The sequence below is a fragment of the Rhinoderma darwinii genome, chromosome 1 (assembly GCF_050947455.1).
Source record: "Rhinoderma darwinii isolate aRhiDar2 chromosome 1, aRhiDar2.hap1, whole genome shotgun sequence".
Classification (NCBI taxonomy): domain Eukaryota; kingdom Metazoa; phylum Chordata; class Amphibia; order Anura; family Rhinodermatidae; genus Rhinoderma; species Rhinoderma darwinii.
Genome location: NC_134687.1, coordinates 503648376 through 503792554, shown reverse-complemented (window position 1 = coordinate 503792554; position 144179 = coordinate 503648376). Strand labels below are relative to the sequence as shown.

Genomic DNA, 144179 nt, shown 5'->3' with positions numbered 1-144179 from the left:
GAGTTATCACTGTGTAAGGCCTCGTGCACTCTTCCATCACCGTTTTCACGGACGTTTTTGACGGATCCGTGTGCTCGTTTTAGCGGCCGCGTGATTTCCATGTGCACTCCGTGTTTCCGTTTCCGAGCACCGAGCATGGTACTGTCCAGGGTGCTGAAAGATCAGGGTTGTTCAGTGCTAGTCACTGTACAGGGTGCTGAAAGAGTTAATGGGCTGCACTGATCGGCGGTAACTCTTTCAGCACCCTGGACAGTGACTAGCGCTGAAGAATGACCATGCTCAGCGCCCGCAAAATACAATTTTAATGAAATAAAAAAATAAAAAATCAGTTCATACTTACTTTCCTCCTGTCCGGCCTCCTGGGATGACGTTTCATCCCATGTCACCGCTGCAGCCAATCACAGGCTGTAGTGGCGGTCACGCAAGTCTTGATTACGTCAGAAGGCCGGCCTCCAGGGATGATGCTTCATCCCACGCCAATCACAGGCTGCAGCGGCCACATGGACTGCCGCGTCATACAGAAAGGTCGGACTGGAGGAAGAAGAGGGACTCATCACCAAGACAATGACCGGGGTAAGTATGAACTGCTTTTTATTTTATTTTTATCAGCAACCTCTTCTCTCTATCAGTGATGGATAGAGAGAAGTGGCTGCTGATTAGTGTAATATATCTGTAATGTACTTCTGCCCGCCCGGCTGTTGCTAGGCAACGGCTCCGTCACACACGGATGCCTTCAGTTTTTTTGATGACCCCATTGACTTGCATGGGCCTCACGGTCACGGAATCTCGGACCAAAGTAGGACATGCTTTACTTTTGATCGGAACGGAGCAACGGGAGCGTCAAAAAAACTGAAGTGTCCATGGCCCTATTGAAATGAATGGGTCAGGGTGCTAGCCGTCAGAAAAACGGCACCCTAAAGAAAAAGACTGAAGTGTGCACGAGGCCTTATCTGTGGTGCTACACGTAAATATATACGCATATGAAATTTATGTCATTATCACACGTCATCATATGTCAGGGGCTCCTTCCATGAGCGGAATCCCGGGCAGAGCATTGCATTTTTAATCCAGTTTATAAATTTTTCCCCGATACCAAAGCGACCCAAGATCCTAAAGAGAAAATGCCATTTCACTGTATCGAAAGCTTTTATAGCATCAATTGAGAGGATGGCACCTCACTTAGTATATACTCCCACATACTGTAAATTAGCAAAAACTCGACAAACATTCTTCACCATAACCCTACTGATAATAAACCCGGTCTGATCAGGATGAATAATATTATTCATTACCGTCATCACTCTGCTGGCCAAAACTTTGGCCAACAGCTTGACATTGGCATTTTACAGTGAAAAAAGCCAGTAAGACTCCAGCAAAATAGAATCCTTATCCTTCTTGGGGATCACAATAATCTCTGTAGCCTCCATAGATTCAGGGAGCCTACCTCTGCCATAGGCAAAATTTACTGTTTCAGCTAAAGCAGGGACTCATTTATCCTGGTATATTTTATATAATTCAAATGGAATGCCATCTACCCCAACCGCTTTGTTATTTGACGTTTCTAACAAGGAAACACCCAATTCTTCTGGAATTATCTAACATTATTCTTTGATCGTTGTCTATTTTGGGAAACTGGGCCAAAAATGTACTTGATTTGTTAGCTTCAAAATAATATTGTTTACAATTCAAAAAAATATCTGATTGTGCTTCCTCTCATAACAAGTTATGGGAGGAAGCAGAGTACTTCATTTAGGAGAGTTTTCAATGATATTCAGTAAACTCTGACGGATTTCCTACTGTAATGAAGGGGTAGGGAGACAGACAGGAGAGCCCTAATCTACCCGCCACTCAGTCCCTGCCTACTTACAATGGCCCGTCCTAGGCGACGGCGAACAACTGGGCGACGGTCCCTACGCTCAATAAGTGCACGACAGACAAACAGACAAGGGTAAACAGAAGTTAGGGAAATGGGGCAGTTGCCCACGGCAGCACCGTGAGCAACGAGAGTAGTGAACGTGCCGAGTCAAACCAGGAGTGTACGAGGTACCAAACGCAGAGCAGGAGAATTGTCAGTAAAGCCAGGGTCAAAATGAAGCAGAGGACAAAATGTTCAAGCAGCAGCAGAGAGAGGACACAGAATCACAGGCAAAGGAGGAGCAGGAAATGCAGGTATAAATAGACAGAGGGCGGGAGCTAGCTCCGTCTGGCCAGGCTGTGATAGGCTCTCCCGCTCCTCAGCCTCCCAGCCTGACTGGTAGAATATCGTGTCACTCTCTCAGACTTAGGAGCAGGTGGAGACTGATTACCCACGGGCGTCGACACAGAAGCTTTGTCTGGCAGATCCTTTACACCTACATATAGTTTTTCTGCCTTAACTAGCTGTTTTTTTAGTAGTATCTTTTAGGTTATACTGGATCTTTTTAATAATGTTTTAATATTTGAAAACAATTCCCCTAATGAATGCTTTTAGGGCATCTCATAGTATCGCTAAGTCTGGGTAACCAGAGTTACCCGCTAAAAAAACTGATAGTTCATTATCTATCTCATGGAATGGGATTTTCACCAAGACTGATGGAAAAATCTTATACTCCTTATTAACCTGTCTCGGGCTCAGATCAAGCTTGACCACAAGAGTAGCATGGTTTGAGATCCCTCTGGGTTCATAAAACACTTTATATACTTCAACATTAGTTTGTTAATAAAGGTTAAGTCAATTCTAGAACATCACGACAAAGGGGCTTGTAAAACATAAGAATTTCTAACATATTGGTTCCTCATCCGCCAGATATTGAGCCAGCCCAATTCAGATGTTAACCCATTTAATTTGGTTGCTGATCTTTGTTTAATATTGGGTTTTTCCTAAATCGGTCTAGCTCTTCGTCATTCACTTAATTGAAGTCCCCTATTATCAAAAAATGGCATTTTGGTATCATAAATCTGAACATCCACCTTCCTGTGTATAAATATGGAGACCCCCCCCCCCCTAGAAAAAGATGAATAAACCGAATGGTAAGACCGGACTATCCAACCTCTCTGAAAACTACCAATTTTATCATTGACCCAATGGCTCTCCTGAAGACATATAATTTTGCAGCAGCCCCCTCCCCCCTAATGTTCCATGACACTATTTTCAGCATGGTTTTTCTTTATAAATGACCAAAAAATGCAGCAAAAAAAAGCAAAATGTAATTAATTCCTCTCACTGTCACCCCCATCCACCGACACCTTCCCCCAAAACCCCACTCACAGTTCACTAATGCAACAACTACCAGTGCTTAGAAAACTCCTAAACTATCACTCCGCCCCCGAATGATAGAAAATTACAAATTTAAATTTACAACCCCTTAGAGTCCAACCATTGACTAGCCTCCGTTGCTGATGGAAAAAAACATAATAGATCCTTCGTAAAGGATTTTAAAGGGAAGGTGTCATTTTTTTTTTTATTATTATTATATTGCTTTTAATAAAATATAAACAAAAATTGTATTTATTAGTGTTGTCACGTTCTAATTTTTACTGTGTTTAAACTTTTACTTCTCTATGGGGGCTGCCATTTTTTTTTCATCTCTGTCGATTAACGACACATACAGAGATGGAATATGGCACATACAACCCCATAGAGAATGTGAACGGGAGCCATTCCATTCTTAGAAGCATACGCCATCTATGTGGGAACAGCGCATGCACCGCTCCCACACAGACCAAAACTAAGCTCGTTCGCAGAGCGAAATCCGGCGCCATTTTCATGTGGACCGGAAGCCGCTGCCGGACAGTAAGATGCCGACTTCAGGCCGCGGCTTCCGGCCATATGTTCAGGCGCAAGGAATAGGAGCGTAAACAAGGCGGCGGCAGCAGGTAATTTATGTTCGTGTATGTGATGTGTGTATTATTTTCATGTGATACTGTCTGCTGAGCCCTGTATCAAATCCTCCTACACTGTGCAGTCGCTCAGTCAATGGCGGCACACAGTGTAGGAGGTTTGAAGAGTCTAACCCTTCCTTCTCCTGGCACTAGCCAGAAGAAGGGATGGGGGATTGTGTGAGGACACTAGAGGAGAGTGTGTCCACCCCAAATTTGCAGCATAAATCAATGAGGTTGCTTTACCACATTGACCATGCTGCAATTTTGGGAACTGCTCCCTCTAGTGCCCAGCACATGGAAATGTTATAAATTAGAATCTAATTTATAATATTTCCTGACTAGTGAAATTTTTTTAACAATTAAAACAATGTGTAATCACTCAAATACTAATTGTTTAACTGAAAAAAAATAAAAAAAATTCTACCAACACATTCCCTCTAGGTTTGGCCGGGTATATAAGCAAGTTTGAATATTTTACTTGAGCAATCTCCGTTTGGCGTCGAGAAAGCTCAACCTGAGCTAATTTGTTGCCATAGAAAAATTTTGGTAAATAGAAATCTGGGACTCGTTAAAAAACATATTTCCCTTCTTCTTTTTTTGCCGGATAATCACATCCCTATTCAGATAGCATAGTAATTTTTAGCAGAATAGGCCTAGAAAAAGCTCCCGCTGATCTAGGTTTGACCGGGAGCCTATGAGCTCATTCTACACAAAATAAATTGGAGAGGGGCTCTGGACCTATATGTTCCAGGATCCACTTCTGCATAAAGTTTTCACAATCATTATTTTACACCCCTTCGGGAATCCTACAAATTTGAGATTGTATCTCCTAGCTCTATCCTCCATATCAGTGAGCTTATCTCGTTGGAATTTGACTTCTTGTTTAAGTTCCGTAACATCACTCGATAATCCAGAGACAGAATCCTCCAGAAGGGAGATTCTGCTCTCAGCCTCATCAATTCTATTACAAATTGCAGACATATCAGACCTTATTGATGTCATATCAAGTTTTATACTACCCATCTGCACATGCAAATCAATGACTTCATAGTCCGTTCCTTTAACTGTGCTTAAAGGGGTTGTCCAAAATAAAATGACTATGTGTTAATGCTTCTAATTTATTAATGTAAATACATTTGTAATATACTTACATTTTCCAAAGTGGCCCTGTTTCCAGATCCTGTCGTGGGGTACTTGACGGGTGACGTCACTCTCTGGCTGCTGTGTTGACCTTCAATAATTTTCCGGGTATACGACACATCAATTGTGATGTGCCGTTTATGGGCTGTTCTGCTGAACAGCACGTAACGCGCATGCGCGGTCCCTGCTGTTCTCATTGTCCCTGCTGTTCTCGAGATAACAGCAGGACCGTGCATGCGCGTTACAACAGAACAGCCCATACACGTCACGTCACAAGTGACGTGTCGTATACCCTGAAAGATTGTTATAAAACTATGGCGGAACATGTGTCCCAGAGCAGGACAGAATGCAGGCCATAATGCCCGTAGTACGACAGCACTTGCTCCAAGCACAGGAAGCTCAGTGCAGGGTACACAATCAACCTGCTAAAATCCGTGAGTTCAGCCCAGGTGACCGCGTGTTAGTGCTCATCCCAACGGTAGAGAGCAAGTTTTTAGCTAAGTGGCAGGGAACCTTTGAAATTATAGAGAAAATCAGACCAGTGAATTATAAAGTGTTTTAGCCATCTAAAAGAAAACAATATCAAATTTATCATGTCAACCTGATTAAAAGGAAGGTGTTACAAATTTTTATTTTTTTATCATATTGCTTTTAATATGATATTAACATAAATTTTATTTATTTGTGTTCTCATGTTCTACTTTTTACTTTGTTCTTACTTTTACTTCTGTATGGGGGCTGCGATTTTTTTTCATCTCTGTATGTGTAGATTAATGACACATACAGAGATGGAATACGGCACATATAACCCCATAGAGAATGCAAATGGGAGCCGTTCCATTCTCTGAAGTGTACGCCACTCCCACATAGACCGAAACTAAGCTCGTTCACAAAGCGAAATCCGGCGCCATTTTCATGTGTACCGGAAGCCGCGGCCGGACAGTAAGATGACGACTTCCGGACGCGGCTTCCGGCCATATGTTCAAGGAAGCGAAGGCGCAAGTAATAGGAGCGGAGGTGGCGGCGGCAGGAAAAGGTAATTTATGTTAGTGTATGCGATGTGTGTATTATGTTCGTGTATGTTCGTGTTATACTGTCTGATAAGCACTGTATCTAATCCTCCTACACTGTGCAGTCGCTCATAAAATGGCGGCACACAGTGTAGGAGGTTTGAGGATTCAAACCCCTCCTTCTCCTGGCACTAGCCAGAAGAAGGGAGGGGGGATTGTGTGAGGACACTAGAGAGAGTGTGTCTACCCCAAATTTGCAGCATAAAGCAATGAGGTTGCTTTACCACATTATGATGAATACCTATACGAGTATAGACCATTGGCATGCGCCAAACAATAATGCGTCCACACAAATCATAAAGCAAATATCAATACCTATACCAGACTGTGAAGACTACTAGTATATCCAGAAAATGAAACACACATAGCACAAGTCATGTACCATGACAATATAAAATAAACTTTATTGAAATATACATAACACATTGGCCATCAAAATATAAAAACAATATAGCACACAGTTAAAAAGGAGAGTATGGAGGAGCTGCGTGAATAATCCAATATATATGCTACCATACTAAAAACATCCTGTGATGTGGTAACAAATGCAGATATCTATAGAAAAGATAATCATATAGATCAAGTATTTGGACAACAGAAGCACATAAATATATTTAGCACCTGACAGAAGAGCACACAATTGTGCATGCATATAAAAGTATACAGCTAGAGCTCCAAGTTGCACCCAAAACAAAGACCATGCTTTATAAATAAAGGATATTGCACAAACCCATGTACTGCATGATAGGAAGCACGCAGGAACACTCCACACTGACACTCCACATTGACCATGCTGCAATTTTGGGAACTGCTCCCTCTAGTGCCCAGCACATGGAAATATTATAAATTAGAATCTACTTTATAATATTTCCTGACTTGTGAAAAATGTAAAAAAATTAAAACAATGTGTAATCACTTAAATAATAATTGTTTAACTAAAAAAAATAATAATAATTTTCTAGCGACACATTCCCTTTGAGCCCTGGAAGGAGAGGGAGTCATTGTCCACAGGGATAGTGCCCAAAAAGGTGGTGACAATGAGATAAACCAAGTGAAAGTGGCGGCTACCTTGTCCCAACCCCAAAAACAAGAGCTAAAGGAGTTTCTCCAAAGAAATAGGGATTCCTTTATTGAGGTACCAGGTAAAACTAATGTAATACAACATGAGATTCCTACAGATCCCCTTGTCAGAGTTAATGTATGTCCTTATCGAATCCCAAGAGCTCGACGACAGGCTGTCGCAGCAGAAGTAAGGACAATGCTGGAGCTTGGTGTCATTAAAGAATCCTCCAGCGGGTGGTCCAGTCCCATCGTCCTGGTTCCAAAACCCAACGGTACTTGGAGGTACTGCAGTGACTTCAGGAAACTAAATTAGGTCTCTAAATTTGATGCATACCCCATGCCCAGGGTTGATGAATTAATTGAAATAAACAGCACGGTATATTACAACCCAAGATTTCACCAAAGGTTATTGGCAAATTCCTTTGTCTAAGGAGTCCAAAGAGAAGACGGCCTTCTCTACCCCAGATGGCTCATTTCAGTATGTCAACATGCCATTTGGTCTATAGGGAGCCCCGGCCACATTTCAACGAGCTATGGACAGAGTCCTGAGGCCTCATAAAGAATACGCGGCTGCGTATTTAGATGACATTGTGGTTTGTAGTACAGACTGGGACAGCCACTTAAGCAAGGTTCAGAATGTGATCAACTCCCTCAGAAAGGCTGGATTCACAGCTAATCCTGAAAAATGTGCCATAGGCTTAGAGGAAGCCAAGTATCTTGGATATATTGTGGGTAGAGGAGTGATTAAACCCCAGTTAAACAAGGTTGAGGCAATTCAAAAGTGGCCACGCCCCAATTAAAAAAAACAGGTGTGAACATTTTTGGGCATTGTGCGCTACTATCGGCGGTTTGTACAAAATTTTGCCACCCTTGCAGCACCCATTACTGACCTAACAAAAGGGTCTAGGCCTACTGCAGTATACTGGACTCCTGACTTGGAGAAAACCTTTACAGTACTAAAATCGGCATTGTGTCAACAACCGGTTCTGATAGCTCCCGATTTTAAGAAAGAGTTTATTGTTCAGACCGATGCTTCAGATTTAGGACTGGGTGCAGTGTTGTCACAGGTGGTGAACGGAGAAGAACATCCGGTGATTTACTTGAGTAGAAAGCTGTCACCAGCAGAGAGAAATTACTCGATTGTGGAGGAGTGCCTAGCCGTGAAGTGGGCATTAGATGCCCTTAGGTACTATTTGGTAGGTAGGCCATTTAGGATGGTCTCAGACCAAGCCCCCTCACTGGATGGCACAAAATAAGGACCGCAATCCCCGAGTAACTAGGTGGTTCCTAGCTCTGAGTATAAATTTAAAGTAGAGCACAGGGCTGGGAGAGAACATCAGAATGCGATGCCCTCTCAAGGATACCCTGCCTGTTAGGAGTATGTGTCCAGCCCTGCGGCATGGAGCAAAGGAGGGGATGTGTAACAGGTTGAGGGGGTTAATCTGCCAAGGGAGGTATATCCCTAGACGCCTATTAAGTGGTTAACATAGGGTCTTCCCTCCACACAGGTGGAGGGTAATTAACTATGAGAAAAACACTGCTGGGAGTATGTGTCAGGTAGGGGAAGCAGGAAGGTGAAGACTGGTCTGCTACAGAACAGATCTGACATTTACAGAGGGGTGAGAGCTAACCCCTGCAAAGGGCTGGACTGTGTGAGTTATACCTGGACTTTTGTTACGTGAAACCTTTGTGTATGCTGATGAGACAAGCTACCATTGTGTTTATTGAAAGAGAAATGCTTGAAAGAGAAATAAAGCTTCTAAAGTCCTGTCTAAACAAGAATACTACGCTGAGAGTGTCTCTTTGCCTATCTACATTCCCCAAACTGCTACAATATATATATATATATATATATATATATATATATATATACATACAAACATACATACATTGATTAAACAAGAGTCTCACAGGACAAGTGCATATAGAGGTGGGAAAAACACTCAACCACCCATATGAAAAATTAGAGATAAGGACTCTAACAATATATGATAAACCGGAGAAACAGAGTCCATATATATCAATGTGTGAAACAACTAAATATCTTTATTAAGAAACAAGAATAAAATACATAAAATAACATAGACAGAGAATCCAAAAATAGTCCTTAAATGGATCACAAAAGTGTACATTGAGTCACTGTATATATTGGAAAACACAGATAGTATGCACAGTTACTATGACTCAATGTAACTCCAACATGGGGTGCATTGACATAGTATGATTTGTATGAAAAACAGGCAAAGTGCCTAACTCTGAAAGGGTCTATAGTGACTGGAAAGTAGGTACTTATTGCCTAAAAAATGGCAAAAAAGTAAATCCAGAGTGTGCACTTACCCATGTATGGGAGGTGGAGTGTGACCCAGCGGTATAGGATAGCGCCGCTGTCATACTATGTCAATGCACCCCATGTTGGAGTTACATTGAGTCATAGTAACTGTGCATACTATCTGTGTTTTCCAATATATACAGTGACTCAATGTACACTTTTGTGATCCATTTAAGGACTATTTTTGGATTCTCTGTCTATGTTATTTTATGTATTTTATTCTTGTTTCTTAATAAAGATATTTAGTTGTTTCACACATTGATATATATGGACTCTGTTTCTCCGGTTTATCAAACATACATACATACATACACACACACACACACACACACACATACACATTTTTTTTCGGGGGAGGCTATTACCCCTGACGTTTTAAGACCTTAGCAACGCCCCTGGCTGATAGTGCTGCAACGTTGGGTCACTTAGGAGACCCAATTATGCAGCTGAAAGCTGTGGGCCATCAGCCTTGAAGAGGATTTGGGGGGGCCAAGAAAAACTTTTGCATCGGGGCCCCTGCCATTATGATATTTCCTACATAATTGTTCTTTTAATGTGTTTACATTAATATTTGCAGCATGCAGTTATTCCAGATATTAAATTCTCCATCTTCTAAAGTATAAAATGATGTTATAGTTAACAGTGCAACCTTTTTATTTTTGCAAATAAGAAAAAAAATTATATTTTGTATAGTATGTGGTATGCTTAAAATGTATAACTATCCACTGTAAACACTATGGCCCAGATTTACTAAGACTGGCATTTTATACACCAGTCTTAGGCCTAGTTCACATCACGTTAAATAGCCTACATTTGACGTATATGCTCCCAACGTATACATTAAACATAGGCTTTGATGGATGCCCTAATAGTGGCATCTGTCACTATAGACTGTAATGGTATCCGTTAAACGGATATGTCATGAGAGTTCATAACGTATCCATAAAACTGATAATATTATGGTTTATCCACTATTAGGCATCTGTTTATCATATCTGTCACTTATAGACTGTAATTGTATTTGTTTAACGTATACGTCCTGATAAGCTATCAAAAAGCCCATGATGCATACGTTAATATATGCACGCGTCTTAATAAATTTGTTACATCTTGGGCTGTGTGCTACAAACTGAAATCTACGTCAGCTATGATATGGCGTAGATTTCCGCTGTAATTTACACCAATTTCTAGAGCAAATTATAATAAATCTGTCATTTTATGAGTGACCCCTCCGGCTCTTTGTTTTTTATATATGATTTAAAGGGGTTGTCCGAGATTTTTATTTTTTTTACATTTAAAACCACATTGCACATATTTACAATTGTATAATATACTTACCCGTGCAATCTTGCTTCTGTTCTCTGCTCTGGCTTCTTTTTTCCTTCTGATCACATGAGCTCTGACGTCATGTTTTCAGCCTCCTCCACTGTCGTATCCCGATCACATGGTCTCGAACCAGAGAGACCTCGGATGGTATACGACACGTCACTTGTCACGTGGTGTATATCGGCTTGTTCTGCTTCACAGCCCGTAACGCGCATGCGCTGTCACTGCTGTTCTCGCGGTCCCTGCTGTTCTCGAGATAACAGCAGGGGCCGCGCATGCGCGTTACAACAGAACAAGCCGATATACACCACGTCACAAGTGACGTGTCGTATACCCAGCAAAGAATTCAAGATCAACAAAGAGGCAGAGCCGGAGCAGAGAGAGACGTCAACAGTCAAGTTCCAGACGGCAGGATCTGGAAACGGGGCCACTCTGGAAAACGTAAGTATATTACAAATGTATTTGCATTTAAAACATACATGCATTAAAGGGGTTTTTGAAAATACGATGGTATCTCGGGCAACCCCTTTAACTGTGGATGCAGAATAAAACTATTTTTAGTGTCTGCCAATACATCTACTCAAGTGCTGCTTGTTGAAGACAGTTACAGAAACCCCCAAAGACAAGCACACGCTTATAATAGGGATGCAGTTTTTACAGTAAAATGCTAGGGGGGGGGGGACTAGGCTGAGTTATAGTCTCAGTCCAGGACTTTTGAAGGCATATTTGGTAGCCAGGACTCTGGGGCATACAATTATTAATGATTACTAATGTAGAAGCACATATTGCTGTTGTCGACGGATATCATTTAACAGCTTGATAATGGTGTCTTCTTAGCAATGGTGTTTTGATGTCTTAGCAAGGTTCCTGTTGAACCGAAACGTTGCTGTTTTTTGAGGTGAATAAATCCACCCTGTTTTTCATCTATCTTGGAGTCCTGGTGCCGTTACTACGTTCTACGCTGTCCTCTATCTAAAAAGAAGGGGAATTGATTCATCCCCTGGTGACGAGCACATGGCCTGATTTCTTGGATCTGTGGAGTGCTGTGTTTACTTGCTTTTGTTCCGGGTATGTATATATATATATATATATATATATATATATATATATAGCAAAATCCAATATACAGGTCAGCACTCCAAGTTCAGTGAAAAAAATGGATCTTTTTAATCAACACATGCAACATTTCAGCCCTGCTCAATGGGGCCTTTCTCAAGCAATACATTTCAGTGTGAGGTGCACATACAAATACATGGTTTACAACATCATATGTAATAATGTAATAAACTTTCAATCAAGTCTAAAATATTAGTTGTAGTGTAAAAACAGTGTGGTGCAAAAACCACCATGTGAAGTTATCATTTATTCAATGAAATACGTGCAATAGATAATAGGGCATATCGCCCGTACTGTATAAAACTTTTAAAATACAGTCTAATTGGCAAAGTGCCAATAGAGCCAGTGCAGGTGTATAATATCAAAATATATTAAAAGGCATACTTTAATTAAGAATAGATCCGGCTCACCCTTCTGTGAATCCCCTTTCATCCACCATGCTGGTTAATACGCCGGTATTTCCGGGTGTCAGTGCGCATGCGCCGCATCGCATGTTTCGCATAAGGTGGTTGCTACTTAGAAGCTGAGAGTGAGTCGTGGAACGCACTCGCTCTAATGGCACGCATCTCGCGCATGCTCAGTTCGTCACTATGTTAGAGATCTTCAAGAATGCAATACATTCACTTATCACTATTGATTTGTGCATTTTAGATAATCCAAGAGGGGATTCCCACCACTTTGGGTGTGTCTTCCCAGCTTTACAACATATTTTGGCATTCGGTCCATTCATTATAGATTATCGAACTGATTGTGACAAATGGAAGAAGTGAATGTAAAGCCATATTTATTTAGTAATAACATGTATATTAACATATAAGCATATTGCGTTTAGTTTGCGCCAAACTTCAAATTTCGAAAAAGTAGCAACTATTCCTTTTTTATTTTTTATATAATAGCATGGAAGCAGGATGAGGGGATCCATTATAGGTGAGTCTTCATATATTATCTGAAGTAGACAGAAAAAATCTGAAATAGACAGAATTTTTTTTTTTTTGTATTAGGCCTCATGCACACGACCGTAGCCCGACCGTAGCCGTGTGCACGCCCGTGATTTTCGTGTCGGCCGGCTGCGGACTGTCAGCGGACTGTCAGCCGCAAGCCGCCCGCACATGCACATGGCCGGGCCATTGTTTTCAATGAGCCCGGACCGCAACTCCGGACCATAATAGGACATGTCCGTACTTTCTGCGGTCCGGGTTCCCGGGCCGTGCACGGACCGCAAAAACTACGGTCGTGTGCACGGCCCCATAGAAAAGAATGGGTCCGCAATTCTCCCGTGGATTTGCGGGGGAATTGCGGACGCAAAAACACGGTCGTGTGCATGAGGCCTTAGTATAGTAATATGTACACACTGTCTAATCATAATCCCTAATATGTAGAGTAAAAAGCAAAGTCATAGGCAAACCACCTCCTAACCTATGCCACTCAATTTAAAGTCGATGTTTAGTCCATAGGGACGTAGTGTATTTAACCTGTAGATCCATTCTAGCTCCCGTTTTTTCAAAAAAGAAGTTCTGTCACCACCTCGTCTCGGTTTAGTGATGTGATCTATTATTCTAAATCGTAGATCTTTCTCTGTGTGATTGGCTTCCACAAAATGTTTTGATACTGGTAAATCCAGTCTTTTGGAACGTATACTGAATCTATGGTTGTTTATACGTGTCTTACAGTCTAATGTTGTCTCTCCTACATAGAGGAGATCACATGGACATTGCAACAAATAGATAACATAATCTGATGTACAGGTAAGGTAATGTTTAATTTTATATTTCATACTTGTTGTAGGGTGAACAAACAATTCACCTTTGATCATGTATCTGCAGTTAACGCAGTTCAGACAAGGGAAACAACCCAATTTTTTCTTATCTAGGAAAGTTTGTGTCGCTTTCCTAGTCGAACCTATATCTGCTTTTACCAGATTATCCCTTAGATTTCTCGGACGTTTGTAGGACATCAATGGGGGTGCTGAGAATTCAGGAACATGTTTTAGATTGCTGCTCAATATGGACCAATGTTTGTATAGAATCTTGGCAATATCGTGGCTGGTTTCATTGTATGTGGACACAAAAGGTATCCTATTAGCCGTATTACTTTTGTTATTTTTCACTGATTGTGTGGACGTTTCTGTGGATAATAGTGTCTCTCTGTCTATTGATAATACTCTATCTCGGTGTTGTTGAACCAATTTTTTGGGGTACCCACGCTAAATGAATTTTCCACCCATTTCTTTCAGCCTCGTCTTACTTGTCTCATCGGTGTCTACAATTCTTTTAACCCTCAGTAGTTGGCTATATGGGAGCGCTTTGATGAGACCCCTAGGATGGTTACTTTCAAACCGTAGAAGGTTGTTCCTATCAGTGACTTTGGTAAAAATGTCCGATGTCAGTTTTGAATCTGATTTGGTTATGGTGGTATCCAGAAATTCAATTGAATGACTGGACTTAACCAATGTAAATTTGATGTCTGGATCGATGTGATTAATGTACTCATGAAACAAATCCAATTCCACATCGGACCCCAACCAGATGAAGAAGATATCATCTATGTATCTCCACCACTTCAGTACATGCCTAAAGTGGTGGGATACATAAACAAACTCCCTCTCCAGTGTTGCCATGAAGATATTGGCATAGGTAGGTGCCACATTAGTGCCCATGGCTGTACCTCTTAGTTGGATAAAGAATTGATCTTGGAACAGAAAATAGTTATATCTCAATATAACCACACTGTTTTTACACTACAACTAAGATTTTAGACTTGATTGAAAGTTTATTGCATTATTACAATGATGTTGTAAACCATGTATTTATATGTGCACCTCACACTGAAATGTATTGCTTGAGAAAGGCCCCATTGAGCAGGGCTGAAACGTTGCATGTGTTGATTAAAAAGATCCATTTTTTTCACTGAACATGGAGTGCTGACCTGTATATTGGATTTTGCTGTGTATTTGGGACGCTGGTCGTGTCTGAACAGGTACCTGTGCACCCTATACTGGAGGAACGGTGCTGCTTTTACTTTGCTTTTTTTTATATATATATATATATATATATATATATATATATATATATATATAGATAGATAGATAGCAGAAAAAGAATGGCGACAGCACACTGCGACACTAATGCCACCTAAACCACTAAATATAAATAAATATGCATTTTTCTATATTACTGGAGTGCTGCCTCTTCTTTCGGATTGTGGTTAAATATAAATAAATATAAATAAATATATTACTGCTAAATCTACTTACAATAGGGAGGTTCTTAGCGCACGTTTTAATAAAATTGTGTGAGCCAACCTACCATGACAAGGCGACCTCAATGAGGTGGGAACCCACGCTGCACATACACACAGAACTGGGACTAAACCTACATATTCTTGGGGATGGTAGGAACCAGCATTAAATTAATTAAAATCAGCCAGGGCAGAATGGGAGGAGTGCAAGATCAAAAATGGAGGCAGTCACTAACTCCACATATATAAATCACATAAACAACACAAAAGTTTGAACAGCATGTTCCAAAAAAATTAAACAAAACGTGTATACAGGTGCAAGAACGGCTGCAACTGCAAATTTATACAGCACACAAGAAAATGGCGACAGCACACTGCGAACACTAATGTCACCTAAGCCGCTAAATATAAATAAATATGCATTACTGCTATTTACTTACAATAGGGAGGTTCTTAGCACACATTTTGATCAAATTGTGTGAGCCCACCTGCCACGACAAGGCGACCTCTATGAGGTGTGTGTATATATATACACGTTCGTACTGTCATCGTCTGTCTCCTCCCCTTATGCATCACGTGCACGCATGCGCATACGTGGGCCGGGGACGCTGATGTAATGAATTTCTCTTCATTGATTGTCATCTAACGGTGAGTATCATCTTTCCTGTACTGTACGTTTTATTGTAAATCTGCCACTTCACCAATGTTTACTAAACACTGTATACACTGTATCGCTATACACACTGTTATAACAGAGGGCTCTCTGCGCAGATGCCTCACGCTCACTTAGGCTGTTATGTAGTAACCACAGTAACCACTAATGTATCACCTGTTACGACTTTTAACTCACTTATTGAATCACTGATTGTATTACCACACTGGTAAGATTGTTGGTCATTGCTTGACAAAGATCCCATAGAGACGGATCAAAACGTTGCCTGCCTGGTTTGAATGAGTGCTGCCTCTTCATTTTTTTTGGACTTCATTTTTTTTAATTTTTTTTGGAATTCATTAATTTTTTTGGTATTATATATATATATATATATATATATATACACTACCGTTCAAAAGTTTGGGGTCACCCAGACAATTTTGTGTTTTCCATGAAAACTCACACTTATATTTATCAAATGAGTTGCAAAATGACTAGAAAATATAGTCAAGACATTAACAAGGTTAGAAATAATGATTTTTATTTGAAATAATAATTTTCTCCTTCAAACTTTGCTTTCGTCAAAGAATGCTCCATTTGCAGCAATTACAATATTGCAGACCTTTGGCATTGTAGCTGTTAATTTGCTGAGGTAATCGGGAGAAATTTCACCCCATGCTTCCAGAAGCTCCTCCCACAAGTTGGATTGGCTTGATGGGCAAGTCTTGCGTACCATACGGTCAAGCTGCTCCCACAACAGCTCTATGGGGTTGAGATCTGGTGACTGCGCTGGCCACTCCATTACATATAGAATACCAGCTGCCTGCTTCTTCCCTAAATAGTTCTTGCATAATTTGGAGGTGTGCTTTGGGTCATTGTCCTGTTGTAGGATGAAATTGGCTCCAATCAAGCGCTGTCCACAGGGTATGGCATGGCGTTGCAAAATGGAGTTATAGCCTTCCTTATTCAAAATCCCTTTTACCTTGTACAAATCTCCCACTTTACCAGCACCAAAGCAACCCCAGACCATCACATTACCTCCACTATGCTTGACAGATGGCGTCAGGCACTCTTCCAGCATCTTTTCAGTTGGTCTGCGTCTCACAAATGTTCTTCTGTGTGATCCAAACACCTCAAACACCTCAAACTTCGAGTCAGCTCTTCACTGTAGACGTTGACACTGGCCTTTTTACGAGTACTATTTAATGAAGCTGCCAGTTGAGGACCTGTGAGGCGTCTATTTCTAAAACTAGAGACTCTAACGTACTTGTCTTGTTGTTCAGTTGTGCAGTGGGGCCTCCCACTTCTCTTTCTACTCTGGTTAGAGCCTGTGTGTACTGTCCTCTGAAGGGAGTAGTACATACCATTGTAGGAAATCTTCAGTTTCTTGGCAATTTCTCGCATGGAATAGCCTTAATTTCTAAGAACAAGAATAGACTGTCGAGTTTCACATGAAAGCTCTCTTTTTCTAACCATTTTGAGAGTTAATTGAACCCACAAATGTAATGCTCCAGATTCTCAACTAGCTCAAAGGAAGGTCAGTTTTATAGCTCCTCTAAACAGCAAAACTGTGTACAGCGGTCCTAACATAATTGCACAAGGGTTTTCAAGTGTTTTCTAATCATCCATTAGCCTTCTAACACAGTTAGCAAACACAATGTACCATTAGAACACTGGAGTGATGGTTGCTGGAAATGGGCCTCTATACACCTATGTAGATATTGCATTAAAAACCAGACGTTTGCAGCTAGAATAGTCATTTAGCACATTAACAATGTATAGAGTGTATTTCTGATTAATTTAATGTTATCTTCATTGAAAAAAACTGTGCTTTTCTTTCAAAAAGAAAGAAATTTCTAAGTGACCCTAAACTATATAGATATATATATATATATATATATATATACACACACACACACACACGCACGCACGCACACACACACACACACACACACGCACACACACGCGCACACACATACACACACACACCGTTCATTCAGCCACAACATTAAAACCACCTACAGTACCTAATATTGTGCAGGTCCCATTATGCCATCATGACAGCTTTGACCCATGTGTCAAATCATTGACTCCTCAAGACCTTTGTTAGGGTATGTGCACACGATAACGTTAATTACGGCTGAAATTACGGAACTGTTTTCAGGAGAAAACAGCTCCTGCATTTCAGACGTAATTGCTCGTACTCGCGTTTTGCGAGGCGTCCATTACGTACGTAATTTGGAGCTGTTCTTCATTGAAGTCGATGAAAAACGGCTCAAATTACGTCCCAAGAAGTGTCCTGCACTTCTTTGACGAGGCTGTTATTTTACGCGCCGTCTTTTGACAGCGACGCGTAAAATTACAGGTTGTCGGCACAGTACATCGGCAAACCCATTGAAATGAATGGGCAGATGTTTGCCGACGTATTGGAGCCGTGTTTTCAGGCGTAATTCGAGGCGTAAAACGCCTCGTTTACGCCTGAAAATAAGTTGTGTGAACCCAGCCTAAAAGTGTCCTGCTGTTTCTGGCACAAATAGACTGCTATTAAAGAATACCGTTGCCATGTGGTTGTTACTTTGACAAATACCACCTACCTAAACATTGTTGCACACCAAGTACACCCATTCATTTTAATTATATTCCCTAATGGCAGTGGCCTCTTTCAGCAGGATAATGCACGCTGCCACACAACAAAAGTTGCTCAGGAATGGTTTGAGGTACATGAGTTAACATTTTATACAGTGAGCCGAATTGTTAAAATTTGGAGCTTCACTAGCTCTTTACTCACCTTTAAGAGCTCGTCCACACGTAGCGGAATTGCAGATGGAAAATACGCAGTAGAATACAGTAGGAGCAAAGTGGGTGAGATTTTGCAAATTTCCTTCCCGCGCTGCGTAAATATTCTGAGCAGAAATTTACCTGCGGTGCGTATTTTTCGGACCACAACATGTCAATTTCTGCTGCGGAAGGAGAGGAGATGTCACCATTGAGAAAAATGCAACAAAATACACAGTTATGCAGTTAAAAAATGCAGGAAATTGTGCGTTTTTGCTGCAGCTTAAAGTCTGCTACTTCCAACGGAATTGCTGCAGAAATTCCGTTATGTGTGGACAAGCCCTAACTGTCTTTTGTTCTGAGGCAACCTCTTTTTATGAATTTTGTAAAATTTTCTTTTGTAATACATTTATAATATTCTCTGCTCAGCTTTGGTAATGGCTTGATAGAAATACTCTGGTTGTCGCCCACAAACATCTCATTACTGCTTCTTTCTAAGTGTATATTCTAATGTCTACAAAAAGTATAAGGCCATGTTCAGACGTGGCAGAATTTTTCCGCTGCAAATGTTGGTGCAGATTTGGGGCAATTACGCAACGAATCTGCACCAACATTTGCATATTTGACAGGTAATTCAGACGTTGCAGATATCACAGCAGACTTGCCATAGTTTTCAGTTTTTGCAATGCAAATGCTGAAATCCGCAGTGAAATTCCGCTTCTTCTCCGCAACGTCATGAGCGTGCTGCGGAGGCAAATTTCTGCACCGCAGCCTGATTTCCGCACAGTTATTTTCTGCAATGTCTGAACTAACTTTCCTAAAAATGTATAGAAAGACATGTAAGGAACGGCTGCTGCAGAGTACCACTGCGGACTGTCCGCAGCGGAATTCAACAGCATTTCCGCCACGTGTGAATGTGCCCTAACACACCAGTGCTACTCCAAACAAATATATAGCTGCAATAAAATGTGCAAATCTTCCAAACATATAAAAAAGATATATAAACTAACTATATCTATTATTGCGCTTGGACCCCTAGCTATGAAATGTATCACTATGTCCTAGTATCCTCTATCATCCGGACAGAGTTGTTCCAAGTGAAAGTTTTGAGCATTACACAGCGAACATAAACATATGAAACAAAGCTCACAGTGGCTAGATGCACACAGATTAGTCTGCACAATATAAATAAGTGCAAAAAGCTCCATGTATATGTGGATGTATTCTGTGTAATGCTCAAATGTTTCATTGGAAACATCTCTAATCGGATCATAGTGATACATTTTATAGATAGGACCGCAAAAATCATCTAATTATATATTCTTATGTCTGTCTGCCTACCTATTTGTGTGCTCCTATTGGACAATGACGCACACCTATCTTCCTCCCTTATCTCTTTTATCGCCAAGATCTCTCCTTTTCTACACCTATATTCTGGAATGCTATACCTTGTACTATCAATTTAATCTTTAAACATGGCCACACAAAAGACTATATTTTTGACTGACAATGAATGGACAGGTAATGAGCGCTCCATACGCAGGCACCATCACTCAAAGGAGCTTTACAATATGTTGTAAATCTCCAAGTGATGTAAATTATATTTTGCATTCCTCACAGCATGACTGGCACAGCAGAAGTTTTGTTATGAGGAAGATGTCTCACTGGCAGTTGACTCCCTCAAGTGACAGTGAGATATTTGGCAGTGCATGGCAAGCATAAACAGCTTGTGATCTGAAATGTATGTCAATAACCTGCATTCTAACACACAGGGGCAGATTTATTGAGTCTAAAAGGGAATGTGTCATCAGAAAATGACCTATTGTTTAAATCAAGTTTTTATGTTCCACATATCTTTTAAGAATTTTGGGTTATTTTATTAATTTTCTTCATCATATTCATCTATATTAAAAATTATCCTAAAATATGGAAGTTTTTTTATTCTGGCCACTGAGCCTCACAATAGAATGACCCTTCCCGCTCTGTAGAGATCACGTCTCAGAAGTCATCTCACAGGCAGGCGGAAAATTAAAATAAGAAGAGCACGTTTCTAATTAATTTAGGGGCATTTCCGGCTGTCTTTGTGCCTGAGGGTATGTTCACACGAGGGCGTCCGTAACGGCTGAAATTACGGGGATGTTTCCGTCTGAAAACATCCCCGTAATTTCAGCCGTAACGGCATGTGAAGGCGCTTGAATGCCGCGTCCATTACGGACGTAATTGGCGCTGCTATTCATTGGAGTCAATGAATAACGGCTCCAATTACGTCCCAAGAAGTGACAGGTCACTTCTTTGACGCGGGCGTCTATTTACGCGCTGTCATTTGACAGCGGCGCGTAAATATACGCCTCGTGTGAACAGACAAACGTCTGCCCATTGCTTTCAATGGGCAGATGTTTGTCAACGCTATTGAGCCGATATTTTCGGACGTAATTCGGGGCAAAAACGCCCGAATTACGTCCGTAATTAGTGCGTGTGAACATACCTTGAGAGGGAAATCTACAACAGCTACGAGCTGGCGCAGATTTTCGTATAATACACGTATATTTCTGGCCGAAATTTTTATAGATTTAAATATTTTTCCCCGAAATTGCGACTTTTGATCCATTTGCGACTTTTTTATGCCAGCCATATAAAATTAATAAGTTACCACTCCCAGACTTTCAGAATGGATAATATTGTACTCTCCTTTCTATTATCTTTCACATATTCTAAGATCCTCTGTGCACTCTAAAATGATACAAATATGCTCTCTTGGGGCATGCTGCAGATTTAGCCGCAAATTTGTGTAGTTTAATCTGCTGCAAAATCCGCATATGTGAGGGTGCATCCGGATGTGGTGGATTTTGCAGTGGACTGCCGCAGGTTTCAGCCATTGCAAAGGCTGATATCCACAGTGAAAATCCACTGCTTCTCCGTACCACAATCAATTTTCCACAATTGTTTTCTGCTACACCTACACTAAGTAAACTAAAAAGCTATAGAAATCAAAGAAGAAGTCTGCTGTGGATTTTCGCTGCAGCTTGTCCGCAGCGTAATTCCACAGCATATCCGCCATGTCTAAACATGCCCTTGGTGTCTGGATAGTGCAACATTTATAATTCCCCTTAATATTTATTTAAAACTTTTTGTGTTTTTTTCGGGTTCATTGTCACCCTTGATTTTAATGCAATGTAGAATATGTTGATATATTTACGTTAAGGTTATTTTTTCTGCCTGCTTGGATACATGATCCAACTGCCTCCAAGAAAGCAAAATGTATGAAATTATATAAAAAAATTTATATGAATTACCTCTATTCAGTAACACAAAATAAAAGCAATAATCTCTTCTAAAATGAATATGTTTCAACAGACAGACTTCACCCAATAAGAAAGTCGACCTGCTTGTGTAATGGAAGCAGGAGTTTATTACCGTGATATGTTGCCATATTTTCCTATTTAAATTAGATGAGGAAACAGCCAGAATTTCTAATTGCTTATAAAGTTTACAGAATGACAGACAGAGAGGGAACATAGATTTGCCTGTGTTTATATAAGCATATTTTGCTGTCAACGGTTCCACTATTTTTTACAGAATCACAACGGAAACCTGATGGACCCAAAATAAGTCAGGATGATTCATCAGTATTCATTGGAATCTATTTGAAAACAGATCTGTCGTTGCTGTCATGGCTCCATTATGAGCAGAAGCCATGATGTTATCGTAAACAGAACTTATTGGAAAATAATGATGTAAAACAATTTAAGGTTATTGTACTGTAGTATTTACATGTATTTAATGCCTTAATCCCTTAGTGACCAACCTATTTTAGACCTTAATAACCAAGCTATTTTATTAACGTTTTTCCATTGTCTCATTCAAGGAGCTATAACTTTTTTATTTTTGCGTCGACATAGCTGCATAAGGTCTTGTTATTTTGCGGGACAAGTTGTATTTTTTTTTAATAGCACCATTTCGGGGGTACATAGAATTGATTGATTAACTTTAATTAACTTTTGTTTGGGGGGAATAGAAAAAACACAAATTTTGGCACACTTTTTTGCATTCTAAATTTACGCCGTTTACCGTGTTGTATAAATAACACAACAACTTTATTCAGCGGGTTGTTACGATTGCAACGATACCAAATTTATATAAATTTTGTATGTTTTACTACTTTTACACAGTAAAAACACTTTTTTTTCAAAATTGTTTTTGTGTCTCCATACTTCAAGAGCCATAACTTTTTAATTTTTCTGTCGATGCCGCTGTATGAGGGCTTTTGTTTTGCAGGACGACTTGTAGTTTTTATTGGTACCATTTTGGAGTAGATGCGACTTTTTGATCACTTTTTATCACATTTTATTAAGGCAGGATTCACAGAAAACAGTAATTTTTTCATTGCTTTTTATTTTATTTGTTACGGCGTTTACCGTGCGGGTTAAATAATGTAATAACTTTATAGTTGGGGTCGTTATGAACACAGCGATACCAAATATGTGTAACTTTTTAACTTTTTTTGTGTTTTTTTTTATAATAAAGCATTTTGTAAGGGGAAAAAGTGGGTTTTTAATTTTTTTTTTCACTATTATTTTTTTTATTAGTGGCAGACCTAGGTGCCTTTATTATGCCCCTCGCCTGCCATAGAAGATACCAGCACTCTGCAAACACATGCAGGGTGCCGGTGGGGTGAGAGAGGGAGCACCCTCCATCTCTCCAAAACCACTCAGATGCGGCGCTCTTTTTCGAGCGCGGCATCTGAGGGGTTAAACGGGTGAGATCGATACTGATATCAATCTCACCCATTAACGCAGGGACGCCCCCAGCCCTGAGCTACCTCTGGTAGCTGACATAAGGGACATTTAACGGCTCCCTGCTCTATTTATTTTTTCCGATGCAGTGCCGTACAAAGGCTATTGCAATCGGAATAAAGCCCATTAGTGGCTGCCGTAAAAACACTAATGTGCAGTCACTAACGGGTTAATGACCAGGCCTATTTTTGCCTTAAGGACCAAGCATTCTTTTTAGTTGTCCACTACTGAACAACTGATGACCTATGCACCAGATAGGTCATCAGTATATAATCGGAGCGGGTCCGACACCCGGACCCTGCACCGTTATGCCGCTCCGTTGTTTTGTGCTTTTGTTCATTTTTCTTGTTTTCTTATTTTATTTTCATCAATTCAATTCACTATTCTTGCAATCCTGCTTCATTATATTATTTTTATAGTGCAGTTTCAGTAGATATTTATGTACCAAGAAGCTCATGTAATTCTGTGATCTTCGTCATATTTTTGTATTAGGTGTAGTATGTGGCTTCCCTAAATGTATTTTTTGTAAATGTATTTCTGAGACGTAATTTGAAACACCTGGGCCCCAAAGGAAATTCTGTAACAGGGTCCTCCATGCACTATGTACCATTTATAATACTGGAGTCTTTTTATGTGTCACAGAGTCCTTTAGGCTCTCTCAGGCACTAGGGCCTGGGTGCAACTGCTACCTCTGCACCCCCTATAGTTATGCTTCTGATGTATCTTCTCTCTTCATGCTTGCTGAGTGTGTGTGTATATATGTGGTAATGCTCTTGATGGTGTGAAATGCTGAGCTAAAAGCTGCAGATGCATCTGTCTCCTCCACCTTAAGGCCTCTTTCCCACGGCCGTTTTTTGGTCAGTTTTTTGCATCAGCATATGTAATTCAAAATCAGGAGTGGGTCCAAATTACGGAAAGAGATGATAATCTTTCCATTAATCGTTTCTTTGTTTGTGTTCCATTTCAGGCTTTGACTTCCATATACTGAAGCAAAATACTGCCCAAAATACCTTTGTATAATAAGGGCATGTTCATACGTGGTGGAATTGCTGTGGAATTCCGCTGTGCACATTCCGCAGTGGAATTCTCCAGCGGCCGTTTTTTACAGTTGTTTCAATACATTTTGAGGCAAGTTAGTTCAGACATTGCAGAAAACTCTGCTGCGGACCATAGGCTGCGGTGCAGAATTTTCCCTCCGCAGCATGCACTGTTTGTTGCGGAGAAGAAGCGGAATTTCACTGCGGATTTCAGCCTTTGCAATGCAAAAACTGAAATCTGTGGCAAGTCCGCTGTCTTTTCTGCAACGTCTGAATTACCTGTCAAATATGCAAATGTTGGTGCAGATTCATTGTGTAATTGCCCCAAATCTGCACCAACATTTGCAGCGGAAAAACTCTGCAACGTGTGAACATGCCCTTAAGGCCTTATTCTTGTCTCCTATTAACTGCTTTACGCTAGAGAGATTTGTTTGTGACTGAGGAGGTTTTTAAATATTTATAGACCAAGGAACTACAGGCTGCTGAAAGGTGAGGAAGATACAACTTTTCACACAAAGTATTCATTTACACTATGAATTCATGCAAAAAAAAACAAACAGCATATATGCCTTTCTTATCATCTAACATCACCAAATATCAGATAAATATCAGCCAGATTCATTTTCACTCATTGCTCACTTATTCACTTAAAGGGCACGGCCAGACGTGTCGGAATTGCTCTGGAATTCAGCTGCGGCCAGTCCGCTGCGGAAATCCACAGCGGACGTTTTCTCCATTGGTTTCCACACCTTTTAAGTTAGCCTCGTGCACACGTGGCGGAAAACTCTGCTGCGGACCATAGGCTGCAGTGCGGAATTTGTTGTCCGCAGCATACACTGGCTGTTGCGGACATGTAGCGGACTTCTTGCGGATTTATTGCGGAATTTCTCCATTGACTTCAAAGGAGATTCAAAATTCCGCAATGAAATCTGCAGATGTTATGTGTGTTGCGTTGCATTGCGTATTGGTTTTACGAACAGGATATTTCTTCATACTGGCTGGATCTATGTGTTTCGAGGTCTATAGCCAGACTGAGATGAAATGTTTTAAAAGACAGCAGGAAGTACTCTTCACCTGAATACGCAACGACTAATCTGCAGCATTTTACTGCACATTTTTGGCAAAACTGCAACGGAATCTGCAACGTAGATAATGTGCGCCATTGATGCGGACAGTGTCTACAGAAAAACGCCACGTGTGGCCATGCCCTTAGGGTCAGTTCACACAGAGTTTTTTTACACGTTTTTTGGCGCGGAAACCGCGTCGGAAAACGTACCAAAAACGGCCGAAAATCCCTCCCATTGATTTCAATGGGAGGCAGAGTCTTTTTTTTCCCGCGAGCGGAAAAAAATGCTCATGGGAAAAAGAAGCGACATGCCCTATCTTCAGGCGTTTACGTCTCTGACCTCCCATTGACATCAATGGGAGGCAGAGAAAGTGTATTTCGCTGCGTTTTTGGCCATCGGCGCTCAATGGCCGAGGGTGAAAAAGCGCCGCAAAAAAAGTCGTGCAGGCAGAGGAAAATCTGCCTCAACATTCCAAATGGAACCCATGTGTGAACCCAGCCTTATGTATCATATGTGACAATAAGGGCATGGCCAGACGTGGCGGAATTGCTGCGGAATTCCGCAGCGGAAATAAGCAGCGGACAGTTTGTCCATTGGTTTCCACACCTTTTTAGTTATCTTTGTACAGACATTGCTGAAAACTCCACTGCGGACCATAGGCTGCGGTGCGCAATTTGGTGTCCGCAGCATACACTGGCTGTTGCGGACTTGATGCGTACTTGTAGTGGAATTTCTCCATTGACTTCAATGAAGTTGCAAAATTACACAATGAAATCCGCAGATGTTATATGTGTTGCATTGCGGATTGCTTTTGCGAACAGGATATTTCTTCATTTTGGCTGGACCTAAGGCCTCATTCACATGACAGGGTCCGAGTGTCGGCCGGGAAAATCGGCCGCTTTTGGCCGATTTTCCCAGCCGGTTTGCATCCGTTTTGCATCCGTTCCGATTCCGTTCCGGGCCGAGTTGCCGTTTTTACCGGCCGATTTGGACCCGATTTGAATCTGTTTTTTTCCCTGTCCGTTTTAAAATCGGATGAATTTCATTTCAAATTTGTTGCCACACACAGCCCTTTGTAGATAATGCCACAGCCCCCCTGGTAGGTAATGCCACCCAGCCCCCTGTAGGTGATGCCACCCAGCCACCTGTAGGTGATGCCACACAGCCCCCTGCAGGTGATGCCACACAGCCCCCTGCAGGCGATGCCACACAGCCCCCTGCAGGCGATGCCACACAGCCCCCTGCAGGCGATGCCACACAGCCCCCTGCAGGTGATGCCACACAGCCCCCTGCAGGCGATGCCACACAGCCCCCTGCAGGTCATGCCACCCAGCTCCCTGTAGGTAATGCCACCCAGCCCCCTGTAGGTAATGCCACCAAGTCCCCTGTAGGTAATGCCACCAAGCCCCCTGTAGGTAATGGCACCAAGCCCCCTGTAGGTGATGCCACACAGCCACCTGTAGGCGATGCCACACAGCCACCTGTAGGCGATGCCACACAGCCACCTGTAGGCGATACCACACAGCCCCCTGTAGGTGATGCCACACAGCCCCCTGTAGGCGATGCCACCCTACCCCCTGTAGGCGATGCCACCCTGCCCCTGTAGGTGATGCCACCCACCCTGCCCCCTGTAGGTGATGCCACCCTGCCCTTGTAGGTGATGCCACCCTGCCCCCTGTAGGTGATGCCACCCAGCCCTGTAGGTGATGCCACCCACCCTGCCCCCTGTAGGTGATGCCACCCACCCTGCCCCCTGTAGGTGATGCCACCCTGCCCCCTGTAGGCGATGCCACCCTACCCCCTGTAGGCGATGCCACACAGCCACTTGTAGGCGATGCCACACAGCCCCCTGTAGGCGATGCCACACAGCCCCCTGTAGGCGATGCCACCCTGCCCCCTGTAGACGATGCCACACAGCCCCCTGTAGGCGATGCCACACAGCCCCCTGTAGGCGATGCCACCCTGCCCCCTGTAGGTGATGCCACACAGTCCCCTGTAGGTTGCACCCATCCCCCCTCCCCTTTCCAGGAGAAGTCACTGACTTCAATGTCCATATATGGACAGTGTAGTCACTGACTTCTCCTGAAGAGGAATTCCCTGCCACAGGTCGGGAATTCCGCTTCAGAAGTGAGTGACGTCACTGTGTCCATATATGGACAGAGTAGTCACTCACTTCTCCTGTAGCGGCATCCCCGGCCATAGAGTCTGGGATTCCGCTGCAGAAGTGCGTGACTTCGCTGAGTCCATATATGGATAGTGTAGTCACTCACTTCTCCTGTAGCGGCATCCCCGGCCATAGAGTCGGGGATTCCGCTGCAGAAGTGCGTGACTTCGCTGTGTCCATATATGGACAGTGTAGTCACTCACTTCTCCTGTAACGGCATCCCCGGCCATAGAGTCGGGGATTCCGCTGCAGAAGTGCGTGACTTCGCTGAGTCCATATATGGACAGTATAGTCACTCACTTCTCCTGTAGCGGCATCCCCGGCCATAGTCGGGGATTCCGCTGCAGAAGTGCGTGACTTCGCTGAGTCCATATATGGACAGTGTAGTCACTCACTTCTCCTGTAGCGGCATCCCCGGCCATAGAGTCAGGAATTCCGCTGCAGAAGTGCGTGACTTCGCTGTGTCCATATATAATAATAATAATAATAATAATAATCTTTATTTATATAGCGCCAACATATTTCGCAGCACTTTACAATTTAGAGGGAACATGAAACAAACAATATCAGACATTACATAGTGACAAAGTTCATTTACAATTCAAACCTGGGGAGTGAGGACCCTGCTCGCAAGAGCTTACAATCTATGAGGACATAAGGGAGACACAAAGTGTAATAGTGTTTGTTCTGTACAATGGTCCGGCCATTTTTATACACATGCGGTGGTAACATAAAGCTGCATGAGCCGGTCACCAGCCAGTATCCGTGTATGACGGACATGAAGAGAAGGAGTGTGAGGGAATCTTATTCTGATGACTAATCTAAATGGAGGGCCATGGAAAGGAGTCAGATTAGGGAATGTTATAGGCCTGTCTAAATAGATGTGTTTTCAGGGCACGTTTAAAACTGTGGATATTGGGAATTAATCTGATTGTCCGGGGTAGCACATTCCAGAGGACTGGTGCAGCACGAGAGAAATCCTGGAGACGGTAGTGGGAGGTTCGGATTTTGGAGGATTTTAATCTAAGGTCGTTGGCAGAACGTAGAGCCCGAGTAGGGTGGTAGACAGAGATGAGGGAGGAGATGTAAGGAGGTGCAGCACTGTGGAGAGCTTTGTGGGTGAGAGTAATAAGTTTGAATTTTATTCGGAAGGGGATGGGCAACCAGTGCAGTGACTGGCACAGATTAGAGGCGTTGGTGTAGCGGTTGGTCATAAAGATGAGCCTGGCTGCTGCATTGAGGATAGATTGGAGAGGGGAGAGTTTAGTGAGGGGAAGACCGACTAGTAATGAGTTACAGTAGTCAAGACGAGAGTGAATCAGAGCAACAATGAGAGTTTTGGCAGTTTCCTCCGTAAGAAAAGAGCGGATTCTGGAGATGTTTTTGAGGTGAAAATGACAGGAGCGTGAAAGTGATTGTATGTGAGGAGTAAAGGAAAGATCTGAGTCAAAAATAACCCCGAGACAGCGGGCGTGCTGCTTAGGAGTTATGATAGTGCCACACACAGAGATGGAGACATCAGGTTTAGGGAGGTTAGTAGATGGTGGGAACACAAGGAGCTCAGTTTTAGAAAGATTCAGTTTCAGATAGAGAGAGGACATGATGTTAGAGACAGCGGACAGACAATCACTGGTGTTCTGTATTAGAGCAGGGGTGATATCACGGGAAGAGGTATATAATTGGGTGTCATCAGCGGAACCAGCAAATGACACACTGAATGAGCGGTCAGAGAGATAGGAGGAAAACCAAGAGAGAGCCGCGTCCTGGAGGCCAATAGAGTGGAGCATGTTAAGTAGGAGTTTGTGGTCTACAGTGTCAAAGGCTGCAGAGAGATCCAAAAGAATCAGGAGAGAGGATTTACCGTCCGATTTAGCCGCCAAGAGATCATTTGAGACTTTAGTAAGGGCAGTTTCTGTGGAGTGTAGAGTGCGGAAACCAGATTGTAAGGGGTCAAGAATGGAGTTAGCAGAGAGATAGCGGATAAGGCGAGAGTAGACCAAGCGTTCCAGGAGTTTGGAGATGAAGGGCAGATTAGAGACTGGTTGGTAGTTGGCAGCGCTGGATGGGTCAAGTGTTGGTTTTTTCAATAATGGGTTTATAATGGCATGTTTAAAAGCGGAGGGAAAGATACCAGAGGAAAGAGAGAGGTTAAATATTTTAGTCAGGTGACTAGTGACAGCTGGGGAGAGGGACTGGAGGAGGTGTGAGGGGACAGGATCACTAGGGCAGGTAGTAGGACGAGAAGAAGAGAGGAGCTTCGAGACTTCTTCTTCAGTTATTGGGTCAAATGCTGAGAGTGAAGAAGAGGGAGTGCGGGGGGGAAGGGGATCGATGTTACTAGGGGATTGGGAGTTAATATCATGCCGGATGTTGTCAATTTTAACTTTAAAATAATTGGCCAGGTCTTCAGCACTGAGATCTGTGATTGGCGTCTGCACTTTAGGACTAAGGAGGGAGTGAAAAGTATCAAATAGGCGTTTTGGATTATTAGATAGTGTGGAGATGAGAGAAGTGAAGTAGACTTGTTTGGCGCGGTGAAGGGCAGAGTTGTAAGTTTTGAGCATAAATTTGTAATGGAGGAAATCTGCATCCAAATCCGATTTTCTCCACAGTCGTTCGGCACATCTCAAGCACCGCTGAAGAAAGCGGGATTGAGGCGTGTGCCAGGGTTGTCGTCGTCTTTGTCGGGTGGTTCGGAGTGTAGTGGGGGCTGCTTCATCCAATGCATTTTTGAGAGTGTTATTATAAAGTTTGGCAGCCAGATTGGGACAGGAGAGGGAAGAGATAGGGGACAATGAGGACTGTAGACTGTCTATGAGTTTCACAGTGTTAATGGCATGTCGATTTCTGTATGTCTGATACGTAGGGATGACCTGAGGAGGCAGAGAATATTTGATAGTAAAGCAGAGAAGATTGTGGTCAGAAAGAGGGAGAGGAGAGTTAATAAAGTCAGAAACTGAGCAGAGCCGGAAGAAGACCAGGTCAAGTGAATGCCCGTCTTCATGTGTAGGAGAGTTAGTAAGTTGTGACAGACCGAGGGACGAGGTTAAAGATAGAAACTGGGAGGCAGATGAGGAGATTGGGTTATCAATGGGGATGTTGAAGTCACCCATGATGAGAGTGGGTGTTTCAGAGGATAGAAACTGTGGAAGCCAGGCAGCAAAATGATCCAGGAATTGGCGGGGTGAGCCCGGTGGGCGGTAGACAACTGCCACTCGGAGGGGAAAAGGGTGAAAGAGTCTGAGGGTGTGGACTTCAAAAGAGGGAAATGTGAGTGAGGGGACCGGGGGAATGACCTGGAAAGTGCAGTGTGGGGAAAGAAGTATACCTACTCCTCCACCCTGTCTGTTCTCAGTTCTGGGGGCATGAGAGAACTGGAGACCACCATAAGATAGAGCAGCAGGGGAAGCAGTGTCAGACAGGTGTAGCCATGTTTCTGTAAGAGCCAGAAGGTTGAGAGAGTTAGAAAGGAATAAGTCATGAATAAAGGTGAGTTTGTTGCACACGGACCGAGAGTTCCAGAGAGCACAGTTAAAAGTGACAGTGACATATATGGACAGTGTAGTCACTCACTTCTCCTGTAGCGGCATCCCCGGCCATAGAGTCGGGGATTCCACTGCAGAAGTGCGTGACTTCGCTGAGTCCATATATGGACAGTGTAGTCACTCACTTCTCCTGTAGCGGCATCCCCGGCCATAGAGTCGGGGATTCCACTGCAGAAGTGCGTGACTTCGCTGTGTCCATATATGGACAGTGTAGTCACTCACTTCTCCTGTAGCGGCATCCCCGGCCATAGAGTCGGGGATTCTGCTGCAGAAGTGCGTGACTTCGCTGTGTCCATATATGGACAGTGTAGTCACGCACTTCTCCTGTAGCGGCATCCCCGGCCATAGAGTCGGGGATTCCGCTGCAGAAGTGCGTGACTTCGCTGTGTCCATATATGGACAGTGTAGTCACGCACTTCTCCTGTAGCGGAATCCCCAATCCCCAGCCGGGGATTGGGGATTTCGACTCCTACAGCGAGCAATAAAAGATCCTCCTCCTCACATGCACTCTGCACTGTGAGGAGGAGGAGAGAGAGTGCGCGAGCGACGGTAGACCCGGCCATCACTCGGGACACATTCCGGTGATGGCCGTGTATTACCTGGCCCCATAGACTTCTATGGGAGCCGGGCGGCCGGGCACCCGGCTGAAAATAGAGCATGTCCTATTTTTTGACGGCCGGTTTTCCCGGCTGTCAGAAAATCGGTCGTGTGAATAGCCCCATTAGGGGTCTATTATTCCTAATGCAGCCGGGTGCCGGCCGATTTATGAACGGCCGGCACCCGGCCGGGAAACCCTGTCGTGTGAATCCCGCCTAAGTGTTTCGAGGTCTATAGCCAGACTGAGATGGAATGTTTTAAAAGACAGCAGGATGTACTCTTCATCTGAACACGCAACGGCTAATCCGCATCAATTTACTGCACATTTTAGGCAAAGGCGCAAAGGAATCTGCAATGCAGATTATGTGTAGCATTGATGCGGACAGTGTCTGCAGAAATACGCCACGTGTGACTATGCCCTTACAGTAATATTTACCATAAATTAACAACACATATAATACTACAATACAGAGTTTTAATGATGCTAAAGTAAAGTTGCAACGTTAGAAATGACTATCATTATTTCCAGAGATATGATGAAATCATTTTAAAAGCAAAGCATTTTAGAGCAATAAATAATGTGCACTTAGAGAAGACCGTAAAAGATTAATGGGTGTTTTTTCTGAAAGACTATTTTGATTCATATGGTCAGATCCAGACATAGCGAGCAAAACCTATAAAACAAATCATACATGATTGATTCATAGGCATAAGTGTCCCACATTCAAAAAGAGACACAACAAAAAGCCATAAAACCCCTTTTTTAATATAAAAACAGGAAGCTAGCATTTGCGTGGCAATCGGCTTTATCACTTATTAATATTTCCTTTCCTAGCCTTTAATGCCAATTTAACTATCTCAATCCAAAAAATTAACTCTGAGTTTGAACCTGAATATTTCAAATTTGTGTTAAAAAGACAGAAAATATATAGCAAGGCAAGGCAGCAGTGTTACATAAAGGGACACATCAGTACTTGATCAAATGTGAAAAAAGCTTGGAGCACTAAGACTAAAATTGGCAGCTGTCCAGTACTGCATATCATAGGGAACAAATAAAAAAAGAACAACTAAAACTGGCTACAGATACAGTAATAATTACATAATGTATTCAAACATTTAGAGCATATTTAGATCCCATATCTTGCACTGAAGAAAAATAAAAAGCCTGAAATGCTAAATGTAAGTTTGTGTAAATGATTCTGTACAAGGTTGTAATGTGAACCCATTTTATCTCCTGCAGGACAGTCACAACACTTGGACTGACGGCAGTTCTACTGAACTGTACTTAGATCACCATGGGGTCCTATAGTCCAGGAGTTGTGTTCGGAACACAGACACTAAGATGCCTTCATATTACAGGTGTTTGAAATGTGCAACGTAGCATTTTTTTTTTTTTTTATGAAACATAGTTGGCCATAGGGGCATAAAAGAACAATTTTTATGGTTCCATTCAAGATTTATAATGACTACTTTGTTTTCTGGATGTCATAAGTATTTTAAGGAGGCATCACTGTGTTTTGCAGCACTCAAGTTGGTGGCTATTTGGTTTTTACGTTCTACTTATGGGAAATCCATACTAGTGTAAATTTTAAAGCATACATTTTTAGCCAAAATAAGATGTGGATACAAAAAAGAATAAAGTATAAGGGCATGTTCAGATGTGGCGGAATTCCATTGTGGACAGGCCGCAGTGGAATCCGCAGCAGCCTTTGGTTTCTATGGCTTTTTAGTTAATTTAGTTTAGACGTTGCGGAAAATAACAGTGCGGAATTTAGGCTGTGGTGCAGAATTTACAATCCGCAGCATGTACAGTCTGTTGCGGAGAGGCAGTGAATTTTCACTGCGGATTTCAGTTTTCGCAATGCAAAGGCACGTCTGAATTAACTGTCAAATATGCAAATTTTGCTGCAGATTCGTTCCATAATTGGCGCGAATTTGCAGCAAAATCTGAAAAGGAAAATTTCTGCCACGTCTGAACATGCCCTAACGTTTTACTTTATCCTTTTTTTCTCCCTTTAGGACTCGCTTCTGGCTTTGGCAAAAAAAATAAAAAATAAAAAAAAACCTTACTGTCCTCTGGAAAGGTTTAAAGAGGACCTGTCAGAAATGTTAATCTGCTGCAATGCCTGCATTGCTCCCCCCAATGCCAGCGCAGGTTTATTTTGTGTCTGTAGGTGCCTTAATTCATCGGCAATCCGCCTCCGTTTCCCCTGTATTCATCACATTCATGCTGGCAGCTGATAGGCTAATTTATGAATAAATTGACAACTTGGAGGACTCTACTGCCATTGGACACTGGAATATATCCTATGGATATGCCATAAATATCTGAGATGGGAATACCCCTTTGACTCCCTTGTTTTTAAGAAGTAATCTATGTAAATATTGTTTAAGGACAACCTTGCTGAGTATATATAGTATAACTGAAAGAAGTGATGTTCAGACATATAGTAAATAATTGCTAACTTAATATGAAATAAATCTATGGAAATATATCACATATTACATGGTAGTTTAATGTGTATTGAAGAAAAGATTGCCACATGCTAAGGGGTAGTAGAGTGTAAACAGTCATTTGAGTCATTGGAGAAGAACCCTATTATGGGGAATAGCAATGATTTGTTTGCTACCATGGGAAAATTGTCCTGTATAACATCTTTTCAGAATATCCCTGCATGTACAAAGTGATAGCTAGAGAAATATTTATTTAGATGCATAATTTAAAAATGAGGAGAGGGGGAAAGAAAGTAATGGGAAGAGAGGAAAAGAAGAGGGAAAGGAAGAGAAGGATACTGAAAGGGTCAGAAAGGAGAAAGCTGAGGGAAGCTAAAGAGAATGTTATTTTTTTGTTTCTGTTGGTGAAAGTCCCAATTTAGAAATAAACAGATTTTGTGTGTCCAATCCCTAAATTGTAGCAGTTGAGAAAAGAATTATCTTATATATATAATTCAATATTTCAGCAATCACTATGAGCTGCAATATTCAACACTAAGACAAATTGTTCCAGTGGAGTCTGTCTACTAAAGTTGGCCAGGTTTTAGATGGCCACAAAACGGTTGTGACAGACGCTAGCCCAATCTGCCAAGTTGGATTGTTGTTTTGCTTTTTGTCTGGTGCAGTCACTGGCATACTTGAACTAAAAGTTGTTCATGACAAACGACAGATGTGCACCAAAGGGAATGCTCAAGTAGGAAGGGTCTAAAAGTAGCTTCCTTACCTCCACAAACAAAGCCCGCCAAGAGATCAATCTACCAATTTATCATTGTAACTTAGGGTGTTACCTAGAGTGACAACCTTCACAGACCAACCGTGAATGTCAAGTTGTTCAAGAAGTGGATATCTAAAATCTCTAGTATGGCCAGCTTAGTGGAAAATCCCAGAAACAGATGTAGTCAGCCCCACAAGCAGTTTTCCACCGTTTAAAGTAACACAACCACAATAGACAAGACCATACAAAAACAACTTCTTTTATTCTGATTGCCAAATTATTTAAGGCAGGTATAAAAAGAAAGCATTCAATATACATTTTACATAAAATAAACTAGATTACAGCATAAAACAAGTAACCAGGCAATGGCATTATATTCTCTCTTCTAAAACTGGATAATTGTAAACATTAAAAAAGACTGCAGGACTATTCAAGTAATAGAACAATCACAGATGTCTTGTGGTATGCAGGTTTTCAGGTTATTTGTCATTCAAGATTAAAAGAGACATTTTATTATACACAGATGTTCATTATTTACTTAGTTTAATTTATACATTATGTACAACCCTTTTATTTACTTTAACTGTGGTACTGGCAACCCCATGCCTTCCATATGTATATTTTCACAATTCACAATTACATTAAAACAATTATTACAGCAACATTTTACACTGATGCATCTTAAAGGGAGCCACCAAATAGACATCTACATTGTACCAAAGTATCGTCATTACAGCCTGCTTCTTACAGCTTACGGCCAATATGATTAGTTTTTGCAAATTTCAGGCACATGGATACATAACATTATTTACATTTTAGGGAAAAATAATCAACAGCCATTTGTAGTAAACACTATTCAACATGACAAATACATTTTACTGGTTGGTGTGCAGTTTAGCAGCAGACCCTACACATGTGCGAGCCTGGTTACGATACAAAAAAAAGTAAAGAATATATATTTATATATTTATATATATTTGTGTGCATGTTAATATACAAAACAAGGTTGTGTGCAGGTTACATATTATATATATATATATATATATATATATATATATATATATATGTGTATATATATATATATATATATAGGTATATATATATATATGTATATATATATATATATATATATATATATATATATATATATATATATATATATATAGTACCTGCCCACAGGCATCTAATTACAGAAACATGTTACTCTGTTATAAAAGGAAAATCTGACATTTACAAAAAGAAGAAATGAACATAGCATGAAATGATTTTTTTGCCTGCCACTTAGGCATTCTTATATAAACACCATGGAACTGATGTCTGTAATAAATTGTTCTTCCATGTGATCCAGTCACATGATTTAATGTACATTTTCAATGTATTCATTCCCTGAAAGAAAAAGAGAAAAAAAGACATTTATTATACATGCCTAGTAAAGAATACATAAAATAATCACTTGACTGTGCCGACATCTTAATATTCACATTCAGAGTAACTTATTTTTGCCTTACATCTAATTAAACATAAGATTTCTCTTGGTTTGAAAATACATTCCCTGCCGTCTCTTGGGTGCCCTTTACTCAGTGATAACTTCAGACATATAAGGTTTCATTGTTGAAATAGTTCCTATCTTAGATACAAATCTGTGTAATGTAACCTGCTGGCCATTGTAAAACCATGTGACAAAAATCTAAAACTGTACAAGATCAAACAGCAGAGAGAAGTTTCAGCTTGACATTTAACTAAAATGGTATAAAGTGGAAACGTTCCTCATTTAAGAAGGTAGAATACTGTAACTAATGGCTTTAATACTTCAATGGTATCTTTTACATTTACTGTATATGACATTCAAGAACATTAGTATGAATATATTAAATTAGATATGTTAGCAAGGATGTCCTTATATTTGGTAAAAACAAAAACAAAGAGTGTGAATAAAATGATAACCAAATTCCATGATCACTATGGGTTATATGTATAAGGGGGCTACTAATCTTTCTTGATGGATCTAATAATAATAGTAGAAGATAACTATAACATTTAGAACAGCATTTTGTTAACTCCAGTTCTCAAGTATCAACAAATGTGGCCATTTGTTATGTACTAACAATACTTGTACCGCCTGCACAATACTATGGAAGTACTGAAAACGTGATCTGTTTGGAGTAACAGAGCTGATGAGATCTGTTTTAGATGATTGCTCAGATATTTAGCATTTATGCCAGATGACCATGGCTACATTACCGTCTACACTAGAAACATACCTCTAGCATTGTTTAACTACAATGCTTTCAGTAGGCATAGATTCATAGATTAGTTAGATCAGACAACTTAAGGCTGGGTTCACACGACCTATTTTCAGACGTAAACGAGGCGTATTATGCCTCGTTTTACGTCTGAAAATAGGGCTACAATACGTCGGCAAACATCTGCCCATTCATTTGAATGGGTTTGCCGACGTACTGTGCAGACGACCTGTCATTTACGCGTCGTCGTTTGACAGCTGTCAAACGACGACGCGTAAAAATACAGCCTCGTCAAAAGAAGTGCAGGACACTTCTTTCAGACGTAATTTGAGCCGTACTTCATTGAACTCAATGAAGCACAGCTCAAAATTTACGGCTGTCAGACAAGCCTCGCAAAATGCGAGGAGGAGGAATTACGGCTGAAACGAGGCAGCTGTTTTCTCCTGAAAACAGTCTGTCATTTCAGCCGTAAAAGGAAGATAGCGTGTGCACATACCCTAAAGGGAACATGTTAATACGCTCTTGCAGCACTCTGAGAATCATGTGTTATCTGCCTTAGGGCTCATTCAGATGAGCGTAATACTCGTCCGTGTGTTGAAATAACTCAGCACCCGGACCCATTCATTTCAATGGGGCTATTCAGACATGCGTGAGTTTTTGCACAGCGAGAGTCCGTTGCGTGAAATTTACTGCATGTCCTATATTGGTGCATTTTTACTCACCTAGTCGCCCATTTAAGTCTATGGGAGCGTGAAAACCACGGACAGCACACAGACTACATCCGTGTGCTGTCTCCATGTTTCACACATCAGTTACAAAGAAAAGCAGAGAAATAAAAGGAAAAAAAAAAGTGCTTGCATGGACGTGAAAAACGCATGCCACACGCAAATCACACTGATGCCAATACGCAATGCACACAGACATGAAATTTAGTAAAAATGCTGCGTTTTTTTACGCTCGTAAACTGGACACGCTCGTCTGAATGTAGCCTTAGGTCAATAGCTCTGTTACTAGCGCCTAGTATAAAACACTGGACTTGGGGATGTATGTTCAATGGGCTCTCTTTCTCTTGCAATGCGCCCAGTGATTAACAAATCTCTTTCTATCTAACTTCATCTCCACAAACCATTGTTCTGGTATTGTTCTGTTCTAGGTTCTAACTTTTTGCCTCCTTTATCGCAGAATATGTGACAATTACATTTATGACTAGACAATGATCATACGTTACAGTTACAAGTAACCTACTTTACACTGTAATGAACAAACCAATAGCATCATGTACATATGTGTTACATAAAATGAGTACAAACTACATATAGGGAACTTTTAAGCATTTCTTTATACAGTGACTTAAATTACAGCTAAAGAAATTGTTTCAGTTTCCAAGGAAACTCAAATTATGCAGGGCTGTACTTTAGAAAGGCCTTAATATATTATAAGGCGAGCTGTGGACTAGGATAAAAAGATGTCCTTGAAAGGGATCACTGGCTATATTTTACTTTAGAAAGCTCACTGATACTGAACAAAGCTTACATTGGCATTTCTAAAAAATAAAAAATTATCTTTCATAAAAAGGAAATAAAACCAAAATGTGCTTATTAGCATCTTCTCAGTGTCTGAATGTCTTGAATTGGCTTTTTTTTTTTTTAAATAGTCAACAATCAGACACACTGGATTTGGAATGTATTAATTTACCTGCAAAAAATCCCAATACTGAAAAGTTCCACCACTCATAAGTCTTTTATTGCATAAGTATAAATAAGCAAGTGCATACATATATATATATATATATATATATATATATATATATATATATATATATATATACATATATATATATATTATACACACAAAGTAATTTACTAGGATACACTCTATTTACCTTCTTTGTGTAGGAAACATACCGGATGCAGATGCCTGAGCAGCCACCTGCTGAGTGGCAACAAGGGTAGCAGAGGTCAACCCTAGAGGAAAAGCCCCATGTGAGAACATTCACTTGAATGCAGTGCACATGCATCACAAACTCTGTTCCCTTTTTACATATAGAATAGTAACACCATTAACAGGAATAAAATAAAGTGTTATGTTTACTGGGGCTGTGTAAAGTAATCACACAACCACTGTTTAACCCCTTAAGGACACGGCCAATTTTAGCCTTGAGGACAGAGCAATTTTTTTTACATTTCCCTCTTTGCATCCCGACGCTCATAACGCTTTTATTTTTTGTACGACATAGTTGTATGAGACATTGTTTTTTGCGGCACGAGTTGTACTTTATGTACGTACCATTTTTTGGTACAAATACATTATCGTTTAATTTCTATAAATTTTTAATTAGATTAAAATGAAGAAAAAAAGCAGTTGCGCAGCAGTTTTAATATTTTTTTTTTTACACCATACACCGATCATCATAAATAATGGTATACATTTGTTGTACACGTTGTTACGGTCGTGGCGATACCAAATATGTCTATATTATTTCATGTTTTGGGACTTATATTTTAAAAAGTTTATTTATTATAAAAAATGTGTGTTTCTCTGTATTTTTTTGACTTTTTATTTATTTATTTACCATTATTTTTTTTTTACATTCATTTAACTTTTTTTGTTAATCCCATAAAGGGATTTATCATTTTGATTTTTATTTTGTAACTGTGATGTACTGGCATAGATCTATATGCCAGTACATTAGCCTGTTACTGATCGTACACAGGCAGTTGTTAGGACATACCTCAGTATGCCCTAACAACAGGAAATATGTTCAGACAGCCCTGGGGTCCTTCACTGGACCCTGGGCTGTCTGGCCATACGAGTTGTGGGCTTTGATCGCGTCACAGTTATATTCTGTGACGCGATCAATGTGCAGTCCCCTCTCTTTGAACGCCGCGATCAGCTGTCATCGCGGCGTTCAAAGGGTTAACAGCGGAGAGAAGATGTTTCTCTCCTCTCCGCTGTCAGAGCGGGGCCGTGGCTGTGTATTACAGCCGTTGCCCCGCTCTCGATCGCACACACAGAGACGGCAGGGACGGCTGTCACACAGGACGAGTATGCTCGTCCTAATGCGCGAAGTGCTCGCCGCTCAGGACGAGCATACTCGTCCTGTGTCGGCAACCAGTTAACTAGGTTTTGAGTTGTGATAACCAAATTTGATAAATGTGGGTTAATAAGATAATAATATAGATGTAATATGGTGTTTAATTGAAAAGCAAAAGTTTTATATTGCCACATGTTTAAGAAAGCTACTAGAGTAACTTCCCTTGAAGATCACATGATGAACTTTTTGAAGTCATGCATCTGGTAGTTTTAATTCTCACTTGCAGAGTACTTCTAGTATATAGTAACAGAGCTGTTTAGTTTCTTGAGAAGCATGTGCTATAATTTGTGGGATCCTTTTTGGAAAGAGAAAAATTAACTATATTATGTCTTAAAACTATCCCAAAAATACAACGACAATGTCATACAGATGCTTCTCGAGGTCACTCATATGGCAATTTACTCTGCATTGTGCACCATTGGTGATATGTATACGAATTAGACTTTGTATACAATGAAGTTCTTCGTGATCAAGAATTTGAATAAGGTCGGACGTATTTGGGCACTGGTTATACACAACCAGAGATAATTGGAAGCCAAAACCATAACAAATATGAGTTAACCAACCATTAACTAAGTGAATTGATCTGTGAAGGAACACAAATTTAGAAACTGAAAGGACACTAACCTTGAAATGGGTCGTACTGCCCAGGTATCAGGGGGTATCCCATCCCAACATGTGTGTGATGATGTGTATGGAGATGACGTTGGCTAAAAGGAGAATGTCGGTCCCTTTCTCTCTCACTCTCTCGCTCCCGTTCAGTTGAAGCTTTTTCTGCCAGCTGTATAACCAAAAGAGCATGCCGTTTAGAAGACATTTTACTATTACAGATCAATTATACAGAAATACACTATTTAGAAAGGCAAGTTTGATGTTGGTAAAAATGTAAAATTATCTAGCCATATAAATGAAGATCAGGCCACTCACAAATTCTTTATCTAGCAGTAGATCTATTTACTACAGACTTGACCCTCAGAGGAAAGGTCAAACGTAAGGTGAATATTTTGTCTCCTTTCTCCACAATATTAATCATTTGCTATTCTAAGGCAAAATTAATTGAAAATTTAGATCTAGATTTACAGTATATATTTTTTAGATTATTTTAAGACACTAATATATCTGAGCGATGAAAGACCCACATGAACATCATCAAAAATATAATATGGCAGAAAGACTTACAGCAGGCGACTTGGTGCGATACTGATTTGCATGTTGCTGCAGTAAATCTAGTGCTTTCGATTCAGATGATGATTTTGAGTTAATGCTGGGGCTGGTGTTGGCTTTCTCAGAGTCATCTCTTCCGGACACCTTTCCATAAACGTTGTAGTGAGGAAAGCCTGGTGATAGGTATGCTCCTGTGTGACAAAAGTGCAACAAAATGTAAATAATAGAAGGAAATAACAATACTTTTTAACAATATTAATAATCATAATAATAATAATAATCTTTATTTATATAGCACCAACATATTCCGCAGCACTTTACAATTCAGAGGGAACATGTACAGACAATATCAAGACATTTCATAGTGAAGAAACAAATTAACAATTCATACAAGAGGAGTGAGAACCCTGCTCGCAAGAGCTTACAATCTATGAGGAAATAAGGGAGACACAAAATGTATAAGGTGCTTGTACTGTACAATAGTACAACCATTTTTTTTATAATGATGGGAACGGGTTTTCACCCACCCACCTACCTAGTGAGTATGGCCTTTTTTGTGGTTTTGATGATATTTATGTCCCATTTTTTCTGTTTGTGTTTTTAAATTAGGAACGAAAAGTTCTGGTTAGGGACTCGCAAGGCACTGGGGACCCTTGACGTTGGGTTGCGAGCTTTGCGTATTTTGGCCAAAATAACAACTAATACCCCATGTTTCATGGATATTTCTTACTACGTATACTACACTTTTTTTCAGGACGCAGCCGGGTCTTATATGCTGGGAGGGCATGATGTGCTGGCGTTTGGTTTGGAATGCAGAGCAGCCCGCTTTAGCTAACACTAGCGGCGTTACAAATAGGCTGTTATTCGGCAAGATACGCCATGCCTGACGACCAGCACATTATCCCTCCACGTATTACACATAGTACTGACACCCCATGTACTATTCACAGCACTGACCCCTATTCATCACATTTATTTATTTATTTATTTATTTTTATTACATTATTACACAGTTCTGACACTTTCATTCATACATATTTATTTTTTACCATACATTCACACCCTAGCACTACACTGACACACATTTATCGCACACCTTTGAGCACTTAGTTCGCCACTCCCCTCAAGACTAGTGGGAAGGGCTATCACTATTTAATGCACACTCCTTCTGCAGCATTCTTTGACCCGTCTGCGTCCTGATGGGAACGGGTTTTCACCCACCCACCTACCTAGTGAGTATGGCCTTTTTTGTGGTTTTGATGATATTTATGTCCCATTTTTTCTGTTTGTGTTTTTAAATTAGGAACGAAAAGTTCTGGTTAGGGACTCGCAAGGCACTGGGGACCCTTGACGTTGGGTTGCGAGCTTTGCGTATTTTGGCCAAAATAACAACTAATACCCCATGTTTCATGGATATTTCTTACTACGTATACTACACTTTTTTTCAGGACGCAGCCGGGTCTTATATGCTGGGAGGGCATGATGTGCTGGCGTTTGGTTTGGAATGCAGAGCAGCCCGCTTTAGCTAACACTAGCGGCGTTACAAATAGGCTGTTATTCGGCAAGATACGCCATGCCTGACGACCAGCACATTATCCCTCCACGTATTACACATAGTACTGACACCCCATGTACTGTTCACAGCACTGACCCCTATTCATCACATTTATTTATTTATTTATTTTTATTACATTATTACACAGTTCTGACACTTTCATTCATACATATTTATTTTTTACCATACATTCACACCCTAGCACTACACTGACACACATTTATCGCACACCTTTGAGCACTTAGTTCGCCACTCCCCTCAAGACTAGTGGGAAGGGCTATCACTATTTAATGCACACTCCTTCTGCAGCATTCTTTGACCCGTCTGCGTCCTGATGGGAACGGGTTTTCACCCACCCACCTACCTAGTGAGTATGGCCTTTTTTGTGGTTTTGATGATATTTATGTCCCATTTTTTCTGTTTGTGTTTTTAAATTAGGAACGAAAAGTTCTGGTTAGGGACTCGCAAGGCACTGGGGACCCTTGACGTTGGGTTGCGAGCTTTGCGTATTTTGGCCAAAATAACAACTAATACCCCATGTTTCATGGATATTTCTTACTACGTATACTACACTTTTTTTCAGGACGCAGCCGGGTCTTATATGCTGGGAGGTCATGATGTGCTGGCGTTTGGTTTGGAATGCAGAGCAGCCCGCTTTAGCTAACACTAGCGGCGTTACAAATAGGCTGTTATTCGGCAAGATACGCCATGCCTGACGACCAGCACATTATCCCTCCACGTATTACACATAGTACTGACACCCCATGTACTGTTCACAGCACTGACCCCTATTCATCACATTTATTTATTTATTTATTTATTTTTATTACATTATTACACAGTTCTGACACTTTCATTCATACATATTTATTTTTTACCATACATTCACACCCTAGCACTACACTGACACACATTTATCGCACACCTTTGAGCACTTAGTTCGCCACTCCCCTCAAGACTAGTGGGAAGGGCTATCACTATTTAATGCACACTCCTTCTGCAGCATTCTTTGACCCGTCTGCGTCCTGATGGGAACGGGTTTTCACCCACCCACCTACCTAGTGAGTATGGCCTTTTTTGTGGTTTTGATTTTTTTTATAAAGCTACATGAGCGAGTCACCCAGCTAGTATCTGTGTATGACAGACATGAAGAGCATTAGGGTGCAAGGTGTGTGGGGGGTAGGGGGTAAAGAAAAGGCGTTGGATAAGAGAATGTGAGCCTTGTCTAAAAACATGTGTTTTCATGGCACGCTTAATGAAGCACTCCACTTTTTTTTTTTCATTGCAGCCTCCATTTGTACATTGGTGTTTCAGTGGAGTGATGTGTGCAAAAATACTTAACGATCCCCGCATCTTGTCTTTTTCGGGTCCAGCGGCACTCACATGATCTTCCATCTGACTGGTCTGGAGTCACTGTGCTTTTAAGTAAACCGGAACTCAGGCTCTCAATGCATTCCTATGGGACCCAGAACGAGGAGCCTTAGGCCCCATGCACACGAACGTGTTTTTGCGGCCGCAATTCCCCCGAAAATCCACGGGAGAATTGCGGCCCCATTCTTTTCTATGGGGCCATGCACACCACCGCAGTTTTTGCGGTCTTTGCACGGCCCGGGAACCCAGACCGCAGAAAGAACGGGCATGTTTTATTACGGCCGTGTTCTGCGGTCCGGGCTCATTGAAAACAATGGCGGCGGCCATGTGCATGTCCCGCAATTTGCGGGCGGCCTGCGGCTGACAGTCCGCAGCCGGCCAACCCGAAAATCACGGCCGTGCACACGGCTACGGTCGTGTGCATGAGGCCTAACTTCCGGTTTTCGGAAAAGCAGCGATTCCAGTCTGAATAAGGATCACGTGAGTGGCGCTGGACCTGAAAAACGTCAAGATGCGGGGATCGGTAAGTATTTCTACACACAGCACCCCACTGAATCACCAATGTACAAATGGAGGCTGCAATAAAAAAAAATAAATGTAATATATGGTAACCATTTTTTTTTTGCTATGCAAATTTTTGTTTTGGAAAGATATTTAGAAGATTGCATTTGAAAACCATTCATTCCTCAATATTACAAAAAACATAAAAAATTTCTATTAAATGCTTTTGAGCAAATAAGACTCACCTGGATAACTATGCATTAAAACTGGAGACACTGCCCGATATGCTGGATGATTTGGATCATACATCTGTGTATAGGGGTAAGCATGCAAATATTGGATATATGATTGATGCTGCTGACTCATAGGTGATGAAACAGCAACTCTTGCATTTCTTGAATCCTTCCAATTTACAGGAGTTTTCCTATCATCATTTTTATTCTTGTTATCTTCCACTAACTGAGTGTCTGGGCGCTTGACCTCTTTGACCTCCTCTTTTGTGACTTGTAATGGAACTGGTAATACAGTTTCTTTATTAGAAGTTTTGGAGTTTTCGTCTTTTATTTTTTTCTCTCGATCTATTTCCTCTGCTTTTTGCTGCTCAAGATACTTTGACTGGTAAATGTATTGATGCCACGATCTTGAATCAGACTCCTTGAAAAACAGAGAATATGTTTAATTTCTGCAGAACAATAAATGTTGCATAAAAAAACAAAATCCATAGTTAATCATCCAGTAGAATCAATGAACGCCACTACCGGCGTAAAATGTTTTTAGGTTTGGTTAAAAATGAATGGATAAATATACTAAATGAGCATCATAGATATTGAAAGTTTACTACCGCCTGCTATGTGTATGGGAACTTCACATAACATTTGTAAAACTTACTTTCATATCTCAGTAACTACAATCTATAATTGTATTAATAAAGACAATGGTATGAACAAACCTAATATAATAGATTTACATAATTATTGACAAGAAGCCATTGACTATATTTTGATCTCTTACCTGTTTAAATCTTACGGTCGGATCCACTCCAGTCTGTTTCATGGAGTCCATAACAGATTTCATTTCCACTGCCTCTTTTATGAGCTGGTGGTTCTCCATTTGTTTTGCCTTGAAGCTATCACACTGGACTTGCTGATGATTTGGTAGAATCTGGGTTTTCACAGGCTCTTCCGTTTTATTGGGAATGGTCATTTTTGTGTTAATCTTAGCTTGTTCTGGGGTTGAAGGTGCTTTTGAAATTGTAGCTGTTGGTATATTCTTTAACTTTATATCCTCTTTTACTAGCTCCTTAGGTGAATTTTCTGGTTTTCTCTCACATTCTCTTCCTATATGGGTCACTTTCTGCTCAGCCATTCTCTGGTCTTCATAATATTTATCATACTGTTGTCTGTAGGCTGGATTTGATGCAATAAGTGACTTTTGATCCATGTACAGACCATATGCATACTGTCCATAATAAAGTGACTGGGCTAGTGCAGGATGTCTTTGTGTAATAACAGATTGATGCTGAGGTGGCAAGTTGTTAGAGTTTGCTTCAGCCTTTTTACCATCTAAACTTTCATTCTTCTCTTTTTTTTCCATCTCTTCCTCTGCCTCTTTTTTACTTTTTCCTCCCTGTGTATTGTTTCCATTCCCTGTTACAGGAGTATTGGCCTGTCCCGAATGTACATAAGATGGTGAATAGTAAGGGTCATAACCATGGTAATACGGAGAGAGAGATTCTTTTACTTGAGATGACTGTGAAATAGGTGTAGAATGACCCTTAACAATGTTAGAATCTTTATTACATATAATATCAGAGGGAGAGCTAGTCTTTGACCTCATGCCTTCTGACCTACTGTCAGAGCCCCCATCATCAGCCGCATCAGAAATATCAGAATATGCTGGACTGTTTGTCTTTGTAGTAGAACTATTCTCAACATTTTGTGACAAGACGTTCAATGGTGCAATAGTAGATTGTCCATTAATCACAGTGCTACACTCAACCCTAGAGGCACTTCCTATAGACGGGCTTGGTGCATTGTCTGTAAAAGTATACACCTTATCTGCTTCAGCTTTTATGCTAGCCATTCGGCTTTCTGGAGTTTCATTGAGTCCATTAGTAAGAGAATCACTCTTATTAATATGCTCTTTTAAAAAATGTCCAGATAAGTCCTCTACTTTACAAATGTTAGATTCTTCTTGAGGACTTAGTGCATCTTTACTTTCCTTTTCCTTTAATTTTCTTTTTTCCTTTTTCTTTTTGTCCTTGAGTGATGTGAGGGAAGGATTTACACTGCTTGGCTCTCCCATAATTGTTGGCTTTGGTTGAATAGGTTTTAATGGGGGGCTCTTTGGTGTTACCTGACCAACAGCAGTAGTTAAAGAGGGTAATCCTGGTATTGTGCCTGTTGTAGTGTTTGTAAATGCTGCACTAGGAATTGCTATTAATTGAGGAGGTGTTGGAGCTGGCGCTGGAGCAATTGGCCGAGTGGTTTTAAGCTTCGAAAGGTTTTTATCAATCTTGCAGTTGTTGGATTTTTTACTCTTTTCATTTTTCTTATCAACTATTCCTTCTGCTTCCAGTTTTGGCATTTCTACAGTGAGACTGCCATCTAAAGCGCAATTGTCCAGTGTAACTGACATGTTAGAAATGATAGGAAGGTTATTAAGCTCCACATGTAATCCTTTCTTTTTTCCAGAATTTTTCACAGTTTTTGAATTGCTAATTTGATTGGTGCAATTGTTTGACAACTCTCTTTTGCCCTTTGGTGTACCAGGAGCACTTTGTATACCAGGAGACATGGGCGCTTTTAACTGGTCCAAACTTGTGCTTGATTCATTGCATTCAAGTGCCACATTGCTTAGTGCTTCCTCACAGTCTGAAACTTTATCCTCACTGTCTTGCTCAAAATCCAGTTTGTTTTCTGAATCCAAGTGTGCATGTGCCTGGTGATACCGAAGTCCATTTATGTGCTTGTACTTTTTGTTGCAATTTGGATGTGGACAGTCTATTAAAACTGGAGAAGAGCAGCCTTGGTCCAAAAAAAAATCATTTTTTCCCTGTGGGGCAGTTGCCATGCTCCGAGAGTTAGTTCGAACCCTCTTCCCTGATTTATTGTCCTCTGAACTTGAATTCAGATCTAGCTCCATTGCAGGCCTATTTTTTCTTTTACCCGCAGGTGATGGACTTGCTTTAAAATCCTCAATGGAACAATTTGGGGGTGTCCGACGTCCACTTGTATTAATACTTCCACGCCTCCCTTTCCCATGTGCCCCACCTCTGCTTTTATTTTGAAGTCCTCTTATTTCTGTCAAATTTGCATCATTTCCTGGGGCAGGTGGCGGCACTGGTGCTGCAGACCTTGCCCTTTTACCCCTGCCACGACCTCCACGCATTTCAAGGTCACTTGTTGGTGAATCACAAAACCTACACAGAAAAGTGATATTTAGATGCGTTTTGCAATATTTTTTTAAAATACGTAATACAGCATGAAACAAGGAAAACAAAGCAACATTTCAATTTATAGCAGTGGAGCAAGAATTCGCACAATTTAGGCAACAGTAAATTTTATTCACAGTTGGTAGCTTACCTTGGAGGAGCCCAGTCATGCTTTGTGCAATCCAATAAAGTCCCAACATATGTTTTATTCCGCCATGTGACATTCACAACCAATACACCTGCACAAGGAAACAAAATTCTATTGAGTTTTTTTTTTTTTTAGTCAGTCTAGAAGAACATTCAAAGATTCAGTTATGTTTTTAATAGCTGTGGTTGGCTTGTTTCCTTATTTTGGTTTTAGCAACCTCCATTTAAAGTTCACAGGAAACAGTATATATGTATGCACAACCAAGATAGTATTGACAGCAGGAAATATTGTTTGCCATGTCCTGCTGTAAAACACTACCTTTTAGCGTTACTATTATTACACATAATTGCTTTCACTTAACAGTCAAATAGCTAAATCTAAGTACTGGTTTAAAAGGAAAAAAAAAACATAAAAAAACCTCCTGCTTTAGGACAAAAAGAGAAGGAACACTTATATTTTGTAAAAGGATTTTAACCCACACATTAACCAAATACACCTCTAGGTTCCTTAGAAAGAGAGATAGATAGATAGATAGATAGATAGATAGATAGATAGATAGATAGATAGATAGATAGATAGATAGATAGATAGATAGATAGATAGATAGATAGATAGATAGATAGATAGATAGATATAATATTATATCATTGTACAATAATGTGATTGTTTAAAAGTTGTGCAAATATTATATGGTATTAATATGATGAAAAATGCTTAATCATCATAAAAGGTTTTCTTTAGTATGCAAAACCCAAATGGCCTAAAAACTAGTGCAGACAACATCTACAGACAACAGACTAAGTCTGTAAATGAAAACAATGATCAGATTCAATACTATGGGTGACACCTTCAGCCCTTGTTTAGATCAGTAGCCCATAGTTTTTTTTTTTTAACAATATTGTCTTTTGTGGAAAGTCCATGTTGATATCAACGAAGCTTACATATACTGTGCTTTGTTAAAAAGATTGCTTGTTCAGCTATGTAAGACTCTGTTCACATCACGTTTAGGCTCCATGGAAGTGCTCCTGACATATATGTTTGATGTGCTCATAGGGTTCTACTGGCCAGACATGTGACACAACTGGATGCCTCAAAAAATGGAAATAACGAGATGAATAGTAGACGTATGTAGCTGTGTAGCTCCTTAACGACAGCCAACGTACTATGAGGCTGGATGTAAGCTGTCAAAATATGATGCGGGCTCAGGAGCTGAGCCCACATGATAAGCAGCAGATGTCAGCTGTTAAAAACAACGGACACCCACCTATAATGACCGGGATCTAAGATAGCTCTCGACCGCTAACTCCTCAGATGCCGCGACTAATGGTGACCATGTCAACTGAGAAATTAGACTGAGGGAGGGGGCTACCTCTGTCCCACTATCAGCCCCTCTTGATGAAATCGATGGGTTCTGATCGGTTCCATGGCAGCCGGAGGCCTATTGAATCTTATAATTGAGCAATCTAATAATCCCATTATAAAGTGCTCTAGAAAGACAAAAAAAAGGCAAAAAAAATAGTTTACTACAATTTTTTAAAATATAAAAAAATAAAAATAGCTAAAAGTTTTTAAAAAAAACTTTTCCAATTTTTCACAAAAAAATATGTAGGCAATAAAAAAAGTTAACAAAATTTGTAACGCCGCATAAGTAAAAGTCCAAAATATTAAAATATATGGGTGATCAAAAAAGTGGAATAAAAAGTAATCAAAAAGTTGCATGTACCCCAAAATGTTACCAATAAAAACGATATCCTGCCCGACAAAAAATAAGCCCTCCCATCGTTATGGCTCCCTTTTTTTAACAAATATTTTTTTTTCTTTGTAAAAGTTGTAAAATATAAAAAAATCAATATAAATTTTGTAGCACCATAGATTAAAGTTAACGTGTCGTTTTTACCGCATGGTGAATGCCATAAAAACGAAACCCAAAAAACCTTGGAGAAATCACTGATCCTTTTGCTATTACACCCAGCAAAGATTTTATCTTTTACGTTTCCCAGTATATTATATGGTATATTAAATGATCTCATTAAAAAACTACAACTTCTCCAGCATAAAACATGTAGACGGAAAAAGTTATGGCTCTAAGGGTATGTGCACACGGTAGCAGGCTTTTACGTCTGAAAAGACAGACTGTTTTCAGGAGAAAACAGCTGCCTCGTTTCAGACGTAAATGCTGCTCCTCGCATTTTGCGAGGCTTCTCTGACAGCCGTAAATCTTGAGCTGCTCTTCATTGAGTTCAATGAAGAACAGCTCAAATTATGTCTGAAAGAAGTGTCCTGCACTTCTTTTGACGAGGCTGTTTTTTACGCGTCGTCGTTTGACAGCTGTCAAACGACGACGCGTAAATGACAGGTTGTCTGCACAATACGTCGGTAAACCCATTCAAATGAATGGGCAGATGTTTGCCGACGTATTGTAGCCCTATTTTCAGACGTAAAACGAGGCATAATACGCCTCGTTTACGTCTGAAAATAGGTTGTGTGAACCCAGCCTAAGAATGTAACAATGGAAAATGAAAATAAAAAAACGAAAATTGGCTGTGTCTCTATGGGGATAGTCATACAGTTGTATATGTCTAGAGCATTCGGTCGGCAGCACTGTATAAAATTTAAGGTGAAAGTAAAGCACAAACATGATGTAAATAGAGCCTTACATGCCACACATTTGAAATAATAAATAGTAGCTGGAAATACTGAAAGATATTTATTTGTCTTCATTTGGTGCAGTAAGTCCCAACTGCATTCATTTTATTTCAGTTTACAAAACAAGTCTGAATGACCTAAATAAGCAAACAATAAAATAAAGACATTTTCTAAGTAGTAAAAGCATAAAACAGATGTGGAAATATAAATTTCTTCACTTATAAAAATAAACCATCTAAATAGCCAGCCTTGACTGTGTATTGAAAATGGTATTACTAATTAATCTGTAATCCTTTTTTTTCCCCCACATACAAAGTCTAATGCAAAATCTAGTCCAAATTGTGAGCACAAAGATGCAACTAGCTCCACCTTTATCTTGTCCTTGTCATCTAATCTGTAATTCAATATAAATTCATGTTGTAACATTGTCAACACTTTGCTACTGTCCCTCCATTCTTTAGGGTTCTTTACTCCTGTTTGAAAATTGTCGTATACACTTTAGAACGGGCTGCTTAAGAATAATTACAATATTTTCAACTCAATGTGTAAAATGGTTTTGAAATAACTAGAACAGCTGCCGCTAATGCAGGAATGTTTCAGGACCTAGTGTGTCTTAAAACCATCAACAACCCCTTTATATTTATAGCACAGGAATACGCCTTATATATTTTGAACTCTATAGAGTAAATTGGAGAGCTGTGTTGCAAAGTCTCTGATCTAGCACATATGTATAGTGAAAATTGCTTGAAAGAAAACATAAAAGACACAACAAGCACAGCATTCAAAGCCTAATATAAAACAGAAAGCTTGCACAAATACTTAAACTAAATCCTTAGTAAAAAAGGCTTTTATTATTTCCTTTTCCCTGAGGGCTTCAGCATTCACAGCATAAGCCGACCAGAGATTGGTCAATGCTTGCCGCAAACAATTCCTTGTGACTTGTTGGACTGAGATCTGTAGCTAAAGCCTCAGCAACAAAAGTCACAAACGTTATGTTAATAGTTTTGTACCTAAAAGCTTGTCATTTACCTTATTGTTTATTATCTTTATAATGTAAAAATGATTGTCTCAGCTAAAGATTAAGACTATCTCAAGGGATAGTAAATGTGCAAAATGAAGAAAAAGGTAATTTCCTGGTTTATCTATATACAAATCGGTAGAGTGTTCTATAATGCAGTACACAAATATTTGGAATAAAGCTAAATCAGTTCAATTGTGTATATAAGGCAACTGTAGACAAAGGAAATACTAAAGTTAGTCATAGACGTGTAATAGCTGTGGGCGGACTCCCCATAAACATGCACCCTCAGCTGAGCATGCATACTGAGTGTGAGATAAATGACTACCAAAAATATCTTCAGGGGAAACAAAGTATTAGAGGAGTGTAAATAGCTTGATGCTTGTTTCCCTGGTGATAAATGTGGGGCGACTAGACATACAGTTGTTCACAGGATCCACAAAGAAATCTTTCATGTTTATGTCCAGCAGAAGTCTTTTATTATGAATTAGGGATCAAGTCATGGTTAGGGAGGAAATATTATATATTTCTATTGATCAGAAGCATTTGATATTTCCATCATGATGGAAAACCTACTCCTTACCATTCATCATAGAAAATGGAATGATCAGAGCCATGCTGAGCCAGGAGCTGCTCAGTGGAAACATGTCTCAATAGATGTGAGCCATATGCCCAAGTACGGCCACTTTTAAGGATTGTTTCATTTAAAGGGGCGTAATGTTAAACACATTCGTGAATAGTTTTTTTTACTTTGTAGCTTTTTAGTCACTATTATGCATTCTTTAATGAGCATAATAATAGTCAAAATAATCATAATAATAATAAAATGCTCTGTATATATATATATATATATATATATATATATATATATATATATATATATATATATATATATATACTGCCTGTTGAATTATATTAACTTGTGTTCTATGCCTGGTGACCCTTTAATGACCTTGTTGGATAAGAGTGATAATTGCTTAACAAGAGGAACCCAGGGGTGAAAAACTGTAAAAACATATCTATGTCACAGATGTCCAGCCCAAGCCATGATCATTGCTTGTCAAATATCTCCAGAACACTCTGCTGCCTGCAATTACAAAGCTTGACTCCTGCAACTTGTACAGTTCTTCGCAGTAAACCTTTATAATTTATATGGTATTTGAATGTGCCAAACATATACAATTTCTACAAATACTGAGAATGTAGTGACATCATATTTCGTGGCTTGGAATGTTAATTCCATCAGTACTTTAATCAAAGAATATATCTTATACAAGGCGTTTAAATAATCACACCCTATAAAATAATAGTCACAATCTAAGAAAATAAGGAGAAAGCAAGCAAATCCTCATCAAATAAAAATGCTTCCTTCCCTTCAACGGCCTGTGATGTCATTTTATTCGTAATCATCTACTTCACAAAAAAAGAGAAAAAATCATTATCTTGGTTTCTTGAAAAATAGAAAACTATGATTGGAAGAAGGGTAATGTTTTGATCAATAGTAAACCTTGCAAGCAAATACATCAAATTAACCTTCTTTTTTTTTCTCAAAGGCACTTTGTAGTACAATGAAGCAAAATAGATCACACATTCCAAGACAAGCTGTAGCAAACACTGTACAAAGATAAGTTGTCACAACAAAACTAGGTCAAATACCAATAGTATTAAAATTTAAAACAATACATACCACAAAGGTAATGTAAAATAATCAAATAGGCTGAGTAAACAGCAGGAGAAATAGGGATACAATTGAAGCTATTTTTCAATAACCCTTAAATGTATTGTGTGGGGTGTCTAATATGTTTTGGAAGATGTCTGAATAAAGTTCATCAATTTTATATCTTGAGTGCTGGACTATTGTTATGAGCTAAAAAAAAAAACAACTCAAAATCAAGAAAAAAAAAATATAAGTGTGTCTGGTGACTAGAAACCTTTTCAGGGCGATTTTTAGGAGCCCCACTGCTGAGCCAAATGTTTGAAGAGTCATTTTAACCACATCCTGTAATCAAACCATCTGGAACACAGCGCTGTGATTAGTCACCCTGAACATTGGGTTTTATCTGAACAAATAATGTACTGCAATGGAGCTCAGGAGATAGGGCAGAGTTGACAAAGAGAAACATAATGAAACACTTTATGCCCTAGTGAGCTGCTGCTACTACAGTCATAAACCTTTGAGACGCATTGCTCTGGTGTTAATGTACTAAGCACAGATTAAAATCACTGAAAAGACTAGAAATTACTGGTTTAGATAGGCTCGCACTGTAGGAGGTTTGAGTTGACGGACTTTATTCGACATTTATTAATTACATCTCCTTAAGCAGTGAAATAGAATTCCCGATAATATTTGGAAATATATGAAAAGGCAGGCAATGAGGAGTATCTATTGCCTAGATTATTGTGGATTATTATTTTAGCCTTTGCACAGGGAGATGGCTAAACTCATATGTAGCCAACAAACTATGCTGAACTGCAAAGCTTTATACAAAGGAGAGGGGGGGGGGGATATATTTCTCGCCTTTATACATTCTTTATACAAAAAAACAAGATCTTTGAAGACCTCCTCTGAAAGAAACACAATGAAAAGCATAACACAGACTTAGCTTTCCCCTGGGTCTGCCTGCTCTTAAACACAAAAGAACCTATCACCACCTCAATCACTGTCGCATCCCCCGCAGCCTTTGTTCTGAAGCCTGATGAGCTGTATTGATTTGGGAAAATCGTTCAGCTTCTTGGAAAACTAGACTCAAGCTTATTCACTACCATCTATTTCTTCCTCATGAAAAGACAGTTGGTCAATATCCAGTTGACTGGTCAGCTAAAAGCATCTCTTGCTGCTTTCCTTTTCCCTGCTTCCATAGTAACAGTATCCCCTTCCATAGTTGTAATGAATTACATTATGTCAATAGGCAATATGGCTGGGTGGCTAAAGAACAGCGCTCCTTACATCTAGCTCAATATTCAGGGAACTGGAGAGAAGAATTCAGCTTTTTTTTTCCACTGATAGATAATATTGTTAATGGAAACATTAAACAGAATAGAACGTTCTTATGATGTTCGTGATGTCAAAACATATTGTTGCAATTGTTACAAAATAGCAGATTTATGCTTTAAGAGGTTTTACATTTATTGTTTAATGCAAAACATATAACGCAATGGTTAAATGGCTTTAATGCATTTATTTAATAAATCGATGATGAGAATTAATGCCATAAATGATAAGCTCATGCACACACATTTCATCAGAAGCCCAATTCTTACATTAGGATACAAGTAGGAATTCTAGCAAAACAAAGAAATATTATTTGTAGCAAACCAAAAGCCCAGTATGTCTGCTGCAGTGCCGGGGAACAACACATGGCTTCATGCTCTATGCTGCAGAAAAAAGCACACAATGTTTCCTCTTGAGTCCCTGTCCTTTACAAACGTTAAGACAAGCGATATATTTCCCAGCCCCCAGTTTATCAGTCAGATTAGCTGCTTGGACTTCCAGTAATTACTGGATTTATACCGTTTTTATATTTCTGTATCACACAAGACCACATAGAATCTGATAAGTAACAAAAAAATATTTTCCATTTAATTGCCTACAAGGACTGATAAAACATCTTATTTAGTAACAAATCATACAGCAAACACAAAAGAAATGATTTCACAGAACATCGTTTTTCCCATTCCGTCATTAGTTCCGATATTTTGAACAGCAAGAATGGTATAGTCTGCAGCACTGACATCTAAAATACCAGTACCCTGACAGAAACCTGATGGATCCTATTATACGTCAACGGGATCCTTCTGAATTCATTGGGATATGTTTGATAAAAAGATATGTCATAAGTCATCACTCTGTAATGATGCTAGTGTGAACAGAGCCTTATCTTCTGCATCTGTACTGATATGAAGAGGACAGTGGCCATAAAATATGTGTATATGTCATTTTAAAACATCATTTTTATTTAAAGTTTTTTAACAATAAGGAAAACAAATATTAAGAATAAGGGGTCACAATAAAATAATTTGAAAGCAATATCATAGATATGCATTGTGCACTGTACAAAGTAAAATGTTCAATATCTAGTAGTAGAATTAACAGCCTTCTCTGGATATGATACTTTTTAAAACACTATATGAGTTAGGACAAGGCTCCTATTTGTCTTCAAGTGTTGACTTTGGAGGGAAGTAAGTTCTCTGCTCATGAAGTGGATCATGTGTATACCATGATATTATAGAGTGCCTGTTTATTTTTAGTCATATGTAATGGACTTCTCAATATGGGAATTGTTTGGAAGTCACAGTTACTGCCAAGAAACCGCTTTTCACAATCTGATCCACTTGAAACATGAGCAAAGTAGTTTACAGATCTGATGTGTATTCATAGCTGAAAGCCACTCATGTGCACTTCTAGTTCTTCGACAAAGGGACTGATCAAATACACATAACATTGTTATTCACTTCTACAAACCTGAAAGCCATGGAGGATACAAGTTTCATATAATATGCTGCAGAAAACTGCTTAAGGGCATAGGTTTGTCTTATATTTTTCCCCAATGTTTACAATACATACCAAAATATACAGCAATATTATTCAAAAGTCCTATCAAAGCGGATTGATAAATGTAATGTGGAAAAGTGGTCTGAAGGCAACAGTCATCTGCATGTGGTGCGTGTGGTTTTCCTCCATCTCTAGATGTTGTTTCATGAACGCTGCCTCATTTTCCTTGAATAACATAATGGAGGCTAAAAAATTGACTTGTTCTAAAAGAATGCCAACCTCCGTTATTTTATATATGGAAAATATGGCTCCACAATAGGAATGTTTACAGATTTTCTCATCTCTACACCATATACTCAAGGCCCTTTTACACCGGTGGAGCAATATCTAATATATGTCTATTCACTGTCTAAACACTTCAGTATCGTTAATGTGTTAGTATAAGACAGCACATAGTGATCTAAAAGGATCCCTATGTGCTGAGGAAATGAATGGAGAGAAGTGTATGACACTGATTGGTCAGCGTCATACACTCCCCTGTACAACGCCCACTTGGTCAATAGTAAAACACGCCCAGTTGTCCATTGAGAAACTCATTAGCATAAAGCTAAAATCGCTAATAAAGTGGTGAAAACAGATCGTTTTTTTAAATAAAAAGCATTACTGTCACCTACATTATAGCGCCGATCTCCTTATATAGGAGACAGGGCACTTATAATGTGGTGACAGAGTCTCTTTAAGGCTGGGAATTATGTTTATAGAGTTCTACAATCCTTAGGGAAGTAGAAATAGTCTTCTATATATTACTGACTAAATTATCTGTCCCACTAACTGTGCTGGGCTGTGAGCAAAAGATCAGAGCTGAAATCTGAAAACCTATATTATTGTAGCAATGAGACATTAAATGTTCACGATCGAAAAGAAAGGCATTTGGAGCTCAGCATAAAAGGGACATATTGAAAAGCAGCAAATATTCTGTGCTAAAGAAAAAGCTGTTATCTATTCACGCTGTGCTGGAGAGTGTGAAAGCAGTCTCATAAATTATGATGTTTTAGTTAAAGTCAAAGCATTTATTTGCTTTTTTGCCAGCTCTGGGTCCTTTTCATCTTTTGCTACCAGGCCCTAGAGAACACATTCCTAAACCTCTGCTGGCAGCCAGCTGAGACCTTGCTAAATCATAAAGGCTTCTAATAAGTTATTCTGTAAAGAGCTTCAATTGCATTTACTAAAAATGATCATTCCCCATTAGGTATTTAGGTTGAATTCAGTGCAGCAGAACATGGGGGTGGCAACAAAAGCTTTCCTTGTTCCTTAGAAAGGATCAAAAGCATTGTGAAATGAGAACAGAAAATAGAAACCTTAGAATTGGAAATAGCTATTGGATAACCTATATCTGCATTCTCCAGTACAACATTGTGGTCTCTTAGGCCCCATGCACACAACTGTAAAATCGGAAATAATTACGGGCCCATTCATTCTATGGCCGACGGGCACCTTCCCATATGTCTACGGGAGGGTGTCCATGCTGTAGAAACGCGCCGGAAAAAACAGGACACGTCCTATTTTTTTATTTTACGGATCGTGCTCCTATACTTTATAATGGGAGCACGGCCTGTAAAAACGGCCGGCTGTCTGCGGCCAGCCGTGCCCGTAATTATGACCTATAACGGTCGTGTGCATGAAGCCTTAGAGGGGGAATTCCAAATTGATGTAATTTCCAAATAAAATCATAAAATAACCACATTTGTTATTGACAATTTCATAATCATTGTGTCATATGGGGAAGCAATATAAATATTTTATCAGCTTTAAAACATCGTGAACATTGTGAACGGCAAAGTTGGCCATAAAAAAGCCACTTCCCTAAGAAAAAGTGTTAGCAAATACATCAACAATATAATTTACAAACACTATTTCAATATAATATATCCTCACCTTGTCCTATTTCCTTTTTTATTAAAGTATACTTCCTTCTACATTAATTCAGTAGTCTTAGCAGCAAGTCAATTGTATCCTCTCTTACTGTGAGTTTAATGGAATAAGTGAATGAGTATTCCAGATTGTAATCCCTCTAGGACAGAATGTTAACCTTTTGTACATGATTGTCCTACTAGTCAAGGGATGGAGGTCATCACGATTTGTGAATCCTCAAAGGAATACTGCATGTGTTCTCCCATGAGAATTCCAAACATTACAAAACCATTAAAAATGTAAATCGACTGGTATTTGTAGCTCCACCAATAGTGTTAACATAAGTAATGTGGAAAAAAATACTTTCCTAAACTTTCTTTTTTTTACAAGGAAATCTGAAACCCCTTTAATTCACAAGTTCAATTAAAAGATAATATTAATTACAATACAATTTAGTTAAGCTGCTTAGGTGTATAAAGTACAAATATAACAATATTCAAAAGATTTTAGGTTACCAACCAGGTTGAAGAATGCAGTGAATTTCCAGCACTTTAAGGCTGACTAGGGAAGTCATTTTTTTTTTTTGGAGAAAAAGAAATTAATTTTTATCACATAGATTAAATTGTGAATTTTCCACTGTTTATATATTCACTGACTATCTGTATATGAAGACATTTCATCACTTTCTTTCACATTTTCATTTTGTGAGGAAAAAAAAATTGTACAACATTTTTTTTTTTCCGGTAGGTAAGGAAAAAGACAATCTGCTTGAGCCAATTGATTTCCTTTGTTCAAAGGGATTTAATGTTTCTGTCTAACAAACCCTGTGATTTATGGCTTGATCATTACTGCCTCACCCAGTTCCTAAAGGCAGCACTGGCAGCAAAATTTACGTCCATTATTTATCTCTTTATTGTTTTGATTTGTCGTAATTCATAGGCCCTTAAGCAAGGCATTCATTGCCTCCCTTGTTCTATGCTTTTAGCCCACTATTAACACATTAAGCAATGTTACTTCAATTTCATACTTAAGGTAATTCTGTATGTAACACATTACTGAGAAATTTAACCCACTTAGGAATTGCGTGAGAATGTCCTTCACAGGCCTGTGTATTCAAATTCCTCCCAGCAAGCAGCTGGGCTCCTCTGTAGAAACAGATTTGTGGCAGGTTTTAAGGCTAACAAAGCAGCACAAGATAAAATAAAGGCGGAATAAAGCTCTGGGGGTAAATAATACCATTGTGAAGTACAAACCTGGGCTTCTCTTTCTACACATGTGCCATCTAATCACATGCCATCAACTTAAAATAAATGGAATAAAATATTTAATCTGTGTAGTTCATCTCCAAACATTTTTCATTTTACTTAGCTTTTTTTGCCCACAACAGAATCCTGTAAGTGCTATCTTGTCAACGTGCCCCTTTCCTACATTACAGATCTCCTTATCTTTAAAGAAAAAAGCAGCAGCAAATATTTCAGTGCCAGGCTTAGGTACTAGTTCTATTATCTAAACAACACTAATGGAGTGTGACTAATTGTGGTCTCCTGAAGCAAATATAGTGTGTGTGTGTGTGTGTGTGTGTGTGTATTATATATTTTTCATTTGATACTATCCAATGTGTCTGAAGGGGGTTTTACACTGGGCAATTTCGGGCAGATGAGTGTTCATATACCGCTTGTTGCCGATAATTGCACTGTGTAAACAGGGCAGCGATCAGCAGATGAACGAGCAGCTCGATCATCTGGTGGTCGTATCGTTTTAAAAAAGTAAAAGATTATCGTTGTCAGCAGCACATCTCCCTGTGTAAACAGGGATACATGCTGCCGACATGACAATAATGTATGGGGCTTAGCGATCAGAGTAACGGCCGCTCGTCCCCATCCATAGCTCGGTCTGACAGGAGCAAATGAGCGCCGATCCAGAATGTCTCATTGATCATTGCTTGCTGCACCGGCCGCTTATCGGCTGGTGCAAAAGGGCCTTTAGCCATCTTCTTTTCCAACTATATTACCCTGGTAAATCTAATTGTGCTAATGTATACAAACAGCATAACATATGTCAAACAAAGCTCAAGGTCATGCTAAGGCAACACATATCTTGTATTACTTTATTGTTAATTCAAAGTAAAGTTTTAGAAATAAGATAAAAGGAGTCATCTACTTAAGACATCTCTTAAGTTGGTAGAGGATAGCCCGCCTCAGGAGAACCTCCTATTAATTAATATCTGAGAACAGAGTCCAGTGCGGCTCTTGGCTTTGGAAGACTGCCAATGCCCACAGAGATCACTAACATTGATTTCAAAGAGGGCCATGTAATTCTGTAATTCCCTACAGTAGCGTTCCCCATTAATATTAGAAGCCTGGTGCGTTATATTTACATTTGTTTTCACTTTTTTTGTGGAAAGTTATTTGCCGCTGATGTGTTGCATAGGCAATACTTTATTCTAATTGTTTTTAAATAAGAATTATTGGAAATACAATATCACAAAAGCATATCTCTAGTTGTTGCATATTCTATATATTTCGAATTCTACACTATTTCTACTACTAATAAATATCTGTTGTCTTACCCAGATTTCTTTTTCACTGGCAAGGCTGCTGGCACAGCAGATTGAGTTGGTTTTAGAACATTATAATCCCTGGCTGCAGATGGAACTCCACAGATAACTGACTGGTTTATCATTACATTATGCACCATGTACTTGACAATGATTAACTTGGCATTTTCCTCATCATCACAATCTTATGAAGGAGTTTCTACTGGATATTTCTTATTTCTACGCATCTCTAATGTGAAGCTAACAGCTTTATCATCATACTAGTTCACTCAAAAGCTGATCCCATGTGTCTGTTTATATGCATAATATTATTTATTTAAAAAAAACCGAGATAAACCTTAATAGTATTTTTTCTTTGCAAATTTGAGCGGTATCTAAAAACGCCTCCAATTACAACATAACATGTTTGGTTTGGAAATGGAATACATTCTGTGTATTTCATGATGATGGAGTAAAAGGGTGGAAATGAAATGTGATTGGCCAGAAAATATATTAGACCATATTATCTGAAAAAAAAATAAAAGAAGTTTCAAATCGCAAAAGTAATTTTTGTGTTTTTTCTAGTAGGTATGCAAGTAATGCTAACTCATCTGACAGATGCACTCCAAGCACTTATTTCAGTCTAAATTACTACCCATAATGCACTGTTATCTACAATATCGGCTTTTCCAGCAGATAATCTGTAACCCTGAGTGGCACATGAAATCCTCTCAGAAAGAAAACAAGAGCATTATTGCTTTGCTCTGGGGACTGCAGGGTAGACGCCAATCAATCAAGCCCTTTGACAGTTTTTACAGCCCTGGCCCATTAGGCCTAACTTAAACTGCGGGATTCTATTCAGACGTTATCCCCTTTTTCTTGGATTAAGTTGAGAAAAACTCAATAATTTCATATGAAAAAAAAATGCTATTGTACTTCCCAACTTTGCCCTGATTAACACCATTGATAGATGGGACAATAGCTATTCTAACTTATCTATATGAATGATTTCTAAATGTATCAGCAGTGAGCTATTTACTTTGTTTAAACATTCACTTAAACATTTATCTTATACAATGGCCATGTTATTGGTTCTTTAAGAAGCAAATTCTGTTCGAAGTGAGAGAAAACAAGCTAACCAAATAGCTAAAAGTGCATGTAATATGCAAGCGTAGCAAGAATTGAACCTAACACAAGTTGGTAAAATCTGGCCTTACAAAATCAACCATAGTAGCATTCTAATGCTGAAGCTTGTGATGCATACTACACACAGGTATGGTAAATACAGCATATACATCTACAATTTTGAAAGGAAGTGCAACATTTACCAAGTATGTTTCCATTAGATCTATGGAATGAACTTACAATAACATAGAAATTATAACATGGGCATGCAAATATACTCATACTTCATGAATTAAGTTAGCTATACCTCATTTTAATGAACATGTAATTACAGACATCGATCCTTCACATTTCTTCTTCTATACCCTACAGATATGACATTTACTGAATACTTTCTAGTATAGAAATTGGCAGAGAATCAAAGAGTTTTCATATTGGAAAGTGCCAAGAGAGTTAAAGTCTTCTTTAATGTTCCTGGAAATCAAAACTATTTCTTTCAGGCACTATTCATCATGTAAGTCCTATAAAGCTGGAGCCAACAGTGCTTTAAAGCAGTGAGTACTTAAAAAATTTAAATATTCCATGAAAACACTAACTCAAGATTATACACCTACAATAAGATTGATATTATCCTACAGCAACGAAGCTTCTGAATATTCTTCCCACGGTAAATACTGTTTCATTGCTCTGCTTTTATTTCAAAATGAATAAAATAAGATGTGAATATAAGAACAATATCCTTCCTTATTCAATCAACTGAGGATTAGTGCAGCTGCATGTATGCCCGCATTCTTCCCATATAAATGGGTTCTTTGTAAAACAAATGGCAAAAGAGCTTAAGACGTAAGAAAGATGTTGCTTTCCAAGCTAAATACATATTAACTAGATGCACTGACAACATGTTGTTAAGATGTTTTTGTTTCTTCATTGATGAAGCATACTCAGTAAATTGTGGGGTTAACACTTCAGATATGAAATGGAATGAAGTGGTGGATGTTTTTGTTTTAGATTTATGTAGCTCTATAAAAGAAGTAATCTAAAGGAAGAATAAGAATCACAAAAGGCTAAAACAACTCTCCTGTGCTGGACTTACATATTCTTATTATTTGAAACTTTAAACTATTTGTAATATAATAAACTGTGTTATTATTAGGCTCTGTTCACATCTGCGTCATGGTCTTAGTTTATAATGAAAGCCACGTTGCAGTGCCGGATCGTCGTACAGACCTAATGATGGCCATACATCTTAGATAGCTATCAGCTGAACGCTCATTTAGCCAACAGCTATTCCTCCGGACTCTTGCAAATACATGCACGCTTGGCTCGGCCGACCTTGCATGTGTATTCAATGGGGGGAAGGGAAAATAAGCCTGCCAGACACGTCTGGCAGCGGCATGTCTCCTGCGGGAACAAAGAATCGGTATATTGAAATCCAACATGCCGATCCTTCTTTCCCCAGACAGCTGACATCAGGGGAAGGTCAGGACACCCCCAAACATATCTGATAGTCGTTCGCTCCCACCAAAATCAACAGACTAAGCCGACTGTCATCTGATTTGTATGGGCACCAGTGGCGTAACTACCGCGGTAGCAGCAGTAGCGGCTGCTACGGGGCCCGGGGCTTGAGGGGGCCCGGTGGCGCCGCTAGCAGCCGTTATGGCTACTACAGCGGTAGCGTCGCTACTGTGGGGCCCGCGACGCCGAGCCTTACACAGGCCATCTCATGCCTGTAGGTGTCGCTAGCACCGGAGGGGGCCCCAGTGCTAGCGGCAGCCAAATACATGAATGGCCGGGCATGTTCCGTGCCTGACCATCCAGTGCCTTACAATGACACTGATTGGCTAGCGGCGCGATGACATCATCGCGCCGCTTCCATGCTTGGAAGGTGCTGATTGGCGGGGCAAGCAATTCTGCCCCGCCAATCAGCGTCATTGGAGGACGCTCGTTCAACTCCTGCAGACATGCTCAGAAGAGAGCATGTCTGCATCGCCAGTGAACAGCGTGGGAGCCGGAGAATGTGAGTATGTCAAGTTTTTGTTTTTTTCCCCCTCATAAAAATGTGAATGGCATTATCTATGGGGGGGGGGGGGGTCATCTTTATGTGGGCTATTATATATAGGGGGTCTATATGTGGGGCAGTAGCTACAGGGGGGTCTATATGTGGGGGTGTGGGCCATTATATACAGGGGGCTCTATATGTGGGCCATTATATACAGGGGGGTCTATATGTGGGGGTGTGGGCCACTATATACAGGGGGCTCTATATGTGGGCCATTATATACAGGGGGCTCTATATGTGGGCCACTATATACAGGGGGGGTCCATATGTGGGCCACTATATACAGGGGGTCTATATGTGGGCCACTATATACAGGGGGTCTATATGTGGGACACTATATACAGGGGTGGGTTACCTGTGGGGCACTAGCAACAGGGTGGCTATATGTAGTGCACAGTCTACAGGGGTGGGCTATATGTGGGACACTATATACAGGGGGAGCTATATGTGAGACACTATATACAAAGGTGGGCTATACGTGGAGCACTAACTATAGGGGAAGCTATATGTAGGGCAGCACGGTGGCTCAGTGGTTAGCACTATTGCCTTGCAGCTCTGGAGTCCATATGTGGGCACTATCTACAGGGGCTTCTATGTAGGTCACTATCTACAGGGGACATGTTGTGTGTTTGTGACAGTTATATTTAGATGTGTTGAGAATTTTAACTTCGTTTTATAGGTGCAGAAATGTTTTAAAAGTGAGAAGCTGAAGACATCTAAACGGAAAACTGCAGAAATGGGTCATGGCCGGGAGAAATCCATCATAGATGTCTGAACCGGAGGGAGAAGAAAAGAACTAGAATCTGAGACGTCACCGGTGAGTCACTTAATGTAAATGTTTATTCTGCCTCTAATCAGTATTGTAGTCACTGTATGATCTGCAGCGAGATGATGGTGATAGGATTTTTTTTGTGAAACCGCATCTCCCAGCATATCCTTACCATTGTTCCGGCCATGCTGGGAGCTGTAGTTATACGCCGTACAAACCTATACGCAGTGGCGTAACTACCGCTATAGCAGCCGTAGCGACTTCTACAGGGCCTGCAGCATGAGGGGGCCCGTGCCACCCGCCGGCACGGCCCCCTCCCATGGCCGCAGGCTCCGCTAGCAGCCGCTATGGCTGCTACAGCGCGACGCCACTGAAGGGGTTGTTCCTACATAAGACATGTATCCCCTATCCACAGGATAGGGGATACATGTGTGATCGCTGGCAGCGATGAGGAGAACGGGGGACCGAAAGTCCCCCCTAAGTTCTCCATGACAAACCTCGGGTCTGTGTCGGCAGCTCCGTAGAAATGAATGGAGCGCCGGTCGCGCTTGTGCGCATGCGTGACCAGCGCTCCTTTCATTTTTATTGAACTGCGCAGACGCCGGAAGTCCGAGGTTAGTCATGGAGAACTTCGGGGGACTTTCGGTCCCCCGTTCTCCTTATCGCTGCCAGTGATCACACATGTATCCCCTATCCTGTGGATAGGGGATGCATGTCTTTTGTAGGACAAACTATAGGACGTTTTTTTTTGGGGGGGGGGGGCTATATAGCGTTATCTACAGGGGGGGCTGTATGGCGTTATCTACAGAGGGAGTCTGTATGGCGTTATCTGCAGGGGCTGTGTATGGTGCTATCTATAGGGGGGCGCTGTGTGGTGGAATCTATAGGGAGGCACTATCTACAAGGGGGGGGGGGTTGTGTGATACCCAGCAGAGGGGGGGCCCCAGTCAAAAGTTTGCTATGGGGCCCAGTCTTTCCTAGTTACGCCCCTGATGGGCACCTTAAGTCCCTATCAGATTGGGATATTCTGTAGTAAATATTTAGATGACCATAGGGGTCAATTCACTTTGTCAGCTTTGAAAATATTGACTAACAACTACATCAAGTACTAAACAACTGTTAAAAACAATTAGGGATTATTTAACTGGGAAAAAGTATCCTATATCACCACCATCCATCATGCATGAGGCCATCCATGATCTTTAATATGCAGGCTTTGACCAGTTTTACAATGTAGTTCTGGCTACTCGGTTAAGCTCCTGGATAAAACCAGTTTGGTGCTTAGGTTATTTTAATTATAATATACACTAGGGTAAATAAGACATTTTTCTAAAATGTCATTTTAACCAAAAAGCAATCACTGAGGAGTTATATTATTCTATTCATTAGGTTGGATAGGTAGAAAGATATAAATGTGAATCATCACCCATGTGTGCCTGGCATTTTATGTATAATGAATCAATTTATGGAATGAGAAACAGTCCTTTTCACACTATTTAAACAAACCGATTATTATTACATTATGTATCAATTGAACCTTACCAAAAATGTGGTTAAACAAGTTCAAGATTTAAAAAAAAACAAACATTTTTCTATTTTTATATCAACCATACAGAATAACTACACTGAAATACTCTATTAGAAGGTAGAAATATGTAGTTGAATCTATAGCTCAGAAAATTAGAGAATATTTTAAAGTACTCTTTAATCAAGAGTATGGACGATGACTTGCTGACACTAGTCACTTAAAGAGGCTCTGTCACCAGATTCTCAAATCCCTATCTCCTATTGCATGTGATCGGTGCTGCAATGTAGATAACAGTAACGTTTGTTTTTTTTTAAAAACGATCATTTTTGGCTAAGTTCTGAACAATTTTATATTTATGCAAATGAGCCTTTCTAATGGACAACTGGGCGTGTTTTCTCTTATTTCCAACTGGGCGTGTATTGTGTTTTAAGCAACTGGGCGTGTTTACTTCTTTCACTGCACAATCACACTGTGCTGTGGATCATGCTGGGCTGGAACAATGAGAAGTGTAGGACAGTGATTGGTCACTGATTGGTCAGCGTGATACACTCCTCTGTGCAACGCCCGGTTGGTAAAAAGTAAAAACACGCCCAGTTGTCCATTGAGAAACTCATTAGCATAAATCTAAAATTGCTCATAACTTGCTCAATAATGATCGTTTTTCAAAATAAAAACCACTGCTGTTATCTACATTACAGCGACAATCAGATTATGTAGGAGATAAGGCACTTATAATCTGGTGGCAGAACCTCTTTAAGGCCAATTATCAGGCAAACGAGCAATCACAAAACATTTCCGTTCCCGATCACTGCCCTGTGTAAACAGGGCAACGATCAGTCGATGAACGAGCCAACACTCGTTCATCAGCTTATGGTATAGTTTATGCAGCCTAAATTATTATCATTATCGGCAGTACATCTCCCTGTGTAAACAGGGAGATGTGCTGCCGACATGATAGAAATGTATGGGAATGAGCAATCATAGTAATGAGCGCTCGTCCCCATACTAGCTCCCTGAGAAAGGAGCAAACAAGCGCCGATCAATGATCTGTCTCGTTGATCGGTGCTCGTTTACATGGCCCATTCCGGGACGTGTAAGAAGACGCTTACTAAGCCATATAAATTTAAGTATTGATGACCAAAATTGTAAAAAAATGGTAGAAAAATTAATGTTGAGGGTATTTATTTATGTGGACAACAACACACAACTACTGTAATGGAATAGGACCTTAGTCTTTGCGTAATCTACAGAATGGTCAAAAATATATCTCAGGTCAAATGTCTTTCAATGATACATTTAACTCCCTTTTTTTATAAATGAACTACCTCAGTGTTTTAGTCATCAACCCATAGTCTTTACATGAAGTTCCATACGGCAGAACAAGCACAACCAGCTTCTAAAGCACAGCATGCGTTAGAGGGTCACTGCGAGAAAACGCTCTTGCAAACAGATGTTTTAATCTATTGGGTGTCATCAGTCTCAATGTGTCTCAGGTGTCTGCATTGTTATCATGAAGCATAAGGACTGGCCAGATATTACAGCTATTAAAATACACCATATATCCCTAATGTTATAAGATATGATGGGAAATAAAAGCATGCATGCCTGTGTTAGTCAGATAGAGACATATTGTCTCAATGTAAACCGTCATGCATCCATGTAGTAAAAGTAAAATAACCAACAGACTTCGAGATATATTAATACCATCTTTCTTGAATGTCTTAGAAAAACGAAGCATCACTTCCACTCTATTACACTCGAAAATGCTTCAAAGAGAATAGGTTTTGAGAATTTGTTCCATCGCTTCCCCGCAGTTATCTTATGTATGCTTTCAATATGTTCTACAAACCTGGCATAATACAGGCGCGTATCTGAAATATATATCTCATTGCAAACTATAATTTTGTCAGTTTGTAGATTTTAATCTCGATGCTTCACATGAGGAAGTGAAGTGGCAGTTTACCAGGGAGAGCAGTTTGCTGTTCACTTCATCATGGATTCCTGACAGCACAAAAAATACAACCACAAAGCTGTAACGGAAAAAATATCAACATCATTTCTTACATGCAATAAACATACTGACACCAAACCTTGCAAACTGGAGATTCGATCTGATAAGGGAATAGTTGGCATTTTTAAACTTTTTCTAATTTTAGTGTTCAGATAACAAAGTTATTATAATGTGGGAAAATTGTGTAAACGAAGCAAATTACATTTATACGTTTTTATGTTATAAAGACATAACAATGTAAACAAAACTAAGAACTGCTATTATCATGTAAACATATGTATCTACACTAAGTGTTTCCAGGGATTTTAAGCGCTAGAGATATTGTAGATAAAGTAGTGTTCATGGGTGCAGGGAGTTTTCTGGACTTTCTATTAGTAATCCCTTTTGAGAAACACTACAGTCAGCCTCTCCCCAAAAGAAAGAAAAGGTAGCTCGCAGAAACCAATAGTTAGACATTCAACTGCACAGTTAATAGAGACAAATAAAGGTGGTTTAATACGGGTAGGTATTCACAAATTGTGGTACTCACGATATTTGCGCTAAAATTTGTGACTTTTCCCACCTCTCACAAAAAGCGTTTTCCCACCTCTCGTCACTTTTGAAAGTGGCAAAAAAAGTGGGCAGAGTTAACCAGGAGGTGGCAGAGCCACTATCGAGCCGACAGTTTTTTTAATTCTTACGCCAGAAAATAGTGTCAAATGTAACGCCAATGTATACGCATGCACATGGCAGATGTAGATTTGCTTTAGACCAAAATGCTGTCAATTTATTAAGACGCGTGTGCCTTTTAATAAATTTGGAATACTTTACTCCAGTGTAATTTTGTTTTAGACTGGCACATGAAACGCCATTATGAATAAATATCCCCCATATGTCTTTGTCCAAATATAGCATGAGCTAAATACCAATCAATCCTTTATTATCGTCATACAAGAACAGCCACATTTCTTATACAGGATTTTCCTGCAGCTCTCATGATGTCGTTTGTAATACAAGAGCATCAGAACACATCCAACCCCCACACATTCTTCTATATCCTTTCAAGGCAGGCATGGAACACCTGTCCTTTTTATCATAACATTCTTATGAGCGCTACCAACAGCTCATAACAGATTCTTATAAATGCTACCAACGTCCATCAACATTTCATGCCAAATTGTTATTAGAAATCAAACTTTATGTTCTATATTATTTTAAATAAATATAAACGACTACTCAATATGGTAGACATATAAGGTTTGACGTCCAGGAACATCCACTGGTGGATGGGCATATTTCAGCCTGTGCTCTTCTATTGACACAGAGAAGATTGTCCTGGTAAATATTACGGAAAACATTTATTTAACCTCATTAAAGGGTATGAAGGCCATACATGTTTAGATATCTCACAAGTAAACACTATGCTTCAGAAGACATATTCCTGTTTTATTTAGAAATTCCCGAGAAGAAGGGGATCCAATAACTACAAAGACACATTTCTTTGTGCCGTCAAACATCGGAAGCACTCAGTATATCCAAGTACAAAGCTCATATTTTCCAGTAGGCCAAAGAGCTTAAATGTGTATGATTAATTGTAGAATACTCTAGAAATGCTGGTATTGTCTATTAGATATTTACAAATATGTATTTTTACAATAGACCCTCCACTATAGACTATCTTTACACCCTTTATTCATTTTGAGAAAAAGTGGCATACTTTCTACGTGGGTTACATTGACTCCGTTTTTTAATATGTGGTCCTACCTTCCAGTAGTAATTCTTTTTACCTAAAGAAGACCAAAAACAGCGATGGAAGAGAACTACATTTCAGCAATGTTGAGATCATATAAAACATCAACAATTGTTTTCTGTCTTCCTAAGCCTATGTGTTATAACTGGGCTAGCTTGTACTTTACAAGCATAAGGGCAGCACATTCATAAGACAACTTGCGCATACATATAGGTATATTATGTGGAAGTCGACTTCAGTTTTACAGGAAAAAAAAATAAGAACTGGGGTAATACATCTGACTGCTGAAGACTAATGTCTAATAGATTTAAGTAATAGTTCTGATGCATAGCCAAGGCTATTCTTAACAATACTGTTAATCCATCAAACCCTTATCAACTCTTAAGTAATTTGGGCTCTATTTCGCTTCAGCTACTTTTCTACTTAAACCTTCCTCCTCCTTTATCTGCCTGGAAAATGTGGTTACCATAGTTTCTGTGTCATGCTGAGACTTGATCTGTAGAGCTGTTATTAAGCTGCTGATAACAGTGTTTCTGCTGCAATTTATGAGAAATGTCAGTTGAAGGCACAGAGAATTGTACACACTATATTTTCCCAGCTGGAGGGTTCTGTGAATGGAAAAGAAAAACATGAATACACAAGCTCTGTAGCTTAGAAAAGACAGCAGCCTACCTTTGTTTGGTGGGTGATTGTACAACTGGTGGTGAATAGTTGAGAAAATGACATTTTGTGGCAAATTAACACAATATAAAGTGACCCCCTGAGTTTCAGCTGAGTGAGACATTAGTTTTTTTTTTTCCTTCCGTGCCAACAACATAAGAAATCCTTCTCCCTAAGAAACCCTCTAATAAAAAATAAACCATAAAACATTGGCATTCTGCTAGCACCACTTTGTTTTGATGTCAGATCAATAACTGTGACCAACAAACAAAACCCACTCTCAGGAAACAACTATGTAAAGAAGAAATATATGTGTGTGTGTATATATATATATATATATATATATATATATATGTATATATATTTCTTCTTTACATATATGTATATATATATATATATATATATATATATATATATATATGTATAGATATATATTCTGGCCAATCCAACTGTAAAAAAAAGCAGTGAGGGTGGTAACTCTAAATTGCAAAAAATGTGTGGTTCTGACCAACTGAAATTCAATTATACTGACATAGGAAATAACAGTTTATTGATCATTTATGTTTTTACATTTTCTATTGCACTTTGTTTTGTGTGTATAAGTATCATTACTATATTTAGCATTGGAATCCATCTTATAAGTAATAATGAACATAAGACCGAGTTCAGGCGAACGTAGAGGACGTCCGTGTGACGGCCTTTAACAACGGCCGTCACACGGATGCATGTATTTCAATGGGGTCGTTCACGCGGCCGATGATTCAACGGACCGTGTGAAGGGCCCACTGAAAAATAGAACATGTCTCATTTTGTTCCGTTTTCACAGATCCCTCCATAGACTCAAGTCTATGGGGATCCGTGAAAACGGAACACACACGGGGGCACCTCAGATGTGAAAAACTTCACATTTTTCACATCCGAGTTTCCCCATGTTTGTATGAATCTGGCCTAATTGTCACTTTTATAAATGGAATTATTTATATTTCAAGTTTAAAAAAATCTAGGAAAAAAAAAAAGCAAAACCAAACAGTCTTCTCTAAGGTAGACTTGTTTTCTGTGTGGGAGTTTACTCTATGTAATTCTAGTAAATGTCAATCTGTACAAGCCATTGAGCTTTCTTGATGTCATAAACTTCTACAATTCATGGTCATCATGGCACATCGCACCAACATCTATTTAACAAGCACACATTTTACAGGAAACCAAGGATTAGCTTTCCTGCAAACCTTACAGGAAAACTCTTGCAAACAGGGAAAAGGAGAATGGTTACTTATCCGCACAAATCAAAACACACTAAACGGTGGCAGGCAGCCAGCAAAACTATTTCAGATCTGTTATCCCATCTGGTTGACTTGTAAGTCATTGGACTATACATGCTAATATCTACTTTAGAAACAAATGCTCAATGGGACTCATAAAAGTCTTGGTGTGCTGTTTATTATGACTGCATAGCTTGTGATCCATAGAGAACAGTCTTCCGCCACTTGCAGGGATCCTAGGAATAAGCCAAAGCACCTCAGCCACAGAGCAAGAAAGGATGCCTTGACTATTCACATGGCCACGAGCCAAGAAGCTCTCATACATCAAGCAACAAGTATTATATTTTCAACATTCTGTTAGCAAAGCCAACCTCACTCTCCAATCCTTGGTATATTGTAATTGAGTGCAGACTCTTCATTCATATATATGTGAAAATAAGTAAATGCAAGTCGAACATAATTCTGGCAATCTTTCTATGTTACAATGTAATGTCAACAGCTGCTTAAAAGCCTATTATGTTGGCTTGAAGTCTGGATCCTGGGTTTGCATTTTAATAGTCAAATCTGAGTTGAAAAAAAAAAAAGTAATTGAATAACAGCAAAAAAGACAGAGGCACCAGCTGAGCTAAGTATAGGGTATGTATGTCTACATTATAAAGGATCATGCTGTCTGAGGTTATCTAGTCGATCCCTCATTTATTAGACAGACATGAAGATAAATATTGCAATAGTCTGATGCCAGGATATGTGGTTAGGGTGGGAGTAGGAAAAACAAAACCCTGTTCCTCCCCCTGGATGCAGTAAATTAGAAGGGTTTGTTTCTTTTTTCACCAGAAACAGCGCCATTCCCGTCCAGTATTCCTGTCCCGTCTAGTATTGCATCTCAGCCCCAATAAAGTAAATATGGCTGAGCTGCAATAGTCCATGGACAGGAATGGTCCTGTTTGTGTGGGAAGAAAAACAGACCTTTTATCCTAAGACCCTGTTTACACTGTGTCTGCGTTGGCACGTTAGGCACAAGTGCCAGGAAAGCTGCCATACATTCGCCAATCGTATTCACCCGATGGAGGCCATAAAAGTGTCCTTTTGTCTTCCATCAGGCCGGTATAAGTCAGTATACCTATTTATTTTTCTTTATAGAAAAAAGCCATCCACTGCTGTTTTTTATGCAGAGGCATCTCGCCAAAAAATACAGAACATTTTTTTAAACATTGATGCCTATGGCGATGTATGCCACTGTATGCCTATACAGTGGCATAAATCAGAGCCTTCCGTCGGAGGTATACATTGGGAAATCATTCTGACTAATACCTCCAATGGAAGGTTTGAACACAGTGTGAACAGAATCTTATCTCATACAAGCACTACGGTCACAGTAATATTTGTTTATAATGACCATGACTGAATTTTTGTTAGCTTATACTGTATGAGTATGTTTTGCTATCTATCTATCTATCTATCTATCTATCTATCTATCTATCTATCTATCTATCTATCTATCTATCTATCTATCTATCTATCTATCTATCTATCTGTGTCTATCTATCTATCTATCTATCTATCTATCTATCTATCTATCTATCTATCTATCTATCTATCTATCTATCTATCTATCTATCTGTGTCTATCTATCTATCTATCTATCTATCTATCTATCTATCTATCTATCTATCTATCTATCTATCTATCTATCTATCTATCTATCTATCTATCTATCTATCTATCTATCTATCTATCTGTGTCTATCTATCTATCTATCTATCTATCTATCTATCTATCTATCTATCTATCTATCTATCTATCTATCTATCTATCTATCTATCTATCTATATCTGTGTCTATCTATCTATCTATCTATCTATCTATCTATCTATCTATCTATCTATCTATCTATCTATCTATCTATCTATCTATCTATCTATCTATCTATCTATCTATCTATCTCATATCTATCTATCTATCTATCTATCTATCTATCTATCTATCTATCTATCTATCTATCTATCTATCTATCTATCTATCTATCTATCTATCTATCTATCTATCTATCTATCTATCTATCTATCTATCTATCTATCTATCTATCCATCTCTCAAACACTATGTAGACTTATATGTATAAATGTAAGGTCAAATTCTAACATTGTGTAATAATGTGTTTATCCCCAATTAAAGAGACATTCCACACAACAACATACAGGTTTATTACCACTTATCTAGTAATGTTGTTTTCTAAATAGAAGGCATCTCATGGAAACAAATTATGCTCATCTAAAAGCAGTCAAGTGTTGTGCAACGCTCTATGCTGCTGCTAAAATTGTCTTGTCAACAATATGGATACAAATGAGGAAAAGTGATCCAGGCACTGAGGAACCTATGATGAAAACTAGATGACACATTTATAGCATAGAATAGTGTGTGTAAAATAATGACTTTCTGCTGCAACAGTTTTGCCGCAGTGAGCAGTAAAAACAGTCATATCACATTTGTGATTTTGCCAATTATTAGAAAATAGTTTATATAATAATTTTTTCTAAAACTTAGACAAATAAGAAAAGCACACAGAAGAATATCCGCCTGCTTTGCAAATAAAAGCAAATCGTGTAAAGAAAGCATCAATATTATTGTATTGCCTAAAAGTGAATGACAGGCCTACTAATGTGTCATATAAGGGCTCATGCACACATCAGTTATTTATCATATCTACGGAATATACAACAGAATGGGCCAGATGTTAGAATGATCTAGAATGATCATCATTGGTTACATTATTTTTGAACTATATTCTGATGTAAACATTTTGCAAACATATGTAAATGTAGGTATTGGCATCTACTAAACATTGTAAAATAGATATCCACCATGATGTACAGTATGGGTCCCTTAAAGGGGTATTCCATGTATCATATGACATTTCAGAATATATTTTATATTTTACCCCATGACAGAAGATCCTATCAACAGGATTCCCCTCTAATTTTCTATAATAAAAGACTAGAAACACTGATTATCAATGAGGCCCCTTGGTAGATCAATAGATCCTAGTGAAACAATTCTTAAATCTAAGTACATGAGGCAGATACAGGTTTTATATAAACCCATTAGGCATTGTGGACAATTCATACACTATGGAATATATTATTATTAGTTAACAATGCAATCTTTATATATATATATATATATATATATATAGAGAGAGAGAGAGAGAGAGAGAGAGAGAGAGAGAGAGAGAGAGATTTGTCTATTCATTTCATCAACTGCACTATTCTAACAAATTCCCATGAAGATATTAGTATTTATTTATCAAGCTATTTTTTTGGTGTACAATTGCTTTCCCCTGCCCCTTACAATAATAGCTGATAATTTACGTTGACACCCCTTCCCCATACCAGCTCTACAACTTATATGTAAAAATATTAAGAACCAGTGGTGCAAGGTCTGTTATTTTGCCCCTTTGACCTCAGATAATATAACATTGTTTCAGCTGGTTGCAAAATTGACATGAAAACAAAGTTGACACTTTACTTTTCTTTGCTCTCCTTCCTCCAACTCCAATAACAGAAACAGGGTGTGCTGAGAGAAGAGGACTGTCAATCTGTGGATGTGAGAAGTGTGTGGCATGCTGACAGCTTGTTCAGCACACAAAGGCTGCAAAGTGAAAAATAGCTGCCTGCTGAACAGTTTTCAAACACAAATTATCAGACATGCTATAATTCAATCTGAGCCAGAGAACCGCTCTAACCATTGCTTGGGAACTGCAGTCATTCTATGTTGTATTACTTTGCTTTCAACAGAAAGTATAGTTGAATATGTCATGAGAGTTCTCAAAAAAATAAACATTAAATGTACTGAGAATTGTATTTTTCCTAGTACCACATCTCACAGATGAGATTAATGTGTCCATTTTACACACGTAAAAACGCAGCATTTTTCTAGTGCTGCAGTTCCGTGTGGCATCCGTGTACGGTGCGCTTCTGCGCGTATGATATCCATATGTTATATGCGTTTTTACATCTGCAAAAAAACTGAAGAAAGTGTTTGTTTTTTCCCCTCATCATTTCTTTAGTAACTGGTGCATGACTCACGGACAGAACACAGGTGACGTCCGTGTTGCTGTCCATTGTTTTCACACACCCATTGACTTCAATGGGCTGCGTAAAAACGTACAAAAAAAGTACCTGCAGTAAGTTTAACCCAACTTACACACGCTGCGTGAAAAACAACACATGTCTGAATGGCCCCATTGAATTACATAGGTCCATGTGATGGCCATTGTTTTAACGTCCATAACACGGACGTAAAATACGCTCGTGTGAATCAAGCCTAAAGGTCACGTTCAAATGTGACAAATTTGCTGCGGAGTGTAATTTCATACAAAAAAATAGGAATTTGAAATATGTAGTACACAATGCGGAAATATGTAGTACCCATGGATTTGTTACAGGTTTATTGTAGAATTCTTCAATTGAAATACGCAATTAAATCTACTTGGATATTTGTGTTGTGAATTTCATTGCAGATTTGAAGACTTGAAGATTTTTAGTACGGATTGCTGTCCAGGAACTGGAAATGACATCATTCAAGGGAGAAAGAGGAAGAACCCCATTTTGAACACATTTACTTGCTAAAAAGGAAGCTCAGCCCATAAGAAGCCCAAATATAGGCGGATAGAGATCTCCCTTCTCATTGCCCTTGTAACCTTTTTTTTTGTCTCTTCACTAAAATCTGCACCAAAATCCGCACAGTAAAATCCGCAAATCCGAATTGCTTTTCGTGTCGTGGATTTGGATGCGGATTTGCTGCAGAAAATTTACCATGCAACTCCGCCGCATCTGAACATACCCTAATATATAAATAATTGTTTTTATTTGCAGTAATAAATAAAATAATAAAAATTATATATGTATAGGTTTATATATATATATATATATATATATATATATATATGTGTGTGTGTGTGTGTGTGTGTGTGTGTGTGTGTGTGCGTGTGTGTGTATTTTTTATTACATTTTTTTGTATTTGATATTAAAGGGGTTTTCTAAGAAAAAAATAAAGTGGGTTTAGAAAAAAAAACATTTTTAAATAACTTATCAGTGAATTCTGAGTTTATACATCTATGGAGAGTCACTCTCCCTGACGGACCTGGCACAGATGTGCTTACATGGACAGCCCATTGAGTTCAATGACACTTGTAGTGCTTTATTTCTCCAGTGCTGGTGCTGTAGGGGAATTGAACAATTTTCAGCCAGGTTCACCCTTGATGTCAGGGGAATCTTCAATCAAAAATTAATTGCCCAAAGCAGATAACCCTTTTAAAAGTTCCCAAAAACTAGCTTCATAACCACAGGAATCCTGGACTCATACTATTTGTAGAATATTCTCCTCTATGTCCCTCAGTATTAATTTACTAGTTCCTAAAAGAATCTGGATTTCAAGCTTTTTCCTTTCGTTAGGGATAAGCACAATGGACACATATCAATGTATTAGGATTTTTTTTATATAGAAAATCTTCACGATTCTGCTAGACAAGAAAGGTCTTACTTCCATTCAGCAATCTCCAAGGCTTGTATCAAAATAATTCTGTTGTTCACAATTTCCATCTACTCACATAAGATCTTTAAATTGCTCCATATATTTTCACTAAATATGACATAAAAGCTCTTAGAGATATAACCTATAAACAAGATCTCAAAAGCAATTTCCGCTACTAGAATACTGAGAACAAAGTTGAAGTTGGCTCACTTATATTGATTTTATAATATGCTGTATGATATTTCAAAATAATATACTCATGTTCTAAGTACTCAAGCTTCTCCTAATGGTTTTCATATGTAATTTCATAAGCATTAAATCTAAACCACCAGTTGTAACAAAGCTCCGACTGCAGCAATGAAAAATATTCTTCCCAGCAACATATGGCCATATGAAGGATGGATTATTGTAGCAGAAAGGAAAAGGAGAAACACCAGAAAAGAAAAGCCACACAAAAAACAATAGAAATATATGCTATGTGATAATAACAAATTGTTTTAGTCTATATTGCTGAATATCAAAGTGAATATTGTCTTTTTGCTAAATACTTGTCACCCTTTTAAGTCATAATGACAATAAACATGAAAGTTTTATTTCAAATAGTTAAACAATACAGCATTTATATATTCTCTAAAAAATAACCAATTATGTCATTATGAAGGCACTCACTACTCTATTAAGTTCGCCTTTATCGCATAGATATCCAGCGCAAATCAAAGAGGGATACTGTTTCAGCAGGCCTACAGCCATCATAAAACTACTCTTGGTCATTGACAGAGAACGAAACACCAGTACACTCGATTTGCCTCATAATGAACTTTCATTACCAACTCCCAAATACATTTTTTACTATATACAAAAAAAAAATAATTATAACTAAGTACACTAAAAATGTGAAGGATTGCAACATTTTGTTCTCTATCATTCAGGTATCACATTTGTAAAGATTGTTGTACAAAATTGTTGTTAATAGTTGGAAAATGTTAATGTTTATGGCTGCTAAAAATCTGTACAATGGTTAATAATATAAGGGATTGTTTCCGATTAATGAAAATGTCACTTATTTTTGGAAAATTTGATGACATATATCTCAGAAGACTGATAGAAGGATGGGTAAAGGAAAATGTTTCTCATATTGATGTATTCCCATTTCTGTTTAAAAACTATTCCAAAAGGCACATTTTACTCTGCCGCATTATGTTCCTGGTGAGGTGAGAGGGGTGACACCTGCCAGACACCTTTGGTGCCAGACACCTTGGGGAACACAATTGAACCAGTGAAAAAAAATTAAAAATGGTTCAATTAATTTTGCCCAAGAGAACAAATGCCTGAGGGTGTCTAACAAAGTCCATCAACATTGGATTGTTGGCACATTGATATATCCAAAAACAGCGGGATGTGCCAACTTCAATCTAATGTCTACGTCAAGCTTTTACGAAATAATTTTTATTTCTTAAATCTTTTATTGCCTACTGTTATAACACTATAGAACAGAAAACATATCTTGTCTTTTCTTAGAGCTAACTCTCGATAATTTGACACATACTAAAGAAATCCACACATAATAGACCTCTTTATAATACTTGGCTATTGTGTAGACATTCCTCTTGAAAAATATACTGATGTAGCTCTAAACATATGCTTCTTTATCTCCCTGGAGGGAAATGAGAAAATACAGCAGTGTGTGACAAGTTGAGTAACAGGTCTCATTTAATAGGAAGTACCTCCAGAGTATTCGATTCCCAGGCTCGCATTTCTGACAGAAGCAAGCACTGGATTTAGTAGAGGTCAATGAAACCTCAAAATGTAGTCTTTTATTTTAGTACACAGTTTTTGAAGCTGAACAATTTTGTGTTCCCAGTAACTGTAAACAGGCAATTGAAGCACAGCTCTGAGCGATCATATGGTTTAGGATCCCCTTGGCCCAAATACAGACGCATTTTAATTAGCAGTAAACAACTCATTTACATAACTTCAAACAGTGCAATTGGTTTTGCACAGATGAAGTGGAATAGGCACAACAGCAGTTAACATCTATGGTGATCAGAGCTCATATAACCAATTCAGTGCTCAAAGGCTTGTAGAAAGAAGAAATAAAACAGAAGGGTTTGTTAATAACAGAGCTATTGCTGAATTGCATTGTGTTTGATTTTAGATTGGATAGCAAACCAATGAGCTAAAAACTATTAACAAGAACCACAATAAGAATTTATTAGAGAATAATGAGCATAACATGAAAAGCCAGGTGGGAGTAAGCCAATCCCAGGAAATCGGACTACACAAATTTCTAAAATGCCATGTGTGCCCCAAATGTTACAGCACAAATGTTATGGAAATTCTTCTATGCATCTGTGAGCAATTTGACACAATATTTTCTTGTGGCAATGAGCTTTTTAAACAGGGTAGATCAAAAAGAAAGGAAACCCAAAACATCCTCTTGTATAAGGATAAAATAAAAATGTTTTTTGTTTTTTTTTACCCCCTAGAGTAAAAGGGGTGTTTAATTTCAAAAGCCCTTCTGTGAAATGGCAAGCCATCTGAATTACAGAGATGACTACAACAACTGGTTACATTTTTAAGACTGAAAGAAGTGATTTGTCATTTAACAACCAGCTTTACTTCGATCCTATAATCATTCTTTGCACTACAAAGCTCTGAGCATTTAAAATAGATTGTGGTGGGATGGAAAGTAATTGAAGCTCTCCAACGTATGGTAAGTGTAGTACAGATGGAGCTTGAAATTGGCATCATTGATCTTTGTGCCAAATAGATAGCCCGTCTCCAGATGTTATAGAAAGTACATGAAAAAGTACTAACACAACCTACACTAATATTGTGTTACACGTCAGATCTCTAACGTGATACATGTACCATAAAACTGTTCATGTGGGATGAATTTAGCCTGTATAAAATAGTATTTGGACCCACTTTATCCCCCCCCAAAAAAACAACAACAACAGTCAACCGCCATGGTAAAATTATACATAGTCATCAACTGAATTATGTAGGATCCAAACACCTTAATGAAACAGATTTGTTCAGTGTTCCATCTTCTATTTTGAGATACCCCAGACAATATCTGTGGAGCCACTGACACAGCAGAGATTTATATCCTTTCCTTTTTATGAGAAAAGAGAAGAATAGCATTGACATTGTTTCCTTGAGTAATATCAAGCATTTGATGCGGTAGAGCTCAATAATTCGGCATACTCAATACTATTATTAGATCTTATTAAAAGTCTGATCGAATAAGTTATGTCTCTACCCAATCAAGTTGTTTGGAAGATATGTATAGTATTTTACCTGTGGGTAGACAAAAGAGATAGATCATATGTCCATATGGCCTGGCATCTACATGCAGTGCCATAAGTTAAAGGGTTCTTCCCAAAATTATAAATTATCATCTATACACAGGGTAGGTGATAACTTTCGGATTGCTGGGACCCACACTGATAGCGAGAAGGGGGGTCCCGAACCCCCATTCCTCATCACAGTGAGGAGGAGCTTGAATGGAGCGGCGGTAAAGCATGCGCGCTGCTGCTCCTTTCAATGTCTATGGGAATGACGAAAACAGCCGAGTACATTGCTCGGCTGTTTCTATCATTCTCATAGACAGTGAATGGAGCAGCAGGCGTATGCTCGACTACCGCCCCATTCAAGCTCAGTGAGGAGGATCTCGGGGTACACAATTGGTGGGGGCCTGGCAGTGGGGGCCCAGCGATCAGAAAATGATCACCTATCCTGTGGATAAGTGATAATTTATGATTTTTGGAAAACCCCTTTAAGAGACCCTATTCTACCCTGCATCGATGTGGTGTCCTCATCCGACTTCTAAGAAGTGCTATTATTACAGCAACATGGGAAATTCTTCTCCTGCCTCAAACGTTTTAGTGTTGTAAAATGACTACAAAGCACAATGAGTATTTGCTTCTGGCACATCTGTAAATAGAAATGGTCCAGCAAACAACAAGCACTTTTTAATTCAACAAAGGTCAGAAGGTTCGTTTATTCAAGTGGAACGACTCCTCCAAAAGCTAACCTGCTTTCTCCTCACTATAATAAACAACATCTTATCACAGTCCTACTTAGCTAGCATGAGACAACAGAAGAAGCAGAAAGGTCAGATCCCTGTATTATTAGCTGATATGTCGTGACGATAAATCAAAGTGGTGAACAGAACATGGCTGCAATTGCCACTTTTTAATTAATTTGGAAAATGAAGAAGAATGGATAAATACAAGCCTATAACATTCTATGAAGCCATAAATTCTTTCCTAACACTAAAACATGCATATGTTTCGTCTCAGCTATGTCTGTGATAGCAGATACATTGGCTATAAGCTAGACAGTGGACTATGCTGCAAACATAGTGCTACAAAGAGATAGCTACTGAAATTGTTATCACCCCTCCCCCACCTTCAGTTCACTATTATGTTAACTTCCTGGAATTGCTTTCATGGTTGTAACTTCGTACTGCTTTATAGAAATCTCTCTACAGAGATTTAAAAGGAAATTGTTGGCTAAATCACAATATTAACTGGAAAGCTGAATACCAACTAGAGGTAAACAGATATTTCAAAAATCCATTCTTTATTGATGCTCCAAAATGCAACTCATTCTGAGTTACTGCAAATCTCAAACATGGCGAATTGATTTTACCATCTCTAATAAAGAAACATCAAGTCCATCTATGCCAATCAAAATAATATTCTACAAGGACTAAAATAAATCAGGTGTGTAATAATACAACACAATATCTTGGCATCATATGTACATTGTTCAAAGACATTTGTAGCCATTTATAGCCATATACTACTTCTGATGAGATAGTTACCTACAAGTTATTATAACAGAATTATAACTGGATCAAAGGCAATATTTATTAGCCATTATTTCCCAGCTAATTGATAGCTACAAACTCGTTACATTGTTTATAATCATAAAAAATGAAATTATGTTTCTGCTGTATATGGGTGACAGGTGCATTTTAATAACATCCATCTGTCGGAAAAAAATCAACTTATAGTGAAATATATATTTTACACTCATACATCAAATTTTAACAAAGCAGCAAGTAAAAATCCCGTAAATGTACACACATCAAATTAAAGATTGAATATAAAATGCACTACAAGCAGTAATAATGTAATGCATTTTAATATCTAAATTACATAAACTGTAATATATAAGCTCTCTAATCTAGATCACAAGATGCTGAAAATGCGCACTGGCCGCATAGTATTGCTGACTGAATATACAATCATGCATTTCTTGAACACTTGATGAATTAAACACAAGAAAGATATTAAATCAGAGAACAAAATCAATATTCTAAAGATTTCTTCATTCTATAAAATTTCAAATCACATCTAAAAAGGTTAAGTCAGCAATCTATCTGTGCATAAATCATTGTACCAGGACGCTCAGCATGAAGGGCCAAAAGCAAGGTGGAGTATTTTTGAAGGAAAACACAAATGTTAATAAAAATAATCAATGCAAACTATGATAAATCCCATAGCAAATGACCCTTTGACAATGCAACCTCAATTAGACATCATCAAGCTGAACATTAAAGCAAGTCATACTAGAGTCAACCTACCTTCTTCAGTTTCATGCCAGACAATCCCTTCCAAATTGACACTGGTGCCAGGTTCACAAGGTCCAAGGCATTCTGGTTCTGTTACCACTCCAACTTCACATGTGTTTACACCAACTGACCGAGTCCTTACTAAAAGCTGCTCCACGGGTGCAGCAATAGTTGAAGATGGTGAAAAATATGATGGCAGAATTGGAGATGAGATGTTGTTAGAAACTGGTGGTGGTGGAGGGGCAGGCACTGTAAACAGGGGATCAACCTGGTAAAAAAAAAAGAGAAGAAAAAGTTTTATTGGCTGTACATAAAAAACAGTAATTTGGTTTTACATCATTTTGAATATATAAGTTGTTTTTTTTAACTTAAGTTCTATTGGTTAGTTGAATTTACCCAACATAATGCCATTGACTCTGCTGCTCTTTAGTCTATCCCCCGATTTGACACCTTTTGGAAAATAGGTATGCTATCCAAGTTGACCTTGGCTTATCTTTCATAGTAAAGAAAAAAAAGTGCAGAGAAGTAGCATTCCCTGTAGAGAGTAATTTAATGAGCAGTTACTGAGAACTAGGGCAGGAAAACCTGCTGTTAAAAGTGTCAGACTGACAGGGAGGGCTGTTATCCCTCTTACCAGAAAACTTTGCAGACAATAGCTGTGATAGAACAAATGGAATAACTGCAATATGTTAATAATCATGAAAGTCTTCACAGATGGGTATCACTAGCTTTAAGATGGACAGAGAAGCTCAGATAATTTGGCCAATATAACAGATAACTAACTTTCATACCAGTGATCTGTTTATCAATGGTAACAAAATGACTATTCTTGGCAGATGGAAATCTGAACCTTAATGTTTATCTATATTTCTAAATCATAAAAAAAAACACTCGTCAAAAAAAAATCTAATGGGGTCAATACTATATATATAGTTAAGATGGATCAATGGCCCACATTTACTTATGCTGTCTAATAGTTATATTTTTTGGCTCATTTTTGGCACACATTAGCGGATATTAAGCCACACTCCCTTTCCTAGTAGAGAAAGAAATCAGCAGCACATCACAGTCCCAGAAAACATTCATGAGGAGCGTTTTCACAGGAGAAAGTTTCAATCGGTGCAGGCAGTGTCAAATCGTAGTCAATCCAACTCCAAAATAGACACAAGAGGGTAGAGAGACCGCAGCACACGCAGTAATCAAGGTATCAAAAAAAGGTGTCTTTATTTCACCATAATAAATAGTGACGTTTCGACCCGTGTGGGTCTTTCTCACCCTCACTTGGGTCGAAACGTCGCTATTTATTATGGTGAAATAAAGACAATTTTTTTGTGATACCTTGATTACTGCGTGTGCTGCGGTCTCTCTACCTTCTTGTGTCCCTTTCCTACTAGGACATGTCCCCTTTTTGTACACTTTTAAAAGTGTCTAGCGAGGTGCAAACATCAGAAATTGCGTAAATTTGCACTAAAATTTGGCGCATTTTTCCACACTTTATAGACCCAGACATAGTAAAAAAATCTGCCCCAATATGTTTCTAACATAACTATAACTAATGAAGAGAAAATAATTCATTGTTTGACTTGCAGGGATTATAAAATATTGACTTTTTTTTTCTTTTTTGGAAAAATGTTTCCAGCTGCAACAATGCTAGGAAAGATAGGCGAAGGAAAGCAATTATCTACACTGGAAAATATACACTGGTCTAACAGCTGCTAGTGGCAATGTGACAAATCAAGCAAAGTAAGAGAAAGACTCTTTACAGTCTTGCAGTGTTATTTTTACTTGATGTCTGCCAGGTGTTCATGCTTGCTGTAAAGTAGAAGCCTAGCAGGAGATATTAATCAGAGAATTGTCGACATATGCCTTGTTTACTGAATAGTTACTAGAAGATGGACTTGCAAATAGCTCTCTTTCAAAAGGAAGTAGACTGTCTCTAAAATGAAAATTGAGGATTAGAGATGAGCGAATTTCCTGAAATTAATTTGAGCTCTATTTCACTTTTTGATGTTTTCTAGAACTGTATCCAGCTTTAACCCCTAAAATAAAATAAAAATACCATACTCACCTTCCCTGGTCTCCCGTAATGACGCCTGTGATTGGTTCCAGTGGTCACATGAGACAAAACAACGTCATCTCTGGACGGATGTGTTGCTATGGGAGACCAGGCGGGTGTGGTATTTCTTTTTTATAGGTTTATAGGAGCAGGTTGTTTTTTTTTTCTATAATGCAGCCCTAAAATGCTGCCTTATTACAGTCATGTGAAAGTGGCTCACGCATTAATAAATTTGGCCAACAATATACGCGCCAGGAAAATAGGCACATGAAATGCCGGAAACCGATGCATGAAAACAATAATAAATCTACCCCACTGTGTTAGATAAAGGGATAAAAGGTTAGTAGGGAATAAAAATGATATACCAGAAAGCATTTTGTGAAGAAAACCAATATAATTGGTAACTGCTCAACCGCTTCTTTTTCTATTTAAACATAAAAATATTAATGACGGAGACTGCTGATAAGTGGAGACGTTGTTAACACACTGCATTGCAGAGGGCAAATGGAATATGTAGTTTTATATGGTAAAACAGAAAAATAATTAAAGTTTTATTGTAGAACCAATATATATGACAAATGAAAGATCAAGTAATTAAATGGCAGAAACATTACAAGCCATTGAAAGAATTATGGTTTCAAAAGGCATGTGGAACAGACTGTTCCTAAGCCACATATTTGTCAGGGGATATGCTAATTATTTTATCACACAAGCTGCAAGAAGAAAAGGTAGAACAAATCATATTGGTCTCCAGAAGATGATAAAAACACAGCTGATTCACAATGACAGAATCATGAAATGCCTCTGGCTTTCTGCTCTTTTCTTAAGATATACAATTTTTTTTCAGGAAAATAATAAGAACATGCGGAGGAAAGTTAAGAAAGGATAACCCTTATTGCACAATGCTACAGTTTATCAAGTATGATTTATAAGTAGCACTGATTTAGCTGCAGGATAACATTGCTGTCTAATTCTAAGTAGTCAGACAACAGCTACGTGAACACATCAATTATGGACCACAGCCAAAAGCCCTTGAGATCTTGGAAATAAGCTTCCAATATTCTGTTTTACAAGCTTGCATCATGGAGAACATTAATAAGAAAAGAGCTAAAGACTTGCCATGATAATCCAACCTTGGAAGCAAGACACCCTCCCCCCATGCCTATCAAAGACTCCTAGAATTTGGCATTTATGAGTCTGAAAATAAGTGAAAAAGTTAAAATTAAAGTTAATGTTACTTTAGGTAATATGAAATAAAATGCCAACATGACACATTGTCAATTAAAGAAATCCTCGGTTTCTTATTTCTTAAATAAACAATAATAATGCAATTAAGAAAAAATGTAAAACAATTACATTTGTTTCCTCTATTCAAACAAAATAAATTCTGGGGAGAATATAAAATGGAACAAAAAGTTAAATACCCAACACAGCTACACAAGGGACCACTTGGATACAAATGGTATAAGTTGCCTGCAGTACAGGACAGAGAATGGTGTATTGTTACTTTCTAGAGGACAGCTGTCACTAAATAATCCCTTTAGGGATGCTACAGCTGTAATGGTAGAAATGAATGACCACTGGCATAGACCTGGAAAAAATAATTAACCAGTAATTTGTTAAAGCGATGACTGAACATGACAGCTAGGCCAAAATCTAGTGAATTTTGTTTTTATAATTTCATGTAATTGCTTTGGTAACTGTGTAAAAAAGGCACATTTGTGCCCACAAAAACATTGCAATGCCACTACAATCACTTGGATTAGTTGCAATCTCCCTGTAAAAACTATTACTGTGAAGATAGATCCCTTCCCCCACTATCTGATAATGATGTGGAGAATTCTCATCATGAAAATGACGTGATTGTGCAAAGACTGACCAACAAAACAGCTAGTGTTAAAAAAAATGCAATTGATCTGTTGGAATAGTCTACCGCAGGAGCTGGTCACAGCAGGGACAGTAGATGGCTTTAAAAAAGGGTTAGATAATTTCCTAGAACAAAAAAATATTAGCTCCTATGTGTAGAAATTTTTCCTTCCCTTTTCCCTTCCCTTGGTTGAACTTGATGGACATGTGTCTTTTTTCAGCCGTACTAACTATGTAACTATGTAACTATGTAACTATGTAACTTTTCCAATATGTAACTACAATGCTTTATTTTTAATTATTCAGATGTATTTCTGAATTGACCGTTTATGTACATAAGGGTATGTTCACACGTAGTCAACCAAAACGTCTGAAAATCCAGAGCTGTTTTCAAGGGAAAACAGACCCTGTTTTTCAGACGTTTTTTACCAACTCGCATTTTTACCAACTCATTTTTTTACCAACTCGTTTTTGGAGCTGTTTTCATTGGAGTCTATGAGAAAACAGCTCCAAAAACGTCTGAAAGAAGTGTCCTGCACTTCTTTTGACGAGGCTGTATTTTTACGAGTCGTCGTTTGACAGCTGTCAAACGACGACGCGTAAATAACAGGTCGTCTGCACAGTACGTCGGCAAACCCATTCAAATGAATGGGCAGATGTTTGCCGACGTATTGCAGCCCTATTTTCAGACGTAAAACGAGGCATAATACGCCTCGTATACGTCTGAAATTTGGCCGTGTGAACATACCCTAAGGAGATAAGCAAATCTTTTAATATTCTACTCTCTTTTGAGCGTAAAATCGATTTGCCAGGTTCAATTTGATCATCTCTACTATTTATCCTCCAAAATGTTTATCGCTCAGATTTGCTGCAAATGTTGAACCTAGCAAATCTATTTGACCATTGCTACATGTAGGATCATTGAGAAACTGGGCTATTGAATTCCTATCATGGTTTAAAAGACAAGACTGAGCAATAGTGGTAAACTAAATAATCCATTGTGGTCATTTATATATATAGAGATTATAACAATAATATGACATTATTTTCTTTTAAATATCTTTAACTGGTTTTATAAGAGATAGAAGCAACAACATTAAATTAGCCAGTATCCAAAAATTATATAATGGAGCAGAAATTCAGTGCACAGGAAAAATGCAATATGCAAAGTGCGTACATAGCCAGTGTAAGTAGTTGCTTACATATTGCATAACCAAAGAACAAATCCATTAGTAATTAAATGCATGTTGTATGCAGAGCTCAGATAGCTAAGCAGGGATCGGCAGCAATGGAATGTATGAGTGATACTTGGCTAGATCATTTATAGGATACTCAGGGAGAACAGAATGCAGGGACAAAAGTAGGGCAGGTAGAGGGGGAGGGGTGCCATATTCTATGAATGGAGAGCTGCTAATTATGGTTCATATTAATATCTTGCACTGTATCTGATCACTTTTTTAGCCGAAGAAGTGATGAGAACATTCATTTTTACTCTGATAAAGGACTAGCTGGGTCTTAAGGTCTTCTGGTTTATGTACTTGTCTCTTATTAAAGCTGGGCTGGGATTTGTAGAGGTGGTTTACTTAAAATCCATGGGTGCCATATAACTGACTACTTGTGGTGAGATCTGACCTTCCAGTGGGATAATTTCTCCAACCTGGCAAGTTGAATTACTTTTTAGGCTGAATGTTTTACAGAGGGTATTTCAGTGGATTTCCAATGAAGAGGGAATAGAAGGTGTGCCGCAGTAATGGGGAGAATGACAACGCAATAACTTGATTAGGATTAGGAACTTGGAACAGCAAGAGAAGGGCAATTTTTAGAACCAATGACAACTGTGTACTGCATATGATATTGAAGTGGTCAAAGACTTGTTGCCAGAATGTGGAAATCCTGTCATATTCCCACTGTCATGGTGTAGTAGATTTGCATCAGCCTGGTCTGGATTAGGTACTACCTGAAGAGAACTTTACAAGCGTGTTCTTGTTGAACAAATAAGGTTTTATACCAAGTGAGGTCTCTGGGCCAACTTGTTGTAAGGAAAGAAAAGCATATCACCTAGCGGAGGAAAGCATGCTGCAGACTGTTAAAGGGGTATTCCTGTTACAACAAGTTACCCCTATCCGTAGGGTAAGGGGTAACTTGCTGATCGGTGGGTGTTGGACAGATAGGGGGTAACTTGTTGTAACCGGAATACCCCGTTAAGTCTTGGACAGGATAAAATGAAAGCTGTTGCGTCAGGAGTGTGGGAAGTGAGCCATATGGGTCCAAAAGATCAGTTATAAGATGCCTTGTCGGAATGCAGGAGGTAGTGTTTGGTGAACAGGTTCTGTAAATAGAAGACAGTCGTGGACATGAAGTAACGGAGATGGAAAGGAAAAACACAGCTTGCGTATGGTGCTCTCCTTTCAGACCCATAAAGTGGCTAGTACAAGGAGACAATGTTGGGGTAGCGGGATATTTTGGTCTGGGCTAGGTAGTCTGGATAGGACCAGCTACCTCTAAGGGACTTTTGTTATAGACTTTTCAATGTTAATCCAATCCAATAATAATTAGAGCCCACTGGGTATATCAAACAAGACAACAATAGTTTTGTTTTTGTAAAACTTTTTTTTTCTTTTATATAAAATTTCAAGGAAGTGATATATGCAGCATTCTAAATTTGCTTTTTGCTAGTCTCCTGTAGAGTCAAATCCCTTGAAACATTCAGAGTTAGTTATCCCACTGAAACTCAGATCCACGTGGAGACTCCACAAGGAGAGGAATCTTGCCACACCGATTTAAAATGTTAAACTATTCTTGTCTCAGGCATATTTTCTACTGAACTCTTCAATGTTGATCCATAATTTTTGTAGGGGTCGTCATATCCATCAAATCCTGTCCACAATTCTGTGTAGGTGCAATGCTTTGCAGTATTTATTTATGATCGGGTATTCGATTGTAAGGCTCAGTTCACACTTGTTTCGAAGGCTCCGTTGATATTTATGGCAGTGCTATTCTTGCTTCCCAAATGTACAACTCCACGACAAAATTGGGTTCGTCAGGTGCTATTGTTATCCTTTGTATGATGGATTTAGTTCTGCGTTGTGGCTTTTATTATAAAAAGGGCACCACATCACAGATGTGTGTTAACCCACAAGTAAATATAGCTGTCAAATTCCCCATTAAAATGCTATAGAGGGAAAGTTGTATTTGTCTCCAGAGGAAACAAAGTATTTGAAGGCAAAAAATTTGTCTTGCCAGTTACTAGACCAACATCTTACTCCTCTGCCATCTGCCAGACCCTGTAGATGTTAGACTGTTTGCAATACTTCCCGAAATTTATGGAATGTGCTGGCTGTAATAGAAAGTATATGTGCCCAGCTTTAGCTGGGACCCAGCAGGTAAATAAACAAATATTACACATATTGTAATTTATAAGGGAAACTATTAGGGCACATTCAAACGTGGTGGAATTGCTGTGGAATTCCGCTGCGGACAGTCCGCAGTGGAATTCTCCAGCGGACGTTTTTTACATTTGTTACAATACATTTTTAGGCAAGTTAGTTCAGACATTGCGGAAAACTCCGCTGCGGACCATAGGCTGCGGTGCAGAATTTTCTATCCGCAGCATGCACTGTCTGTTGCGGAGAAGAAGCAGATTTTCACTGCAGATTTCAGCCTTTGCAATGCAAAAACTGAAATCTGTGGCAAGTCCGCTGTGTTTTCTGCAACGTCTGAATTACCTGTCAAATATACAAATGTTGGTGCAGATTCGTTGCGTAATTGCCCCAAATCTGCACCAACATTTGCAGCAGAAAAACTCTGCCACGTCTGAATGTGCCCTTAAGGTTTCCTTTTTGTTATTCTCTTTTAAAATCTAGTCAGAGCTAAAAAATTTCCCTTGCTCAGCCATCTTTGCCCATGCATTTCGGAAAAGACAAGACTGCAATAGTCAGAGAGATTATGTTGTTTGTAAAAATTCACAAGCACTACTTTTTCTCACTTTTTTATTTTAATTCAATTCAGACATTTAAACAAAAGAAGCAAGTCCCCCTGCCAATAACTGGAGTGCAATTGCTGGGAGTAACCAGGCTTATCTCCTTCCAGTCAGACAGCATAAACAAACCAATACATTTCCCTGCCCCCAACCCCTTTGTTATTTCAAGAGACACAGAAGGCTTAGAAGTAGTGTCCTCAAAATTCCTTACCCTACCTCCCTTATGCAAAGAAGGAGCAGCACCACAACAGTGACAAAATCCATAGCCAGACATTCATTTCCTGTACCTCAGCACTTATTCTTAACTTCTTTGTCCATAGCAGTTGGCTACCAACTAGGTCTTAATCTGTAAACAAATGATTTGCTCTACAATTAAACTATTCATTTCTTTTTTTCTCTCTTCTCTTTTTGTAGGTGGTTGGCAGCTCTCCAATCTGAAGCCTCATAGGTTTTTTCTATTATTTAGTACTCATGATGGTTAAAAGGCAATAAGCTCATTTAGAGTTTATAAAACTGTAAGCCGTCAACAAAAGCATTTAATGCTTCTCAGAAGCACCGTGGCTTTTGCCTGCAGAATTAATAATGTAAAAAAAAAAAGGAAAAGTACTTCGCACTGTTGAAGTGCCGAGAGTCACTCTGTCAATTATTGCAAATAGCAGAACAGAAAATCTACTTGAACCATAAAATATCTTTTAGTTATTGTTCCCAGGCAGAAAGCAACGACACCTTAGAAGTAGGGAAATGCCAGTGAGGAAGCGTAATAGTTTTGAACGACATTCATTATACTATACAAAAGAGTAAACAATAAACAGATATGCAATATATCATTGCAATTGCCACAAAGACTTTAACAAGTGTGGATTCGCGCACAGCATTTTTAGGAAAGACGCCATGTTTTTAGGGTCATTTTTCCTGGCTTTTTTGCCACATCTCTAGCGGCAAAAAATGTTGCCCCCAGATGTTAACTTGAAGTCAAGTTTAATTTAACTTGCACTTTTTTCAGTCAGTGATGTATTTTCAAAATCGGAGCAAGCCTAGCTTTGGCGTCTTTTGCATCATTCAGTGGCAATTTTGTCCTTCATTCATTTTTTTTCAAATTTTTTTTGGTGAATGTGTATTGTATTTTGTATGGCTTCGGTACTGTTTTTTTTCAGAAAAAAAGTATGTGCTGCAAAGAGGAATCTTTGCATCTCTTGATCTTTGAATCACATGGTTTGCAATGTAAAAAACACCACGTAAACAAAAAACAGGTAGTAAAACACACTATATGGAAAAAACTACCACCAAAAATGTATTTTAAGATGCGTAGTTTGAGCAAAAAAATGCCACACATAAAATGTGTGGAAAGGAGGCCTAAAAGAGATGTAATGCTGGTTATTAGTTATATTTATAACTGTGTATAAAGGTATCTCTACCCTAAGCAGTTGTCACAATATCATTATGAGTCCCGTGACTGACCTGGTCAGATTATTATGAACTCATATTGTTTCCATCAGATTAAAACTTGTTCTGTTGAGGGTTGCCTGACATTAGAAACAACACCAGTCTTGTCCATGGACTGTGAATACCACACATAAAGCATGGACAAGAGTTAGGGTATGTGCACACACACTAATTACGTCCGTAATTGACGGACGTATTTCGGCCGCAAGTACCGGACCGAACACAGTGCAGGGAGCCGGGCTCCTAGCATCATACTTATGTACGATGCTAGGAGTCCCTGCCTCTCCGTGGAACTACTGTCCCGTACTGAAAACATGATTACAGTACGGGACAGTTGTCCTGCAGCGAGGCAGGGACTCCTAGCATCGTACATAAGTATGATGCTAGGAGCCCGGCTCCCTGCACTGTGTTCCGTCCGGTACTTGTGGCCGAAATACGTCCGTCAATTACGGACGTAATTAGTGTGTGTGCACATACCCTAAAGCTGATATTACACGGCCCGACAAGGGCCATATAAATGAGCGCTGATCAACGAGACAGCTCGTTAATCGGTGCTAGTTTGGTCCTTTCACAAGAAGCTAGTATGGTGACGAGCGCTTGTGCCTCGAACGCTCATTCCCATACATTTTTATCATGTCGGCAGCACATCCCACTGTTTACACAGGGAGGTGTGCTGCAGACAACAATAATATTTTGGCCATTTAAAAAGATGCAATCAGCCGATGAACGAGCGATCGTTGCCCTGATTACACAGGCCAATTATCTGGAACCAGCCTTTTGTGAACGCTCGTTTGCCAGATAATTGGCCAGTGTAAAAGGGCCTTTACAGTGTTTTTGTAAAAAAGTAAGATCATTGATAACATAATCTCATCCATTATGTTTTAGACTAATAGGTGAACATATGATATATCCGACCTTACTCATACTTGAAAGCTGTCATCTTGTCTCCGTGTTTTTTAAGGTGTCTTATTTTTTCCTTTTTTTGTGGAAGTAGTACTTTCTTTTAGGCATTGTACCCGAATATTTTTCTTTCATGCTTCCAATGCTGATAACATTTACTACTCCGTTTGTTATTATAGTATATTCTTAAGCAGGAGCATAACACTTGCACATTAACTGATAAACCGTGTTATCACTACACTTTATTTGTTTAGGAGGACAAAACGTCTTGCTTGGGCAACTTGGGGATGACTATAGTAAACATAACATAAGGTGAGTTACATAAACAGTCTCTAGATGGTAAAAATAAACATTCAAGGATTATCAGACAACAAGACTTAAGTAATGAGATAGACAAACAATGTATCAAAGGGGTTTGACCATTCTCAAATCTTGTAGGGCAATTAGCAGGCAGGATCCATTACTCTCATCAATGGAAGGATATTGAAGTGTATATTCTACATTTTATACTACACCTTGCCTGTTTTAAGTTTAGTGATATGTAAAGGTTGAAATAAGTAACTATATTCAAGATGATAGGCTGTGGAAGATAATGAAAAGGGCTCTAATAACAACCACCATGAATGTGGAGAAGGATATGAAGAAGCCTCCAACATTGCAAGCTTCATTGCACACTGTTGACAAGGGAATAAAAATTTGTCGTAGCTTTGTCCCGGCCTTTGTTGCAAGAAACAAATCATTTTCTGCTGCTAACATACTAATGGCTAAAAGCCCAAAGCTTTATATTGTTATGTTAAAATCAGAAGGGCAGTGTTAACATTTAGTGGACTACGCCAACACTGCTACATTATTAAATACTGATCCCACCATTTTATCATGAGCCTTCTCTAGTTGTTCATTCTGTACATCAATCAGGTAAGACTTGGAATACTATTCTTCAATGTACAACTTCCACTTTAAATTTTACATTAGAAGTAGTCCAGATACTACAGCTCTTGACAGTTCTGCAAACAAAATACTGTTGGCCAGCTAAAACCACTATTGTGTGGAATGATTTAGGAAATTTGGTTGTAGCAATGAAAAAACATAACAATACAAATGTGTATATCCATTCCCTAGTAGAATAATTCCGTAGTATAATATAAAAAAAAGTCTAAATAAAATATTTAACAAAATGGTATATGCTTTATAATTTATTTGCGAGATTTGCTTTAATGCCTCAAATAATACAAAAGGAATAAATAATCTATAAATTAATTTGGAACCAACAGCTACTATTCATTGTAACAGTTAAAAAAAAAGGTCAGCTATGTAAAGTATACACTTGAGAGATTATGTGACTTGTGAAGATTTTACCATTTCTGGGCAATAACACTAAATAATCCCTGCTTCTACGCCATGTGAGAATCCTTTAGATTCAGTAGTGCTGCACAATGATATGTACTTGAATTATGCATGAATGACACAGTTTAATTAAGTTAGGGATCGGAAGGCTGGATCAGTGCAAAATGATCTTAATTCTTGTCAGTGTGTGAGAGCTGATGCAATATTAGGCACTGGTGCCATAGAAATAACTCGTCAACTATTGTTTTCTCTGAAAAATAAATCTGATTAAAAATGAAATCCAAAAATCCAGTGTTATTATTTCTCTCTAGATGTGTGCACACTACAGTCAGAATGTGGACATTTCAGTCACATTTTGCAACTAATTGGAAGCAGATTAGGATTTCGCCTAGGGGGAATGTTGTCAAACTAGGAGCAAGAGCAAATGAAGAAAGAGGTGAAAGTATTGTGAAGAGCTGACAGATTTACAGTGCTCAAGGCAATAAACGGGTACTAGATGAAAATGAATATGCTTTACTGTAATGCATGCAGTTCTGTCAGTCACATCTGAGCAGTAACAGCATAAAACGAGGAAACAATGACTTTTAGCTTTCTTTTTGTTTAAAATGCTCTGACCTGCATGTTAAGTAATATAAATGGTAATTTAATAATGTGTAAGATTTAGACAAACCAGAGAAACAAAATATTAAGTAGTCCAATGTTTGAGTTTAATGGGCAAAATCTCTAGTGTGTGGTACAATGGAAATGCGTAGCCATGGTGGAAATTTACAGGAGTCATTTAATAAAAATGTATCTAGAACAAATGTAAATGTAGGAGGCTATTGAAGTGTACAGTACTCAAACCATCAAAAAGATCTGTCATTGATTAATTTTTAGTGTATGTGTTTAATATATAGTCTGCGTATTGGAATAAATATAATAAGAACAAAAACAACAACAACAACAACAACAAAATAATTGTGTTTGCCCTTGAGAAAGTTCTTATAGAACATACAAGAGTAGTGATCCCCAACTAATGGTCTTCAAGCTTTACTCTTCTGCTGCTTATTTGAGATTGACCTCCCTTCCCTTTCTCTGAATGTGATTGTTTCAGCTATGTTCCGAGTAGGAGAGACATTGAATAATACTGGCTCAATGTATGCACTAAATGCTATTACCTAAATATCTTTCAGGTTCATGCCTGCTCTCAACATGATTGCAGGAAGTATCACGGCTCATTGGGTGGTCCCTGACTACAACAAATTAATCTAACTTATCAACACTTTGTATGTTTGACTATGGCCAATGAGGTTAAGTTATAAAGTGGAGACGGAAGAATAAACTGTCAGTTTAGAACACAAGTCTGAAAGATCACAGGACATTTCATTTAATGACTGCAAACATGCAAAAGTTTTGAAATCCTCAGGATTGCCTCCACTAAACAAGAAACAGATTTTCTGTAAAAAAAAAACAGATGTTAGGAAATACTGAGAGTCACACAGAGACATACATGTTTTTTGAAGATCCAAAAGATAATGATCATTTGTAGTGATTAACAGTATATGTGAGTAAGAAAATCAGATATAATTGATAGATATTTGTTCTACTGTTGTGGAAATGCATTGGACTTGGTTAAAGAGGCTCTGTCACCAGATTATAAGTGGCCTGTCTCCTACATAATGTGATCGGCACTGTAATGTAGATAACAACAGTGGTTTTTATTTTGAAAAACGATCATTTTTGACCAAGTTATGAGCAATTTTAGATTTATACTAATGAGTTTCTCAATGGACAACTGGGCGTGTTTTTACTTTTTACCAACTGGGCGTTGTACAGAGGAGTGTATGAGGCTGACCAATCAGTGACCAATCAGTGACCAATCAGCGTCATACACTTCTCATTGTTCCAGCCCAGCTTCTTTCACTGCACAATCACACTGGGCTGGAAAAATGAGAGGTGTATGACGCTGATTGGTCAGCGTCATACACTCGTCTGTACAACGCCCAGTTGGTAAAAAGTAAAAACACGCCCAGTTGTCTATTAAGAAACCAATTAGCATAAATCTAAAATTGCTCATAACTTGGTCAAAAATGATCGTTTTTCAAAATAAAAACCACTGTTGTTATCTACATTACAGCGCCAATCAGATTATGTAGGAGATAGGGCACTTATAATCTCGTGATAGAGCCTTTTTAAGGCACTTTTGTTAGGGCCCATGATCGGGCAAACGAGCGTTCATATGAACGCCCGTTCCCGATCATTGCCCTGTGTAAACAAGGCAACGATCAGCCGATGAACGAGCAAATGCTCGTTCATTGGCTGATCATATCTCTTATGCACAAGAAAATATTATCGTTGTCAGCAACACATCTCCCTGTGTAAACACGGAGATGTGCTGCCGACATGATGGTAATGCATGGGGACTAGCGAGCGTCGTAAAGATCGTTTGTTCCTATGTATTACTGATCATATCTCCTTCTGAAAGGAGAAAACCAGTAAACAAGCTGTCTTGTTGATCAGAACTCATTGGTACACCCAAAACTGGAAGGTGTAAAAGGACCCTTAGTGTTGTACTGCAAAATAATATATTTGCTTTCATCACTTTGATCGCAAAATGAAAAAACATCGGGTTTGTCATTTATGGTGAGCAGCAGAGTTACAGCCTAAAATATACAACCATTTATTCCAGGTTGAATGGAGCCATTTTGGGCTTGTAAATCTTTATCAGTGCAGGGTATGCTATTTCAAGTAGGGATTGAGGAATCTGATTATCCCATTTGGAATCCTTCTTAGTTATTAACTGAAAGCTGCATGCGATGAGCTGCCTTATATTTTTTTAATAAAATAATTAATAGGTTGAGATGTGACTGAGGTTACAAATTCAGACATCAATAAATCTACTAAAGTAGCCATGGGTATTGGTAGGAACAACATTAGACATATTTGTCATATAATTGACTGAATGTGATTGGATTATCCATCACTACAAGGTGAAACAACATTGTAAATCCACAACCTGTTGGCAATTTGCATTCACTAAATAATAACCAATGTGAAGCTTGAATGTGAAGTCCCTTGAAAAGGGTTCGTGGATATAAAATTGGGCCATTGAATTTTGAAAAGCACAAAAAGTATTCATTTCATTTTTATACAAGATACTGTTGGCTTAAAAATATATCCCAGGCTGAACACACAACAAGGAAAATGCTGCTGCACTGCAGTTATACGGTTATAATAAAGCCCAGATTTGATAGCATTATCCATGTAGTGCGGTGAACCACAAACAAACAAATAGCTCTGTATGAAAAATGAGAACCGTAAGGCCAAACCCTTCCAATTCAAACATCATTATTGCTTTTTAACTTGAGTCTTCCAAATTACCCAGCCAAAGAGGTAAAAGGAAATCCAAAAATAATTTGGTCTGACTGTATATTTTGTAAATTGAAACTGCAGGTTGTTAAGCACAACACACTTAGTTAACCATTCTATAATGTCACCTATAAAAGTCATCTCAAGGGGTAAAAGTTCATGGTTTTGATAATACTTTCTACAAATGAAACTTCCATGGCTGGAGCATTAACAACCTATGGAAATGTCATAATGTTTACAGAAAATTCGTTTTTAGAGACCATAGCCCGATATTTTCCTACGTGCCTGTCCCTTTTTGAGAGTATAAATATTACATCTGTATTCTAAGTTTAGGTTTGAAGAGAAAGTGGTTTCAAAAGGTTTTGAAATGATTTTCTTTGATGGGAAGCTATTTGATGGTTGAAAGGACATTTTTCATAAAGAAACCTGGAGAGAATTATGAAAGGTTAGTGTGATGAAATCATACAATGTATGATATTCATTAAAACATTTTTCAGTGCGTCCAATGAAAGGTTTAGCTGCAGTAATACATGTCTGAGTTAGGCCCTGTTCACACTGAGGTTTTTTTTGCCGTAGTTTTTGCCACGGAAACTGCAGCAAAAACCGCAGCAAAAAGCGTTTTTTTCCCGCGAGCAAAAAAAATTGCTCACAGGAAAAAGAAGTGCCATGCCCTATCTTGAGGCATTTTCCACCTCAAAAACTCCATTGATATCAATGGGAGACGGAAATAAACATGTCAAACACATTTTTTGCTGTGATTTTTTACGTGTTTGTAGACACGTTTTTAGGCAAAAAAACGCTTGCGGTTTTTTCCTTTGTCTGTTGCAGAAATAGGTAAGGGCATGGCCACACGTGGCGGATTTCCTCCGCAACTGTCCGCATCAATGCCGCACAGAATCTGCGTTGCAGATTCTGCTGCGGATCTGCACAAAATGTGCAGTAAATTGATGCGGACTAGCTGCTGCGGACTGCGGTAAAAGTACTTCCCTTCTCCCTATCAGTGCAGGATAGAGAGAAGGGACAGCACTTTCCCTTGTGAAAGTCAAAGAAATTCATACTTACCGGCCGTTGTCTTGGTGACGCGTCCCTCCTTCGGCATCCAGCCCGACCTCCCTGGATGACGCGGCAGTCCATGTGACCACTGCAGCCTGTTATTGGCCTTTGATTGGCTGCAGCCGTCACTTAGACTGAAACGTCATCCTGGGTGGCCGGACTGGAGACAGAAGCAGGGAGTTCTCGGTAAGTATGAACTTCATTTTTTTTACAGGTAGCTGTATATTGGGATCGGTAGTCACTGTCCAGGGTGCAGAAACAGTTACTGCCGATCGCTTAACTCTTTCAGCACCCTGGACAGTGACTATTTACTGACGTCTCCTAGCAACGCTCCCGTCATTACGGGAGCCCCATTGACTTCCTCAGTCTGGCTGTAGACCTAGAAATACATGGGTCCAGCCAGAATGAAGAAATGTCATGGCAAAAAAGCAAGACGCATCCGCAGCACACATAACATGTGCATGACAGCTGCGGACTTCATTGCGGAATTTAGAATCTCCATTGAAGTCAATGGAGAAATTCCGCCATGAGTCCGCCACTGCTCCGCAACAGACAGAGCATGCTGCGGACACCAAATTCCGCTCCGCAGCCTATGCTCCGCAGCGGAATTTTACGCCTCGTCTAAACGAACACTTCTAAATAGAAGTGGAAGGCAATGGAGAAACGGCTCCGCTGCGGATTAACGCTGCGGAGTGTCCGCAGCGGAATTTAAGTGAAATTCCACCACGTGTGAACCCAGCCTAAAGAAAACCACCTTAAGGGTTGTTGGAACACACACAAAGTATTCAGTACGGATACACTGCATTAGGTTGCGCAGCGTATGCACCCTAAACACCGCAGGGAATGCTGTCCAGAAAATAGCACCACATTGTGATGCGTTTTTCTGGTGGAATTTCCGCTACGAAGCTGTGCCGGAAAAATAAAAAAAACCCTGTTCATACTTACCCTCTTCTCGGCGCGTAGTCCGGCCTCCTGGGATGATGTTGTCCAGGAAGGCCGGACTGGAGAAGAAGCAGGGAACTCTGGGTAAGTATAACTTTATTATTTCTTTTTTTAACTTGCGATTTTTGCCGTGCATTGCGGTGATGCCGTGACAAATATTGCAACACACACTGCTTTGTTGCGGGTTTAAGCACCCCATAGAATTCAATGGGTAAACCCGCAACAGAAGCGTTGCATATCCGCAGAATGAATTGACATGCTGCGGTTGAAGTAACCGCACCGCAGGTCAATTTATGTGCGGACATTTAGGAGGATATGTACTGCAGTGTGGGGACGAAATTTGTTGAAATCTCACCCACACTGCTGCTACTGTAATACGCTGCAGATTTTCCGCAATTAATCCGTTGCGGAAAATCTGCAGTGTTTACGTTGTGTGTGTTCCTACCTTAAAAAACCGTGGCAAAAAACGTGGGTGGTGCAAAACCACTTAAAAAAACTGGAGCTGATTTTCCCGGTAGAATTTTATGCCTGCAAAAAACTCAGTGTGAACATACCCTTACTCTTCAGTGTTTTTTTGTTTACATAATTAGTTACCTCCCGTTTATTTTATCAATATTTGTACCTAGGAAAACATTGTTTGCTTAAAAGGTAAATTAGTTCATTATTATAACAACATTATCGGGGTTGTGTATGTTTGTCAACCCCGCATCACGTCAATAAGGACATTTTTATCTAATAGAGGTGGACATTTTTATCTAATTTTATCTAACGAGCTTTCTCGTCGATCGGCGCTCGTTGAACCGGCCAAAATTGGCTGGTGTAAGAGGACCTTAAGTAGAGATGTTTCAAAAGTATACAGGAGACTACAAGACTCAAATGAAATCAATAGGGGCCAAGGCATTTTAATGGGATCCCTGCCATTTCTCATTTAATGCAGTGGTGCTGCAGGGAAAATTTCTTCCTGCAGTTAAAATAAGATAATCTACTATCAGCATGTTTCAGAAGGACCTGCAATTGGATACAGGGCTGTCCAAGATAAAAATTCCATTTAAAGTTGAGTTTGTCTTACAACTTATAAGTAATCATGGTTGATCTTATAACTTTTAGTGCTGCACCATTTATTAATGTACTTAAGACACTAGTGGCCAGTACAGTATTTTAATAAAGTCTAGTAAAAGTTATGTATATGGATTTATAGCACCCATAACTTGGTGATCTTTTATTTTATTTTTTAAATTTTTTGATAGAGTCACATAAGGCAAACGTGACCAGATCCTTATCTCTCACCCAATGGCCCCTGACATCTGAGGGTCAAAGAGTGGCACGGATCTCCAACTGTTTATGCACATGCATGGGACAATTAGTCATAATCCAGCCCTTTAGGATCCAAAGATGAGTTATTTCTTTCTTCATTGTAGTTGCGCACAAGGAAACAAAGCCAGACGCGGCTGTCAATCAACACCTTTCACGTACATTTACACCCTCAATTATATGATGATCATTATTTAATGTGGAAATTATTTATAGCCTCGGATGGTGAATAAAGCATAGTGTAACAACTATGGTACTAAAAAAAATCCGTTTTGATTCTGATCAATGAAAATTTGAAAGAGACAAAGTTGGTAAGCACCTCCTAGCAAAGTGCAATAAATGGGCAGGTGCTACTCTGCTGTGACTACAATGCAAACAAACAAACAAACAAAACATACAAAGAGGCACTAAGATATATGCAAGCATTTAATATTTGTATTATTGTAAATTGAATTACTGCTATATTTACTATACTTGTAAAAGTAAGGTTCCTAGCACACATTTGAATCAAACTGTGTGGTCCAATGAAAATCTTTCCCATTGATTGTAATAGTGATTATTATTACATGGAATATATTTCTAATTGTTAGTAGTAAACACTTTAAGGATAGAATTTGCTTTACCGTAGACTCAAAAAAGGAATGGAAAAATATTGGAATGATCAAATCAGGCAAAACAATCTTTACATTTATAGGCAGCAAAAAAAAATAAATGGTATATTTCATGTATTTAATTTCAACATATGAAGAGTAAGAAGGTAAGTAATTGAAAATAAAATTCAAAAACACCACAAATAGGAGTATGGCATAACGGGAATAATCATTACTCTGCTGAAAGCCAGGACTGGAATTGAATTCAGCTGATCTATGTCATCATAGAAAGAATACTAGTTTTATATTTTTGTACATTGTCTTGTACAGGAATAAGCTAAAACATTTCTATATACAGTATGTTCTCAATATGATCATACTGTTCTGTCATTTCAAACATCTCTTACAACGAACTTAGGAGAAAAAAAGGTCTTGGAAAAGCAACTAAATAAAAGAACCTATTGACACCATTCATTCAACATCACAAATCTAGTTTCAGTAAGAAATAAGACTCTCACCATTTCCCTATTCTGTTGTCTTCTCAGTGTAACATGAGTGTTTATACCTGAATAGAAGCACAACTTGTATTCAAATGCAAAGCATACCATTGCAATTACAGCGAGAACTAAGGTGTAATCAGCCTTTTTATTCACCATTCACAATGGCATTCACAATAGAAGAATATACATAACATTGTTGGAGGTAAAAGTTCCTTCACATGTAGACAAATATTCTACTCAAGAGTGGAATTTGCAGCTTTTGTACAAATTCATACACCATGTCATTGAACAATGAATTATCAACCCAACACCTGCATTCACACTTATTTTTTTGTGTATTGAAATAAGCAACATTTTAAAATAAGTCTTATTTAAGATCTTCATGAAAAGTATAAATACAAATGCCCAATTTTCAGCTTTACAACTCAACAAATGTGCATGTAAGTCTATGTATAAAAATTGTAATACAAGCAATGATGATGTCATCAGTGTCATTTTCCATAAACAGCAATATCCCTATTTGCTAACCACGCGTATCAGGATTAAGATCAAGTTTTAGGATTTAGAAATCTGGACAAATATAGATACTTTAGGCTCCATATGTTCCATAGGTGGTTTCACATGAAACACCAACACTAGTCCAAACAGATGCTGTGAATCTTCACCAAATGCTAAACACACTGTGGTTGCAGACCACCACATGTTACCATTGTGAAAAACTGTTAAGGGGGTTTTACACAGGACGATTATCGGGCAGACACGTGTTAATAGAAAAAGCTTGTTCATCTGCTGGTCGTATCGTTTTAAAAAAGTAAAATATTATCGATGTTGGCAACACATCTCCCTGTGTAAACAGTGAGACGCGCTGCCGACATGATAATAATGTATGGGGACGAGCGAACGGAGTAACGATTACTCGTCCCAATCTACAGATTTATCATTTAGTCACCATTAAAGATGAGCAAAATGTGGAGAATTAGCTGGATCCCCAATTGGTGATTTTTCTATTACTGAAACTTAAGGGGGTTTTACACAGGACGATTATCAGGCATTTGAGCTTGAGCATTAATATAACGCTCTTTGCCGATAATAGCCATGTGTAAACAGGGGAACAATCAGCAGATGAACGAGCAAACGTTCGATCATCTGCTGGTCGTATCATTTAAAAAAAGTAAAAGATTATCGTTGTCGGCAGCACATCTCCCTGTGTAAACAGGGGGACGCGCTGACGACATGATAATAATAGATGGGGACGAGCGATCAGAGTAACGACCGCTCGTCCCCATCCATAGCTCCGCGTGACAGGAGCAAGTGAGCAGCGCTGCACCGGATGCTTATCAGCCAGTGTAAAAGGGCCTTTACACTATTTCCTTCATGGAGGCTAAGATAAGGATCTGTATGTCATCCTCCAATGTTTTATATGGCAGAAATAGGGGTCTATAACAAGAAATACGAGAAAAGTGATAGTCGGTGAATCACAAAACCGCAAACTTGCTCATCTTTAATCGCTATGAAAAAATCAGGAAAGCAATAAATATTATTATATATGAAGAACGCTACATAATTGGCTGAGGCAATAAAGACTATGTCCATACAATGTGACAGTTCTCTCCTGAAGAATAATGCAAGCAATAGTCTAAATGTTTGAACTGACATATCCAGTATCAACAACTAAACAACTCAAAGGAAAAAACTGTGAACAACAATAAATGTAATAGACAGGTTGAACTACAAATGCTATTGACTTGACTATAGTGCGTCTCTATGAGGCTGTGTTGATATCTCCATGTACACAGCTTTGGCATAAGCATATCTACACCTTGTATCAGCCCTATACACACTGTTATACATTTTTAAAGACACTTCTTTCCTATTATAACCATGTCAAAAGATCTGTGTTTTCCCTTTTGTTACAGCTATGACAAACCCTCCCTGCAGCTTCACCATTAACATGTCTGTTGCCTGTCAGACCACTCAAAGATAATGTCATTTATCTGAGGGTGGCACAAGCCCAGTCATTAGCCTCAATAAAAGACCTCAAACAAAGGCCAGATGATGTTTTCCTTTTCAGGGCTTGTATGCTGGCAGGTCACAGTTGTAACGGATGAATGACTAAAATTTAAGTCTAAACCTCCTCAACAGGGAAAGAGTGTGGAGACATAACATTTTTATTAGGTGATTTGCCACTTACCAGACCACAAAGCTAAAAACATTAATTTCCCATTGAATAATGGACTTGATATATACCACATATATACTGTTATTTGGAAGGGAATACAATCACAAACAGATGATACTATTCCAAAATCAATGAAATGGGATGTTGTCCAATTCCATGAAATTCACTCATTGATGTGGTACACACTTTGTAATAGTAAAACTGTATGCAACATCACAAAAGAACCTAGGATATAATAAAACCCTTGTGTGGTTCAATGCAGGGAGGTGGAAATTAGGAGCAGATGTGACTTTTTCTTCTATGGCTTTCTGCAGAAGAATACCATTAGCTGTAACTAAAGCTAGATATATTGTAATACAAATGTATCCACTTTATACTGTGATATAGTGTCGAACAAATGAACTTGTCTTTACATCCCAATATTACCTTATAAATTATTTACAAATTGCCTTATAGCTTGTCAGACGTTCCAGATAAACACTACATATATTTTATCATCACATTAAGGTTACAGTTGGAGTGCATTTATCACATTGTCACACTCTTTCCCATAACTAGGTTCAGATCTAAGCTCAGCTTTCTTAAGTCTCTTCTCTTTACATTGAGATCCTAGTATTTGGTATTTAAAAGAGGGAAAAAAGTTTGCGGCTAATGCTGCACAACCAATCTGTATGGATGCAGAACCCAGCCCGAGTGGGGAGTCAAGTACTTCCAATAAACATGGGTTAAATAAATTATCTCAATGGTTAGGTTACCAAAACTGCACTGTGAAATTGGTGATCCTAAAGTAGATGGCTAGGGGCAAACTTCCAGCAATATTGTTTGCAAACATTATCTTCGTTCAGTTCAGTAATATTATCCAAGAAAACTCATGCTATATGGCCAATAAACTAACTTTGCTTACTAAATTAAGAAGACGCACAAAGTATTTTTCAAGTATAACAAATAGATAGATCAAACAAATTCAGTATTCGATATATAATACAGCTTTGGTCATTAGCTGATTTGCCAGTACTCAGAAACTGCATTATTAAATAGTATGATTAAGTAAAAACCCGCTAAGATCTTGAACCAGGCTTATTGTCAGACACCCATATTTAGCAGTGCATTTAATTACTAAATCGCTTATGTAGATTTAGGAACTGTCTGATGTGAAGCCTCAATAGACTTTGTATTTCAATTAGAGTCAGTGACCTTTTTGACCCAGTGTTTTAGTCTGAAAAACTGCACGTTATGTGCAAGGCATAGAAGAGACATACGTACTATAATTAAGGTCATCAATGCTCTATGCAAGTATAAAGTTATGTTGGGGATGGGACATTAAGCCAGAAAAAAATGTCTAAATGTTCTCAAAACCTTACTACTAAAAGTATATTACAATAAGCAAAAAAAGGGGGTAATTTTAGGTATACGTCCAACAAAAGAAATTTAGTGGGGACATATGGTGAAATAAACACAATGCAAAAAAAAAGATTGGAGCTTGAAAAAGAACAAAGTAGATTCAGTATGACTGATCAATATATTCCCCATTGAACTTTGTAACCTAACTCTTGATAAACATTGCTTTGGTCAATCTGATATATAGAATAACAGGAACATACTTAAGCCCCATTGCTAATTCCTGGGACATAAATCCATGATCACCTTATACAAGTATCCATTTTACTGAATCTTTTCTAAGCCTAGGGTTTTAGTTACTTTTGAACCATGGGAAATACAAATTTTGAAATTGTCTCAAAGCCTTAGTACATGTATCATTTGGTAAGCTTACTTTACAGAGTCACGTACAAGCACATGAACCATTTACGTTCAGTCATTATCTCCTAAGCAAAAGGAAGAGTAAGATACATTTATTGTTTCCTATACTGGGAAACATATTAAAATGTCAAGTGGAATTTACTAATTCAGATGTTTTTTACTCTACATGTCAAAATAATTTGCTTATAGAGCAACTAGGAAACACCTTTAGAGATAGACAACAAAAATCGTTTCATGTGATGTAAGTCTTGGACTACCAATCAATCATCCCATCTCCAATGAGCGTCTTCATTCGTCAGTTAGTCTAGAGCTGCATGTGTAGTTTGTCTATTTTTATTGCCCACACATTTGGACATAATTCATTGTGCTTGAGATTCTTCCTTTCTTACACCGATCCAGCCATTTTCAAGGTAGAACATCCATTTTTAACGTATGTGCTGACCTATTTATCGAGATTAACTCTATTTTGGCTCACATGCAATCATGGCAAGCAATACATTTGAATCATATAGATCTTTTATATAGCATCTGATACAGATTTTCTTATTTGTAGCCATGAACGTGACTCTAGAAATAAAGAAAATAATTATGGATAAGAAAAAAAATCTCTTCCCTATTTTAATACCAGTTGGTTGGACAATTCCCAAAAATTCTGTCAAGGCAACCGCAATAAGATATCACAAGAATCTGGCTGGTTTAAAAGGAAATATTTGCTTGAGGCAGACCAGGAGGGGAAGGTGACAAAGAATACAACATTGTGATGTAAAACATGACTTTACTCTTTCAATGCCAATGAAAGCTTCAGAGATTGCCTGGTAATTGAATTCACTGCAGAGTTAATAACCGAAGCCATAAAAACACAACAATGGATAAAATATAATTCTCACACACATTTTATCTCTGAAGGAGCGCTGTGAAAGGAATTATTAAGAGTAGCAGGGAAACCACAGCATGCTAATCTTTGTTGCCATGACAGCAGCCTTTGAGATTCCGAAATGTACAGATTGCCAGCTAAACAAAATTGTTGATTGTGAACATTTGGCTGGAAGATTAAAAGGCTAAAGGGGATATAAAAGGGCGGCACAGCCCACATTCCAGGAAGCCACTAAATCCAATCGAAAAGACCTGACTCCTTAACCAGTGCTATTATAATCACCGGATTAGGGCAATTTATCTGGACTGTTAAGGCTGATTAAGAAACTGCACATTACAGATTATTGACGGGCAAAATACCTACAGTAAAAGAGCTAAAAAGAGAAAAGCATAACAAAGAAAAATGCTGTAAAAATGGATTATCTTTCTGCTTCTTCCTACTAGCACTTATTGCGGCATGCAAACTGTGTGCTTGTAAAAACATCCACATCTATATAACACATTCCATAAAAATCGAAAATTGTTTCCTACAAAATATTGATAGTTTTTTTTTAATGGTTGTCATTGCATCTCTCCACCTTAATATTTAGTATTTTATGTTTTAAATATGTTAATTTACTCTAATTAAAATGTTCGTTGTTGGATGCACTTTTTACGCAAGAGTTAAAACAAGTGGGTCTAACAATGAATACAGAATGCATAATCTTCACAGTACTTAAAAAAAGCACACCACACACACTAGGGTTCACAGTCTATAGAATGCATTTGACCCTTAATTATCAATCAACAAAAGCACTAGTTCCCCAGAGAAACCTTACGCCCTCTGGATAACTGCTAGTAAATAACCTGCCTCAATGAGCAGCAAGAATAGCCATTCTCCATAACCAGTCCTAACATTTGATTTGCTCATGTGCTTTCAAGCTACTTAGCATTCACACAGTTCAAGACAGACTGGATGAAATCAAAGGAGTGCCTGAAACAGTGCTGTCTTGCGTTTCTTGAAATAACTCTCTTGTTACATCCTTAGAAAAAAAAACTACTTATTTTTTTTCTCAGTGCAATTCTATCTAGTACAGCTCTGCCAATGCAAGAAGATACATGAGACACCTCCCCCACCCGATGGGCAAACAGAGCAGATTATTGTAACCATGTCATCTCTCACTGGTTGTTTATACTCTAGCCTGTTGTGCAAATAGAGCTGGCTGCTACAGGCAATAGGAATTATGGGGGAGGGGTGGAGTAGTAGCTACATTAACACCAGATAAACACAGGAAACAAAACAAAGGAGAGAAAAAAACTTGTACTGTTAAATAAAAGACAATGAATGTAAATAAGTTTAGAGATAAATTGTATACACAAGGAAAAGGTGGAAACCTCTTTGATAAACATTCAGATTTGCTCAGTGTTTTAAATAAATTGACAACGGAAAACGGTAAAAATAAGACAGGTATTTAAAAACAAAAATGTTGCTAAAAATATATCTGTCTAGAGCACTTAAAGAGTGGAAGGGTAGAAAGGTTAGAGTTGGATTCTTCAAACAATAAGTCTATCAAATGAAGAACATTACAAAGAAGAGAATCGTACTACATTGCAGTCTAATACAGAGAATGGAGAATATTAGGAATGTAAATGGATGGTTTTACTCACCTTCTCTGTTTTTAACTTTTTATTTCGCCTGTGGCTTTCTTCATCTTCCTCGTCTTTTTTGCCTAGTACAGCGTTCCCCATTATCCCTGAATCAACTGTACTCTTAGCCAACTCCCCTGCAAGGCTATTGCCACAATGAAAAGGGCTGCCATTCCCAGGGGCCTTTCCACCTCCAAAACCATACAAATGCACAACTGCTTGGTTATTCACTCCACTGTTGGAATGCCCAAGGTCATACAATTTATTACTGCTGTCCTTTCTAGACTTTCCAGAATCCTTATCCCTTTTTGAGCCCCTGGTGCTTTGGCTTTTACTTCCAGTTCTCTCCTCTTTGACATTTTTCCCACAAGTAGTATTTGCAGTAAGGCCAACTCCATTAGTGCTATGGCCCAGTGCTGCATTCATGCCAGCTGAAGATGCCACCTCCCCAAGGCGTCCTGCCTCCTGCTGTCTTTTGCCAGTGCTGCTGCTAATCTCAGGGATCCCATACAAAGATGCAGAAGGCAATGACTTATTAACATCCTTCGAAGTTTTACTCCTTTTCACTTTTGATTTGCTAGTCTCTTTGTGACTGCTCCCTTGGGAGCTGGATGGTTGCTGAACTGAAGCAAATTTCAGACTGTCAGCTAATGTAGAGGAGGTAGAGTTAACTGGTCCATTTGATGCTAAGCAATGTCCGCTGTCCTTGGAAGCACAGCCACTATTTGTTGAGTTGCTCATTTCAAATTTCTGTCTCTCCTTTTCCAAATCTGCATCCAAATCAATAATCAAATTTCCAACACCAATTTCCCAATCATCACCACTGTCATAAGCATCAACTGCAGTTGGATCCACACCTTTCACTACAGTAGAAGTGCTCAATGACATCCTGAAGATGAGACAGGTGGTATTACATTCCCATAAACTTGTGTTTGGAGAAAAGGGGACATTCGTTTATTTGTGTGTGATGTTGTCCAAATTTCTTAATAATAAAAATTGTAAAATTTTAACAATTGCAAGTTATTCCAAGGAAAAGTTAAGTCTTTTGTCCAATGTATTCCATTAACTGGCCAAATGTGACTTCGGTTGATTTACAGCTCCTGTGGGGTGGTAAAGACAGACAGGGTTATACAACCACACAAGTGAGGCTTGTCTGTATTAAACACCTAAATATTTACTGTATTCTACAAAATGAGTCATATAATGTCGTTGTTTTTTTAAAGTCACTCTATTAATATAATGAATTGCAACTTATGTATCAGATTTCAATTTTGTAAATAACATAGGAGGACTATACGGGGAGAAAAATGCAAACTGCAATGTAATCAGGCAGCAAAGAATGGATAGGTGCGTTAAATATAGTATTACTGACTGCACAGGAAACTGATTAAGACATACACTAGAAGTGTTCTGCACCAAGGTGGCCTCGTGACCGCCACTGAGCTTGTGTTGGACAAAGATGAGTAAATGGTATTTTTTACTGGGATAAACATTATGCTCAATATTAAAGGAGTTGTAATAAAAAGAGACAAATGACTTACCTTTTGTCATTTTATTTAGTTAATAAGGCCACCAAGATAGAATCCTACAACCCATAGAAACCGAACCAGGTTGATTCCTCATTTTACTTAAGCACCATGAGTTCTCAAGGAGAAAACAAGTCATATATCCCGAGCAGGGGGAAACCATGTAATTCACAATATTCCTTGTTAGCATAAACATCAGAATCTTTCCACTTTATTCCTCTCTCTGCAGTCTTCCTTCCTTTCAGTTTTACATCTGGGATTCACACTGAAGAGAAAAGCACAAGGAGGAATTGTTTCACAATTTCATCCATCAAAGAAAAAAAATCCCAAAAATAGATAGAGGGAAAAAAGTTGTAGAGTTTATTTCATTGACACCACTTGAATCACGTCTTTTCTTTAAACATAGATTTCACAGCCATCCTGATCAGTTAAGTAATGATCCCTATGAACAAACCTACAGGCGTCCGGTTGTAACAAGACAGAATGTGCTAACATCCAGATAAATTAGTGAAAGGGAGAGAGAGAGGGAGAGGGAGGGGGGGGGGGGTGAAGAAAGAGAGAGAGAGAGAGAGGGAGAGAAAAAAGAGGGACTGAAACTCTGGTCTGGATTCAGCTCTGTGCTTTCTCAGGAAGTGGCATTTCCCACACCCTCCCCCAACCACTAGTTTTTTCTGACAAATCTGCTTTCTTGAAGAGAAGGAGAGGGGGTGGGGGGCTGCTGCTTGGAACAGTGATGGATCTGTGATCTGATAAACCTATTATCAAAACATTTTTAAGTGTGATGCTCAATCTTCAGAGGGATGTGAACCTTATCCTCCGCACACTGTCATTTGTTTGTGCTGCTTCAGCAAGTCATTGTGGCATTTAACTGTTTATGGTCAATATGTAAAGGCCAATGACCATGCCCCCACCCCGATGACATTACAGCTGACTGAATATATGTATGCATTAGGATTTGATAATAGTCAAGAGTATTTCATTTATTTTCCATTAAATATTTTTTTTATTCGGTGCCAGTCGAATGATCTCTGTGCATGCTTAGTGTTTTTAATTAGCTGACATTCCCAGTTAAAACGCTGTAATGAATTGTTGATAGATTGAAAGTCTAGAGTGGTTTGTTAGAAGAAGAGAGGGAGAGGGAGAGGCAGAGGGAAGGGAGAGGGAAGGGGAAGGGAGAGGGAGAGGGAGGGGGAAGGGCAGTTAGCAACAAGCAGCCATCTGAAAGCAGCTATTTTGTTGCAGCTCAAGCTTTTACATCACGTGAGGATCAAGAGCTCAATTGCTTGTCGTGACGTGAAAACACAAAATGGGTGACAGGCAATATCAGGAAAATGCTCATCTCGGTTTTAACACAAGCAAACCTCTTTATGTTCTCCTGCTCTCCCTTCCGCCCCTGCCACAACTATTACTCATGAATGCGAAACAGTTCTCTCTGCAGCTGTACATCTGTGTCTCAGGGGGAAAAAACAGACAACGTGCTAGGCATGCATGGAAAGGGCTTTTTGTTGAGAGGGTTACTTGTGTCTGGGAGAAATATATACATATTAATATATTTATGATGCGTTATTCATACAGCGTCAATATATTCCGCGGCACTGTAGACAGAATGCACTTACATCAGTCCTGACCTATGGGGCTTAATATAATAAGACAAACATTACATATCAGGCAGATAAAAGGTACAAGTCATACATTTTATCTTTGTAAATTGTACTGATCTTCTAAACAGATCTTCCAAATGTTCATTACACATGATCACCCTATATGGATTAAATGACAAAAGTGCTAAATTGCTATTTCTGTCAAAAGTATCACTCAAAAATACATTGTTCTCGGAACCGGAGATATTTGTAATAAAGAAGTAGTCATGGGCGAGGGGGGGGGGATTGCATACATTTTTCTGAATTAGCCGTCTCTCTTGTCAGACATGACTAATAACAGAGAAAATAGATTGAAGTGAAAAATATAGTTTAGGGTTAATGTCTTTATAACGCAACAGAGCTTAATAGTTTTCAATATCTGGAAGGAAAAGTTTGACTCTTAATGTCGGTGCATTAAGCAGAGAGATGCCGCAAAATCCACTCATGGCTTTCTGTCTAGTGGATAGAATAATATTTTGTTCAAGTCTATACTAGTGGTGTGGAGTTGGTTTCCAGGATAGTGTGTAGGAAATATCTTGAGTAGAGATGTTTGGGAAGCTGTACACTCGCCCTTTCATTCCTCTGATCAAAGACAAACATCTTCCCAGTTATTTTACTGGACAAGTAAACAGTTCAGTATGACGCAGCGTTTCACACATGTGTACTTACGATCGGAATAGGATCACGATGATCTTTGCTTCTAATTGCATCAATGTTTTATGCTGCTGCCGCCGAGAGATTATTATACACCTATATTGTGTTCATGATCCCTCCTGTACATTACAGATAGTGACCTCTTCTTAATGATCACTAGGCGAGCAGCAGAACTGGGGAAAATCACTACTGGGAAAAAGAGAAGAAGAGAATTGAGCAGTGTCTCTACCTGAAAGGACTTTTCTTTGTTCCTAATGCCCTTTCTCATGCGACCAATCAGAGTTGAGCATTTGTGGAACTCGGCCTGTTGATTGGCTGCGTTTTTCTTTAGCCACAGTGGGGGAGGCAAACGAGAGCATAGTGCTGTGTATACACTTCTAACAAACACTCATGTAAGAGGAGAAGCCAGTTACACGGCAGGCTGCAGAAAAAATTACCCTAGCAATAAACACATGTTCCTAACTGAATTATGAGCAGTGTGAAATGCAAACCTGCTCAGCACAAAGGGACTGTCTGTCACAATACAGCTCTGAGCGCTGCTCCGGCTGTGGAAAGCGAATATGCCAAAAACACATATGTAATCGCAGGGTACGGTCGTCACACAAAACAAGTAGCTGATGTATTTTTCAAGGGTGAATACATTATATAATATTATACATATAAATGTAAATGTCTGTGAAACCTCTAAAGGATTATGGAATATATTGAATATGGAAAATTAAAACATGTATCACTATGGCGCTGCTTATGATGATTACAGAGGTTCTGCAGTTGTATTGTAATAAAAGAGCCTTGCAAAAGAATTAAGAGTGAACGCTGAGAGTTTTGAAAGACAGCGTACGTCACGTATTTATAAAGAACTATTTAAGGTTTTAGGGAATGTAATTGGGGATCAGGGTAAAGAAAAATGGGAGTAAGTGCTTGGCCCCATTTCACAGAATAAATGGATATCAATATTGAAGTCTTACAAACTGGTCCCCTTTGATAAGGAACATAAGAGGGTTCAGTTCTTCATTAACAAACAACTCTGTTATATCCCAAAAAACTAAACAAAATGAGGCAGAAAAGGAATTTTAAGAGCTCAATATGTTGATGCGGACGCTCTACACATTTTCTGGTCCTGCCCATCTTTGGTTCATTTCTGAAAGAAAGTAATGAACATATTGTTAAGGTATATAAAGTTAATATAAAGTTTGATCCAGAGATATGTACACTACCGTTCAAAAGTTTAGGGTCACTTAGAAATTTCATTATTTTTGCAAGAAAAGCACAGTTGTTTTCAATGAAGATAACATTAAATTAATCAGAAATACACTCTATACATAGTTAATGTGCTAAATGACTATTCTAGCTGCAAACGTCTGGTTTTTAATGCAATATCTACATAGGTGTATAGAGGCCGATTTCCAGCAACCATCACTCCAGTGTTCTAATGGTACATTGTGTTTGTTAACTGTGTTAGAAGGCTAATAGATGAGTAGAAAACACTTGAAAACCCTTGTGCAATTATGTTAGCACCGCTGTAAACCGTTTTGCTGTTTAGAGGAGCTATAAAACTGACCTTCCTTTGAGCTAGTTGAGAATCTGGAGCATTACATTTGTGGGTTCAATTAAACTCTCAAAATGGCTAGAAAAAGAGAGCTTTCATCTGAAACTTGACAGTCTATTCTTGTTCTTAGAAATTAAGGCTATTCCATGCGAGAAATTACCAAGAAACTAAAGATTTCCTACAACGGTGTGTACTACTCCCTTCAGAGGACAGCACAAACAGGCTCTAACCAGAGTAGAAAGAAAAGTGGGAGGCCCCGCTGCACAACTGAGCAACAAGACAAGTACATTACTCTAGTTTGAGAAATGGACCCTCACAGGTCCTCAACTGGCAGCTTCATTAAATAGTACCAGCAAAACACCAGTGTCAATGTCTACAGTGAAGAGTCGACTCCGGGATGCTGGCCTTCAGGGCAGAGTGGCAAAGAAAAAGCCATATCTGAGACTGGCTAATAAAAGGAAAAGATTAATATGGGCAAAAGCACACAGACATTGGACAGAGGAAGATTGGAAAAAAGTGTTATGGACAGACGAATCGAAGTTTGAGGTGTTTGGATCACACAGAAGAACATTTGTGAGACGCTGGAAGAGTGCCTGACGCCATCTGTCAAGCATGGTGGAGGTAATGTGATGGTCTGGGGTTGCTTTGGTGCTGTAAAGAGGTAGATTTGTACAAGGTAAAAGGGATTTTGAATAAGGAAGGCTATCACTCCATTTTGCAACGCCATGCCATACCCTGTGGACAGCGCTTGATTGGAGCCAATTTCATCCTACAACAGGACAATGACCCAAAGCACACCTCCAAATTATGCAAGAACTATTTAGGGAAGAAGCAGGCAGCTGGTATTCTATCTGTAATGGAGTGGCCAGCGCAGTCACCAGATCTCAACCCCATAGAGCTGTTGTGGGAGCAGCTTGACCGTATGGTACGCAAGAAGTGCCCATCAAGCCAATCCAACTTGTGTGAGGGGCTTCTGGAAGCATGGGGTGAAATTTCTCCCGATTACCTCAGCAAATTAACAGCTAGAATGCCAAAGGTCTGCAATGCTGTAACTGCTGCAAATGGAGCATTCTTTGACGAAAGCAAAGTTTGAAGTAAAAAATTATTATTTCAAATAATAATCATTATTTATAACCTTGTCAATGTATTGACTACATTTTCTAGTCATTTTGCAACACATTTGATAAATATAAGTGTGAGTTTTCATGGAAAACACAAAATTTTCTGGGTGACCCCAAACTTTTGAACGGTAGTGTATCTTGGGTGGTACTCTATCAATGAAAATGCCTACTAATTATAGGGTTGCGATCTCTAGAGTTCTTTTTCTGGGGAGATTGCAGATTCTGAAACAGTGGATTACCAGTGGTAGCCCTTCATAAAAATGGTGGAAGCAAATCGTAACCCGTATTATTCAGTATGAAAAATGGCAGTTGTCTAATAAAAAAAAAAAAAGATTAAATATTCAAAACCAGACGGGATCTATGGAAGGCTTCTGGAATATCCCCCCCCCCCATCAGTGTCAAGGGTTGAGCAGGGAGGGAGGGTGGGTTTGTTTTGTTTGTTATTGTTTGTACTTTAAAAAAATAAAAAATATAAAAGATAAAATATAAATATAAAAGAGCACGTGCATAACGACTTCTTTATAAAAAAAGAAAATACATTTTTCACAGAGAAAAGTGGTAGTGAGCTACGCTATCTAAGATCTGTTGTAACTCTGTAGCTGTGTTATTTCTCAAATGGTGCAAAACACAAACAGGTGTACAGCTTGGTTGTGCTTTGTTATAGGAGCCATATGTCATTTACAACCATATACGATCAAGATTAAACAGATTAAAAAGATTCCCATTAAGAATGCATAATACACAGGGTTGTATTTATGCATGCTACATGTACACTAGTCATCTACATACTTAGCTTAGAGGAAAAGAAAGGCTTTAGTATGCTTTTGTTGTTTAGAACATATTCACTCACAAACCCATCTGTGGTAAAATAATTAATTACACTTAAAGGAACATTCCGGTCAAAAATGAAAAATCACCCAGCACATGGTATGTACATTGTAAATGCTTTGTGCTTCCAGCTATTTACTGTTAAGGCCCTTTTACACTGGCAGATAATCGGCCGGTGCAGCGAGTACCGATCAACGAGAGATCGTTGATCGGTACTCGTTTGCTCCTGTCACATGGAGCTATGGATGGGGACGAGCGGTCGTTACTCTAATCTCTCGTCCCCATCCATTATTATCATGTCGGCAGTGCGTTCATCTGCTGATCATTCCCCTGTTTAAACAGGGAAATTATCGGCAACGAGCGTTATATGTACGCTCGTCTGCCCGATAATCGCTCGTCCCCATACCTTATTATCATGTCGGCAGCACATCTCCCTGTTTACACAGGGAGATATGTTGTCGACAACGATAATATTTTAGTTTTTTAAAACGATACGACCAGCAGATGACCGAGCGTTTGCTTGTTCATCTGCTGATCGTTCCCCTGTTTGCACGGGCAATTATCGGCAACGAGCATTCTATGAACGCTTGTCTGCCCGATAATCGCCCAGTGTAAAACCCCCTTTACTACATATTTTCTACATTGCTGCATTATGTGGCTGCTTTCTCCAAGGCTCATTTTTTTCTAGGCTAGTAATTGAGTCAGCCGCATGTTAATTACCTCTGCTTACATAGATGTTAATGGGCAGGTACACACAACTAAGCCCCTTCTATGCTATAAAATGTAAAACTGGAGGTTAGAAACAATAACCCAGATTTATTAAAACTGTTTTAGATTCAGACAGCTAAGAAAACTAGGGGCGCCAAATTTATCACAGTGTCTCATGCTGGATGATAAATTTGGCGCACCTTCACACACTTCTGTCTAACTTTATACCACCTCTTGGTTGGCTTACCTTAGAAATTTTGGCACAATTTAAGATATGCCCCTTTCCCACTAATCTACGCCCCTTGTCAGATGGGTCACAAACGTCTGTTTGTTTTTGGTGCATTTCATTGATAAATGTGTCTTTAATGATTTGTATAAAAAAGAAGGTGCAGCTTAGGGCAGAATTCTGACTCAACGCCAATAGTAAATTTGCCAAATTGCGTCATGGATCCTGACTGATATAGAAATGTGGGATTAATATATATTAACATTTTTCAAGCCCTCGAATCACTGGTGTCCTATTAGTATCTTACAGGTGAGTAGTCATCATTGCAAAATCATATGATGTTGTTTGGTTATATTTCCTATATTGACTCCAAAGTGGCTCAAGACAGCATTACTCAGTCGTTATGGCAGCACAGGCTTCAGCTGTGCCCTAGTAGGGTACACCAGGGGATGTTTACAATGGCACTATTCAGTAAATGAAACTTTGGAGACTTGTTGAGCGCCGTAGAGCAGCATCTAAAACCATTATTTCCATCAAAATTATGTACACCATGACGGAACCCAATGAATCCCTTTATACGTCAATGGATCCAGCATGCCATCATTTTAGTTTGCCTGCTATTATGACAGAGAAAAAAAACGGAACTCTTGGCTGTAGTGTGAACTCAGCTTAATACATGCTGGATGTGAGTTATGTGTTACCAGGATGCTGCTATCTTCACTAGATCTCATGTATCAGCAGAGCTTTCTCTCTACACTAGGCTGTTTGAGTCCCCCTCTACTTTCCCCCTATCTACACTCTGATAATGACATTCTGTATGATCTTCCACCCTGAACACATTGATCTGCCATGTAGAACTTCCTCCACCTCCTTGCTGCTATCTCTACCACTGAGAGAAGAGAGGGGTAGAGCAGGGAGAGCAGATGACATCAGTTCCCGACAGGAGCAGTGTACTGTTGAACTTATGGCAGAATTTTAAGGACACCAATTATATACAGGTGTTACACAGATGCTACAGCAGCAAAATAGTAGGACATTTTTTTAATAAAGACTATACAGAAAGTTGCTTAATTTTGCGATTAGAAAGAAAATAAACATTAACAAAAACTTCAATGCAAAGGTGCATATAGCCTTTAAGCTCATGTTGATGATGCTCATAGAAATGACAAAAAAAAAACAAGCGCCAATGAACGAGCTGCCGCATTGATCGACACTCGTTTATAAGGCCCATGTCGGGTCGTGTAATAGGTCCATCAGTTGCTCTGCTGGAGTGGATTTCATACCTTTTCCAAGTACTATAAACCGATGGGAAAAAAAGGACCTAAAAGTAATGTTAATGGATATAATCTTATTCCTATTACCATGTTGGCTTACTCCTAAAAAGCAGAGTAACAGCCCCAAAATGACAATTCCACAAATAATATGCCCATCAGAGTCCCTACTTCATTCTAAAATGTATTTTATACCACTAATTCATTGTAAAATAAACATTTATTCACAAATCAATAACAAATGTCCCTATGAGTTTCCATCACCAGTATTGGGGACTTTTTCATGGACCCATTAGTGGTAGTGAAGTTAAATACAATAAATATGAAGATTAGCAGGACGCATATGGTATCATGCAAGCGTATGGTGTTCACTTGTAGAATGAACTATTGCTACCTAAATAACTGAATGCCACGCTTGCATGACGTTACCATAAAATTCTATTAGTATGATGGCAGTATCCTAATTAAGGCCTCTTTTACATTGTACTGGCGGCCATCCTCTTTCATTTAGCAAATTTTTACGCCATCGCCACAACAACGTTAATCATCATGTCATGTGCATGTCTAGTGCATCCCAATGCCGTAGCAATAGTGACACTATGCATAAAGTTGCTCTACTGACACAGTGTGTCCCAGCATGGTATGTGACCTTGCAAGAATGTCATTGTCATCATAGTATCATAGATTTTAAGGTCGAAAAAAGACATATGCCCATCCAGTTCAGCCTATTGTTCTGCAATGTTTTTCCGGAGGAAGGCCAAACCCCCATGAAGCAAAAGCCAATTTTTCTCATCCTAGGGAAAAATTTGTTCCCGAATTCAATATGACAATCAGAATAAATCCCTGGATCAACTACCCATCTTCAGTACCCATAACTTGAAATATTGTTACGCTCAAGAAAGTTATCCAGGCCTCTCTTAAGCTCTTTCAGTGAATTCCCCATAACAACTTGCTTTGACAGAGAATTCGATAAAGAATCCCCTTCTATGTTTTTTGTAGAAAACTTCTTTCCTCTATACGTAGAGGACACCCACTTGTTACACTCCTGGATATAAATAAATCATGAGAGAGATCTCTGTCTTGACTTTTCATATATTTACACACAGTTATTAGGCCAAATCTCAGTCATCTTTTTCCTAAACTAAATAACCCTAATGTTTAGATTCTTTCTGGCTACTGTAGTTCAGTGATTCTTTTTATTACTTTAGCTACCTGCTCAAGCTCTACTATGTCTTTCTTGTACACTGGTGCCCGAAACTGTATACAATAATTCATGTGCGGTCTGTCTAGAGATTTATAAAGTGGTAAAACGATGTTCTCGTTTCCTATTTTAGTAGTTAAAATGCTTTGTTTTTATCATTTATTGCCCCTTTTACACTTTTCTTTATCCACATTGGTTTTCTACTGTTCCTAAGGCATCCTGCACATGGCTGTAGCTGCGGAGTGTCATCCGCGGGCCGTCCGCAATCATGGACCGTGCACACACAAGATGTGCATTCATTTCAAAGAGCCCGGACCGCAATAGCGGACTGTATAATGACATGTCGTATTTTTTTTGCGCTCCGGTCAATGTGTTGACCGTGGAAACCACAGTCGTATGCATTGGCCCATGGGTTATCATGTGTTTTATACTATCCGCTATTGCGGCTCCGCAATTGCGGATAGCATATGACTGCAACACTACGGTCGTGTGCAAGACACCTTAGCCCTTTATATCCATAAGGTATGTACCACTCACAATAAAAATGTAAGATGCTTTTAAACAAAAATCCCATTTAGTATCTGTACTCCTATTCCTGAGGACATTGTCGCAGTCAACGAGTTTAAGAGCATTTCTAAGCTGATCAAACTAACCTTCCTGAAGTTCAGTGTTTTAGTGGCACCTCAACAAAACATCCTATTTAAATACAAATGAACGTTAAAGCGGTTGTCCACTTTCTGAAACCTGATGACCTATCAGTTCTCTGTCTACACTATCTTGCCCTTTAGATCTGTAGTTGCCCTTTCCCTGTTTAGACACTTCCAACATCCTAGCCATCTTCTCCGCAAGCACAGCTGCAATCTGCTCATTCAGGTGCAGCCCATTCCTACCGAAGAGCCTGTAGCCAACAGAGAAGTCAGCCCAGTACTCCAGGAACTTAAACCCTTTCTTCGGACACAGCTCTGGAGCTACTTGTTTACCTCCCTAATCTCCCGCTGCCTCTCTGGTTTGTCACGTGGTACTGGTAGTATTTCAGAAAACACAACATTTGAGCTTACTGCCTAAGTCACTGAAATAATTTTTAACGTCTTTCCGCCTACCACTAACTTTGTCATTGGTGCCAATGTGCACCATGTCAGCTGGGTCCTCACCAGCCACTCCCAGTAATCTATCAAGCCGATCCGTGATCTTTCTGTTTCGAGCGCCAGGAAGACAATACACTGTTTGGCAATCCCGGTCTTTGTGACAGATTGTCCTTTCTGTTCCCATTATAATTGAATAGCCCACTACCAGCACCTGTCTGGCCTTTCCTGCACTCCTATTCCCCTCCTTTTTGGAGCATACATTCCCCAGGCTGTCTGAAGAAGTGTTTTGCTGCAGCAGTACTACCGCTGAACTGACATGCCCCTATTTGCCAACTTGGCAAACTTGTTTGGGTGTGCCAGATCAGGACTAGCCTACCTGACACTCTTTCCTCTACCCCGCCTTCTGTCTCCCAGCTAGCTGCCTCATCAGCCTGAGCAGCAAACTCCTTTCCATGTTATCAATGGATCTAAGTGTTGAAAGTTGCTCATATAGAGTCAGCATCTGGGCTTCCAAACTCGCAACAAGCACACATTTTGCACAGCAGTATGCACCCTCAATCTGCTGTTGAAAGACTGCATAGATTGCACAGGACGTACACTGGACAGCATTGTTATGTATGGAGCACTTTGCTACTAATGGGGATGTCACAGATGCAGTAGCTTAAAACAAAGTAATTTAGTAAATGGAGTCAAACAGTGAATAGACACCAGTAATTCCCTTTTAAACTCCCTGAATCTAACCTCAAAGAAACAACAAAACAACCTGTGTAGCACAGGCCTAAAAGAAGCATATGCATCGTCGCTTAGCATCAACACAAAACAACATTTCTATTCACTGATAGCCACAATCAACATTGGGGTCACAGCACTATGGTAATATTCTTTCCAGATTTGCTATTCTGGCCGTGTCTATCAGTGCGATCCTAGCGTAAAGTATGTCCACTCACTTTTTAATAGCTAGGTCAATGCCTATTATCACAACATGATGTCTACACATATCCCTTCTAATCATCATATGCCTTATGCTAGTCAGTTGGTTGACATCATTGGTATTCTCAATGTAAAGAACTTAATACTTTAGTAAGGCCAGTTAATTTAAATAAACCAAAAGGCCGTTTGGATTCATTGTCTTGAGACGATTCCCGTCCTGAGAGTAGGTGAAATCCCTCCCCTGATCTTGGGATCCATTTTAACCCTTTGCCAATGTTTGATGTATACTTATGTCATAGCTGGGTAGGGGAAATATGGAGGGGGCTCACAAATCGAGCCCGCTCCATACAATGCGGGTGTCGGCTGTATGAAACAGTCGACACATTACTGTAACGAGCGGGATCGCACTCAAGCGCGATCTTGCCCGTTTAACCATTTAGATGCCGCAATCAATAGCGACTGTGGCACTTAAAGCTTTAGAAAGAGACAGCCCATCAGCTTCTCCGCGACGCGATCACAGGGTACCGATGGTTCTTATGGCAGCCTGTAGGTCTAATCAAGGCCTCCATGTCTGCCATCTTTGTGCTTCTAATAAGCCCTGCCTCCGGCAGGGCTTAATAGAAGCTTGTTAGAAAGACGATATACAGCAATACTTTAATATTGCAGTATATAGTGCAAGTGATCCAACGATCGCTAGTTCAAGTCCCCTAGGAGGACTAATAGTAAAAATCAGTTAAATAAAGTTTTTGTTATGATATATAATATATAATTTGGATATATAATTTGGGCTACCTTATTCCCTTGGGTCTTAATGAAACATTTGGTTTAAATGCCTTTCTGTGAATGTCCCTGATTTTAAGGGTGGAGGGACTAGGGCAAAGTGATCCTTGTTGCTGTTGGCATTTTTGACTGTATTTAAAATGTTAAATAATTGTTCTACTTATATTCTTTATTCACCTTTTCCTTTATAGTTTAGATGTTCTTCTTGTTTCCCTTCTGGGTAGACGTTCAAGAAAGAAAAAACCAAGATCATCATGTAATAAAAATGTAATAATCCTTCGGTTGTATTGTATATTGTATTTGTATATATAATATTCTTGTTAGCAAAGCAAGCACATCTAGCTTTAGGATATTAATGACAGTCAGTACTTGTTGGGAGTATACTTTTTTCATGCTGTTTTAATTTATGCACATAGCACTTTGCAAAGTTGGAATATAGATACTGTAGTGTCATATTGACTATTATTTAGTCCCTATTGGGACCTTATGTCACTGATTTCATTATGCACATTAGTGTAGTAAAATATACATGTTATATCTATCACTTAGCTGATTAATGCCCCATGCACTTTATTATAGGCCCATTTTGGGCCAGCACTTAGATCACATAAATAGATGTATCGTTTGTTAAAATATACATCCAACATGTTTTTATTGTATTTACTGTTACACACCTTCATTCTTTCGTCCGCTCTGGTCGCGATGTGACAATCACCAGTGCGCATGTTCTGATGTTTCTCTCGCCAGCGGCATGCTGTTCCTCCACATGCAGTTGGGCGGAGAGAGATCGCCCTGTAACTTATTGCTGGGTACCCAGCTGGATGGGACCTCTTCCCTCACTCATCAGTTGGTGGGATGGAAGATCCGAGCATGCACCACCCGGCTGGTTGCGCACACGTGACCGTGGAACACGAGCTAGTGAAGGAATTTCCATACCGCATGATATACGTCACACTGTAGTCCCGATCAGCTGACCATACTAGGCAGGGGGCAATTATTTATTCACATTTACAGCTGTTGATGCTAGTTTGGTGACGTACTGACACCACATGCAACCCTAGGCACAATATGATTGGTTTAGATTTCTCATATTAGCTGTTTCCCTCTCCCCTGCTAATTACGCCTCCTGAGGAGAACTTTAGTGAAACGCGCGTCGAGGCGGCCGGTCACACTCCCCACATACTTTCTTTGGTAAGCCACCACTTCACCTCTTGTACCTTTTGTAATTTTTAAAAAAAATGCTTATACCAGTGGTTACACCTTACCATCTTTACTTACCGTTGATGGTAATAGTAGCTTGCATATAAATTTAGAACTCAATAACACTTATTAAGCTCGTGTCACATTGTTTCACCTGGTCTCTGACTCTGTTAACTTTTTTGTCTTCATTATAGCTATGCCTATTACACGTGCATTACATTGCACTCATAATTAGTTCTATCCAGGTACATACAGACATTAATATGTCTGTTGACTAACTTAATTGTGGCTACCCCTTCCCCTTTTTTTGCTAGTACCATTGCATCATCTTTTATTTTACCTTCTACTATGTTAGATATTCATCAGGATGATGTATCCAGCATAGTTTTCATTATATTGATGTTGCATTATTTGAATGTTGACTGGTTCAGAGCTGTATCCATACCCTTATCTCATTCTGTATTTTAAACTTATCTAATAAAATGTATATATTATATTCATAATATTCTGCTCATTGTGCATTTGTGGATTTTATGACTTCATTTTTTGGAGTTGGTTTAAATACATTAGTATTGCAGCATATAGTGCAAGTGATTCAATGATTGCTAGTTGAAGTCCCCTAGGGGGACTAATAATAAAATAGTAAAAATCAGTTAAATAAAGTTTTATGTACCAAAAAAAAATAATATTACAATTTCTAACCACCCCCCCCATTTCCCATTTTCCCCCTAAGGCATTGTAAACATAAAATAAACATAATTGGCGACAAAACTAAAATGTTATTTTTAACAATCAGTTTTTTCCCTGTAGAAGTACTAAAGTATTAAAAGAAACTATATAAATTTGGTATTGTACTGACCCACAGAATTAAGTTAAGATGACATTTTAATTGCATGGTGAACGCCGTAAAATCAAAGCGCAAAACCGAGGAATCCGGGTTTTTTTTATTTTCGACCCCACAAAGATTTTTTTTTCCTGTTTCCAAGCCCTCATAGGGCTATATAGACGGAAAAATCAAAAAGGCTTTTGAAAGTGGGGTGGAAAAAATGTAAATAAAAATCTGAAAAATGGCTGCGGTGGGAAGGGGATAAGAATGCTTGAATATTTATTTACCATTGTTTTAACCTCAGAATGTGCATTATCAAAAGAGCCCACAATCCTCTTCTTTCTCTCTGGAGACCATTTTAGAGGTATCTTGATAAGCCTTTCTTAATGATTTTCTTTCTGCATTCATATCTTTGAACCTCTGTCTCAGGTCCCTTGCTTTAACCTAAAAATCACTGAAAGAGGTACTATTCCAGATATATTGTCTCTTTAGTATCCCAGCTTTTAGGGACATTGGGAGCCAATTCTCCCATATCAAAATGCTGTTAGCGGAGGGAGGTTTTTTAAAACTTATAGCGTCCAGAGTACCATCCTCTCTCTTTCCAAATTTTCACATCCTTGAAGTATCTTCTCATCACTTTCGAAGGTGAATTTCAAGCCGATTTCAGATTACCATGAAACTCTCATGGGCCCCATAGCAGCTGCATGGGCTGTCTCTTAGGTATGTATGCCATTAACTGTTGCCCATACATATCCATTTCAGATTAACTCCAGTGTTAAATGGATCATGGAAGGGTAGTCAAGAATGTGTGCCTCCCATGACCAATACTTTATTTATAAACACATTTCGGATTTATACTAGCATCTTATTTTACAAGATTTACGTTTACAAGTTTTGAACTTTAGGATTAGGGCCCTTTAAACAGCATTGTAACCAGACTCTAGTATCTACTCGCTTCTGATGACTAGCGGCAGTGGCGTAACTACCGTCGTAGCAGCCGTAGCGGCTGCTACGGGGCCCGCGGCATGAGGGGGCCTGTGTCGCCCGCCGGCACGGGCCCCCACCATGGCCGGAGGCTCCGCTAGCAGCCGCTATTGCTGCTACAGCGCGACGCCACTGAACACTATGGCAGTGCAGGGAGGGATCTCCCCGCTCTGCCATTAAACAAAAGACATGTATCCCCTATCCACAGGATAGGGGATACATGTGTCATCGCTGGCATTGATAGGGAGAACGGGGGACTGAAAGTCCCCTGAAGTTCTCCATCACAAACCTGGGACTTCCGGGGTCTGTGCCGGCAGCTCCGTAATAATAATAATAATCTTTATTTATATAGCGCAAACATATTACGCAGCACTTTACAATTTAGAGGGGACATGAAACAAACAATATCAGACATTACATAGTGACAAAGTTCATTTACAATTCAAACCTGGGGAGTGAGGACCCTGCTCGCAAGAGCTTACAATCTATGAGGACATAAGGGAGACACAAAGTGTAAAAGTGTTTGTTTAGTACAATGGTCCGGCCATTTTTATACACATGCGGTGGTAACATAAAGCTGCATGAGCCGGTCACCAGCCAGTATCCGTGTATGACGGACATGAAGAGAAGGAGTGTGATGGAATCTTATTCTGATGACTAATCTAAAAGGAGGGCCATGGAAAGGAGTCAGATTAGGGAATGTTATAGGCCTGTCTAAATAGATGTGTTTTAAGGGCACGTTTAAAACTATGGATATTGGGAATTAATCGGATTGTCTGGGGTAGCGCATTCCAGAGGACGGGTGCAGCACGAGAGAAATCTTGGAGACGGGAGTGGGACGTTCGGATTATGGAGGATTTTAATCTAAGGTCGTTGGCAGAACGTAGAGCCCGAGTAGGGTGGTAGACAGAGATGAGGGAGGAGATGTAAGGAGGTGCAGCACTGTGGAAAGCTTTGTGGGTGAGAGTAATAAGTTTGAATTTTATTCGGAAGGGGATGGGCAACCAGTGAAGTGACTGGCACAGATTAGAAGCGTTGGTGTAGTGGTTGGTCATAAAGATGAGCCTGGCTGCTGCATTGAGGATAGATTGGAGAGGGGAGAGTTTAGTGAGGGGAAGACCGACTAGTAATGAGTTACAGTAGTCAAGACGAGAGTGAATCAGAGCAACAATGAGAGTTTTGGCGGTTTCCTCCGTAAGAAAAGAGTGCATTCTGGAGATGTTTTTGAGGTGAAAATGACAGGAGCGTGAAAGTGATTGTATGTGAGGAGTAAAGGAAAGATCTGAGTCAAAAATAACCCTGAGACAGCGGGCGTGCTGCTTAGGAGTGATGGTAGTGCCACACACAGAGATGGAGACATCAGGTTTAGGGAGGTTAGTAGATGGTGGGAACACAAGGAGCTCAGTTTTAGAAAGATTCAGTTTAAGATAGAGAGAGGACATGATGTTAGAGACAGCGGACAGACAATCACTGGTGTTCTGTATTAGAGCAGGGGTGATGTCACGGGAAGAGGTATATAATTGGGTGTCATCAGCGTAGATATGATACTGGAAGCCAAATCTGCTGATGGTTTGTCCAATAGGAGCTGTGTAGAGAGAAAAGAGCAGCGGACCTAGGACTGATCCCTGAGGAACCCTGATAGCAAGGGGAAGAGGAGAAGAAGTGGAACCAGCAAATGACACACTGAACGAGCGGTCAGAGAGATAGGAGGAAAACCAAGAGAGAGCCGCGTCCTTGAGGCCAATAGAGTGGAGCATGTTAAGTAGGAGTTTGTGGTCTACAGTGTCAAAGGCTGCAGAGAGATCCAAAAGAGAGAGGATTTACCGTCTGATTTAGCCACCAAGAGATCATTTGAGACTTTAGTAAGGGCAGTTTCTGTGGAGTGTAGAGTGCGGAAACCAGATTGTAAGGGGTCAAGAATGGAGTTAGCAGAGAGATAGCAGATAAGGCGAGAGTAAACCAAGCGTTCCAGGAGTTTGGAGATGAAGGGCAGATTAGAGACTGGTCGGTAGTTAGCAGCGCTGAATGGGTCAAGAGTTGGTTTTTTCAGTAATGGGTTTATAATGGCATGTTTAAAAGCGGAGGGAAAGATACCAGAGGAAAGAGAGAGGTTAAATATTTTAGTCTGGTGACTAGTGACAGCTGGGGAGAGGGACTGGAGGAGGTGTGAGGGGACAGGATCACTACGGCAGGTAGTAGGACGAGAAGAAGAGAGGAGCTTCGAGACTTCTTCTTCAGTTATTGGGTCAAATGCTGAGAGTGAAGAAGAGGGAGTGCTGGAGGGAAGGGGATCGATGTTAGTAGGGGACTGGGAGATAATATCATGCCGGATGTTGTCAATTTTAACTTTAAAATAAGTGGCCATGTCTTCAGCACTGAGATCTGTGATTGGCGTCTGCACTTTAGGACTAAGGAGGGAGTGAAAAGTATCAAAGAGGCGTTTTGGATTATTAGATAGTGTGGAGATGAGAGAAGTGAAATAGACTTGTTTGGCTCGGTGAAGGGCAGAGTTGTAAGTTTTGAGCATAAATTTGTAATGGAGGAAATCTGCATCCAAATGCGATTTTCTCCACAGTCGTTCGGCACATCTCAAGCACCGCTGAAGAAAGCGGGATTGAGGCGTGTGCCAGGGTTGTCGTCGTCTTTGTCGTGTAGTTCGGAGTGTAGGGGGGGCTGCTTCATCCAATGCATTTTTGAGAGTGTTATTATAAAGTTTGGTAGCCAGATTGGGACAGGAGAGGGAAGAGATAGGGGACAATGAGGACTGTAGACTGTCTATGAGTTTCACAGTGTTAATGGCATGTAGATTTCTGTATGTCTGATACGTAGGGATGACCTGAAGAGGCAGAGAATATTTGATAGTAAAGGAGAGAAGATTGTGGTCAGAAAGCGGGAGAGGAGAGTTAATAAAGTCAGAAACTGAGCAGAGCCGGAAGAAGACCAGGTCAAGCGAATGCCCGTCTTCATGTGTAGGAGAGTTAGTAAGTTGTGACAAACCTAGGGACGAGGTTAAAGATAGAAACTGGGAGGCAGATGAGGAGATTGGGTTATCAATGGGGATGTTGAAGTCACCCATGATGAGAGTGGGTGTTTCAGAGGATAGAAACTGTGGAAGCCAGGCAGCAAAATGATCCAGGAATTGGCGGGGTGAGCCCTGTGGGCGGTAGACAACTGCCACTCGGAGGGAAAAAGGGTGAAAGAGTCTGAGGGTGTGGACTTCAAAAGAGGGAAATGTGAGTGAGGGGACCGGGGGAATTACCTGAAAAGTGCAGTGTGGAGAAAGAAGTATACCTACTCCTCCACCCTGCCTGTTCTCAGGTCTGGGGGCATGAGAGAACTGGAGACCACCATAAGATAGAGCAGCAGCGGAAGCAGTGTCAGACAGGTGTAGCCATGTTTCTGTAAGAGCCAGAAGGTTGAGAGAGTTAGAAAGGAATAAGTCATGAATAAAAGTGAGTTTGTTGCACACGGACCGAGAGTTCCAGAGAGCACAGTTAAAAGAGACAGGAGAAGACGTACAAGGAATGTTAAGAAGATTTGCAGGGTTTCTATGTGTGGTGGGTAAGTGGTTGAGCTTGGCAGAAGAAAAGGGAGGACCAGGGTTGGGAGAGATGTCCCCTGCAGCTAGTAGCAGGAGAATGGAGAGAGACAGCAGATGGTTATGTGATTTATGAGAGTGATTTTTATGTTGGGCAGTGGGATGAGATGGGTTAAGTTGACTGAGGAAAGTGAATAGAGAATGGGAGCTGTACATGGGCGAGGCAAGGAGAGAGGGACTGATGTGGACTGTTTTTTGGCAAGGCTTAAATGGGCGATAGGATTGTAAACCAAGAGCAGCTATAATGCTGAGAGCGGTAGCAAACAAGTTTGTTTGTAAACTGATAGTTAGAAATCTAATAATTAGAGCATGTGATAGTTTATTTGATTTGGTAATGCAGCTTACCTGTCACTGACCCTGTGCAACTGCCATGTATAACTGCCATGTATAACTGCCATGTATAACTGCCATGTATAACTGCCATGTATAACTGCCATGTATAACTGCCATGTATAACTGCCATGTATAACTGCCAGGACACTTTGACAGTATGACACTTAGACAGAGATTACTTCTGCCTTCGTGCCCCCCTGCACGAGTGCCTTCCCCATATGCTACATCTAAATTTATAGGGGAGTAGATGCTCAGATCTAGGCCTAATTAAGCTCGTTCAGCTATTAATCAAATCAACTAGACACATGAGGTGAAAAGCTCTGCAGAGATAAACAAATAAACTAGCTGGTCTGGATGATCATAAAACTTAACGACGATCAAACACTTTGACAAAAGTTAGAGATAACAGACTATATAGCAAGACAGGAAAACAGAGTTATATACCATAAAATACAAGTTTCAGCGTTTTGAAATGCAGGTACAGCACAGATGTAGTTCATGCAGGAATGGAAAGGATTATATACCATAAAATACAAGTTTCAGCGTAGAAATGAATGGAGCGCCGGTCGCGCTTGTGCGCATGCGTGACCAGCGCTCCTTTCATTTTTTCATTTTTATTGAGCTGCGCAGACGCCGGAAGTCAGAGGTTAGTCATGGAGAACTTCGGGGGACTTTCGGTCCCCCGTTCTCCCTATTTACAAAGATATCTACAAAGGGGGCTGTATGGCGTGATCTACAGAGGGGGCTGTATGGTGCTATTTACAGGGGGGCTGTATGGCGCTATCTACAGGGGGGGCTGTATGGTGCTATCTACAGGGGGGCTATATGGCGTTATCTACAGAGGGGGCTGCAAAAAAGGCACTATCTACAAGCGGGTGGGATTGTGTGACACCCAGGGGAGGGGGAGCCCCAGTCAAAAGTTTGCTATGGGGCCCAGTCTTTCCTAGTTACGCCCCAGACTAGCGGGAATACTGTTTTTCACACAAATGACCTGTTACAAAACATGCCAGGTATATTTATGATAACCAGGAAAACTGCAATGGCATTTATTGTTTTCCACTGATCTCTTTGTCTATTTCGATATAGGGAGACATGTTCAAAGTTCTGTGCATTTAAATTTTAGATATTCATCTGGAGGAAGTTCTTTGATATTTTTTGTTCTATGCATTTGCTAAGCGTATAACAATTTGTTGTTGTTATTCGCAGCATTATGTAAATGCCTGTATTAAAAATAATACATACTCTTTGTTATCGGATACATTTGTAAACAATGTCTCTATTTCGTTAGAAAAAATCTAAAAAGGTTACTTAAATAAATACATCAATAGAACATGAATGCATGACATATTTTTTCATTTGCCTAGATCAAAAGCACATTGAAATTCACTACATTACAGAGACCAGTTTCCACTGGCAACCAAAATGTTTGACTAAAACAGAATACTAATTAGGCGTGCGATACAAATTCATTATAGGAGACATTTCATCGGTTAAGGATTTGTAATGTTAATACAAAGCAGAAACAAGGGCACCTTTTTATTTTTCTGCCGAACATTTAATGTAACTCAGATGTGTTTAAATTTACACTTGTGTATTCACTGATATAAGCTTTCCTCTGTTGAGCGGACAAACATCAGTAAAATGACAGAGGTGTGTTGGAATGTTTGGCCTTTGGGACATGTACACACTACGGTACACAAATGACCAAAAGAATGGAGACCATAGCCACCAATGGAAAACTTCAGTTAAAAACACTGGCTAAGTCAAACACACCAATTAATGTCAAAAGGAGAACAATCACAGATGTGTTCAGTACAGATGAATAATAGGTGCATCGTGTTTGCAAGGAGCAATAAACATCTTGACTAAAGAAGGTTAATGTCAGCATGTATATAATAAGTCCTGCACAGCATAGATATCATGATCTGACCTGCAGAAAAATGTTTCCAAACTGATCACCGTCATCTCTACCATAGTTTCATGTAAGCTGTGAACAGAAAAGAAACCCCATAATAGTAATTATTCTTAACAAAATATAAATGCAGTGCTTAGAATAGCATTGCAATAGTTAAAGAGGCTCTGTCACCAGATATTTCAGCCCCTCTCTGCTATTGCAGCAGATAGGCGCTGCAATGTAGATTACAGTAACGTTTTTATTTTTAAAAAACGAGCATTTTTGGTCAAGCTATGACCATTTTTGTAATTATGCAAATGAGGCTTGCAAAAGTCCAAGTGGGTGTGTTTAAAAGTAAAAGTCCAAGTGGGCGTGTATTATGTGCGTACATCGGGGCGTTTTTAATACTTTTACTAGCTGGGCGCTCTGAAGAGAAGTATCATCCACTTCTCTTCAGAACGCCCAGCTTCTGGCAGTGCAGACACAGCCGTGTTCTCGAGAGATCACGCTGTGACGTCACTCACAGGTCCTGCATCGTGTCAGACAGTTGATTCTGCAGCAGCATCAGCGTTTGCAGGTAAGTAGCTACATCGACTTACCTGCAAACGCCGATGCTGCTGCAGAATCAACTGAAGCCTCTGGTGCCGGTGTCCTCGCTCGTCTGACACGATGCAGGACCTGTGAGTGACGTCACAGCGTGATCTCTCGAGAACACGCTGTGTGTCTGCACTGCCAGAAGCTGGGCGTTCTGAAGAGAAGTGGATGATACTTCTCGTCAGAACGCCCAGCTAGTAAAAGTAGTAAAAACGCCCCGATGTACGCACATAATACACGCCCACTTGGACTTTTACTTTTAAACACACCCACTTGGACTTTTGCAAGCCTCATTTGCATAACTACAAAAATGGTCATAACTTGGCCAAAAATGCTCGTTTTTTAAAAATAAAAATGTTACTGTAATCTACATTGCAGCGCCTATCTGCTGCAATAGCAGATAGGGGCTGCAAAATCTGGTGACAGAGCCTCTTTAACTATCAGTACCAATTTTGGATTGGGGAAAGGGGAAGAGGGGGGAAACCTAGTCTAAAGCTGGCCAAACACTGAATATTTTACACGGCTACTTTGTGGACAACTTGTCGTTTACAGCCGGTCTATGAAGGGTGTCATCCAGGATACTAACTACATACATTAAAAGAATGAAAAGAATAGATCACCACAATTGACAATCAATCTGTGCCTTGATATATGATCTAGCAGGAGCTTCAATTAATGGGTAGCATATCTTTCGTTTGACACAAACGACATGCCATGTATTGCCAACGACTGAACCCGACAACTAGCAAATAATAAAGCGCCGACAGACAGTAGAAAATGGACTATGTAAGCTTTTACAATTGTCTGAAAGCTATAATGAATTGCCAGGTTAAGGATTCATGGTCTCCCAGAATGTGATCCTCTCCTTGGCACTAAATATATATGACTCCTGCATGGATTGATTGTCAAGTACTTGGTTACTTATGTGTACGTCTCTCCTAGACCATACAGGCCAATCCTGACCAACACCATTTGTTGAGTTGCTTGTTTGGACCAATTAATATGTATCAATTAGTTTGTTTCTTGCATGTATTTCAAAAGGTGTGCGGTTTTGGGAAGGTCTAAGCATAATTAAAGTGTACATTGAAAACATTTCTGAGCATTTATACGTACCTATAAGGGTACGGTCTCACGTAGCGGTAGCTGCACGTGGCCAAAACCCGACTCACTTGCAGTGACCAATGGCCATACAATTTCCCAGGTATTATCAGCACAATTATGTGGCCATTAGCCACTGTATGCCAGCTTAGTTTCATCCACATGCGGTCAGAGCTACGTGGGCCTATACCCTAAAAGGGGTAACAGATACATCAATTATTTGTCTTAACAAATTGTCTAACAATTGTTCAGAGACATTATCAGTGGGTTTATGGTTACAATATTATAATTTTCAGAGGAAATCAGTACATTTAAAAATTCATAACAAAGAAATTGCTCTCCAGTTATTGCCACAACGAGCTTAAAATTGTCTGTGTGTGGAAATATATACATTCAATGATAATGATTTAAAGGCTAAAGAAATCCCATAGAGAAATTGTTTGATCTTTGCACATATCTCCATGTATATAGTTTTTAAATGTAAATGTTTTAAGACTTTACTTATTGTCTGTTTGTGGTAACAACTTTTTTTTCAATAAGAAATATACATAAGGTGTGTATTGGTCCTCTAAACAATCTAAGGCTACGTATTTTCATTTACTAATCTACAGGGGTGACCAGAGCTCCTTTCCTTTTTAGCCAATCACATGATACCTAGGGTTGCTTATAGAGATCTGAGGAGTGGCCGTTATCTCAATAAATTTAGCACGACAAAGGCTCTAAATAAAAGGCGGTTTGTAGCCAAAACATTGCAAATCAGGAGGAATAAGATAAGAACCTGCAATTTTGGGCCAATTTTATTGACCTAGCAAGGAGATAATAGGGAACATTTACTGATACTTAGGTACTGCAGGAGAGTACACCAGAATGTAATATGGTATAGCATTTACTGTATTGTGGAACAAACATTTAGCTACTAAACTATGCCAGGTATCACTTGGCATCGTTCACTGCTACTTTGCGGCATGGAAAAGGGGCAGTGAACTTTTCTAAATCGTTCGACAATATAGCAGGTCGAATGGAGCTGGTTAGCTCCTTTTACATGGAGCAATGTTAATATTAATATGATCATTTATCCCCATATATTGGCATCTTGTTGGTAGGACATCCCATATTTACACAGGGAGATGTGCTGCCAACTAGCAACCATTTTCTTGGCTGCATAAAAGATGCTATCAGCCGATGAATGAGCGTTTGCTCTTTCGGCAGCATACCACTGCCCTGTTTATACTGGGCAATGAGCAGGGGTGACGTTCGTATGAATGCTCATTTGCCTGATGATTGGCCTGTGTAAAAGGGCCCTTTTAGTATGTAAGGCTATACAAATCTGCATGAAAGTAGAAATAGCATCATAATGCTGAAATTAAATTGCTCATCATAGGCTAAACAGTCCTGTGTATACTACATAAAGAGGTTCCGGCACCACATTATAAGTGCCCTATCTTGTACATAATGTGATCGGCGTTGTAATGTAGATTACAGCAGTGTTTTTTATTTAGAAAAATGATCGAGTTATGACCTATTTTAGCTTTATGCTAATGACTTTCTTAATGGACAACTGGGCGAGTTTTTACTTTTTGACCAAGTGGGCGTTGTGGAGAGAAGTGTACTGAATCTCATGTTCAGTAGAGGTGCGTGCGGTCATGGTGTTGCAGCTATAATGCATATTGAAAAAAAGCCAATTTTAAGGCCATCTGAAATTGTGTCTAGACCGATATATATGTGTACGTGCATGCGTGTGTGCGTGTGTACGTGTGTGTGTGTGTGTGTGTGTGTGTGTGTTTGCTTAGTGGCGGACTGCTTTGTGATGATTTTGCCAGAAAAGTCTACATGTTGTGCAAATCCATCTGACATGTAATAGTGTGTTGTATATAGGGCTAATAGAAAGGAAAATATAAAGGTTTGAAATGCTCTTCAGAATTATTCCCACAGAAAATATGAAATCAGTTTGACACTCCATAGTGTTCATGTGAAAGAACACATTGACTCAGAACTATTACCATGAATGAAAAAGATGAAAAATAGATCTCTGAAAAGCCCTTGACTGATTTGAGAGTCACTAACAGGTCATTGCAATGGTCCTTATATAAATTGTATAGCTGGAAACTAAAAATAACGCAGACAGGAGAGTTATTGAGAACAATAGGTGGAAACAAACCCAGTAAAACATGCAAATTCTGATATAATGCATGTGCAGACATGAATGTAGTATTTTAATGTCTCCTGAAAGCCAAAGAAGCTAATGGAAGGAAGGCAGTTTTCAGAGGATATGATCACATTCCTTCCATTCCTTCCTTTGTTACCATTTTTAAATGCAAGCACATGCATTTGAAAGGTAATAAAAGCAGGAGGATATCACTGCTGTTGACATAAGTCAAATGAGTGGTGATTCCTACAGATACCATTAACTGATGTTTATCATATTATCACATCTTCTACAAGGCGTTCATCGTGGTCTGGTACAATATTCTCTCTGCCTGAACCAGCGTAAAAAGAAAAGTACTAAAAACAGTTTTCTGTTACTTGAGCTCTACAAAGATGCCTTTATCTAATTGTTTGCTATATGGAAAGTAACATAAAATAACAATGGATCCAATATTATCCCTACCCTTTTAAAACATGCAGCATTTACTGTACAAAGCATGCTTAGTGAGTTGAGGCATTTAAAAGATCAGTCTTTGGCTGCTGAATGAAAGACTGCTGTTTGCGTGACTCACATACCAAATGGAAATCTGCCTTCAAAGCTTAGTTTACTGTCTAATTATATATACACAAAACAGAGCTGACTATTACAAACAAATCATATAAAAAGGAATAAAACTCCTCTTTAGACGCTATTTCTATGCTTTTGTCATAACCTTAGAATGCAGCCTGTAAAGGCTCAGAAAAAAAAAAAGTACAGCTGCAAGGTCCAGATAAGACCCATGTAATTGTTTTTCTTTTAATTATGACTTTATAAAGACATTATACCTCCTACTCAAAATGAGCAAAATTACCCTCTTTTCAATTTTTCAAATTTTCTTTATAGAAGAGATAGCTCATTTGCATTTGTTGAAATCTGCATTAATTTATCCCTTGTAGGATAGAATCTGTGTTAGGACTCAGGCTGCTGTTCCAAAGGCGCTTTCAGCTAGCAACACATTATCAGGCTGTGGTGGAGATAAAAGAAAATGCAAAATATGTTAGAATCCAAAGCAGCAAAATTCTAATCAGCTGGAATACAATGACTCAGTGGGTAAAGTTAATTTGCATCAGTGTTCAGCGCTGAATGCAAATGCAAAGTGGAAGAGGAGATACATTAAACATCATGATGATTGGTTCACAGGACTAAGATTGTGGTGTTTACCATCATTATGTACTAATTGCAAGGAAGAAACGTTAACATTTTCTTACTCAATCAGAAAAACATTTCAAGAAAAATTGACGCAACTCTCAATTGATTTTGTGAAACAGAGTAGTACCTGAAACATATCACTGATAGATGCATTCGCTGAAAATATAAAATGAAGAAGAGAAAACATGTATTGTTTATTTATAGCACTATTGAAAGAATAATATTGAAACAAATAATGTTGCTAAAAGTTAAGGTTCTAAAAATGATATGACGTGAGTTATTCCGATTGTGTGCGGGAGAATTCAAGTAGAGCAATATAAGCCATAAAAGCGATAAAATGATTCAAAGCCATCCACTTCTCATTTCGAGCTGTAGAACCTGGAGTTGAACGAGTTAAATGATTTGCATAATGAGGACTTTACCCTGAAGACCTGCTCGGTTACTCTTTATAATGTCATTTTCTGCACATGTTTGTTTTATACATAAACATTAACATTTCAAGACTGGTCAGCATTGAAGGAATAGGGCTAAGGTTCATAACCGCTCATGAGCTACATAAGTAGGTGGCCTAGCTTATTGGGATCATGTGAAGACTACAACTTATCAACTTGCCTGTCAGTTATATGTGTTCACAAGTGCTCATAGAGTCAAGCTTTGCCTGACAGACAACTCAATGGAGCAGGTGTTGGATTATCCTCAATACAAGATGTGGACAATATTTGGGTGTAACCCAAATCCTACTCTGTTATCTATCCATTGTCTTATTATCAGAGTTATGTTCTCAGAGGTACAGTCCTTCTTGTCTGTACATGCCCTTCTAGCATCTACTCCAAAATAGGACCAGTATCCTTCATTGAAACATAGGATACACTTTTCATTCAGAAAAATATTTTATTCTATGTAAATACTTTATTAGTATTGGAATGGAACTTTCTTACATCTATGAAAAAAAGATTAATTCTATATACAACTCATACAATGGTGAACAAAAATTGTATCTATCTGTCTATAGATGTCCAAATGTCTCACCAACATTGACTGTTAGTAAGATACCTTACTGTGCTTGGAACCTCCTCTGCATGAGAAAAAATGGCATTCAAAAGGGTCACTCCGTTGCCCGTTGAAAAGAAAAATGGAGCCACCCATTGCCACTGTGGCTCTATTATCTCTGCCAATCTCTCGTGTATGTCTTTACTAGGGGTTGTCCTGTTTCAGCAAATAAAAGTTTTTACACTTTTCCAATATATTAAATTATATATTATAATTCCCAAAGTGTCCTGGCAGTTATACATGGCAGTTAGACAGGGTAAGTGACAGGTAAGCTACATTACCAACTCAAACAAACTAGCACACATTCTAATTATTAGATACAATATTTTACCTGTTTGCAAACAAAACACAAACAAACATGTTCACTACCGCACTCATCATTATAGCTGCTCTTGGTTTACAATCCTACCGCGCATTTAGGCGTTGGGAAAAATCAGTCCACCCTCTCTCCTTCCCTCTCCCATGTACAACTCCCATGCACTATTCACTTTCCTCAGTCACCTTAACCCATCTCATCACACTGCTCAACATAAAAATTGCTCTCATAAATCACAGAACCATCTGCTGTCTCTCTCCATTCTCCTGCTCGCTGCAGGGGACATCTCTCCGAACCCTGGACCTCCTTTTTCTTCTGCCAAGCCCAACCATTTACCTGCCACACATAGAAACCCTACAAATGTTCTTACCGTTCCTTGTATGTCTTCTCCTGTCTCTTTTAAAGAGGCTCTGTCACCACATTAGAAGTGCTTTATCTTCTACATAATCTGATCGGCACTATAATTTAGATTACAGCAGTGGTTTTTATTTTGAAAAACGATCAGTTTTGCGCAAGTTATGAGCAATTTTAGATTTATGCTAATTTGTTTCTTAATGACCAACTGGGCGTGTTTTTACTTTTTACCAACTGGGCGTTGTACAGAGGAGTGTATGACGCTGACCAATCAGTGACCAATCTGCGTCATACACTTCTCATTGTTCCAGCCCAGCTTCTTTCACTGCACAATCAAACTGGAACAATGGGCTGGAACAATGAGAAGTGTATGACGCTGATTGGTCACTGATTGGTCACTGATTGGTCACTGATTGGTCAGCATGATACACTCCACTGTACAACGCCCAGTTGGTAAAAAGTAAAAACACGCCCAGTTGGTCATTAAGAAACTAATTAGTATAAATCTAAAATTGCTCATAACTTGCTAAAAAATTATCGTTTTTCAAAATAAAAACCACTGTTGTTATCTACATTACAGCGCCAATCAGATTATGTAGGAGATAGGGAACTTATAATCTGGTGACAGAGCCTCTTTAACTGTGCTCTCTGGAATTTTCGCTCCATGTGCAACTAACTCACCTTTATTCATGACTTATTCCTTTCTAACTCTCTCAACCTTCTGGCTCTTACGGAAACATGGCTACACCTGTCTGACACCGCTTCCCCTGCTGCTCTATCTTATGGTGGTCTCCATTTCTCTCATGCCCCCAGACCTGAGAACAGGCAGGATGGAGGAGTAGGTATACTTCTTTCCCCAAACTGCACTTTTCAGGTCATTCCCCCGGTCCCCTCACTGACATTTCCCTCTTTTGAAGTCCACACCCTCAGACTCTTTCACCCTTTTTTCCCTCCGAGTGACAGTTGTCTACCAACCCCCGGGCTCACCCCGCCAATTCCTGGATCATTTTGTTGCCTGGCTTCCACAATTTCTATCTTCTGAAACACCCACTCTCATCATGGGTGACTTCAACATCCTCATTGATAACCCAATCTCTCCATCTGCCTCCCAGTTTCTATCGTTAACCTGCTCCCTAGGTCTGTCACAACTTACTAACTCTCCTACACATGAAGACGGGCATTCGCTTGACCTGGTCTTCTTCCGTCTCTGCTCAGTTTCTGACTTTATTAACTCTCCTCTCCCACTCTCTGACCACAAACTTCTCTCCTTTACTATCAAATATTCTCTGCCTACTCACCACGTCATGCCTACCTGTCAGACATACAGAAATCTACATGCCATTAACACTCAGCAACTCATAGACAGTCTACAGTCCTCATTGTCCCCTATCTCTTCCCTCTCCTGTCCAAATCTGGCTGCCAAACTTTACAATAACACTCTCAAAAATGCATTGGTTAAAGCAGCCCCCTTACACTCCGAACCACCCGACAAAGACGACGACAACCCTGGCACACGCCTCAATCCCGCTTTCTTCAGCGGTACTTGATATGTGCCGAACGACTGTGGAGAAAATCGCATTTGGCTGCAGACTTCCTCCATTATAAATTTATGCTCAAAACGTACAACTTTGCCCTTCACCGCGCAAAACAAGTCTATTTCACTTCTCTCATCTCCACACTATCCAATAATCCAAAACGCCTCTTTGATACTTTTCATTCCTCCTTAGTGATAAAGACATGGCCACTTATTTTAAAGTTAAAATTGACAACATCCGCCATGATATTATCTCCCAGTCCCCTAGTAACGTCGATCCCCTTCCCTCCCGCACTCCCTCTTCTTCACTTTCAGCATTTGACCCAATAACAGAAGAAGTCTCCAGGCTCCTCTCTTCTTCTCGTTCTACTACCTGCCCTAGTGACCCTATCCCCTCACACCTCCTCCAGTCCCTCTCCCCGGCTCTCGCTAGTCACCTGACTAAAATATTTAACCTCTCTCTTTCCTCTGGTATCTTTCCCTCCTCTTTTAAACATGCCATTATAAACCCATTACTGAGAAAACCAACGCTTGACCCATCCAGCGCAACGAACTACTGACCAGTCTCTAATCTCCCCTTCATCGCCAAACTCCTTGAATGCTTGGTCTACTCTCGCCTTATTCGCTATCTCTCTGCCAACTCCATTCTAGACCCCTTACAATCTGGTTTCCGCACTCTATACTCCACAGAAACTGCCCTTAGTAAAGTCTCAACTGATCTCTTGGCGGCTAAATCGGACGGTAAATACTCTCTCCTGATTCTACTGGATCTCTCTGCAGCCTTTGACACTGTAGACCACAAACTCCTACTTAACATACTCCACTCTATTGGCCTCAAGGACGCTGCTCTCTCTTGGTTTTACTCTTATCTCTCTGACCGCTCGTTCAGTGTGTCATTTGCTGGTTCTACTTCTTCTCCTTATCCACATGCTATCAGGGTTTCTCAGGGATCAGTTCTAGGTCCACTCCTCTTTTCTCTCTACACAGCCCTTATTGGACAAACCATCAGCAGATTTGGCTTCTAGTACCATCTCTACACTGATGGCACCCAATTATATGCCTCTTCCCATAACATCACCCCTGCTCTAATACAAAATACTAGTGATTGTCTGTCCTCTGTCTCTAACATCATGTCCTCTCTCTATCTGAAACTGAATCTTTCTAAAACTGAGCTTGTTGTGTTCCCACCGTCTACTAACCTCCCTAAACCTGATGTCTCCATCTCAGTATGTGGCTGTAATGGCGGAAGGAGGTGAAGGGAACAAGTGAGCCCTAATCTACCCACCGCCCTGTCCCTGCCTACTTGCAACGACCCGCCCTAGGCGACGGGGTACAACTGGGCGGCGGTCCCTACGCTGTCTAAGTGCAAGGGGGTACAAACAGGGAACACGCAAGGGAATACAGTAGCCCACGGAACGCCGCGAGGAAACGGAGCGGGAAAGAGCCAGTCAGGATCAGGAAGTAGTGGAGTATACAAACGGGAGCACGGAGCAGAAGCAAGCCAGGGGCAGAGCAACGCAGGATAAACGGAACTGAAGCAAGGCAGAAGCACGGCAGAAGCAGGCTGGAGCAAGGCAGCAGTGGGGCCAGGAATCCAAGAGAATAACAAGCAAGGAGGAAGAGAAAACGGCAGGTATAAATGGACAGGGGGCGGAGCTAACTCTGACTGACCAGGCCGCGATAGGCTCTCCCACTCCTGAGCCTGCCACCCTGATTGGTGGGAGCAGGTGTCAGTCTCAGAGGTCTGGCCTCAGGTGTCGACTGATTAATCCTGGGAGTATACCCAGACATAGTGCCTGGCAGATCCTTTACAGTACTCCCCCCTTTATGAGGGGCCACCGGACCCTTACTAAGAGGACCCGGTTTAGTGGGGAAGAGAAGGTGGAACCTCCTGATCAATACCCCAGCGTGAACATCTCGAGCAGGAACCCAAGTCCTCTCCTCCGGCCCGTATCCTCTCCAATGGACCAGGTACTGGAGGGAGCCCTGGATCATCCTACTGTCCACAATCTTGGCCACCTCGAATTCCACCCCCTCAGGGGTGAGAACGGGAACAGGAGGTTTCCTCGAGGGGGACCAGGACGGGGAGCAGCGTTTCAGGAGGGAGGCATGGAAGACGTCGTGTATACGAAAGGATGGGGGCAGCTCCAGACGGAAGGATACAGGGTTGAGGACTTCAATGACCTTATAAGGTCCAATAAATCAGGGAGCAAACTTCCTGGACGGGACCTTAAGGCGCAAGTTCCTCGACGACAACCACACTAGATCCCCGACGACAAACGGGGGGTTAGCAGAACGTCTACAATCAGCCTGAATCTTTTGTACGCTCTGGGACGCCTCTAGGTTCTTCTGAACCTGGGCCCAGACTGTGCACAGTTCCCGATGAACGTCCTCTACCTCGGGATTATTGGAACCACCAGGGGAAACGGAGGAGAACCTAGGATTAAACCCGAAATTACAGAAAAACGGGGAGACCCCTGACGAGTTACTGACCCGGTTATTCAGGGAAAATTCGGCGAGGGGAAGGAATGAGACCCAATCAAATTGACAGTCAGAAATGAAACACCTTAAATATTGTTCCAGGGATTGGTTAGTCCTTTCCGTTTGGCCATTAGTTTCGGGATGGAAGGCGGAGGAGAAGGACAGATCAATCTCCAATTTTTTACAAAAAGCTCTCCAAAATAAGGAAACAAATTGTACCCCTCTGTCCGAAACGATATTGACTGGGGCCCCATGGAGACGCAAAATGTGTTTCACAAACAAAGAAGCTAACGTCTTGGCGTTAGGTAGTTTCTTAAGGGGCACAAAGTGGCACATCTTGCTGAAGCGGTCTACTACCACCCACACCACCGACTTGCCCTGAGATGGAGGCAAATCGGTGATAAAATCCATGGAGATATGGGTCCAAGGTCTCTGGGGAATGGGCAAGGAACGTAGTAAGCCCGCAGGTCGGGACCTAGGGGTCTTGGACCTAGCACAGACCGCACAAGCGGCGACGTAAGCCCTAACGTCTTTAGGCAACCCAGGCCACCAATAGTTTCTGGTAATGAGGAGTTTGGTACCCAAGATGCCAGGATGACCAGATAGAGCGGAGTCATGGTTTTCCCTGAGCACCCTTAGCCGGTATTGCAGGGGGACAAACAGTTTGTCCCCAGGGAGGTTCCCGGGAGCTGAACCTTGATCAGCCGCGATGTCAGAGGCTAAGTCAGAATCAGTGGCAGAAACAATTATACCAGGGGGTAAAATACAAGCAGGATCCTTCTCAGAAGGAGGATTAGCCATGAAACTACGTGACAGTGCATCAGCCTTAATATTTTTGGACCCAGCCCTATAGGTAACCAAGAAATTAAATCTGGTAAAGAATAGTGCCCAACGAGCTTGTCTAGGATTAAGCCTCCGGGCAGATTCTAGGAAAACCAGATTCTTGTGGTCAGTAAGGACCGTTACCTGGTATCTGGCCCCCTCCAAGAAGTGACGCCACTCTTCAAAAGCCCATTTAATGGCTAAAAGTTTGCGGTTGCCAATATCATAGTTACACTCCGTGGACGAAAACTTCCTAGAGAAGTAAGCACAGGGGCGGAGATGGGTGAGGGAGCTGGTACCCTGGGACAAGACGGCCCCCACTCCCACCTCGGACGCGTCAACCTCCACAATAAATGGCTCCCTTTGGTTGGGCTGAACCAGCACGGGGGCCGAGATAAAGCACTTCTTGAGGGTCTCAAAAGCCTGGACGGCCTCAGGGGGCCAATGGAGGACATCAGCACCCTTGCGAGTGAGGTCCGTAAGAGGCTTAGCGACGACCGAGAAGTTGGCAATAAATCTCCTGTAATAGTTAGCGAATCCCAAAAAACACTGTAGCGCCTTCAGGGAGGCAGGTTGGACCCATTCCGCCACAGCCTGAACCTTGGCAGGGTCCATGCGGAATTCATGAGGAGTGAGGATTTGACCTAAAAATGGTATTTCCTGTACCCCAAACACACATTTTTCGGTCTTCGCAAACAGATTATTTTCCCGAAGGACCTGGAGGACCTTCCTGACATGCTTCACGTGCGAGGACCAGTCCTTGGAAAACACCAGTATGTCATCAAGGTACACTACAAGAAAATTACCCAGGTAATCTCTCAGGATTTCATTAATAAAATTCTGGAAGACGGCAGGGGCATTACACAACCCAAAGGGCATGACTAGGTATTCGAAATGACCTTCGGGCGTGTTGAACGCAGTTTTCCACTCATCCCCCTCTTTGATGCGGATAAGGTTATACGCCCCCCGTAGATCGAACTTAGAGAACCATTGGGCCCCCTGAACCTGATTAAAAAGATCCGGAATCAAAGGCAGGGGATACTGGTTCCTTACTGTGACCTTATTCAAGTTCCGATAATCAATGCACGGCCTAAGACCACCATCCTTCTTCCCCACGAAGAAGAA

General features: G+C 39.6%; 1 protein-coding gene across 4 annotated transcripts; it reads right to left on the bottom strand.

Moving 5' to 3' along the window:
* Window positions 1-36151: 36151 nt before the first annotated feature.
* Window positions 36152-113097, bottom strand: ZNF608 (zinc finger protein 608). Of its 4 annotated transcripts, XM_075836092.1 has the most exons (11): window positions 112953-113097; window positions 110659-110908; window positions 109139-110217; window positions 83362-83617; window positions 48492-48579; window positions 45919-48328; window positions 45153-45561; window positions 41496-41671; window positions 40944-41097; window positions 39105-39186; window positions 36152-36365 (listed from the first exon to the last, which is right to left on the bottom strand). In XM_075836092.1, exons 3-11 carry the CDS (start codon window positions 110003-110005, stop codon window positions 36359-36361), a joined length of 4449 nt encoding a protein of 1482 aa, XP_075692207.1. In that variant the 5' UTR covers window positions 110006-110217; window positions 110659-110908; window positions 112953-113097; the 3' UTR covers window positions 36152-36358. The 4 variants fall into 4 exon arrangements, with proteins under 4 accessions (XP_075692207.1, XP_075692199.1, XP_075692221.1 ...); XM_075836084.1 differs by lacking the exon at window positions 112953-113097 and having other exon boundaries at window positions 110659-111264; XM_075836106.1 differs by lacking the exons at window positions 39105-39186; window positions 112953-113097 and having other exon boundaries at window positions 110659-111265.
* Between the last annotated feature and the right edge of the window lie 31082 nt (window positions 113098-144179).

Excerpts from the sequence above, each read along its gene's own strand:
- ZNF608 (XM_075836092.1), bottom strand. The coding sequence starts at position 110,005 with ATGTCATTGAGCACTTCTACTGTAGTGAAAGGTGTGGATCCAACTGCA. Across the intron at positions 83,618-109,138 it reads AAAAGTTAAAAACAGAGAAG|GTTGATCCCCTGTTTACAGT; the intron begins GTGAGTAAAACC and ends TTTTTTTACCAG. Across the intron at positions 45,562-45,918 it reads CGACCGTAAGATTTAAACAG|GAGTCTGATTCAAGATCGTG; the intron begins GTAAGAGATCAA and ends CTGTTTTTCAAG.